Source organism: Sciurus carolinensis, chromosome 3 (assembly GCF_902686445.1).
Source record: "Sciurus carolinensis chromosome 3, mSciCar1.2, whole genome shotgun sequence".
Taxonomy (NCBI): domain Eukaryota; kingdom Metazoa; phylum Chordata; class Mammalia; order Rodentia; family Sciuridae; genus Sciurus; species Sciurus carolinensis.
This window is the reverse complement of record NC_062215.1, coordinates 10,501,434-10,645,612: the sequence shown is the minus strand read 5'-3', so window position 1 is coordinate 10,645,612 and position 144,179 is coordinate 10,501,434. Positions and strand designations below refer to the sequence as shown.

Sequence of the window (144,179 nt, the reverse complement as noted above, 5' to 3'; positions counted from 1 at the left end):
GAATAGCGCTGCCCCTGTGGGTGGTTACAGGAGGGCTTGTCAGCATGTGTGAGCCAGAGACTGAATTCCTGAAGCTGAGATAACCCAGCTGTACTGATTGTCTGGTGTGTTTGGTTGAAAGGGAGCAATCGTCTGGCCACATTAGCATCTACAGTAAAATAAATGAGTTCCTCTAAGGTCCGCGTTGAATCCATGGCTGAGATTGCAAATGCCTGAGTAAACCGTCGTGGTGCTCCCTGAGAAAAGCTATTAATGGCCCCTGGCTTGGGATACAGTCATAATTGCAAGATGATTTTGAGCATCTAAACCACATAACACTACCAACCACATTGTTTGCAGGTATCATAAATGATTCAAATGACCAGGTAGACCATTCTACCTATGCCAGGTCCACAAAGGATTGGTCCTTATAGCTGTGTTCTTGGAGAAGGTTGAGCCGACCCACATTCCAGGTTTTATAGTTGTGAAGTCAAATGCCACTATTCTGTTTCTGAGTCAAATACACCCCCTCCCTGAAGAGGATCACAGTTTCAGATTGGGCTGCACCATCTCCTTTGTACTTGACCTTCTCTTCATAAAGAAGAATCAGGGATATCATTTGCCAGAAGTATCTTGATTCAATTCAATTGGATTCATTCATGTTTTCAACAAAAATGTAATAAATTTTGTTTCATCATCCTAGATGTGGAATACTTATGAAAACTTAGAGTATATAACATATGTGATAATATAATAATATTAATTTATATGATACATATATTTATATAATATATACTCTCTAGATTATGAGTTCTTATCTATTTTAGTGCACCTGTGTTCATTTCATTGAAAGAGCCACAGAATTGAAAACTTGGGACTTAATGGGTTAAGTGCTCACTATGCGCCAAGCACTGTAGTAGGTGCTAAAGATTCAGCACACAGACAGACACACATACACACAAACCCAATACACAATTCTAGAGAAGGGGAGAGAAAATAAACAAGACAAAAAGAAAAAAGTATGAAATTTGCTTTTGACCCCATTGAAAGGAGGAGAAAAAATTAAGCAAAGAAGAGCTAAATACCTGCCTCCCGATATTTTTTGTCTTTTAATTTTTTTTGTAGTGCTGAGAATTGAACCCAGGAGTGCTCTACTACTGAGTTACATCCTCAACCCATTTAGTTTCTGAGACAGTCTCACTAAGTTGCCCAAGCTGGCCTCAAATTTGTGATCCTCCTGCTTCAGCCTCCCAGGGTGGCTAAGATAATGGATGTACACCACTGTACCCAGATGAGGACCCCCACAAATTCAGTGTTCACACTTAATCTTTACTGTGGTGGTATTGAGAAGTAGGTTCTTTGGGGGAAATGATGACATCATTAAGGTTCCACCCTCATGAATGGATCGGTGCCTTATAAAGGTGGTGGATCAGGGTTGTGGGCATGTAGCCCAGTGATAGAGCACTTTCTTAGCATGTATAATGCCTCTAGATTCAATCCCCAGCACAAAAACCAAAACAAACAACAGAGAGAGAGAAAGAAGAAGAAAGAAACAACGTTTACCTTCCACAGGAGAGAATACAGGGGCCCTCCCTGTGTCCCTTCCCCTGTCCGCCTTGTGATGATGCTTCCGTGTGATGTGGACCTGAACCTTAACTGCGTGATGGGTTTGTGTGTATGTGTGTCTGTCTGTGTGCTGAATCTTTAGCACCTACTACAGTGCTTGGCGCATAGTGGGCACTTAACCCATTAAGTCCCAAGTTTTCAATTCTGTGGCTCTTTCAATGAAATGGACACAGGTGCATTAAAATAGGTAAGAAATCATAATCCGTGTCTTGAAATCTCAACCTCCAGAACAGTGAGAAATACATTTCTATTATACACAAGTTAAACAGTCAGAATAGTATTTTCTTAGAACAAATTGATGAAGACAAGGAAGGTAGCGTGTTGGGGAAGCAGAAAATTTTGGATGAGATAATAGTTAAGGATGAAGCCATTAAAAGGTGACTTTGAGGGCTGGGGTTGTGGCCCAGTGGTTGGTAGAGTGCTCACCTAGCTTGTGTGAGGCACTGGGTTCGGTCCTCAGCAACACATAAAAATAAATAAATAAAATAAAGGTAATGCATCCATCTACAAGTAAATTTTTTTTTTCAAAAGGTAACAGACCTGGAGAAAGCGAGGGAGTTAGCTGTGTGGATTTCAGGGGACAACGTTCCTCGTAGGCTGAGCAGCAGGTGCGAAGGCGCTGGAAGATGCATGCTCATTTCGCTTTAGGAACAGCAAGCAGAGAAGAGTGACTGGAAGGTATTACATGATGGAAAGAATGAGAAGGAGGTCTGACAGGTGATGAGGTGAGGGCAAGCGAGGGCTTTGTATCAGACTCCCCTTGAGCTGCACCTCACATGCCATCAGCCATCCTTTGACTCTGCCTGGGCAACAGTTGCACAGGTACAATACCACAGCACCTCTCTCCTGCTTCTCCACCCACCCCCACTACCACCCCATGGAACACCTGCACGAACCCACAGCCCTGTGCATGCCATGAATCTTTATGGGGGATGAGACCCACCAGTTCAGTACTTCCTCTATCCTTTGAAGGTCTATGCTGTGGGGATAAACATTATAGTATACTATAATAACAGTACACTGCTATCATAACCAAATGATTGAGGCAGGCTAGCTTTATAAAGAAAAGAGGTTTATTTAGCTCACAGTTCTAGACTTTGAAAATCCAAGATTGGGTGGCTTGTTAATGTGGCCTCTGGTGAGGGGCCTAGTAGTGTATGTCAGTGTGGCAAGAATGTGTGTAGGACCAAGAGATCACCAGACAGGAAGGTAGAAAGAGATTCAGGGGTAAGGCTCAGGCTTTTGTAACTATTTGCTCTAGCAAGAACTCACTCCAAGAGACCAGCATTCCCATCTGAATGCAGCACCCACAGTGGGTTAAGTACCTGCCTCTTAAAGGAACCACTGCCACCTTGAGGAGCAAGCCACCGACACAAGAACGGGAGCAAACAACACCCAAACCATAGCATGAAGGTAGCTTGTCAAGGTTCCTCAGAGGAAGCCAGCTCCAATTTTGCCCACAGTTCAGTGATACCCACTTGGATTTTCTTTCCTTCCTCTTCATTTCACTTTTCACATTGTCCTGATTTGGGGATGATTTTGGACAATAAAATCTGCACAGAGCTTTTATTCCAGGATCCACTTTGGAGTTGACTAGCACTAGCTTGAAGCTCAGGGAAAGGACCATGGCTTTGACTCAGAGTAAGATGGAAGCTTTTGCAGAATTTTTGCACAGAGACATGAGTTGACTGGTTTCTACTTGGAAAGGACAACTCTGGTCTTCTGATCTGAAAACAGGCAGACTGCCTTCAAAATGGAGAATCAGCAAGATCAGTTAAGCTACTGCAATAATCCAAGTGAGAGATGATGATGATGATGCCTTGGACCAAGATGGCAGCCGCGGAGGTGGCGATAGGAGTCAATTTCTGAATAAATGTTAAAGGTGAAGCCTGTAGAATCGTCCTTGCCTTGGATGTGGGTTAGTGCTGTAGACCGAATGTTTGTGTGCCCTCAAAATTCCTAAGCTGAAACCCTGATTCCAGTGTGGTCATGGTATGAGGAGGTGAGGTTTTGGGGAGGTGGTTATGTTATGATAATGGAGTCCTCATGAAAGGGTTAGTGCCCTTGAGGAGCTGGGACCAGAGTTCTCTTTTTGTCATGTGAGGACACAATGAGAAAATGGCAAAGGAGAGCTGGGAAGTGAGTCCTCACCAGACACTGAATCTGCAAGTGGGCTGATCTTGGACTTCCAGCCTCCAGACCCGTGAGAAACAAATGTCCGTAGTTAAATCCACCAAGTCTGAGGAATTTTGTTGTAGCAGCCTGAGTGGACGAAGACTCTGCAATATATTCTCAAAACCCACTTGGCATTGTTTAATTGGGCACTATTTTAATGACTGTGAAATAGGATAGGGCCTGGTCAAACCCAGACAGAAATTCCTTAAATAACAAAGAGTTGTCTTTTAAGAAAAACCTCCAGAAACCACTCGAAGACAGTTTGAAACTGGTTTTTCAAGAATGAATGAACATGTACAGAAAAAGCCAGCTCATCTGGTCAATGAGATTTGACAATCACATGCTCAAAATTCTCTTCACAGAACAGGAGAACTTCCCTACAAAAGAATCACACGCCTTGCGAAGAGCTATAATAACTTCTACACCAGGGAAGAGAACCTTATCCCAACTCCCCCTGCCCACCATCCAATCAGCAAGCAGCTTCTCTCCTCCCCTTTCCTGTCAATTTCCTTGCTATCAACCTTCTGGAGAGGCAGATCAGAGCTTTGTTTTCTGGCTCATGGCCTCTTTTCCAGTCATCTTGCAATAAAGCTCTTTCTTTTTGCAAAAACTGGTGTCATGGTCTTGGCTTCTACATGCATCAGATAGCAAACCCTTGGTTGGTATCAACAAATTGAAGACTATTTTAATGAGAGTTTTTCCTTTCCTAAGAACCTCAGATTTTCCATATAACGTTCAAATTATGGAGTCTAAGATTTAATTTCGTCCTGGAAGGAAGGTCTATCAAAATGACAAGGGCGGTGGGAAGATTCCACAAGAGTCCCGCCTGCACGTTTGTTTGGTCCAAATGCAAGATCCTCCCAGAAAAAAATTCTCCTTATATTGGAAAATTTTATACACTTGCCAGTACAAATGATTTCTCAAGCAAAGCAGGTATTAGCACAAGGTCAAGTAATCTCTGCTCCGAAGGGAGGTGGTGGTTGCTACACTCCTTTTCCTTATTCACCCGACATGGGCCAGCCTTAAGGTCATGGAAGGGTTAAAGGACCTGTCTCCAATACTACTGTTGTGTGGTTGGTTTTTTTACTTTAATCAAAGAAGAAAGGATAAAAATAAAAATAAAAGTGCATTTAAAATAAAGAAGAAGAAATGGTTTCACAAAATCAGAGGGGATGTTTTCAAATAAAACAAGAGACATAGATGGGATAAGACCAAAGAACCAAGCTCCAAGACTCAGTGTATTCAGGATCCTTTGCTAATTTTTCTCAACAATAAGTTATGCTTTCTGGTTATGGTTCTATGGGTAATGCAAATATGAATTATCAAATCAGTGCGTCTCCAGGACTTTCACACTTGATAAGGCATTTAAATATCAAATAAAGTTGTACTGAGTCCCTGCGTTTGGGTCTCAGCAAACCTAACAAGCTAAGAAAAATCACTTCAATTTAATAAAAATGTGCTACATATGAATCACATCAGAGCATGACTTAATTTTTAATTGAAATATTGGAGCACTCAGGTTAGTTATCTGCTGGATTAAATGTCAGGCACATCCTTAATTTACTGAATCAGCTTTCACATGTGTAATTGGAGTAATCTCTTTGATAATGTATATTTAAGGCAAGGGAATACATTGACTTAATTAAAAAGAAAATGTCACTTCACGAGAATGTCTCAGAAAATGTCTCCTTGTGTATATACTGAGTCAAATAATCAGCTCGGTAAGACTCCACAGTTGGAGAACATACTCATAATTTAAAAATGATTATGATTGTGTAATTAAGCAATGTCAGTTCATGATATTTGCCCTGTTGAGAGAAAATTATGCTTACTGATACCAATACAGTCTCTGGTCTTATTCTGCACTATGACCTTAGGGAATTTTTCTAACTGATGTTTGTTTCAGTTTATTTTGATCTTAGATGAGTAATTCATTAAAGGTAATATATTTAAAGGCAATTTTCACATCCACGTTTAAATATTTTGACTTTATGTATTTTAGTAATGCTCCAGGAGAAAATTTGAGTTTCTCTGTTCTTCTCTTGACCCTGATAGCAGTCTGCCCTGTGATTTGGGACACACATTTAATTTTGCATTATCTCCTCTATAAAATGTGAGGCCTCATCTGCAATATTTGTTAGAGTTCTAGTATTCGAGGATCCTTTGCTTTATTTAAAGATCATCTCTTGGACTGGGGACACAGGAGGGCTTGTGTAGCACACAGGAGGCCCTGAGTTCAATCCACAACACTAACAGAAAGAAGACAGAGAAAGATCACCCTTTGTTTTCCAAAAATTCAGGACTTTTAAATAAGCAAAGAGTACTAGGTATCTGTCTAAAATAACCTTTGGTTTATGTCCAAGTGACAACAGCTTTGACCTATTTTAAAAATCTATAAGATAAAACACTGATAGTGACACAAATTAGAAATGCAAATTGTGCCTACTGATCTGCCAACTATCATTACCTTTGGACAGCACCTGTACATTCATTTCAGTGTTCCCAATTACTTATTACATAGTACTTTAAATTCTCCTTTGAGTCAGATTTAGAATCTTATTGGTTTCCTTATTAATTAACAAGTTAAATAAGATCTTGTATTTGCTGTAGAGTCATAATTTGGGCCTTTCTTTTTTTTTTATTGTAAACAAATGGGATACATGTTGTTTCTCTGTTTGTACATGGCGTGAAGGCATAGCATTTGTGTAATCATAAATTTACATAGGGTAATGTTGTTTGATTCATTCTGTTATTTTTTCCCTTCCCCCCACCCCTCCCACCCCTCTTTTCCCTCTATACAGTCCTTCCTTCCTCCATTCTTGTCCCCCTCCCTAACCCTAACTCTAACCCTAACACTAATCCCTCCCACCCCCCATTATGTGTCATTATCCACTTATTAGCGATATCATTTGTCCTTTGGTTTTTTGAGATTGGCTTATCTCACTTAGCATGATATTCTCCAATTTCATCCATTTGCCTGCAAATGCCATAATTTTATCATTCTTGATGGCTGAGTAATATTCCATCATATATATATACCACAGTTTCTTTATCCATTCATCAATTGAAGGACATCTAGGTTGGTTCCACAATCTGGCTATTGTGAACTGAGCAGCTATGAACATTGATGTGGCTAATTCGGGCTTTTCAAAAACTATCTCTGGGACCAGGGGTGGTGGCACACACCTGTAATCCCAGCGACTTGGAAGGCTGAGGCAGCAGGACCTCAAATTTGAGGGCAGCCTTAGCAACTTAGCAAGGCCCTAAACAACTCAATAAAATAAAACTAAAAAGGACTGGGGGTGTGGCTCAGTGGTTAAGCATTCCTGGATCCAATCCCTGATATCAAAAAAAAAAGAGAGAGAAAAAAAATCCTTGGGTTGGAGGTGTAGCTTATCGGTAGAGCACTTGTCTAGAATGTGTGATGATGCTCTGGGTTCAATCTCCAGTGCTGCATTAAAAAAAAGTCCTTTAATTTACCCAAATCACTAGCTTACTTTGAGGATGAAATAAGTCCTTGCATATTAAGTACTTGGTATAGTGCCTGAGACACAACCATGATAATTATAACTCATGTAATTGTGGCATAAATATGCAAATATTGATGTCTCACTTAAAAAACATGCTTTGATTTCACATTAAAGTGTTCTGAAATCCACGAGGGGTCTAGCAGAGATGTAGATGCCACACAGAAGGCAGAGGCTCAAGGAACCAGCTCCTCCCTGCTCACCCTTCTGCCCCTACAGAGATTGCCCACTTGCTGAAGATTAATTAACAATAGGACTCTTGTCACCACAGGGGGAGATGGAAGAGGGGGTATGTGAAAGAGTCAAAATAAGGGAGTCGGGGGCTTGGGGTGCATTTCAGTAATGGAATGTGTGCTTAGAATCTGTGGAGCCCTGGGCCCAATCCTCAGCATGTTTACTGAAAAAAATTAAGTAAAGATAAAAATAAGGGAGTCAAAATAAATTTACAATCACCTAATTTTTTCCCCCTCCGAACCTATTTTACCATCTCAATAGATAGACCTTGCAATGCAGAGAAGTGAAGGATATCTTATTTATGAATGCATTTCTACATCACTCAATTAAGTAAAGCAATCTGAACCGGCTCAGGTTAGACATACAGTTTGGATAAACAAAGTATTCCTGATTGCAAGCTCATTGCACACTGCCACAGGGAACAGCCGGTCTCCGTCAATATACATGAAATAGGTGGCTGAGAAGATGAAGGGCGAAGGTGACCATAGAAACGCCTGCCAAGAAATTCTCTCCTCTGCATCACTTTGAGCAAGAAAGCAAGCAAACAAATAAATTCAACTCCCATGTATTAAACACTATGGGCCAAGGACTATCTTAGCCAGAAAATTCTCTGCCCTCGTGAAGCTTAGTTTGGGAGGGAGTGAGGAGCAGAGTAGGAGAGGCAGACGGGAAATAAAATAGAGCAGTAAATGCTACGATGTGTTGGAAAACCATTTTTCTCTGTGGAGAAAAATGATAACAATAAGCAGGAAAAGCCCAGGTCTGCAGTTTTCAGTAGCTTGGTCAGAGGTCACTCTGAGGAGTTTTTTGAGCAAAGGAAGAAGCAAGCCCTGAGGACATGAGGTGGGCTGGTGGGGAGAGGAGAGCCTTCTGGGTAGAAGACCCTGAGGCTGATAAACACCAGTGCTTGGGGAATAACTAGGAGGCCAGGTGGCCTCAGCAGAATGTGCAAGGTCAAGAGAAGTGGACAAGGTCAGGGAGTAAAGGGGTTAGGGTGGAGGCCGCTGAGGGCCCTGTGAGGCCAATCAGGTGTTTGACTTTCACTCAGAAAAAGGGGGAGACCCTGGAGAATTTTAAACAATGGAGTGATATGACCTGCCTTAATTGTTATTTATTATTTATTTTTTATGGCGGTGCTGGGGACGGAACCCAGGTCCTCACACATGCCGGGCAAGCGCTCGCTCTACCACTGAGTCACACCCCCAAAATTCTCTGGGTTGAATTTTTAAAGGATCACCATGGGGGATGAAAGAAGAGTCTCAACAACTGCAATTAAACAGGGAAAAGGTCAATTAGGAAAGTAATGACAATTTGTAGAGAGAGACAGAAGTCTAAATCCGGCTCCTGTGTCTCTCCATCCAAAGACATGTTGAAACAAATTGACAAAGGTTCCAGGGCCGCCCTCTGAATGGGGTGAATGGAACCCATTATGCCCTATGGGAGAAGAGTCAAGAATGCGAGGGAACAGTATCAAAGCAGACACAAGCTCCAGCCAGAGCCCTTCGGATCTCAGCAAGAGCTTGATAGCTATGCACATGTCCTACAGGGCGGGGAGAGGAAGAGTATAGGAAACCTGCAAGAGACACACGAAACCCCTTACACAAAAGCACATCTCAACAACAGACTAAAAAGGTATGAAATACACCAAAAGAAGCCATGTAATTATAATATTAGGTAAAAAGAAAATTAGAAATAGCCAGGTGCAGTGGCACACTCCTGTAATCCCAGTGGTTCAGGAGGCTGAGGCAGGAGGATTGCAAGTTCAAAGTCAGCCTCAGTAGTTTAGTGAGGTCCTAAGCAACTCAGAGAGACCCTGTCTCTAAATAAAATGCAGAAATAGGGCTGGGGATATGGCTCAGTGGTTAAGCACCCCTGAGTTCAATCCCCATTACACACAAACACACACAAAAAAATTAGAAATAGCAATGAACAGAATAAACAGAGTAGATATTATTGACAACTGATTTATTGACTTAGAGAAAAGACTAAATAATCAGAGCGAATGCATATAAAGAATAGAAAGGAAATAAAGCAGTAAGTGAGTTCCAGGACACAGACTAAAACCCATTATATGATACTGAATAAGTATTTAAAAATCTAATTCAAGAGACAATCTTTAAATAAAGGAAAAAACTGTATCTAAATTTAAAATAGCATATTTTTTTTTCCAGGAAAGTTTGATAAGGAATGCTCAAATTCAGTATGATTACTGAATCTCAATGATAGGAGAGTTCTCTAGGCATAAAGGCAGAAAAAACAAATTGCTTCCAAGAGAGGAGAAATAAAGCTGGCGTTAGACTTTATTTCCCCCCTCCAACTCAGGGCCTTGGGCATGCTAGGAAAGCACTCTACCACATTCTCCAGTCCCATGGATTCTTTTCACCAGCTCTCTCAGAGTCTAGAGACAATGAAGCAAAGTCCAGAAAAGGCTGTTTAAAGTTGAATCCACAGATCGGTAGCACAGGAATAACCTGGAAGCTTTCTGGAGATGCAGAACCTCATGCCTACTGAACCTACTTTTGTTGTTGTTTTGTTGTTTGTTTTGACACAGGGTCTTGCCATGGTGCCCAGGCTGGTCTCAAACTCCTGGGCTCCAGTGATCCTCTTTGCCTCAGCTTCCAGAATGGCTGGGACTACAGGTGTGTGCCCCCATACCCAGCTAGCAACCACATTTTAACAAGTCTCTAGGTCATTTCTCTGCAGATTGAAGTTTGAGTATCTACACAGCACTTAGAAAATGAAGATATCGCTAGAAACGCACTGCATATTGCAGTTGCTCTGTGATTCTATGTATAAGGGCATATCTCAAATATGAAATTACTTAGAAATGAATTAGACCTGTGACCTCTTCTGAATGATTGCCAACAAAATTCAGATGTTACGAAAAAGAATTCAGGAACAAAAAAGTGAGAAGTGAAAGTATGGTTTTAACTGAATCCATCTGAACTTAGAACAATAGAGTTATGAGAAATACAGTTAAAGAAATGAATGTGAATTCAATAATGGACATTGTAAAACTGAGTAACTCATAGCAGGGGTAGTGGGAGGAAGAATAATCCAATCTTTAGCAGAAGACAGTCCATGAATACTGTGCAAAATTGAAACATTATGTTTTGAAACAGAATTACCTAGCATACGTGAGATGGTGAACCCAAGTACTGTGAATAACAAAACTCCCCCAAAACAAACAAACAAAAACCCAACAACAGAATGACTCAAATATCTTAATGCTTTTGTTTACACCTGTCACTTCTTTTTTCTTAAAAAAAACTATCCTTACAGTCGTATTTTAGGAAATGAGTTCTTCTGTGGTACAAAGACATGTGAAGTTAAATCATTTCTTCAATTTCACTTCCTTTTATTTTTCTTACACCAAAGTAAAGAAAATTTAACATTTTAATGACGATGGTATTTATACTTACCTTTTTTTTTTTTTTTACAGAAGTATTTTATCTTTCTCTTTATCCACTCATCACGAATTCTTTATCTGTACATATGCAAAAAAAAGTCGCATATGCATTAGTGGTGTCTCAGATGGCATTTAATGCTGACAATTTAAGTATTTAAATATTCATACTTTAAATATTTCTTCCTTGTTTAATTACTTTAAAAGAGCACCTTTAATTAAAAAAAAATAATATAGCACAACAAACTGGAGATGATATAAATAGTAGTTAATAGTAGGTGGTAGAAATAAAGTTCATTATTTTTTGCTTTGGGAATTTATGTATTTTCTATTTTAAAAAAATGTTCTTAGAGTGGGGGTGTGAAAGACGGTGGAATGATACAGTCATCATTACCCTATGAACATGTATGGTTACAGGAATGGTATGAGTCTACATCATGCAAAATCATAGAAACGAAAAGATGCACCCCATTTGTGTACAGTGAATCAAAATGCAGTCTGTAAAAATAAAAATAAAAATAAATAAAATAAAGTAGCAAAAAAATAAATTGTCCTTATCCAAGCTTTATGTTAGAACTCCAAAGCCATTTTTTTTTAACCTCCAGAATCTATTTGCTCGATTCTCGTGTTTGGGGTTCAGTTTCACGACATGCATAGGCAGAAATCAAGGACTAAGGTACACTTAGAAAGAACCTTCCTTCCCTTTATTAGCTGAGACTTTCAAAAGGATGTACTCTCCGGATAAAGATAAACTCCGAAGGACTTCCCCAGGGACCCTTTCTTAGGGTTGTCTTGGCCTTCAAGAGAAGTAAATGGATTGAGAATAAAATTACTGTTCTTGACAAGATAAGGCCATAGACCAGCAGTTCTGAACTCTGGGTGTGCACAGCCAAGATGTGCCAAGGACTTCCACACCTTGAATTTGAAGTGGCTCACATCTGTTAATTTACTAAGATACTGGCAGGTGCAAATGACATATCTCTCAGGAAGAGACCATCATCACCACAGGCATTTGATAATCCTTAAGAAAGTTTTTCAAGGACAATAACCAGCACTCTACGGATGATAAACAAGATACACGTTAAGTCAAAATGAATGAGAACTACCAGAAACTAGAGAGAGCAGAAACAGTCTCACAAATTACCAGATAAGGATTATAAAACAAATATCCTCAATGGAATAAGGAATAAATAACAAAAGCATGAAAATATTTGTAGGCAGCAAGAAACCAGAGAAGTAATCCTGCAGATTTGAAAAAAAAAACCAAAAAACTGAATGTTTCAAAAAATTTTTTAAAGTAATGGCTGAAATTAAAAGCTCAACAGATGTGGAAGAAAGTAGATGACCCAAAATAGATGAATTAGTTGAGAAGATTAAAGTTCTTAGAATTTCAGCACAGAGGAAAAATATGAAAGATATGGAAGATAGCTTAAGGGATGTGGAGAAGTCTAACATGTTTGATCAACTGGAGAAGAGGAGAAAAGAAACAGGCAATATTTGATGAAATAATTTGAGGATCCTCCACAACTAATGAAGTACCAATACAAAGACTTAAGTGGTTCAGTAAATTCTAAGAAAGCAAAGAAGAAGATATGTACAATTACACGCATCAGAATATGTTAACCACAGGAAGTTGCCATAGTCTTATTGATATCAGAGAGGTAGATTTTGATGATAAAAAACATTATTATCCTAGGGATAAAGTGGTCCATTTCATAAGGATAAAGTATTAAATGGTTACTTTTCTTTTTTCTAATTTAAAAGAAAGGTAACCATTTTACATTTATATGCAACTAATAACACAGCCTAAAACATATAAAGAAAAATACATAACCATAGAAAGAAAAAATTCATAAATGATACCATGAATATATAAAAGAATCCACTTTCAGTAGTCTATGGGACAAACTAAAATGCCAAGACAGAAATACAGAATATTAGAAAACATGATTAAAAAATCTTGAACTAATAAATATTAAAAGACCAGTTGCAACAACCATGGAATGCATGTTCTTTTCAAGAACATAACATGCACACTCATATACCCAAGATGTGCCTATATACTCTGGAACAATGTGTGGACATATGTACCATATACATTCCTAAGAATGTTCACAGCAGCCTAACATCCAAAATCTGGAAAACAATTCAACTATCAATAAAAAAATGAATAAATAAATCAGAATAGATCCATTAAAGGAATATTATTAAGCAATCAAAATGAATTACTATCAGACATGGCAACATGTTAACAAAGGCGAGATACATAAAAGGAGACATAGCAAGTTTAATATACAGAAAATACAATAAAACATAAAACTCAACAGTTCCGTTGGAGATAGAAAGAAAACCAAAGAAGTGATTTCCATTAAAGTAACAAAATCAGCATAGTGAATGAATACCTTTGCAGAGAAGGGAGGATTGTATTTAACAGAATACCACAGAGGAGAGACTTCAAAGTGAGAATGACGTTTTATTTTCTGATGTGGATGGTGGTTATTATTCATAGGAATTTATATAGTTGTTTATACGCATTGAATAAAAGTTTCTGTATGTGTGTTAAATTTCCTTTCTTGCATTTAAATAACTGCACTGTTTGTGATCTATCCCAAAGTACAGTCTAACGTACTTATTGTAAAGTATGTTCCTGCTTTTAACTGTTTTTCACATGGCTATCCAGTTATCACCATACTCCTTATTTGAAAAGCAATCTTTCCCCCACTGGCTTGCAATGCATCTGCCTCTATGGGACATTAAATTTAACATGCAACTGGATCCAGGTCTAGATTTTCTATCTTGTTCCACTGGCTTGTCTACTCAAGCACCAATGCCAAGATGGTTGAATTAGAGAAGTTTTAGAGCCCAGATCTCAGCCTCAGTGTTACCCACAGTTTGAACCAGATAATCCTTTGTTGAGCGTTGTTCTGTGCAATGTAGGATGTTTACATGATCCTTGGCCTCTATGCTCTAGATTCCAGTAGTGTCCCCTCCTTCTACCCCTCCCTCCCCCTGACTGTGACAATCAAAAATGCCTCCTGAGGACATTAGAGATCCCAGTTCAGAATCACGGCTTTGGAGTCTATTTCAATATCTAGCAATGCTATTGCTTGCCTTTGCTTTCTTGTTTGATTTCTCCCAAATGCATTTTATAAGCCACATTTAATAAGTGTGCGTATGTCTCCGTGTGTGTGTATGTACGCACAAGCACACTGTGTTAAGGAAGTATCTCTAAGTTAATACTTAAAATTTTTACAAAGAACAGGTGTTAAGTGTCTTTTTTATACCTACAAACATGATCTCATTTTCCTCTTTAACCCTATGAATATGATAATTTAAACTTGGAATTTCTAAACACTAAGCCACCCTTGCTTTCCTGAAATAAACTGTATTCATTTGTAATGAATTGTTGAATGGGCCCCTACATTTGTAATCTTTTCGTCCACTTTCTTTCTCTCTCCCTCAATTGCCCAATTTCAGATTGAAAGTCATTTTTATTGCAGTTAGGACCACTGAGGAAATCAGCAAGCTTATTCTACTTTTTACATAAAGTCTCAATTCTTCCCTATTTCCACAATTATACTGTAGACAGTATAATACATTTTCCCTCACCACTGTTTTTGATTCTAATCTTATTGCTCCTGTGGAACTTACTCTAATACATCCTGAACATAGACTCCACCTCTGTCTATCTTCAGGTTCAATGATTATTGCCTCTGTCATCTGCACTTAGCTATTGAGGCCATCCAATAAATATTATATTTAAATTTATGTTGTTTTATATTTTTTAAATTTATTTTATTTTATTATTTTATTTCTAGAGACTGCATTTTGACTCATTGTGCACAAATGGGGTACATCTTTTCGTTAACATTACATTTGCACATTGTAGCTTTGTTTTTTTTTCTTTATTTTTTAATTTGTTCTAATTAGTTATACATGACAGTAGAATGCGTTTTAACACATCATACATAAATGGAGTGTAACTTCTCATTCTTCTGGTTGTACATGATGTAGAATTATACAGGTCATGTGATCATATATGCACATAAGGTAATAATGTCCAATTCTTCCTACTATCATTCCTACCCTCATACCCCCTCCCTTCCCTTCACTCCCCTCTGTCTAATAAAAAGTACCTCTATTCTTCCCTAGCCACACCCCTCTGACTGTGAATTAGCATCTGCATATCAGAGAAAACATTTGGCCTTTGGTTTTGGGGATTGGCTTATTTCACTTAGCATGATATTCTCTAGTTCCATCCATTTACTGGCAAATGCCAAAATTTTATTCCCCTTTAAGGTTGAGTAATATTCCATTGTGTATATGTACCACATTTTCTTTATCCATTCATCTGTCAAAGGGCACCTAGGTTGGTTCCATAGTTTAGCTCTTGTGAATTGAGTGTAGCTGTGTGTTAAAAACCTGTTTGTTTGTGCTTTAGATTTCTATAAAATTCCTCTATACAGGGTTCTTTTAAGCACATCCTCTTTTGCCTCCTCTGGCCTAATCACAGCAGCTGCTTTTAAGTCTGATAATCCTAACATCTTACTCATCTTGGGGCTAGCAACTGTTTCTTGTTTTTCTCTTCAAAGTAGATCACATTTTCTGTCTCTTTTATTATACTGAGTAATTTTGCCTGGCATCCTGGCCATTGTGAATTTTGCTTTGCTCTTTTCCTGCAGTGTTGATATTTATGTTTGCTAAGCAGTCAACTTGGTTCAACTGAAACTGCAGACTGTCACATCTGTGTGGAGGGCACCTCACATCTCAGTTCTGGCTGCCTTCCTTTGGTTCTCTGCATGCATGTGTCCAGGTGAGCCAGACACTTGGCAGTTTTTATGCAGAAAATCTGGGACCCTCCACTCCCAGGTTCTACTTTCTGGGAATCCCTCTGCACTTTCTGGAAGTTCTGATTGGTTTGAGCATCTTATTTCCTCTGACCAGAAAAGTTCAAAGCAGAACTTCCTGTAAGGTATCTTTGTATTTTAGTTTTATGTAGGTTGGATTCCTCAACTATAATGACACATCCTCAGACCATATACCAGGGTGACCTTCTGCACACATTTATGAATTGGACATATTGCCGACTCCCTCCCAGTCTGGGCTGATGTTCTCAGTGAGCAGTTGATGTGAATTGGGGTCCACCTGTAACCCACCTGGACTTTTATATCCTATATTTCCTCCCTTAATTCATCCCAGGCAGGTGGTGATTCTACATAAACCTTGAAGGTTTGGGGGATGTATTACTGTTCTAGAGCTGCTCTAGTAAATTTCCACAAACTGGGTGGCTCAAAATAACAGAAATTTGTTGTCTCACAGTTCTGAAGCCCATGAATCAAAATCAAGGTGCTAGCAGGGTTGTGCTCCCTGAAGTTTCTCCAGGAGGATTATTCCAAGTCTCTCTTCTAGCTTCTGGTGACTGCAGGTGCCTCGTTGGTCACATGGTGTGTTCTCTGTGTGTTCTGTATTCCCAAATTTCCCTGTCTTCAAAGCATGCCAGTTATTGAATTAAGGCCCATCCTGTCCAGCAAAACCTCATCTTAACTTGATTATATTTGCAAATACCCTCCTTACAAATAAGATCACACTCGAAGATTATGGGATTAGGATTAGAGTGTGTGTGTGTGTGTGTGTGTGTGTGTGTGGTGCTGGGGCTCAAGCTCAGGGTTTCACACATGCTTCGCAAACACTCTCTCACTGAGCTACACCTCCAGACCTTGAATGCATCTTTTTAGGGATGCAATTTAACATACCATAGGTGATTTTATTGATTGGATCATATTGGAGGTAGAGGATGGGGAACACTCGTGACCCACTTTTGTTGTAGAGGCCTTCATGGATTTTTCTTTTCTTACTTGGTATGTTTTGCTTTATTGTTGTTATTTTTTTGAGGGGAGGTCATCAGGAGGAAGAATAGCAAAAGATGAGAGCATCAGATGCCCACATAATAGAGTGGGTTAGACAGTGTTTATAGTGGGAGAAGGGGTACAGCAAGGGTGGAAATTTTCCTTTCGGAAGAATAATATATATATATATATATATATATATATATATATATATATATATATATAATCTTATATATATCTGACTTCAAATTTCTTTTCTATAACAATTTATTTATAATTTTAAAATACATTTATTTTTAAAGGACATATAGTGCTGGGCTCAGTGGCACACGCCTGGAATCCCAGGGACTCTGAGGCAGGAGAATCACATGTTCAAAGCCAGCCTCAGCAAAAGCGAGCCGCTAAGCAACTCAGTGAGACCCTGTCTCTAGGTAAAATACAAAATAGGGCTGGGGATGTGGCTCAGTTGCTGAGGGCCCCTGAGTTCAATTTCTGGCACCCCCCAATGAAAGGACATATAATGATTGTGCACATTTATGGGGCACAGTGTGACATTCCAATACATTCCAATACAGGGTAATTGGCATATCTATCCACCCAGATATTTTTTCTTTTGTTCCATAACATTCAAAATCCTTTCTACCTGCTATGTTAAAATATTTGATTATAGTTGGCAATGTTGGTCATCATAGTTATATTACAGTGATTCAGAGCTCTAGAGCTTATTCTTCCTATCCAGCTGCACCCTTCCATTCCTCTCTCCCCTACCCACATCCCAGCCTCTCGTAACCACTATTGTGGTTTGAAATCAAGATTTTAGCTTTTGTGTAAGATAGAATGTATAGTATTTGTCTTTCCGTACCTGATTTATTTCAACTAATATAATGTCATAAAGTTCTATCTATGTTCCTTCAAAGGATGGAATTTCACTTATGTTTATGGCAGAATAATATTTCACTGCATATCTGTACCATGTTTTCTTTATCCATTATCTGTCCACGGACACCTAGATTGATTCCATATCTTGGCTAACTCTCTTTGATATACTGATTTCAATTCCTTTTGATATAGAACCAGTAATGAATTACTGGGTGATATGTTGGTTCTTTTATAAGATTTTTTGGGATTGTGCATACTGTTTTTCCTAATGACTGTCCTAGTTTACATTCCCACCAACAGTGTACGAGAGTTTCCCTTTATCTGTATCCTCAAACAGCATTTGTTAATTTTTGTCTTTTTGATAGTACCATAGTCATCCTAACTGGGGTGAGATGTTATGTCATTGTGGTTTTGATTTGCATTTCCCTGATGATTAGTGATGCTGAAATAGCCTCACTTCCTCTTTTAACGTTTGGTAAAATTCAGCAGTGAAACCATCAGCTCCTGGACTTTTCTTTGTTGGGAAGCTTTATTGTTGATTCAATCTCATTACTTAGTATTGGTCGGTTCAGGTTTTCTATGTCCTTGTGCTTCAATTTTGATAGGTTATATGTGACCAGAAACATATCCATTTCTTAAAGGTCTTTCAGTTTGTTGGCATATAGCTGCTCATAAGAGCCGCTATTCTGCTTCTGCATTTCTCTCTCTCTCTTTTTTTTTTTTTTTTTAGTGGTGCTAGGGATTGAACCAGGGCCTTGTGCATGTGAGGCAGGCACCCTACCAACTGAGCTACATCCCCAGCCCTCTGCATTTCTTTTGTGTCATATCTAATGTCTCCCTTTCCGTCTCTGATTTCATTTGGGTCTCCTCTCTTTTGTTCTTGGTGAGTATGGCTAAAGGTTTATCATTACAAAAAACAAATCTTCATTGCATCAATCTCTTATATGAGTCTATTTTGTTTATTTCTGCTCTGGTCTTTGTCAGTTCTTTTCTTCTCCTAATTTTTTGTTTGATTTATCCTTGCTTTTCTAGTTTTTTTTTTTTTTTTTTGTAAGGGACGGTATAGCTGGGGTTTGGACCCAGAGCCTCTCTGAGCTGCACTCTCGATCCCCCTAGTTCCTTGAGCTACATCATGAGGTTGTTCATTGAGATCTTTCTCTTTTGGGATGTAGATACTTAATTGCTATAAATTTCCCTCTTCTATATCTCATAGGTTCTGGTACACTGCGTTTTCATTTTCATTTGCTTCCATTTAAATGTCCCTTTGTTTTTTCCACGGAACCACTGGTCATTCCAGAGAATGCTGTTTAACTTCCGTGTTACCTTTACACCTCCTAAAGTCCTTCTGTTTGTTGGAGCCTAGGTTTATTCCACTGTGGTCAGGAAAGTTACATTCTATGATGTCAAGTTCTTTGGAATTTCCTGTGACTCGTGTCCCTACATTGATAGTTTTGCACCTGGCAGATCATTTGCCTTGTATGGAGCGGCTTTTGTGGTAAGACTTTCTCCTGGCAACGTGTCGGTGAGTGTCAGTTGGATAAATTGTGCTGGTTTGGGTTTGAGGTGGGCACTTTAGTGTGGTGTCCCCGTAGCTTCTTCAGCTGTCACCAGTGGTATCAATGTCTATGGGCAACTCAGCAGCCAGGTTGCCAGAGTTGTGGGACTGCACCACCAGCGAGCAGGTGGTATTCTCATGTGGGGTAGATTCACTGGCATCTCTGGGCATGGTATGCCTCCATGGGCCTGGGGTGCCCATCCATCTCTGTAGGTCATACAGGTAGGGCTGCTCCAGGGAGCCTGTGTGGATGCGGTGCATCAAGTCTGGTAGGATTCCTGTCGCTGTTCAGGCCAGTGGGGGCTGGGACGCCCCAGTGAGCTCAGAGGGTGGGCCTCTCAGGGTCCAAGAGCTGTGTGGGAGACTTCGCCTGGTTTCAGGGAGCTGATCTGCTCAGGAAAGCCTGCCCAGCTGCTTTCCAGGGCCTCAGCAGACCTAGTTCTGGAGAACTGGCTTCTCAATTGCTTCTCAGGGCCATGCAAGGATGGGTAGGACCACTTGGCATCTTTCCAGGGCATCGGCTGACCAAGCCATTGAGGAAAGGTTGCCTGGCTGCTTCCTGGGGTCATGGGTGTGGGGCCAGACATGTGGGGTCTTCCTGTCTGCTTTCCATAGCTTCTGGGGGCAGGACTGTTCCTGATGGGCTCCCAGCTATTTCTCAAGGACTTGGGGAGGGTAGATAAGGCTACTAATTGCTTATGGGGGCCTTAGTTGGGCCAGGACACTCAGGGATGGCTGCCTGACTGAGTGAGCCCAGCTGGGTGAGCAGGGCTGCCTGCTGATTCATGGAAACCCTGCATGCTGAGGTGCTCTTGGTGGGCTGCCCTGGTGCTTCCTGGGGTGATACGAGGATGTGCAGGGGCCACTTGGCTGGTTTGCAGGACCTCGGGTAGGAGGGGGTCTGGACATGGTGCTGTGCGTGCGGGCCTTGAGGTGGGGCACAGTGTGGGTTGGACTCTGTATCCAGGAAAATGCATCATAGTTGACACCCAGCAGCTGCCTAAATTGCTCTGAGGGCCCGTGAGCACTGCAGGCTTCTCCAGCAGTGGATGCTTTAGGTGTCTATGGTGAATGGGGACCACAAGGGGTTTCCTGTCTACCCTCTTCTTGCTGAGCAGTCTCTCTGGGTTCAGGATTAATCTCAAGATAGGAGGTGGTAGATGCTGTGCATAAAATATTTCATGTATCTATAGAGAATTAAATGACTTGGGTAACATCACATAAATAGTAGAATAGAACATAATCATATTCTTTCATGCTTTAAATATATATGCATATTAAATATATCACTTTATCTAAGAACTCTTGTACTTTACCTTTGTTTCTTTAAGAAATGGAAAGCCACTAAAACAATACTGAAATTTTTTAAACTGGAAAAACTCATCCTATTTAGATGAACTTTAGACCAAAAATATTTTCCTTAGACCAAAAGTATTTTCTTTTGCCTATCGTCTTTCAGTCTTTTTCCATTTTTGCTAATATTTTGCATAGTTGCAAGAAACCAGGATTAACTTTTACTTAAAAATTAAATAAGCATCAGAAATTGTGTATAATTAAGGAATTCAGTTACAAGAAATTTAATTGCTTTGCATTTTCACTTAAAATGAAATATGTAATACTCAGGGGGATTTTCAAAGTCTTGTCAGCTGCTTCTTGGAACTTTCCTTCAGGAATTGCTGATGCTGGTCTTTCAACTATTCCGTCTTCACAAAGGCACATTAAGTAATTAAATATCAAGCCATAGTACACCTGCCCAAGCTAACATGTTGAACTCAAACGTTATTATCAGCTGGTTCATTAATCTCAATGTGTTTAAAGTGCAACAATTGCAGATTGCCTAGATAAATTTCTGTGACTAACCATGATTCCTGATACACACACACACACACACACACACACACACACACACACACCCCAATGGGATGTCCATATCTATAGATATATAAACATTATATATATATATAAACATCAAAATATGTCTAAGTTTGTAGTGAAAGATTATCCTTTGTTTAGATACAAATGCCTTGGAAATGAAATCATTTAGATAAATAGTACAGAGGCAGAAATACATGAGCTTTGATTTTGTTGAGAACTGGGTTCAGATCACCACGTACTAATGGGTGAAAGTGGTTTGTCCTCCCTAAGCATCAGCTATGTTATGCTTTGATGACAAAAATAGAACTTGTTTCATAGGTTTCTTGGGAAGGTTAGAACATTAGCACAATGCCTGCTAGGTCTTCTATTACTGAATCATGCAACTGAATTTTTGAATTGAATATTGATTTGAATATTCATTTGAATGTTGAGTTTTTCAACTGTTAAATAAATATTCAGAGAGATAGTCATAGAGAGGTACTTGTCTATAAAATATACTGCTGATTCAACTGTCCTCACTCTGGTTACTTGAGTCTTGGCTATAATCATTATTCTGGTCTACCTGATTATTGTAACTATCTTTAAAAATACTTGAATAGGCAAATTCAACTCATGACTTTAACATAATAAAAGGAATTAATAGTCGCAAATATATATTATATAATATTTACTCAAATAAATATTATGTATTTTATATATTTGTATGTATTATATACATAAACATATGTATAACAAATATAATTAACATGTAGTCATAAGTGTAGTGTGGTCCAGAATTTAATTCTAGTCTTTCTCAGATTGAACTTTAGGTAGTTGAGAAGAACGTTTTGATCTGGTGCCCATCTTCCTCTTCTTTCCTCTCCAGCCTCTGAGGTTGTCCTGTTTCATCAATCTGTCTACCGGTTGGCTACATCTTTGCTTTAGGAATGTGGATCTAGGCTACAGTGGAAAGTTCACACATGGTCTTTGTGTTGATATGCTTTCTCATGCACCATTTTTGACCCTTCTTAATAGATTCATTCTCTTCCAAGTGATCTGATGTGACTTCAGTGTTCTCCAGAGGAATGGAACCAATAGGATGTCCATAGCTATAGATACATAGATATGCAGACAGAGATTGATTATGATGCTTCAGCTCAAGTAATTATGGAGGTTGGGAAGTCCCACAGCCTGCTATCTGCAAGTTGGAGGCCCAGGAAGCCAGAGGTATAGTATAGTCTAAATTCAAAGGCCTAGGAAGCAGGGGACTGAAGGTACAAGTCCTGATCCAAATCCTGAGACCTGGGAATCAGGAGTGCTGATGTCCAAGGGAAGGAGAAGATTCATTCATCTAGCTCAATCAGAAAGAAAATTCACCCTTCTTCCAACATTTAGGCCCTCAAGGGATTGGATGATGTCCATTCACTTCCACATTAATAAGGACAGAGCTTCTCTACTCAGGTCTACCAAACACTCTCATCTAAACATTCAGTAATAATGTTTTATCAGCTATCTGGGCACCCTTTAGCCCAGTCAACTTGACACATAAAATTAACCATGACAAGTTGCCTCTGGCCTCTGGGGTGATAATTCACCCAGTTGGAAGGTGTCATCCAGGAGGCCTCCACAGAAGCTGAAACTTAAAAGATGGCAAATAGATCATTTGATGGGCAGAGCATTCCAAGAGCAAGGAAAGGCTGACAGTGCTGAGACCATATTTGCTTCTACCAGTCCACTCAGAAGGAAAGATTCTTTGCAGAAGAATGGCAATGGACATTCCAGACAGGAAGCCAGGTTATGATGCACCTTGTATACCATGCTGAAGAGTTTGAATTCCACAATGCAGGTGTTAGGTGTGCAGGATGAAGGGCCACTGGAATGTGGCTTTAAATTGCCAGCTATGCTACATCTGTATTGCAGCAGCAATGCAGATAATGCATTGGAAGTGGGTGGCGAGAAAATAGCATCCCTTCACTACTTCTCCTTCCTGTGCAATCCTTGAACTTCAGGACTCTTTTCTACTTCACTGTCCTACAGCCATGCATTCTTCTCTTTATGGCATGCATCTCACTGTCCTCATTTATTTACACTCTGGTGTCCTTGATTAGGTCATAGGCTCTATGAAGGCAGGGACCAGGCTGCACTCTTGTGTGTTCAGTGTCTACCTTGATGTCCAGAAGCAGGTAGTCAGTAGTGAATCATTGTATTTCATTCAGTATATACTGAGTGCCTACTGTCTCCTTAAATTGACTATCAGCACTTTAAATACATGACAGTGAACACAATAGAGAAAATGCCTACCCTCGTAGAATCTGCAGACAGATTCAGAGAGACATGATCAATAAGCCAGTAAATAAAAAAATAAATAAATGGGTAAAATTTTCATTTGTCAGATAGTGATAAGGACTACGGTAAAAAATGAAATGGGAGAGGACCCGCAGGTGCAATTTAAAGTCGAGGGTCAGAGAGAGTCTCATGGTGAAGATGACATTAGAACGCAGACTTGAAGAAAATGAGGGAGCAAGGTCTATGGGACATCTGGGAAAGGGGAGAAAGGTTAGAGGCAGAAGGGATTGACAGAAGAAAGCCTTGCGACTGGACTGCTCCAGGTTTTCAAGGAATAGCAGAGGCTAGTGTGGCTGGGACGTGCCTCCTGTAAGCCTTCCTTTAGGACATTGTAATGACTCTGGCTTTTACTCTGAGTGGATGTGAAGCCAAGGGAGGGTTTTGAGCAGTTGAATGGCAGGTCAACCGGCCCATTAGACATGAATTTGGTTGTTGTTTGAGAGCAGTCAGAAGGACGTATGCTCTTCTGGACAAGAGAAGAGAGGACCTCCTGCCGTTAGTCGGTGTAGACAGAAGTACTGGCTACTTTAGAGAGTTTGAAGGTGGTCTCAGCAGGACTTGCTAGGGGTTACACAGGGGTGTGAGAGAGTGAGAGGTGTTAAGAACGCCTCCTGAGTTTTAGCACGAGCACCTGGACACACAGAGTTGCGATTTCCCGAGACAGCTTGGGTGACCCTTTAATTCATCATCCCAAAAAAGACACTGTTGAGAATGAAAAGTGGTGCCACACAAAGCATGCATAAACTGAGGTCATCTTAGGCAAAATTCTTCGCTCTAGGCTGTGGCTCTCTCGATCGGGGTGAGGTTGCACCCAAGAGGATGTTTGACAAAAATCCGAGGACATTTTCGGTTATCATAACTGCTGGCCTTCAGACAGTAGAAGCTCAGAAAGCCAGGATGCCGAGGAGGGTACCCTAAAACAAAGGATTACTGAGTCCAAAATGTCAATAGTGCTGAGGTTGAGAGACCCTGCCCTAGAATTGAGAAAGTGAATGAGAAGATCAGGTGTGCTGAAATGAATGAGACGAAGATCACTATAATTGAAGAGGAAAATTAGGAGTATGCTTATTCTTCATTCACTGGTCTGTTCTACTGAGCCTATTTCCAAAACCTGTATAAGAACATTTACTTCATTAGCTAATAGTTGGCAGGCCACTATTGGATTAGAGCCGCTGAGACCCCAACATGCTCATCAGAGAGCGAGCTGTTGGAATCAACATACACTCAAACACAGCATAAACACAAACAGAGCAAAGTATCGATTAAGCAATTAGACCATTGAGAGACTCTATAGAGCTAATTAGATTTAAGATGACAACTGGGGTTTCCCTCATTGACTTTTCAGTTATCTTTTCTTTCTTTCTTTTGTTTTTTATTATAGGAAAAAGTACGTAATGTGAAATTTACCACCCTGACCATTTTTAAATGTACAATAGTGTTAACAACTAATATGTGTATTGTCGTATGATAGATCTCTGAAAGTTTTTCATCTTGCAAAACTGAAATTCTATACTCATTGAAATAATTTCCCATTTTTTTCCCCTACTCCTAATTCATGGAAACCACCATTCTGCTCTCTGTTTCTAAGAGTTTGGCTACTTGAGATACCTCATAAAAATGGAAACATGAAGTACAAGCCTTTCTGCGACTGAATTTTTTCATTTAGCACAATGTTCTCAAGGTTTATCCATGCCGGAGCGTATGGAAACATTTCCTTGTTTTTTTTTTTTTTTTTTTTTTTTTTTAAACTGAATAATATTTCACTGTATGTAAACAGCATATTTTTTAATCTATTCATCGGCAGAAGAACATTGAGGTCACTTCTACCTCTTGGCTATTGCGAATGAACTGGCAATAAATATGGATATGCAAATATTTCTTTAAGATTCTGTTTTGAATTCTTTTAGATACATACCCAGAGGTGGGATTGATGGATCATATGATAATTATATTTTTAATTTTTGGAGGAAACTTCACACTGATTTTCATAATGGTTAGGTGACCACCAACAGAACGCAAAAGAATTCAATTGCTCTACATATTTGGCAACACTTGCTCTTTCCTATTTTTTTTCAGTGACCATCCTAAAGACTATGAGTTTCTATCTCACCCTGGTTTTGTTTTACCTTCTATTTACCTATGTCTTCTTTTACCAGAGGCTCAGTTTAACTAAATCATTGGTGCTAATAACTTCTTGGATTCCCAAAGTATATTTAAAAAGAAAGTTAGAATGCAACTTTGATGATTTTTTTTTTTTCCCCATGCAGGGGACTGAACCCAGAGCTTTGTGCATCCCAAGCAAGTGCTCAACCACTGAGCTATGCTCCCAGTTCCTGAATGCAACTGTAAGAGAAATGATTGTCATAATTGCCACCCATTTAAACAGTTAGCTGACATTGATTTTATAGTCAAGTTTCTTCCTACCCATGGCAGGTGGGTAACCTCTCAGGAAGAATGAGCTCATCAAATAAGATGTCCAGATTCATTCTTACCCCCACTGTGTCTTTCCTCCAGAACAGAATGGACAAATGAGTGAATGAATGAATAAAGAAATTAAAACACCCTTTAAAATCAGTGACAGAACTCAAGAAACTGATTACCAGATCTCTGTAGCCACCCTCTTCCTCTTCACCGGTTTAGATCATCTGTGAAGTTATAATGAACCCTTCAACTTGCTGACCTTCTAGTTCCAGGTTTAGGTCCTTACATTTTTATTCTCCTCCTTTCTTTCCTCCAACCAAATTGAGTCATTGAATGAGATGATTCCAACAGCTGGCTGTATCTGATGAGCACGTTGGTGTCTCAGCAGCTCGAGTCCAACAGTGGCATGCCAACTATTAGCTAATGAAGGAAATTATTAAAAACTTTAAAACCAGCCCTAATTTTCTGCACCCACGACTCACAGGCAAGGTTTATTAACTCTAACCCTTTCCTGCCCCGATTGCCCTCTGTGATCTTACACCAGCATTAGTGAAAGGAACAGAAACGCCTTTCTGCCTGTGCTTGCACAGAGCAGGTACCCATGAGGTTTTCTTTTCGGTAGAAATTACATAAAGTCCTAGTGTTGTGCTGTCCCTTTCTCCTCAGTTATACACACAGTCACACAAGTGCGTTTATAGCCGTTACATAACAGGGTCCTGGGCAAGCGCAGGGTGTTTCCACATGCAGAATTCTGCCCTGGGTGTGGAATGTGATAGAAACAAGTTTAGGCAGGACTGTACCCCCAAAGGTGGGGGAATTTCAGGGGAAGTTCATGGAAACAGGGCAATCGACCAATCTGTGTTCTGTTCATTCCAGTTAGATTTCATAAAAAGGAAGTAAAGCTGTAAAATAGCGGTGCTTCTTGCAATACGTGGATTTGCACATTTGATTACGTGTCAGGTGGCTCTGAACATTTTAAACGTGACAGTTTCTAGGTATGTGAAGAGGGAAATCGTTCTCCCGCAGACACCACTGGGGCAAGTCAGGAGCAAATGACACCATGTAAACATTCAAGGGAAAGAACACAGGGAGCAAAGGTCCCGGACTACTTTTGAACTTTGGAACCTAACTGCATGCTCGCTGGGCATGCTACAGTCATGGGTGGAATCACATGAGGGGTCCAAATGTGAGGCGCTTCTCCTCTCAGCCCGACGCATCTCCCTGAAGTAAAACAAAACAAGCAAAATGGCTGGACGAGCCAAAAGGATTAATAGATTGTCCTTAGATGACCTTCCCCCTCAATTCCATTTGGAGAGAACAGGTGGTTCAGTTCAGTCACACCCGGATTCATGTTCCGCTCCTGAAACCTAGACTAAGGATCACAGACAGATCAATTGAATACCTGTTATTTTCCAACTCATGTTCAGAAGCTGATGCCCAAATCCTTTCAGCCCTTCATCTTCCGCAACACTCACCGTTAATTACTCCTCGTCAATGTTAAGTGCCTACATCCACTTTCTGAATCTCAGAATAAAATTCATATAGACAGTGGGTAGGCTTCCTGAGACTCATCATGGAGACTCTGTAAATCTAGCACATTTCATTATCTAAATGTGACAACACACACACACACACACACACACACACGCATATATTTGCATTTGTTAAATTCAAGGGTGCTCACAACCTTCAGGGAAATTGGTCTTTGTTCTTGGAGTATTACAAGCACATCACATAAATTGTCTGTTCCAGTGAATTCAGAAATAGAAGTAAGAGTGTGTACATACAGCATCTTGAGAAATGATTTCATATTACTTGTTATTCTGCTTCCAAAGCACTATACAAAATTGATTGAAGAGAAAACTGGAATATTACCCACCACAGAGGAGCATTACTGCTCAGCTCTTCATCTTCCCTATGACTTATTTTTAAAGTACTGTTTTTAAGACACGAGGCTCAATTCATTTCTTTGGAAGGCACAATGATAGATATTTGCTCAGCTCTTGCTGCACATATTTGTCTTTGGAGGAAACTCAGTCACTGTGAACATGAAATCTTTAAAATAGTGTAGTTTTTTCACATATTATCTACTCAAAACTAATATCGACCATAAGCTTCTAAAATAATTCAACGAGTATAAAGTTAAAAAGTTAAATGTATATGTTTTTAGCCAAGTCAAAAATTTAGCATTAAAAATCCATAATAACTAGAAAAAGTGATAATAATATTACAGGGAAAAAAACTATGGAACATGTTACCTATAGGTTGAACTTTTCAAAATTTTGAATACATTAAAACTTCAGTTTAATTCTATCCTTTTGAAATGTTACAACCTCTTACAGGAAGATTTGCATAGATGGACCTCTTCTAGCATAGATACAGGAAGAATATTTATTTTCCATATATGTTTTTAAACTCATTATGAAAGTAGAATGCTTCAGCTCATAAAAATGTTCCTAATTTTTCTTTTGTCTTCATGTTCCCTTCTCTTATCCCTAATTCCAAACAATCCTTTTGTATAAGTATTAAACAATAAGTTAAAAAATTTCAATTAATAAATCTTTAATAAGAATGTATCCATTTTAAATAAAAATAGAATACCCCTCAATATGCTTTACACCCCTCAAGTGTTTATCCATCAGGTAACTAGGAAACTGGAGAAAACCTACTCTGGCAATTTAAAAAATATGTCTCATATAAACTTTAAAACTGAGATAACTAATTAATTAACATGTTAATTAGTAAAAAGGCAGCAAGCGCTAGTAGTGGCTACAAGTAAAAAGCCAACCCAAAGGTAATGGATATAATAAACATGTAGAATAAGTAAAATGGAAGAATTTAGAATATTAAGTCCTAAATGTATTCAGATGACTGAAAAGAAACAAAATAATGTCATGGATATGCTTCCCTACCGAGGGAAGCCACACCATGAACTCTGAGGGGAGCTGGTCACTCCTTCCTCCTCTCATTAGCCCCCACTGCGCCCCCTGCTGCTGATGCTGTTAATCCACGACCTGACATGGCCAAAGGCCCTATATCATTTATGCCGGAGCTACTGGGCTGTTCTTTAAATTCACCCCGTGGTGTGGAATGGAATTGTTTTCTCCAGATGGCCTCCATTTCCTCTTAACAAGCATCCAACAGTGTTTTGATTTGCTGCAATAAAAACACATTTCTTCTTTTCCCTTCCATTAGATGAAGCCTTTGTGTTCATATTCCCTCGTGTAGTATTCCTCTAATTTCACAACTTTCTTGTCTCCAGACTTAAAAGAGGGTGTGTGTGTGTGTGTGTGTATTGCTGGGGAAAGAACCCAGGGCCTTACACATGCTAGGTGAGTGCTCTACCATAGAGCTATGCTCCCAGCCTGAGTTTTTTCTTGTTACTTGGTAGGACACATGGGCTTACACCCAATCAGCTACAGTAAATGCAGTATCTTCCTTCTCAAGAAAGGAGCCATTACCAGTTAACTTCATTTACTTACTTAAATTTCCTTCCCAAATTAAAATCAAATGGCTAAGGGGAAAAAAAAAAAAACTTGCAGGCCTCCTTAGAATAATTTTTTTTTCATGTTACATCTGTTGATTTCATGTAAAAATGGATTCGAAATATAACATGAAACATATTATGTAGAAGGGTACTTGAATAGAACCATCAGCCAACAATTCCATATTTTAGAGTCACCATTGCCCTTCAAAAATAGTCCCTGGCTATTGCTTCTATAAACACTTAAACCTGAAATAACTAGACATCCTTATAGAACTTGGGGTTGGGAGGTCTATTAATATATAACTCACAACTAGTTTAAGCTTGTTTTAATCATACTTTGAGAAACTTTGTTTCTCTGATACTTAATACTGTAACAGAGAATTGCTGATAATGATTTTTAGTTTCTTCTTCATAGTATCCCTGGGTCAACACATAGATTCTGGTCACTTAAAACTGACATGAAGATTCTCACTCCGTAAACTAGAACAGCACCTTTAGCCCACCAAATCAAAATCTGAATCAATACAACTCCTCCACTGTTGACGGGCCAAGAAATAGGGATCTATGGATACAGGAATAAATACAGTAAAGAACTTTTGGGGTATTACTTTGCCCTCAGAGTCACTTTTTATTCTAGCTGAGCAGGTTGGTAGATGTCATAAGCAATGTGCATCTGGTATTTGACTATCTCTATCTATTGACTATCTCTATCAAAATCTTCAAAACATAAAACTGGGGTCCCAAACTGGTAGTAACCTGCTTGCTTTCTCTGAGATTTCTCTGAGAATCAAATACATATCTTGGACATACTTCAGTTTCCTTAGCTTCACACTGTGAGGTGTTTTGATTGCTACCCTGTTAGGATGGAGTAAAAACTGATAAAATGATATGCATAAATCTTCTAAAGTTTTTCTGCATAGCATATTTTATACTTCCATTAGAAGCTCCTATGCAAAAAAAATTAATGTTATTATAAGATAAAGTCAGGCATTACATTTTAAATAAAGGATTATATCTAGGTATTAAAAATGTTACCCAAATATTTATTGAAAACTTGTATAATGAGTTTCCCAAATCATGAATCTCATGCACATAAGCTTTAAGAAATTATGCACAAAATTTCCTAGATTTTTCTTTGAAATTTCCACAGGCATTTCAAAATTTATTCACAGTGCCAGATGGTGTTACCATATTCCACACAGTTTCTCTATATACAGTAGCATCCAATTTGGCAACATGCCCCCAAAAATGTTTAATAAATGCATTCTGATATTTATTTGGGTAAAAAAAAAAAAACAGAAATGGAAAGACGAGTAAGGACTGATACAATGGAAAGCTCTAGTTGTTGTTAGCAAACGTGCAGGGTTTCTAGATTCTCTTCATTTCCTATCCAAATGTCAGTAAGGCTACTGGAATGGGACTCTAGAATAGACATCCAAAGAGATCCAGTGACAGTCGAGTGCAATCTCATGCCTCGGCTGCTTCATAGAATCGTGAACAAGCATGGAAAATATAGCTCATGCCAGTGTACCATAAGGGATTTAACCCTAACTTCTATGGATGGTGGGAAGTCCAACCTATAAAATGTCATCATGTCCTCATTATATTTTCAAATAGCTACTTTCTAATCCTATATAATTACATGATCCTTATAAAATACTATTTGATTATTCGATAACATTAATTAAAATATATAGAACCCCCTTATTTTTACATTGGTCTGCAAAATAAAATGGTTAATCCGCCAATCCCCAAAGAGAGTAAAATGGAAAAATCAGTATTTTTTTCTACTTATCTACTATATACTATTCATTATAAATAAAACATTTCCTTGGACACTAATCCCAGGTGAAATAATTTAAGGACAAACTAATTTGTTCTGTTGACTAATTTCTGCACAACTGTACCTTAAGATGACATTTTGATTTTCTCTGGGTTTTACAATATTTTCTGCGAATTGCATATAACTACCCAAACAATTTACTAGAATATTTAATAGTTTTTTTAAAAAAATGTGCAGCAGGTCAATATGACCTGAATTGTCCAGGTCTGTGAATGAAGCCCAGAGCCATCTATTAATATCAATGTAAACAGATCAAGGAGGCTTGAAGGGCACAACAAACACTATGTCCTACATCAGTGTTTCTAATTCATCCCCAAAGACTATGGCATTTGTGGAATTTTCAGTGTATTGGTCACGGTGCAGACTATAAAGGAGATACGTGGACTTATCGTGGACTTTATGATCATGAATTGGGCTTGTCCCATGAATATAATATATTATAATATAATAATATAATATAATAATGATAATATTATATTATATTATAATATAATAATATAATAATGATAATATTATAATATATTATTATAATATATTATATAATGATATAATATAATAATGATGATATTATAATATAATAATGATAATATTATAATATATTATAACATATAATATATTATAATATAGTATATAGTATTATAATATAGTATTATAATATAGTATTATAATATAGTATATAGTATTATAGTATTATAATATTATAATATATTATATGTTATAATATATTATAATATAGTAATTATGGTATAATATAATATATTATAATATAACATGAGGCAAAATGCTACCAGATTACCATTAACTTAAGAAAAGGACACAGTTCTAGGGCTCTTATCAAAAGTCATTTACCCTGAGACCAGAATGGATAGGTGAGAGATCGAGGAACTGGAAGACCAGGTGTTAACACTTGCAATTGAGCTTTCAGTCATCTGCTTTTCCATCTTGTATAAGCACAGCAACAGCATTGACCTGATGCTGATTAACTGGGATGTTGGAAGGACCCATCTCCCAGCATCTCTGTAAGGACACAATAATGTGGTCTTTAATAATTAAAGAGACTGTAAATGGTGAAATATTACAGAAGGATCAACACTGCCCCCAAGATTTTAAGCTTCTCACACCAGGAATCTTGCTTTGTTCATTTCTGTAACCCCTGTCATGTCCATCACAAAGGTATATCTTTATCAAAGTCTTATCACTTTTTAAAATGGGATATAATAAATTGAGGTGCTTCCCTTAATTTATTGGTCTTTTTTTTTTTTTTCCTTTTAGTCCCTGGGATAAAAAGCAGATTTGAGAGGCATGTCTTTCATAGTTGGTGGTTCTCAAGTTATATTTGATATTTAGATTTTTTCCCAATTCTTTTCTAAGTACACAGACTTAGTATTTAAACACACTCGGACCTGAACAACCTGAAAGATATGTAGAAAACCTAAGACAGGTGGAGAGGAAGATATAGAGTCGAGGAAAGTTGAGAGGTAATTCTTTCTTATGTTACAGATTCATTGTTCATATGGTAAGTATTTAATTTCGTCATTCTACCCAGAAATCTTTATTACAGATTTGACTTACACTCTCTGTTGTGCTTTATGAGATCTCCATGGTCTATAAGCATATCCTCGGGGATTTTACAGTTTAATTGTGGAGTTAATGACTTTAGTATTAAAAACAGTTCAAGTACAGTTTTCAAAAGAAATGAACACTTTTGGAAATGTGTTAATCAGTAGCTGGGGGTCAGGCATTCTCTGTGCTGCAAATACTCAACTCTGTTGGCTTCGTTTTGCAGTACAAAAGCAACCATAGATAATGAATAAATGAATGGGCATAGCTGTGTTCCAATAAAACTTTATTTACAGTAACAGCCAGTAGGCTGGATTTCGAGAGTGGGTTGCAATTTGATAACCCCATATTGCAAAGGAGTTCTCCCAGCTCTTTCTATAATTTAGTGAATATTCAGTAAGAGACACTTCATGTCACCAGGGCATGCATGGATCGTCCCCAACCCCTTGGATGCATGTTACCTTTGACAACTGAAATGGCAGCACAATGCACTCTGCATTTCTTTATGGGTAGAAAAGAAGGTGCAGTAAACCATGAGGTTCCAGAGGTATCCACCCTGGAAGACGTTGACAGTGAGATACTTAAGGGTCTGGGTGGCCAACGTGTAATTCTTTTTCAATTGCTCTGTATAATACGAGTCTGTAATTAATAAAGAATGGAATTGGATAGGTGTGTTACAAAGGAGTTCCACGTTTATATGTTACTTCAGCCTCACATCTAGATCACAGCCATTTTTTGACTTTCTATAGACTTCTGGTTTCTTGAGATTTTCTGAAACCAGACAGGGCAGGAACAGAACCTAGCAGAAAATGAATGAGTATTGTATGAAAGATAAATATGTGAAAAAAATACATATATTTCCATATATGTATATACATACACACATATACAGTAAGAAAGACGATGATTAGAGGTCAGGTGGAAAGAAGAGAAAAAGTATATGCTGTATGTTTGATTTGACATGATTCCAATTTTTCTCTCTTGACCCTGGACTGAGCAGGACTTGAAATTGCTTTTGGTGCCTTCTTTTACTTAATTTGAGTAGGCCATTTTTGTGAGGGCTTTTGCACACCACACAGGTGATGCCCTGAAAATCCTTTAGGGTGAGGCTGGGATAATTTCTGTTCTTACTTTCCTAGAACCAATAGCTTTTTGCCATCTTTTTGTCAATCAGTTGGTTACCATGCCTGTCCAAGACTCAGTATGGTTTTAGGGAAAAGGTTAAAATAGCCTTGCATTTGAGCTCTACATGGCTCCTTAGTTGCTAAGAAACATTAGATATCATAATTCAAGTAAAAATAAAAAATAAAAATGGAAATTCTTCTCCCTAGCATATCCTTCTATAAGTGTTTCCTTAACTTTTATCAGAGACTGCTAATCACCTGTTTTAGATGAAGTCATTCAATAGGTAATAAATTCATGCATCCATCAGGTAAACCAGGATAGGCTGAGCACGTATTATGTGCATGGTATGTGCTAGACTTGGGGTTATGCCATATCAATGAAACTCTCCCTGGCCAATCTCAAACGGCCAATCTCAATCTCAATCTTAAAAATGGACAACAAGAAGTCTTCCCAAAGGAGTCAGTAAGGGAGGCACAGAGAACACACCTTTGCCAGAAAAAGTGAGATTCCTATTCAAGTAATGTTATTGTGGGATATTGCTAGATGTCTGGTTCAAGGGATCTAACAGTGTCATTTAATTAAAAGGGAAAGATTCCCTTTTACAGTCTAGAGGGATGTGATCAAGGGCATCTTTATGGAAGAGAGTACTATGAATTTTGAATGAAGGGCAGAATTTAGAAAATGAAAATTAGAGTGATACCATGCACGGTGGCACTCTCCTGTGATCCCAGTGGCTTAGGAGGCTGAGGCAGGAGGATTGCAAGTTCGAGATCAGCCTCAGCAACTTAGAGAGACCCTAAGCAACTTAGTAAGGTCCTGTCTCCAAACAAATATATATATATATATATATATATATATATATAGATATAGATATATAGATATATATATATATAAATACGTAGCTCAGTGTGGTAAAGCATCCTTGGGTTAAATCCCCAATATCAATACCAGGAAAAATAAAAAATAAAAAGACTGAAGTGGAGGCCAGAAAATGGCAAAGCTATAGAACAATAGCAGGAGTTGACATACAGAAGTGGTGACATGTAAATTCCCGTTTCAGCTGGGAAAGATTCCTGTTTTGACTAGACTACTTAAACAAAGTTACCCCACAGCAGACGGGGAGAGAGAACGCTAAACAGGTATAACTGGGTCATACTGGGGAAGGCACTGAAAAGTGAACTTGATCAATGTTGGAATTTCCAAACTCTCTGCTAATAATCATGGTTTGCTGGTGATACTTTATGTAAAAACACAAACAAAGAATGAACATAAAGATACGGTGTAACTGCAACTTAGCATCCAGTTCCCTAAATGAATCCTCCATATGCCTTCTCCCCAACATGCTTCATTGTATATAACAAATATATATATATATATATATGCACTGTATGTATACACCACATGTATCATATATGTATTTATCTCTCTCTCTCTCTCTCTGTCTCTCTCTCTCTCTCTCTCTCTCTCTCTCTCTCTCTCTCTATATATATATATATATATATATATATATATATATATATCTCACAGTTCTAAATTCTAGAAAAGCAGGCATTCACACCTGAACTTAAATCTTTAACTATCTTTAACTTTAGCACCTTCCCTCTCTTGTTCCTGACACCTAGAAGACACTGTTAGAAAGCACTCATAAACATCATGTGCAGATTAGTATTGCTGCCTGGGGGATAATATTGCAAAGAGTAATATGAGCATTTCTTGTCTCATCTCTTAGGTGACGTTATTATGATGGTCACTGTTTGTCTTGCCAAAGCAAGGGATTAAGGATTCTTATAATTCCTGAACAGAAAGATGCTTAGTTGATATATTAAAAAAATCAGTTCTTTCTTTTTAAATCATTGGTGGTTTTCATAGGACAGGTGAGATAGGTTTGAGACAGGGAATGCTAGAATTGCAGGAGCCTTAGGCTGACCCTCCTTATTTCACAGTGGGATAGAGGCACAGGAAAAGTGAATGTGCTGAGTGTGGTGGCTCTCATCTGTAACCAGCAATTTGGAAGGCTGAGGCAGGAGGATTGCAAGTTCAAGGCCAGCCTCAGCAGTTTAGCAAACCCTAAGTAACTTAGAGAAATCCTTTCTTAAAAAAAAAAAAAAAAAAAAAAAAAAAGGACTTGGATGTTGTTCAGTGATAAAGCACCCCTGGGTTCAATCCCCAGTACCAAACAAACAAGCCAGCAAAATTACAACAACAATAACAAAACAAAGCAAGAAGTGACTTGCCTTAGGACACCCAGATACAGTTAACTTCTTCTGTATCCAGGACTAAAATCCAAATCTCCTAGATTTGAATATTTTTCTTACGTCAAAATAATTACATTTTATCAGACATCACTGTCTTTAATTTAAAGTTAGAGTGTTTGGTAACTTTTCATGGTATACAACAGGGTTTCTCAAACCCAACGCAAATGACATTTGGACTGGATAGTTCTCTGCTGTGGGAGGTTTCCTGTGCACTCCAGCACGATTATCGCATTCCTAAACCCTTCCCATTAGATACCATCCCTTCTCCTCCTTTGTGACTGTAATGACTGCAGACATTGTGGCAGAGAACCATTGCTACTGAGATATTAGGTTGCAGGTACTGTTCCTCCTGGTCCATGGATTATATGTGACCCCTGTACCACCACTTCCCCCACCCAGGATATAGCTCTATAAAGCCAGCATGACCTAACCTAAGGCCCTGTTTCCAGGAATCTCACACCCCTCACCTGACAGCACACCATCTTTCCCAGGTGCTCCAGTCTCCCCTCAGGTGTTAACTCCATTGCTGGAATCTAGTTATTCCAGGCTAGCCACAGTGACAGGTCCTTGCCCCATCTATTCCATTCCTTATTTCAGCAGGCTTTTGAGTACAAGATATGCTAGATACTGTCCTGGGTGCTGGAAATGCAGAGATAATATGTAATAGCTCTGATCTCCAATAGTCCAGTCTCCTGCAGAGACAAATACACACACGAACTCCTAGCAGCCCTGTGATGAGTCTCAGGAGAGATGACATGTGCAGGATGTTATGGAATTAGGGAATGCACCTAATTCACATGGAGAGCAGTGACCAAACAAGGACAAATCAGAATGATCTAGGTAGATAATGGGGAAGCTTTGCCAGGCAGAAGGAGCACTGTATCTGAAAGTAAAGAAGCAGACATCCTGGCTTCTCCTGCTGTAGGATCAACACAGGCTGAGAAATGAACCTGGAAAGTAGGCAGGAATGAGGTCTTGAGTCCACTGCACCTTGCCAAGGAGTTTGGAATTGAATCTGCAGATAATGAGGAGCTGGGAGGAGAGCGCATCAGATTTGCCTTTTAGAACAAAGTACAGACAAATCACGAAGGAAGGGGCTACAAAACAAAGACACTGGTCACCGCAAGAAAAAACACTTGCTGTGCATATAAAAGAACCATCCTGCCAGATTCACTTCTGCTTTCTTAGCCTCCTTAGTGGGGGATTCTCCTAGGATGGCTACCACCAGGAAAAAGGAGCTGACCAGAGGCACAGGCTTCTCCACTCACAGGAATGTGGGAAGTCGAAAGCTTTACACACCAGGGCAGGAAGATGAACTTTTTCTTCCAGAAGCTAAAACTTCTCAGAGAGGTTGAGATCCCTCTCATCCCAATTGCCTATTCAGAATTCAGGTTATATATATTTTTTTTTTCCCCAGAAAGAAGAAGACAAAAATCCATCATGCTATTTTTAAAATATTTCGTTCAGCTAATTTATGAAACAAAGGTGTCTTGCACACCTGTATATATATATGTGTGTGTGTGTGTGTGTGTGTGTGTGTGTGTGTGGATTAATCTTGAACATACTGTTGCTTCTGTGGAAAAGGGAACTGCAGATTGACTTTCAGAACACAAACCATTTGCCAGCTGTGAACTAACTATACAAGCCTATGCAGAGAAAGTGGGAGCACAAATAACAGTCACAAAATTCGCCTGAGCTGTGATTAGAACTCTTTCATACAGAAGGGAGTCTGTGCAATTTCAGAGCAATGCAGTTGACCACACAAAATGCAAATTGAAAGCAGTCTGGTGGTTGTTTAGGCCCTATGGTCTACCTGAAGCTCAGCAGCTATTCCGGGGCCTGGCACGAAGCAGGTACTCTATCAATATTTGGAAAGTGAACTGGATGTGTTGAAATGAAGCTCCACACATGTATCCCCCAGTGAAGTGAGACTTAGAAAACATGCTGGATGAAGAAGGCTCTGAGCTTGTTCACACCTGTGCTTATGGGAACTGTGCCATTCTTCCAGGGACAGAGGCTGCCTTGATTAACTCCCTATAACATCAGTAAAGGGGATCAACTGAAGTCATTAATATCAGTCCCACTACCAATTACATATGTTAAAGGTTGATTTGCTGATTTGCAGCTGACAAATGGTGGCCTTCTCTGATTTATCCATTATTCAAATGACCCTGGCTTCCCAGAATTCTTGAAATTCCAACAGTTTTTATTAGCAACCATCAAATCTAGCTGAATCGTCTTTGAAGGGGAAAAAAAAAAAAAAAAAGTGCTTTTTTGACCTCCATGACTGACCTGTCCTATCTCTAGCCTCTTCTGGTTCCAACCCACCCTTATCCCTGAGGGCAATTTTGCTTTCTTTAAAACAATGCTTTTACTAGGTCACGCCCCTTTTCAAAACCTTGTCACCACCCCTGAGATACCTGAAGAATAAAGTCCAAATCTTTAACCTGTCTTTTAAGGCTGGTAGTGTCCTCACCTGTATATTGTGCCCACCCCATCAGCTCTTGTGTGCTAGGCAATTCTCCTGGTCCTTGGAATGGGGATATTCATTCTTACCACTGGGCTTTACTTACACCTCAGCAGCCCGAAACCCTCAATTTCTTGCTCTTGGCCTTAAAAGAACATTCCCGAGTGTGGTCTATGCTCAGAAAGTCTGAGCTCATTTCCACTCAGAGTCCTCTCCTCCTCTTCATTTTTCGCTGGGAATTCTGTGCCTCTTTGGCTTCCTGGCTACAGGAACCAATGCTCTGGTCTGCTGGGTTGCTGCCCGCCGTCCAGCTGTGGGCAGTACAGGGTAAACCGACAACCAAGGCCCCAGAAAGATACCTGGAAAATCCTCCAGACTCAACCAATACCTCTTGATTTTACCGACTATATTCAAGGTATTTGACTTGGTTCACTTAAGATTCTCCTCCAGGCCAGGGACTTTCCTCTCCATCCCCATTCCCCTCAGGTGAGGAAAAACATCCAAATATCTTAACTTGGATAAAATTGACTTTGACATGTAACAAGCAGAATTTGCTCTGTAACCCTGTAAGACATGAGAACTCCCCAATCTCCCCATCCCAGTTCTACCCTGTATTGAATTTCAGGTTCCTTGAAAGGAACTGACCCGAATCGTTTCTCATTAAATAAAACTTTGCATACTCTGCAGGGCCAAACCACCAACAAATCTTCCCAAGCGAGAAAAACCTTTTTAAAAATGGACGTGTGAGGGTGAAAGCCTACAAGCAGGAACAGTCCAACAGGTGCTGGGTTACAGAATTAACACGTTGAACACCCAAAGAGAATTTAGAGGAGCCAAAGCCCTTTAGCTATCCTCATATTCTTTAGCATGCTCTTTAGCTGTTGTTTCAGGGGCTTTTCGAGAGCAAAAATGTCCTTTCTTGTTGGTCTTGCCGTTTCTTACTACTGAGTGTGGGTCTGTCTGGTGTATCTGGGCGCAATCTTTGTCGCGCCCAGACATCTCGCTCAGCGACCAGGACGACCACGTTTCCTTAAATCAGAGCCCTGTGGACTCCACGCGGGAACTACATTACCCAGCGGTCTCCGCGCCCTTCGCAGGAAGGACGTCTGCGCACTAAGATACTCAGTTCCAAGTTTGGAGCTTTTAGCTGCCAGCCCTGGCCCATCATGTAGCTGCAGCACAGCCTTCCCCAACGTTGCAACTGGGAGAAAAATCACTTTCCAGTCTGTTTTGCAAGGTGTGCATTTCCACCTTGATTCTCTGAAAGTCCATCTGCTGCATCGGTCAAGAGAAACTCCACTTGCATGAAGATTGCACGCCTGCAGCTTGCATCTTTGTTGCAAAACTAGCTACAGAAGAGAAGCAAGGCAAAGTCTTTTGTGCTCCCCTCCCCCATCAAAGGAAAGGGGAAAATGTCTCAGTCGAAAGGTAAGAGCCTATTTGCATTACTTGCAAAAATGCAAAGGGTTGTGCATGCATTTGTGAATGCATGGATGCATTTTTCGCCTGGCGATTGCATTTTTAAGTTTGAGGTTTTCCACAGCTCAGTTGCATTTCCTGTTTAGTATGTGTCTTTTTTTGCAGACACAGAGAGTTCCTGTAAGGCAGGGCTTGCAGTTCAGCTGTGCATTGACGTTATTTGCATTCTTCTGCTAGGATTACTGAGCTCTTTTTGCCTTTTGCACAGTCAGGAGAGAGAGAGCAGGTTGGTAGCGTCTAAATGTGCAATGCTTTATATAATTGTACAATTCTGTAGTATGCACACATATTATAAGTAATTTTGTGTGCAACAGGAATACAAACTTTTAAAAAGTCTGTAGGTGAAGATGAAAGGTAAAACTTGAGTTAAACTACTAGGAAATTAATGAAATCTTATATTCTTTTGGAAACGAACCGTTTCTGTGCTAACATTTAAATTTCCATTGATTTCGCTTTGAACATTAGACAACTTTTCATTTTTAAAGGAAGTAAAGGTGAACTGTAGATAACAGCTTATTACAAAAAAGCAGACAAGAAGTCTCGCTCTTCCGAGATTTTGCACTTTATGCCAATTGCTTATTGGCTCTCAGTATTTGGAGGGTGCAGTGAGGACCTAGATATGTTTGCCCATTTGGGAGATGCTTTGCATCTTGGGGGGAGCCGTTGGGGGGCAAAGTGTATTTTTAACCATTACAGCAACATGAGGGAACTGCACGGTTTCATTGACAACCATAATGAAATCTTTAAAGTGTGTAATTGCATATATTTAGTCAGCTATAATAGGTCAGAAGTTCAGGATCTATGGTTGCTTTCTTTATGTTTTCTTTTTCTTAAATTGATTTTTCCCACAGTTGTATTTTACAGGCTGAATATCATTCTGGGGAGGGAATTCAAAACAATTCCTGACAACATCAGAGAGCTGAGGGGGTGCTGTCCCTTACCTGTGGGACCCTGGGCCACTTGTATCAGAACAATTCCTTTCTTAAGCAGGGAAAAGCATATGCCATTGGAGAATGTATGGAATGAAGAAGTGAGTCAGAGACCTCTGAGTTAGGCTACCTGGGGCACTGTTTGAGTAAGAGCTGGTTAAATTAAAGTATCTGATAAAATTTTTGCCACAATTTTTTTTTGGAGTTATCGCACCACCTTTTAATTCTACCTGATGAAAGTCATGTATCCGAGTCCAAGAAGAAAAATATTCTCCAGAGTTCAAAGAAGGACTCTGCTTTTCTTTGAGTATTAGGGGAGAATGAATATATGAATAGCTAAGGGTGAGGAAGAAACTAGGAATTGACATTTTAAGGTGGAGATATGCCTTAAATAGGGAAACCCCCCCACGTCTCCTAATTGAGCAGAGAAATATCAATTTAGAAGAGACAGTCCATATGCTGGGAGTCATATTGGCCAAATTATATTCTTATATTGTGTGCATGTATGAATGTGTAACAACAAATCCCATCAATATATGCAGTTATAATGCACCAATAAAAAATGTGGGAAAAAAATGAAGAGGCAGTCCATGCTTTGGTGTATGAATGAAGTGGAATCTAGCTACTTTGTATTTGGTGAACATTCACTCATTCACTCGGTTCAGTTTAGCATATGTATAAATATATATTGTGATAGACATGTTTATATATGTAGATATGTATATGTGTGCATATATGTACATGCACAAATACATTCGTATGTACTTGTGTGTGCACAGGATTTGGGGCATATAAGCATATTGAAAATGAAGTCCTTTCCTTCACGAAACTTCCCACGTGGTTGCTGAAGGCAGGTATATGAGGGAATCATTAAACACAAGATAGTAGAAGGCATTGAAGAGAAATGGCATTATTGGAGTTTAGAGACGGAAGTGACCTTTCTATTGGGGGGTTAGTTGTGAAGGTTCATGAAGAATGTGGTGTGTACTGTGATCTTTGGACCTTAGGGTCTACGCTAAATCAGGAATTTGTGTGTGTGTGTTTGTGTGTGTGTGTGTGTGCACGCACATAGTTTTGGGCTCACTTAAGGTAGAACTCCCTCTTAGTAGAGCAAGTTATGGAGTTTGGAAGCTAAGGGAATTCTCTTCCATCGTAGGTGAGTCAATACTGGATAGATAATCTGTACATAATGGGGGATCAGCTACTGGGGTACCTTCAAATCAATTTCCATTTGCCCATTGAATCTTCTTAATTGGATCCTCTTTGGAAAGTGCATCTTGTATGAACATGAGGTTCTTGCCCAAAAAGAAAATTATTGGTAGAAAGAAGTGGGTGATCCTTTTAGAGAAATGGCAAAGGAACGTTGGCCTGGACTTTAAATGTGAATTGGCCTAATTCAGCAACGCTATCCTCAAATGGCCAAAACATTTTTTTTTGCAGTTCCAAACTTTTTAATACTCTAGCCAAATGAAATGGGAGGAAAAGTGAAAGGTGGATACAATCTCATAGTATTGAAGAATTTAACAACATGTTCAATTCAGGGACCTTTACGAACTTTCTAGATCACTATAATTCGGTTTTACAGACCTCTAATTTAAGGCAGAGCAGAAGCAAAGAATTATAGACTGCCCGGGAGCTGGAAGGACTGGGTTACTTCTTTGCAGCCTTACCAACAGTGAGATTCCGAGAAAGAATTTCTTAAAAAGAAATTTTGTTTTCCACAGTTGTAACTTTAGGTGGTAGGCTTTTCAGCTTGTTTGTATTAGCTGTCTGGGGTTGAACTGACATTTTTCAAATATTAAAGCAGTAGTATGCCTTTTGAGGAAATCTGAAATGTAAGTTAACAGGAAGGGCACCCAGAAAGTTCAGGAATTCCTGCACATTACAGGAAGGCAAGCTACAGGAAAAATGTGTCATCTACACTACCCGGGAGAGAAAACTATTGTTATCAGCCATAATGTTCTTGGGGGGGTGGGGAGGGGGTAGAGATAGGCAGGCGGGGGTGGTCTGGCATCTCCCCGTTCACCTGAAAATATACAAGAAGTTTGACCCTGTTAAAATATACTCTTTCTCCCCTCTCTTCCTATTCACCTTAAAAAAAAAAAAAAACAAAACAGAGTTTATTTTAGTGTAACCTAGGAATAAGCAAATCATGTAAGACATGCCTATAAGGCACAATTCAGAAGTGTGTAGCAGAGTGCTAGCAAAGAGCTTAACCCTACTGAGTTCTTTGCTTCTTGTAATTCATTCCACCCTGGGAAATGAAATGTGTAAATTTCTCATTCTGTGTAAATTCCTTTGTTAGGTTGTACCAGACGGACTTGTCACGCTCAGCCTGTAATCTGAGCCAGTATGTTTTATAACTCCGTACATCTCAGGACACAAAATCAGAATAGGTACCTGGGGTTTCCCGAGCCGTTTTGTACTTCTTTTGCCTTCAGGTCTTTATACCAATCACCTGTGAAGTGCAGGGGCTTCATGGGGTCTTTTGGTGCTGAGTTGAATGCTGGATAAAAGGGCTGAGATTTTTTTCCTGTCGTTTTTCATAGGTTAATATCATTTGAACCATTTCCCAGTATTTTAACACCTGAAAAATCTATAAGGAAGGTTTTTAAAACTTCAAAAAATTATATAAATAGTACTTGTTTCTTATACAAACATTTGGAAGAAAAGGAAAATAAGAATGACTAGTTACTGCTGGATGCATTTTGACATATATCCTTTTGGATTTTTCTTCTATATATTTGTATATGAAAGATCCAAAATGTGTATAGAACTAATGTCTATTTAGTTGACCTTTTATTTCACTTACTGATACACTATGGACTATTTCCAAGTTAATGTATTTCTATGTTCATATTACCCAATGCAATTGCATTTACTTAAATAGAACCTTAATGTTTATTAACTTTCAGTATTCTGAATATTGCCACAATGATCATTCCAGTTCACATGTTATTGTGCATGCGATGACCTTAGAATAAATTCCAGGAAGCAAACTACAAGTTATGAATGTCCAATTCTTTTCCATTTCCCATTTTCTCTCTACTTTTTGAAAAGAACTTTTTTGATTACTATAAAAAATGATATGTACTCATGGAAAAATTCAAACCAAAGAGAAATTCATGATAAGACTAGAAAATTCACTCTAAGTCACACCACCTAGAGTTAATTACTGTTAACTTTTTGATGACTGTTTTTGCATCTGTACATGTATACTAATACATGCGATTTTTACCATATGTGATATTTTGCAACTTGTTCTTTTATCCACTACTTTGTATCTTGTACACCTTTTCATCTAAGTACAGATACAGATACTTTTTCACAACTGCATATTTTAATTTATAAAAACATAGTTACCTATGTACTAAATCTCTCATTGGATTGTCACATAGTTTCCATTTTTTCAGCTATAAATAATACTGCAAGGAGTACCTTCAATGTACATTTTTATATTTTTGCCTAATTATTTCTTTAGGATTCGTTTTAGAAGTGGAAGACCCGGGATGAGGGTTATGCATGGCTATATGGCCAAATTACTCTCCAGAGAGATAACACTAATTTTCATTCCCACCAATAATCCCTGGAAGTCCCCATTCTCTCTTTTCAGGCATTATGGTAAATATGGCCAAATAAGTTGCTCTCCAGAAAGGTTATACTTTTCTTCATCCTGGGCATAATAATTTGAAAAAAATTCTTTGCCAATTTGATAAAGGATATTTATGGTCTGTTCTTATTTGCATTTTTCAGTAATGAGTAGAATTTTTCACTTTTTTGACATTTGTGCTTCATGTATTTGAATTTCTTTTTTTTTCCTCATAAAATATAGCTTTAAAATTTTAGTTGGAAGATCAAATTATTTTCAGTGTTAAGCCAGAAAATTCCAAGATTGTAGACGTTAAATAATCATGGGTTGAAAGTTGGGTTCCATGCATCCAAACAATTTAATTCCTTGATGAGTTCTATTTTAATTTTAACCAAAATGTCTTATGTAAATATCACATATTTTCTGAACTCATTTTTGTTTATACCATCCATAGCTATCCAGACCCACATGAAAATAATAAGAAAAATGTAATGATCTGATTTAAATTCCATTCTGGGAAATAACTTATTTCTGGACATTTTTGCATTTTCAGTTATCTCTACTGAGAAAAGTTTCTCTTTAGTTTTGAAAATAATTTTTACATAGCACCTGGTTATGTTGTGTACATTGTTGAAAATAATTTAACTTTTTCACCTTCATGTATAAGGCCTCAAAGCTGCTTGGCTTAAATTTACTAGGTTGTTGTAAGAATTGAGACTAGGATCACGTTTGATGACCTCACAAGTTATATAAATTAATCAGGTTTGACATGTTCTTAACATTGACTTAGTAAACATTCCCTTTATGTGTCTTGATGTTATGTGATAGAATTTAGGGCTATGAAAGGGGTTTTATATTCCAATCACCTCTTTCTACAAATGAGCAGACTGAGGCCTTGGAGTGAGTGGTTTGCTTCAAGACATTAGGACCACAGGTAAACTTCGCTCTCCTGACTCTTTGCCCAAAGTTCTTTTTATTGAACCACACACCAACACTGCTAATCCACATTTATAATTTCTTTTTGCTCTTCAAAATCTTTAGTCTATTTCACATTTTTGTTTTTGTTTTTGTGGGAGCAGGCTGGCAAGGGGGTTGATGGTACAATCAGCAAAGATTGTTTCTCTTTGCCCCCCAAATGGTGACACATGAACCATTGCGGTGGGGTTTCTTACCAGTTCTTTGCCAAAGAATATTTTGCAAATGCTCTCAAGTTGATTTCAATGCCTATATAGTGCAGCTATAATTTTAACCGCCGTCATTTTTGCCTTTTATCTCATTTGAAAGCCTCTGCTGGCTAGGTAAAGTTCTTACTAAGTGTCTTTGTTATCTCCAGCTCTTTTTTTTTTTTTTTGGTACTGGGGATTGAACCCAGGGACACTCTACCCCTGAACTATAGCCTCAGCACTTTTTATTTTACTTTAAATTTTGAAACAGGGTCTTGCTATATTGCTTAGGGCCTTGCTAAGTTGCTGAGGCTGTTCTTGAACTTGTGATCCTCTTGCCTCGTTCTACTGAGTTGCTAGGATTACAGGCAGCAGGCGCCACCATGCCCAGCTTCCGCCCAGCTTCCACTCCAGTTCTTTTAGCATTGTGCCTATAAATACTAGGTGCTCAATAAATGTTTGACAATGAAATTATTTTTCATCGCATGGATGGCTATTATTTCTCCCTGAGTTTTATGAAAGTTTTGAGATAATTATAATACAGTTTTCTTCCTATACTTTCTCATTTGCATTAACAGTCCCATATGTCTTAGCTTGATTATTTGGAAGTGGCAAGAATAGCATAAAAAGCAACTTAGAATGGCTGGAGAAGTGCCCTTTCTCCTCTGTAGGTTCTCTAAACAGATGTGAGGGTTGCACAATCTTCTGGTGACTTTGACGACATTTTTTTTTTTTTTTTTTTTTTTAATATGTAGAACAGGGCTGGAGAGGTAGCTCAGTGGTGGAGCAGGTGGCTAGCATGTGTGGGGCCTTGGGTCCAATCTTCAGCACCACAAAAAAAAAAAAAAAAAAAAGCAGAACTAAGATGAGCCTTCCAAAGAAACCTATCTGATAGGACTCACATGAAGTTCTCCATCTCATTCTGGTTTCAGGAGCTGGTTTGTAAGTCTGTGGAGCCTCTGAAGAGTTATCAGAGGCAAATTAAAAATTTTAACAGTTTCTTACCCTCTGGCCAGACAGAGAGATCTGCTGGGATGACTCCCAAATGCAGTGATTCCCCACTCCCTCCTTGTCCACCAGCTACCACCACTGCCTACCCGATTCCTCCCTGGGTTTTGTTCCCTACTCTGTCTCCTCAGGTGGTCTTCCCTTGCTGAGTGGGGCCCTGCACTTTGGTATGTAGTCCATACGCCCGTCCCTCTGCATTGAGGGGGCTGTCCAGATTATAATTTGCACACAGTGAGCTCTGTCACCAATCGTCGCAATTTAGTCAACTCCACCTTGAGCTGAAGTATTCAACAGACACCGTTGTGATCTTCCGTGATCTTCGTCTGTTTCACTTTCTAGTCTGCACATCCCTCCTTCTGTCGGGTCCTTGAGATCAGCCTTCTTCACATAGACCATTAGCACCTGATCTAGGTGCTGATCACTACCCCTCCCCCGGCACTATCACTACAACCACCACCATTACTGTTTGCCAGTCACTTTTCATGTATCCTGCTTTTGAGGGTCACATAAACCCAATGGGCACATACTTTTATTTTTAACCTACACATAAGGAAATTCTGTGTTGTTTATTTTCCCACGGCTGGATGGATAGTCAGTGAGTGGCAGACACACGAGGCATAGCCAGGCCTGTCCACAGTTCTTGTGCTCCTAGCCAGCGGTCAGCATGCTGTAGCCCCTGGGCCAAATCCAGCTGCACCTGTTGTTAAATAGAGTCCAGGGGCTAAAATGACTCCACTGCCCACACCCCCCCATTTTTTTTGGCCGTGTTAGGGATTGAACCCAGGACCTAATGTATGCTGAGTACATGCTTTACCACTGAGCTCATCCCAGCCTGGATTTTAATTTTTTTAATTGAAATACAGTATTTGTAACTATTAGGGGGTGCTGTGTGATAATTCAATACATGTACAGTGTCATGATTCAGTTAGAGTAATCAGCGTTTCCATATTGTCATTTCTGTATGTCAAGGACCTTCAAACTCTTTTCTTCTGGTTATTTTGAAATAGATAATAAATTGTTGTTATCTATTTAATAAACAGACAATAAACTGTAGTTACCCTACTGTGCTACAGGACATTGGAGTCAGTTCCTCCTATCTAACTATATTTTGGTACCTGTTACCATTTTTCAATGATTAGGAAAAAAATCAAAATGATATTTCATCACACGTGAAAATGATATAAAACTCAAATTCAGGGTCCCCAAATAAAGTTTTATTGTAACGCAGTGATGGCTGGTTATTTGTGTTTTCCATCCTCCATGACTGTGTTTTGCTCGTGATGATAGAATTGAGTACCTACAACAGAGACTGCATGTCCCACCAAACCAAAAACACTTACTGTTTGGTCCTTTCGAGACAGTTTGCTAATGCTGCCTTTTATGACTTGACTCAATTGAGTAATGGGGTCTTTTTATGACCGGGCACCCAGATTGCGTTCCTTTTTGGCTTTAACTGGAAGTTGTTAACCTGGATAACTACTGGCCTGCTACCCCTCCAGCGACCTCTTGGTCCCAGCCCACAGGAAATGTCTGAGTGGTGCTTCTCCTAGTTATGAGAATTTAGGTCATTGCTCATTTCCGCTGAACTAAGGCACCCATCTTTTAGCCCATCCAGGGGTCCTTTCCCCTTTGCAGGCTCTTGCTGTTTGCTTTCTATTTCTTTTCCTCTTTTCCTCCTGCCATTCTCTTCATTTTTTCCTTCTCGATCTCACATTCTGTTCAGAAAGCAAACTAAATCGACTCTCACGCTACCACCCTTGCCTGGCTTTGTTGATTGTCTTCGGGACCTAGCTCAGAGGTTCCCCCATTTCCTCTGCGTGAAGACGGAGTTCTCCGTCCATACAACAGTCTCCATCTTACAGAGAGAGGCTTCTGGTGGTCCTTTAAGGTGGCAGAGCTGTTTTCTTACATTAACCCCCTAACCCTGAGTGGGCAATTTTGGGGCTGGGTATGGGCGTCCCTTGGCTTACAGAGTGACTTGAGTTGTGGGTTTTATGTGTATTTGGGAGGGAAGGATGTAAAACATATTCTGAAAGGGAAGGGAAGTGAAAGGCACAGGAAGACAGAAAAGCTTTGGGGATGAGGCTGAGCCCAGCTTTGTTTGTCATATCCAGATTGAGGTTAATTTAAGTCACATGCAATGAAGAGCTAATTCCTACCATTCCAGATGGTATCACTGCTGTGGATTTTTTCTATGTTCCAGACCCTGTGCTTAGTGATGAATGTGAATCATCTCATTTACTCTCACTATTGCTCAGTGATACGATGCTCCATTTTGTAGATGAGCAAACTGAGGCCAGAAAGGTTAAGACCTTACCTTAGATGTCAGGCTGATGGTGGCAGAGCAGAAGCTTTTGTCGAGGTCTACTGAGCCCAGAACTGGGGCTCCTGTCGACTTCACTTGTTCCAGCTGTGATACCTGTTGCACAAAAGACTTGGTTGGGGATAGAAAGCACAAATGGGTTCCATAGGAATTTGGACTGATTTGGGCATACCAGGACCAAGCATGGTAATTAAGGGGGGACTGACCTGTATCTAGCTTTTCCTAAGTTCCTTTTGACATAGCCCATTAGGCATCTGTTAATCATGGAATACTGAGTCTGACTCATTCAGACTCATAAAGTTGAATTCCAAGTACAAACTTCCTATTTGTTGAAGGAGACCAATTACAATTGGTCTAGTGATGGTATCTACTGCCAGTTTATGCTAATTAATGGGCAACCGATATTGATTCCGTTTACTATCTTCTAGGCTGTATTGCATAGGAACGAAGCAGACACCAACCTTACATGTTTCCTTTCGTGTCTAAGTTAGCCTGCTTTAAAACAGAAATCAGAATACTGCCAGTGTGCGAACGTACCTGAGGACAGGAATTCTGTCCCTCCTTTTGGCTTCATGAATTCCTTTTTCTCGTTATTCCTATGTAAGTATAACAAGTGCAGTTTCCATGAAATTAGGAATGAACCTACATCTCCACTGTTTTCCTCCTGCACTGGAGGGTATAGAGGGACCTGACATTGCTTTTCTGTGGTAGGGGAGGTAAAAGGATTTGGGAACGAGTTTTCTTTTAAACCAATGAATTCTTTCTTGACTTTCCCTCCAGCCAAAGCCAAGCAGACATACCTGTGCTTCAGTTGTCTTCCATGATTCCATCCTCAAGCCATTGATCTGAACACTGAGTGAGAAATTATTTATCCCCTTCCTTTATTGTTTCTCTTCCAATTCCACATGGAATGGGATGGGTTAGACATAAGAATAAGACTAGAATCTGAAAAGCCAGTGGGAACAGAATGGTAAAGAATATGGGAATTATTTTGCAATAACTACGCAGAGATGGTCTTTCTGTGATGTTTGAAAACCTTGCAAGATAGTCTCCTCTTTTTATGTGCTCTTTCTTCTATTTCATACCTCTTTGCCATATGGAAAAAAAAAAAAAAAAAAAGAAAAGAAAAAAGAAAAATCCCAGCGATTCTGGAGGTACCTAAAGAGGGAACTACTTGGATAATGGGTTTGTTCAGATTGATTCAACAAATAATTTTTTGATCACTTGTTACATTTAAGACATGGTGTTAGGTGGAAATAGAGATGCATTTAACTCTGCTCTTTTGCTTGTTAGCTCTAAAGCTTGGAAAAAATCTACTTAACCTCCAGCTCCAGTTTCTTCACCTTCTAAATGAAGAGACTGACACTCATTCACTGAGTAGTTACGAAGATTAAACAAGGTCATGTATGCGATATGCTTTGGCCAGTGCTTGGCATTCATTTATTCAACAAATATTTATCGAGTGCACATCTGTGTTTGAGGTGCTTTGCTATAATAATCTCTCCATAAACATGAATTTGTTTCACTCTTCCTTTCCCTCTAATTCTTAAGAACATTATCATCTAGTTGGAGGTAAGAAGTGCACAAAAATGTATAGGGTTCAAACTAGAATTCTAGATTGGCTTACAAAAGGTACCACAATGCATGAGAAGGAGCTCAGAGAAGTATTTATGATGGATATGGAATTGTCAGCGTGTTTCAGAGCTGATGAGGAATTTGGGTCTTGGATCAAAGTAGGTGTGGGAGGTCTTGCCTTCCAATATCCAGTGGCAGCAACTGAATGTTAATATAGGTGAACAATTCCTTAGAAGAATTAAAAGAAAAAAACCCTAGGAAAATAAGATCTGGCACTTGAAAACCTTAGTTGTATTTTCTAAGAACTTCCTTTTTCTTAACCAAGTTAAATATTGTAGTTGTTGCTTAGATCACAATAGGTTCATGAGTGGACTATATCATATCTCATACTTTTAGGTGTTTTTCAGATTGTGGAAACCCCAGGAAATCCAGAGGTTAATAGTTAAACAAGGATATCATATCAACCAGGTTTATAGACACACTGTAATTATACAAGCAAGCTGTTGGTTTGGTAATCAACGTCTAGCTAGGTCAGGGAATATTTTCCAGAGCGTGGCCACAGCTGTAATTTTCATTTTTTATAACCTGCTAACATGCCAACCTGCCTTTTCCATTTCTTAGTCCTTTTTCTCTTCTCTAGAATCATCTGAAATTAGTTTAAGAGGAGAAAATGGTTCAGTGTACATCTGACTTCTCACTTGACTGACCTCAAGAGCGGAGCTCTAGAAGTTTCTTTGCTTTACCAAACTTACTTTCTCAGGCATGGAATTGGATACTGGCCAAAGGGTTCATGTGTATGCTCGTATAAAATGTGTAATATTTTTAATTTCAGAAAAAAATAGTTTAAAAGATAAATTACATTTAATAGAATGGATAGGGCTAATTAACTTTTTCTTTTGTTATCTTGGTTTCAAAATCAGAGTGATCGATAGCTCTGGGACTCACAATGGAATATATTTTTTTAACTCTCTACATTTTTTGTTGGTGCCTGATAGTTGTACCTAATGACTGGATTCGTTGTTGTGTACTGTCATATGCACATAAGAGAACAATATAATTTGGCCAACGTCACTCCTCAGCCCTTTCCTCCATTCTCCCCTTCTGCCAGTGAGGTATTTCTCTATGAACCTGGTAATGGTCACCTTTTTTCTCCTCCGTGACCTTATTCAATGAGGGACAGGGAGACTGAGAGTCCTGTGAGCCCCAGGACAGCTTTTGCCTCACTAACCTCTACAGGTGAAGAGGACGTGTGACCAGCCAGGTGGAAAGGACCTGCCAGCCATAGCATCTCATTCTAGTCAACTGCCAAGTCTGCACTTGGGATTTTGTTCCTGCATGAGCTTCTGTTTTTATAGGGCAGGTCGTTGGGGGGTGGGGAGGCAGAGTTCATTCTATTCCTAAATAGGTGCCTGTGCTGGGCGAATACAGAGATGAGTGGGATCCTATTTCTACCCTGGAGAAGCTAGCTCATAGTCTAGTGGGATGTATTTGTTGGCTATGCTGATGTAACGCTGGTGGTACCACAAGTTGGGAAGCTTCAAGAGCAGAAATGGATTGTCTGATATTCTCGGGGTTAGACGTCTGAGGTCACATTGGCACTGGGGTAGCCCCTGCCAGGAGGAAGCGTCTGCTCCGCGCCTCTTCCCCAGCCTGCTTTGGCTCGCTGGTGGTCTTCGACATTCCCTCCGTCCCTCCCTCTTTGCCTCACCACCCGGACCTTTTCCTTCACGTTCACATGGCATTTGCCCTATCTGTATCCAAATTTTCCTTTTTTATAAGGAAGCCAGTCAGAGTGGAGCAGGGGCCCACCCTACTCCAGTATGACATCATCTTAATTAAGTACATAAGCAACCACCCTGTTTTCAAGTTAGGTCACATTCTGAGGTGCTGGTGGTTGGGACTTCAACATATTATTTTGGCCGGGGACATAGTTCAACCCACAACCTGGAAAACAAAGATGTCAGCAAACTAATGCTCCTCTGTGTGATGTGCAGGTGAGACCAAGTACAAGATAGAGCCAAGATACCCAGGAGGACGAGTTTCCTGAGGATGTGGGAAGATCAGGAAGCCTGGCAGTAGAGGGAGGACATGGATTTGGAATAATAGAACTTGAAGTGGGGTTCTCAGGAAGATAAGGAGGTGAAATGATACTTGCTATCTGGTCCCTAAGCAGACTACCCACTCTTTCTCCTGGTTTTCTATCATTAATGGTAGATTGGTTGCTTGTCAATTGGGGTATGTTAAATTAGAAAACACACACACACACACACATGCTATTGCTGCCTTGATTCCTAAAACTTAATTAGTATTTTATGGTAATGAGACCTACACCTCAGTCTCAGTGGTTCTCACAGGTGACTTGGACAGGTAAAGGGACAAAGCTTGGTGGTTAGGGGAAGAGGTCATCCTTCCCAATGTATCAACAGTCCTAGTCCTCATGGAACAAAGCTCAAGAGGCATGGAGTAAGAACCAAGGCAAGCAAAACTTATTTTTACAAAAGGTCTGTAAGGATCTGGGATACAGCTCAGGGTCAAAACGCTTGCCTTGCATGTACTCAACCCTGGGTTTGATCCCCAGCTCCTCAAAGAGAACAGATTGGAAAAAAAAAAAAAAAAGCCCGTACGTCTTTAAAAAAAAAACACCTACAACTCAAGAGCTACCAAGCTCTTGCAACATTATTATTATTGTTGTTGTTTTTGTTTTCTGGTGCTGTGAATGAAACCCAGGGCCTTGCACATGCTAGGCAAGTACTCTACCACTGAGTTATATCTCCAGCCCCTATTATTAACCAAAGGTCTTTTTCAATGGTGTGTGTACTTATTTGAGTTAGTAGGTAGCTTTATTTTCTTAATGTGATCTGGGTACGGTTAGCATAAAATTAAGTATAAAAATACGAGGAGCTGCTTCAGTAAGAGGAGCTGCGTCAGTGAGGGAAGGAATTGTCAGGCATGTTGTCAGAGTGGGGATAAAGTCAGACTGAGGATAAAGTCAGTGGAAGGAACTTTGCCAGTTTAGAACAGATGTCCATCATCTGTCAGATTGTCCTGCCAGGGGGTTGATGGTGGCAGGCTTCAAGTGTGTGGCCAGATGGAGAACCCAGAGAAAGTCACAGGAAGGTGGAGGCCAAGACCCAGGCATCCCTCAGAACTGGGGGATGGTCTTGGACAGGTGATCCAAATAACAAAAGAACAGGTGGGTCGCAGAAGACAGGCAGAGAGTCAAGGATGAGATGAGTCAACATGGAAGGGAGAGAAAGGAAGAATAATCAGAGCTCAATTGGAAAGCAGGGATCAGAGAGTGAAAGGGCCCAAGAATCCAGGCTGCAGAATCCAGGCAGTAATGAGTTTTTATTGCACCCGAACTCACCCTGCCTGTAAGAAATGAATATCCACCTCACCTGCTTCTTTCATCTTCAGAAGCAGACTGTTCATCTGGCTATTGTGAGCAGCCTGAGGAGGTAGGGTGTAGAAGGACACACAGAAAAAGAGCAAAGGAAACCAGTCTGTTCAAAACGAGCCCAGGCTTATCCCTCCGTGCTGAGCACCTGTGTGCTGCTGAGTGGGACCCACAGCAGACGAAGTCGGCAAGTGGAGAATGGGCTGGGCTGTCAGGTCCTGCGCTTAAGAAGAAACCAGCTCCCAGTTTGCCCTGCCAGGTGAGCAGGTGAACACGGAAAGGCAGCTCTGGAGCCTAGACACCTAACGCACAGCTGGGAAGAAGAAATGCAGGAGCCAGAGGAAGGGCTCTGTTCTTAAAATTTTGTTCTAAAAAATATATCAGGGGATGTAGAGAGAGTTGGGACCTGCCAGTTTTCCCACTCTCAGGGGCAATCAATCACTGAGCCACATCCCCAGCCCCTTTTTGTTTTTTAATTGAGACAGGGTCTCACTAAGTTGCTTAGGGTCTCACTAAGTTACTGAGGCTGGCTTTGAACTTGTGGTCCTCCTGCCTTAGCCTCCTGAGCGGCTGGGGTTACAGGTGTGCACCACACACACCTGGCTCCCACTCTTTGATCCAGTGTTACTGTTTATGGGAATCTGCTCTATAATTGTCATTACTGAGTGCCTACTATGTGTAAGACTTTGTGATAAGCACTTATTTACTAAGCATGTAGGACTTTGGGATAGCTCTAAAACCTGGGTGGTAAGTAGGTAATATTTATTTCCATTTTACAAAGGAGCAAGTTAGAACTCAAGGGGATAACTTGTCTCACATCCTACAGTTAGTGGATAGATATGGAGCTGGAATTTGAAGTTTATTTAAATCTTTAGTTTTATTTAGTTTATTTAAATCTTTTTGTTTGTTTTAAAATTTTTGTGTGGTGCTGGAGATGCAACTCAGAACCTTATGCATGCTAGCCAAGTGCTCTATTCCTGAGCTACACCCCCAGCCCAAGTTCATTTAAATTCCAAAGTTCCTGCTTCATCCTCTGCCATTACCTTGTCAAAATAGGGGCTGGGGTTGTGGCTCAGTGGTAGAGCGCTTGCCTAGCACGAGTGAGGCACTGGGTTCGATCCTCAGCACTACATAAACATAAAATAAAGGTATTGTGTCCAGCTACAACTGAAAAAAAAATTAGAAAAGGGAAAAATAGAAGCACCTTTACTGTATAATAGTGAAGGAGCAGCGTAGGTTATTGGGTAACTGCCTGATGCAGTCAGTTATGAAGAGAAGACAGTCGCGTTAGTGGGAAGATACTTCTGACTCAGGAAGAGTGGCTGTGAATGCATCTGGTGTGTGACTACAGATGCGTGTGTTTGTGTATTTTGTGTAACCTCAAGTAAAAAGAGAGTCTCGATTAGGGAGAATTTCACTGAATCCATTTGCAGGGGTGCAAGTGGGCCTGGGAGTCTGAGTGACACATTCTCTGATCCCTCCCTCCTTCTGGCTCTCCCTTGGTGGAGTCCCTCAATCTACTTTTCTCTGAGGGTCTCCTCTGCCCTCCACCTTCCTCCTGGGACCAGGCTGATCCATCCGTATGCACTTGGGTTGGAAGAGCCACTAGCTCTGCATCTATATGACTTTGTAGTTTTAGGACTCAGCACTTTGTGGTGGCTCACAGTCTCGAGTCTGAGATCAAATTCTGTATCTTTCTTTAAAAAAAAAAAAAAAAAAAAGAGAAAGGAAAGAAAAAGCCTGATGATGAGTGGCTTCTGGATTGGCTGGATCTACACTCATGAATTTTCCTGTGGACCATGTCCACCTACAGGTGCTGTCATCGGGTAAAGGGGCATAGGTGGGAAAAACGAATGGTTGACACGATAAGCGGATTGGAAGGACAAGCATGAAAAAACAAGAGCAATGAGTACGGTTGGTTCTACCTCCACTGGAACGAAGCTCTGGCAGTGTTGTGACCTGTGGTGGTTTCCATCATTTTTTTTTTCTTTAAAACGCCTTATAAAGTGGCATGTATTAATAATGAAGACTTCAGTTCTTGCGTCTTCTTGGATTTGCTCATGTTGTCTGTAAGAGGGAGAGGCTGAGACCATATTCATTGCCATTTTGTCTATTGCTGGATGCCTTTAGACAAAGGCTGCTGGAGCCATAGAAAGAGCGATAATACCATCTGATGAACAAATGGAGGCATTGCCCCTGGAGAATGACACAGGCCATGCACACTGGTGCTTTCTAATGGCTAAAGGACAACTGCAGGATTGTCCAATGATGTGACTGCTGCCTCTAATGTGGTACGAACAGTCTGGGCGTTGAATGTCAGACAAATGCAAAGATGAGACTTTGGAATCATGGACCGGTGCATATAGCAGGTCTTCAGATATCTTCTAGGCTGACCCCTCATGGTAAAGACCAAGAGAAATAAAATGATCAGAAATGTCAAGTGTGGAGGACAGATCTCCTGGAACTCATACCTGAGCTGTTGTTAGTGTCTCAGGCACATCCTGATGCTAAGTCAGACTTTGACTCTCTGGGGAGTGCTTACATTCCTTTTATAAAGACAGAAGCTAACCCTGGAGGCTTAAAGGTGGAAAAAAAAAAAAAAAAAAAAAAACCAGGAGAGAGCATTGGGCATAGTAGGAATCAGGACCTGTGCTTATTCGTTCAGTTATGACTGAATGGCTCTGTTCAATTGTGCATGCCACCAGTCATCCATTGACTTATTCCTTGGACATTTATTCATTGCTTTGCTGTGTGGAATGTGCAGAGATGATTCCTACTTTTGGGAAGCTTGTCTTCTAGTGGGGGACAGATGTGTCTACCAAGGTCTGTGATTCAATGAGAGCTCACAGGAAAAGTGATTAAGTGCATGGATCATGAATGGTGAATGTAAGAAACAGGAGTTGGGAGGTGTGGGGAGTGGCAGGAAAGTTCAGGAAGTCCTAAAGTTCAGGGTGGTTGGAATGCAGGGGGTCCTGGGGCAGAACAGTGAGAAATGAGGGGAGAAGGAACAGTGGAGCCACAGAGGGCCTTGTATCTGAGGAGGCAATCACTGCTGGACTCGAACACACTGGGTAGCACTCCTGGGACAGGGTTTCTTCCAGCAGCTAGATTAGCATAATTTTATATTTTAGACTCAACTATGCATCTCTGTCCCTTAGCAACAGGTTTTTGTTAATATTCTGAGCTCGGTATAGAATCGAGAGCCAAATTGGCTTTGAAGAGCTTTCCTTTGGCAAGTCTCGGCTAACTTTATCAGGAAAACAAAAAAAGATAGCAGCCTCCGTGGAGAAGAGAGTTTGCATGGGTTGATTAGTACTGAACGTAGTTTTCCTTGCCACTTGGTGACTCAACTCATAATGACATTTTGTTGGTGTTTCACTAACTTGCATTTGCCCCTCTTCAGCAGGGCATGCCTTGAGGTCTGATTATATGGTTTTCATTTATATGGGCCTGTCCCCCACCCTGCTTTTTGTTTTGAAGTGAATAAACTTGACATTCCTGCTTGCCAAGGACTGGGGAGCTTGCTGGCTCTTCCCTGTCTGCCTCCTCTATGAGATCATGTTAATGCCACTACATTTGAGTGCCTGCCATTCTGCATTCTAGAGCAGGAGACTTCTGGACTTGGGAAAGTCAGTTTCAAACTCGGAAAGAGGAGACTGCTCCAAGAAAGAGTGTTCTTGCAAAAGTGCAGGAGGGAGCTTGTAGGGTACTGATGAAATGCAAAAATCAGACTTAAGGTGGTCTCTTCCAGATTTCATGTGCAGCAAATATTATTTTTGTCTTTTTTTTTTCACTCTTTTTTTTTTTTTTTTCAGCTTGAAATTTCACCCAAATCTGTATCCATAGCCTTGTGGAGTTCTTAGCAACAAACTTAGCAACATACCAGATAAAAACAAATTAACTAGTTAACTGTATTTTTAACTAGATCTGTGATCTCATCCACATATCTGACCTCCCTGGGCCTGGGTTTTCTTTCCTGGGGTGGGATGGTTGCTTTACTTCTGTTGTTCTAAAGAATAGTATAATGTTATTAGAAGACATAGCGGGGGCTAAAACATATGGAGAATAGAGAGATTTAGTGTGAATACAGAAGTGTAAAATGAAGATGGCTGAATGCTAGTGGGTGGAATATCTCAAACATTTCACCTTCCTTCCACTCCAGGGTTCGAGGGAATCATCTCTTTTTTCTGGTTTTCTTTTGTTTTTGGCCAAAGTGTAGAAGGAACCACATACTTCAGCCATATTCTAGTAGTAACCTGAATTTATGCACAACTGACTCTTGTGTGTTTTCCAGAGTGCATTTATCTTACTCTGCTGAGAATAAAAGATAAGCCATGGAGATGGTAGAATGGCCTTTGATTGGACCAAGAAACATGCAGTCTTTTAAGGAAAGGGCGGCCTCGGCTTTGTGCATTGGTTCAGATCTGATGTTCCTAAAAGTTAAAAACATTAATAATCTCAAATATATTTCAATCATTTGAAATTGATTTAGAAGAAAAAAAAGAGATATGCTGCCAGCAGTGTTAGATGGTTAGATGGCAAACAACACTTTAAAAGAAGTGAACAGCTGTCCGTCTTCTCGGTCCTCTGTAGAGATTTAGCTTTGGAATCATAACAAGATTGCAAATTAACAGATCTCATCTGAATTCCATCTTTTTTTCTGGAGCTTCTGCTAGCCCCAACCCCTCCCCTTCAAGAGCTCAGCCCTTTGATTCTCCTGATCCAAAGGACTTTTGCTCCTTTTTTCTCCCTGTTGGATATGCTCATCATCAGGCATGGTGAAAGTGAGGCTTAATGAAGACATGCTATAATTATTTTTAAATGGTAGTGATTCCATAGTAAGCGTTCTGTATAGCTTCACATAAAAGTGACTGAATGAAGGGTTTTTCTTCTTTTGGTACCAGGGATTAAACCCAAGGGCCCTTAATCACTGAGCCACATTCCCAACCCTTGTTTTGCTACTTTACAAACGGAGTCTTGCTGAGTTGCTTAGGGTCTCACTAAGTTCCTGAGGCTGGCTTTGAACTCATTATCCTCCTGCCTCAGCCGCTAGAGCTGCTGGGATTACAGGCATGCACTCCTTCACTTGGCTGAATGAAGGTTTTTGCTTTGGTTATTTGTGCATTAGAAAGAATTTTAAGAAACACTTTTCTATCCTGTTCGCCATGTTTTATTCTCAAAGCCCAGGTCAAGGTCTGGTGCAGAGTAGGTGGTCAACAAGTACCTTTGGAATAAATTAATTTTGTTAGTGTTCAGGGTTGGTCTTATGCAGCCTTGTAAAGTGGACTTAAGTGGTCTTTGGTAAATCCAGTCTCCTGTTTCTAGCCTTTCTTCTCACTTCCCATAACAGGACACCTTGTCACCTGTGGAATCTCACGCACCATCTTTATATGAGTCTATTTTTTCCCCCCAATAAATACATGGAACATAAAATTCATTTTTAAAATAATTGTGAAGTTCCCAAGTCTGTGGATTTTAGTATACTTACAAGGTTATACTAGCATCACCACTATCTAGTTCCAAAGCATTTCTGTCATCATAGAAAAAAACCCTGTCCCCATTGGTCAGTCACTGACCCAGTTGCTGACAACCTCTTATCTACTTTCTGTCTCTATGGATTTGCCCATTTTGGATCTTTCCTGCCAATGGAATTGTCCAACGTGGTCTTTTGTGCCTGACTTGTTACCCTTAGCATTTTCAAGGTTCATTTATGTTGTAGCATGTGCTCCATTCTTTTTCATGACTGAATAATCTTCGTCTCTTTACATTTCCTATCGACATTTACTATCTAGAGCACCTCTGAACGAGCCATTCAAAAATCACATGTAAGTGTTGCTAATAAGCTTAAATTGATAACTCATGCAGGGGAACTTACATTTTTTGGTAGAAAACAGCTTAACGTAAAGTAATATGTCTTTCACGGTACTATCTCAGCTAGGAGTTAGGGAGACCTTTCCAAGGGATGAGAGGCTTTCTGGGGGCTGTTGAACTACATGTTCATGAAGGGCTGACTTTTTGTGAAGCTAAGTCTACCAATAACTGTGGGACTGGAAGAAGCACTAAATTGAATAGACAGGCATGCAGGTCCTGATCCTGGTTCAGGCGCTGTCTAGCTGTGTGGCCTGAACTTCCCTTGGTCCAATGAGTCTGTTTGTTGTTCTGGTTACTTGGGGTTTGGCTTTGTATCAGACCCTCTGCTAAGCTCATTTATACACATTATCACATTGGATTCTCACAAAATTATATGGAAAATGTGTAATTCTGTCCATATTTTACTGTTGAGAAGTCTGTAAATAGAAGGTATAGGGGAGCAGTTGAGGTTTCGCTTCTAGTAAATCATGAGGGAGAGACTTAAACTCATGTCTGATTGTCTTTGGCCTGAGCTTATAATCACTGTATGGAAAGCATTGGCAAACTATGGCTGCCTGTATGTTTTTGTACAACTTGAGAGCTAAAATAGTTGACACACTTTAAAATACTTAATGATAGCAAAAGAAGAATATTTCATGACATGTGCAATTTTCTCATGTCCAGGTTTGAATGTGTATAAAGTTTTATTGAAACACTTGTTTGTCACAATACCTCTGCGTTTGTACTGTAATGGTGGAGTTGAGTTATTGGGACAGAAACTCTATGAGCCACAAAGCTCCAGATTTACTCTCTGTCCCTTTATAGAAAAAATTACCTCTTGTCATTCATAAAATGAATGCAGAGAAAGAGTCCAATCATTCCTCAAGTCTCTCTCAACTTTGATGTTATGAGAATTGCAGAGAAAATGGCTTAGATCTTCTGTTCTCCTCCGAGATCTCTAGCTCTTCAGCTCGTCTTCACTCCTAACAATTGAATTTTCCTCTTTTTCTGCTAAAAAGTTTAACTAAAATAAACATCTTACCCCCAACCCCAGTCGTAAATCCATGCCCTGACATCCCATCTCTCTCTATATCTATCCTTTCATCGATTCATCTGTTTTGATTAATAACACTATTACCATTTATTAGATGTCTGTGATCTCAAGCACTCAGTGGGGTTATAAAAATGGTTCAGAGATGATATATGTAAAGTCAGGGTTATTACTTCCATTTCTGGGATGAGAAAAGTAAAGTTTGGGAAGGTCAAATTGCTTTTCAAAGATACATATGTTAGTATGTTGTGGTTCCAGTGTTTGAACCAAGTCTTTTTGATCCCATGGATATTTCATGTCCTGTCTGATGACATCTTTGCACTCTGTTCCTACACCACACCTTACCCTGTTCCTCTGAGTATACCCTTTCATTTTTTCCCCCTTTTCTTTCTTCCTTCCTTCATTGCTTTTTTTCCCCTTTTCTCTTTTCTTTTCTTCACTTGCCATGCTGGGAATCAAACCTGAGGCCTTGAGCATACTCTACTGCTGAGCTACATTCCCATTTTTTCTAATGGTCTTTTCTTTTTGCATTAAGTTTTTGCATCCTGAGAACAACATTCCCTTGGGCTGGCTCCTCTTCTGGCTAAGATATCTACTTTAGCTACCAAAAATAAGAACAGCATTTCTTCAACCCTGGTATTCACACATCAGACACTATGCTCAATATCCTGTAAGTATTGTCTGAGATATTACAAAAACTTTATGAGGATGCTATTTTTATTACAAGGGCAAAAACTTACGAGCTTTAGAAAGTATAAGAAATTATTCAGGGGCAATAGAGTTAGAAAGAGGTTAAGCAGAGGTTTGAGCTTCTGTACTTCTTGGTCACTATGTCCACCCTATCCAGGTTTCCACCCTGTAGGAGTCTCTCCTGGTGGGTCATACATGGTCCCCTCTGGCTGCCTGCTTTTCAATACCACTCATTCTCTTCTGCATCTCACAATCTTATCCCTATGTTCTCCAAACTACTGACACTACTCTTACAGGCATCTTGTCACTTTATTCCTTTATAATCTCCATTCAATTTAGAGAACCTCCTCAGCCATTCTTTGTCATACTTTCTCTTCATTTGAGCATGTCTTGGTTTCTTCTTCATTTGGTTTCATTGCATATAGATTTTTGAGCTAACAGTTTTCTTATAGGTTTTGAAAAAATGTGCCACTTTCTTCTAGCCTCCATTGTTTCTGTTCAGAAATCTGTTGCCATTCAACTTGTTTTCACCTATAAATGATGCATTATTTCTTTATGGCTACTTGCAAGATATTTTTTTTTTTCCTGTAGTTTTCTAGAAATTTTACTGTCATGTGTTTTAGCATGAATTTTGGGGGGATTTATCCTGTTTGGGATTTCCCCAGCAAATCGTTGTGGTATGAATCCACAGGTATGTGTGTGTATCAGGGTGTGTGTGTGTGTGTGTGTGTGTGTGTGTGTATGAATTTTTTCTTCAAATCTCAGAAAATCTCAACCATTGTTTCTTTGACTGCTTTTTTAGTCCCACTTTCTCCTCTTCACTGAGACGCCAATGATAAAGACGTTACATATATATTCTGTTATAGTCTCACATGTCCCTGAAGAGGAATGGTGACTGACACTCTCAAAACCAAGGAAGGTATGATGATCACAGTGGAGATTCAGTGATACAGAGCCTAAGTAGTGGTGAATGGGGCAGCAGGGAGGGAGGGTAAGCAAACTTCACAGACAAGCCACATTTGAACTGAACTTTGAAGGATCTGTGTATACCAGAAAGGGTGGTACGTTTTAGTTAGAGTGAAGAACCTGGGAAAAGCGAAGGAGGCGTGGACATGTCCTATGGGGTACATCAGTTTCTCAGTACCAGTGGGTGCGTCTGGAGAGTGCCATCCTTGGACACTGAAACAGAAGGGGTGATGCAAGGTATCACCAAAGCTCAGATTTTTTTAAATGTAAAAACTTCATACTTTCCTTCTGATATCCAATTCTATTTCTACAAAAATGTTCTGAATAGAGCTGGTCCTAAACTATTTGCAGATGATCTAAAGTTCTAGGTTTGCTTTTCTGTATCATTGGGCCACAATTTGGTGACTTTCAGGGTGGCTTTCCCCTCCTCTATCCTGTGGTTTGCTCTGTGAAATGTATTGTGAATGGAAAGGTTGAACAGGATCATTTGGAGGTTTCTGGAGAGGTGCTCTGTTAGTCCTGGCTGACTTCTTCATCTTGAGAATGATTTCTGAGTCAATGAAAATTCTCTGCAAAAGCTGCAGAAATCATTCTTTCTGATTTGGGCAAGAAAAGAATTCATTGAAAGAATTTAACTCATTCCAGAGGGCCAGAGAACTAGAGTCAGAGATGGAACTGAAATAAAACCCTAAAGTACACCAAAGAAGGGGCCTGGTGTGGATGCCAGCGAGTACATCTGTCAGCTGGCACCACTGCTATTGGACACGATGTGTGGCCATTATCAGAACTGCTACTAGTATAGCCTCCAAACTGGATGGAGATGCAACCATCATTGTTAGATACTGAAATGGATCCTGTACTGTCCATCCCTGCTCATATCCACTAGGGACAGATTATGACTTTGCAGTGGTTATCCTGGCCCCCTACTTGGGCTACAAAGGAAGCTAGGAAAGTGAGTATCCAGTACCTTAGATTCTATAATGAATGGCAGGCCCTGCCTCAAGAAGTGGACAATTCTCCAAACACGGCATGGGACAAAGGTGTCAAATGCTTAACTAATGTCCACTGCAGTATCAGACTGTCCACTGCATACATGCCACCAACGTTCTTTCACTGGAGTCTAATGGGAAATCCACAGTACGTTTGCAACAGGATAAGATTTTTACCCACTCTCTAAGATAGAGGAAGGAAACTCGACTCAGGGAAGTTAAGCAGTGGAGAGAAAACTCTTGAGTCTTAGATTACTTACTGACCTCAAAAGCAAAAGGGCTGGCTCAGCCTTAGCTAGGTCTGTCAGTGAGCTAATTCTGGTTCACTAAACAAAAGTGAGATTTTAAATGTGGATGGCCTTGCCTCAATTTGTGAACGATGTTCAGAAATCATAGCTAAAGATAAATTTTGTGTGGTCCATAATAAAAACTGGATGAAATAGAACCAAGTGCTTTTTCTTGTTTTGCAGATGGGGAAACTATTGTATGTTTAGATGCAGTTCTATAACTACCAGGTGGTAAACCCAAGGCTGGGACCCAGTCTTTCCATTTTTCTTTCAGTATTTTTCTCACTGTTCTGTGAGTATTTCCTTATATGAATTCCCTTTTCTTTGTGTAATAAATGTTGTGCTTGAAGCCTGTACCATAAAGGGTATTAAAAGAGCTCCTGATTTTATATATAATGATTGGGTTGATAGGACATAACCATTGATTTTACTTCTCATGGATGGTTCTTTGATGAGGGATGTGCATTTCTATGCTCTGGCTTAAAAAGTAACCTTTTGTGAAATTTTCCCTTCTTTTTGTTGATGTACTTAACATTTTCAATTTCAGTTCTCAATGTGTCAGGCTTGGGCTTAGTTCAAGTTTATTTCGAGTCACTAAAATATGTCTATCATACCACCTAAGAGATCACATAGGTACATGCACACCTAAGGAGTTAAGAGTGTAGGCAAGGAAAAAAAATGTTTATTTTTTGCCCTGCAACAAAGGTATTTTGGGTATGCAGCATGTTGTCTTAGCAGCTGCTGGCTCTTTTAGTGTTAGATTAGCTTTCCTTGCTCTCATCTCTTCTGGCGATTAATAGAAACTGGGTTGGGATCTATTATTTTGCCTGTGAATATGAAACTTATATAATCAAGTCAATAATTGACAATTTGCTGTTAAGTGACAGACGCTTGTGTTCTCTCAGGGCAGAAGAACACAGTGGAAGGAGACAGCTTGGATTTACGGTAGTCAACAAGTTTTCTGAGTGACGCACAGGAAGCCTGAACTCAGTGTGGAGAGATTGAGTTGCTGGGTTGAGACTCCTGTTACATGGGCTAAATCAGTGGCAGCAGGTCTGGCTGAGCTAGGTCACTTTCTGTACCTCAGTTTCTCCACCACCGGGTTCCAGGCCTGTCAGATTTGTTAGCTTGTCACCCCTGCACTACGTACGTACCTATTACCGACTTTTGGCTTCTGAGGAAACCAAAGCTCAGAGAAGCCAAGAAATTTTCTTTGGAGGTCATGGAGCTAGTTAGTGGCAGGGTGGAGATGCAAGCTTGGATCGGCCGCACTCCCGGGACATGCAGCCTCCCGCCTCTGCCTCTCCACCCGTGGCTTTTCAGCTTCATCTGAGCAGTCCCTGCAGACACCAACGGGCACATGAGCCCCTCCTCCACCCTTTGCCATGGCCGTGGTTTGGGCTCATTGCTTCAAGACACAATTGCTAGACTTGACAATGACCTTCTTTTGGAGATATTGAATTATGTAATTCTGTGTAGTAGTCATTTATTTGATACTCATAGCAGGTTTGAGGATGTGGCTGACTTATGTAATTTTATATTTTATTGTCTTCTGTGTTTCCTTATAGACTGAGGAGTCACATGTAAAGATAGGTCCGGGGCCTGGAATTTGATGCTCAGCATGGAAGGCAGTTTAGTCAAGGAGTAGGTATTGGAAAAGGGAAGAGATAAAGAAAAGATGAATTTTAGAGTAGTACTTTCACTTGGGGCCATGAGAGACAGGCAGGAGGGTGAGCATTAGTGGACCAGAGGGGAGGCTGCTAAGAGCCATTAGGAGCAAGCGGAGGGACACTTAGCCCTACCAGGGAACCCAGGCAGGGGAGGCTTGCTGAAGAGCAGACTAGTCCAGGGAAATGCAGACCTGCCAGACTGCTGAGGTCACTTGGCAGATCGGGTCATTTCAAACTGAAATTGAAAGGCTGCATCTGGATCTCTGCAGAAGGAGGACCAAGTGACTCTTGGGATAGGGACGAAGGGGAATGTAAGCCATGACAAACTCACCTAAATGTCGTCACAGCATATCTCTAATTTGCCTTGCTGTTTCTAATTGATATCCCCAGAACTCTGCCCCACCAGTAAATCTAGCAATGGCTCTATTTTCTATCTCTGCAGGGAAATATCATCATATGATTTTTTTTTTAAAAACACTCGAGTTTAGCTCTGTAAGCACTTAGACCTGATTTACCCGTGTTTTTTCATGGGGTGCTTTCTGAAAGGCACTTTTATTTTTCTTGTTATGTGAGTGCAGTCCAACTTTTTATTTAGGAAATTCGATCATTTGGCGGCTCCTCAGTATATAGAGAGCCCGTTAGAGGTTGCTAAGGTGCAGGCCTCTCTGTTCCCAGTCCTTGGTTGGGGTGTCATGATCTCCCCAAGGCTGTCCTGCCCCCTCCCTGCAGCTGGAGCCTCTGCCAGTCACTGCCCTGGCTTCACTCCCGGATGCAGCCACCGCTGGCCACGGCTGTTTTCATTCTCTGTTGTATTTTTCTTCTACTTTTTTTCCCTCAGCCACACCTTCACAGCCTGATGCCTGTGGTTCACTTCTGTAGCCATTCCCAGGTAATGGGAAGACCCAGCCTTCTGATGGCTCTCAGGTTGGGACATCCTCTAGGGGATTTAGTGCCTCCTGTCTTTGCAGCATCGCCTGGGGGATTCACTGACCTCTCCTTTGACCCTTATTTCTTCTGTCCTTGTGGTTCATGGCTTTTCTGCATGCTGACGTTGATAAACAGAAAGGCTCCCTTAACCACTGAGGTCTTAGGAGGTGTTGTAGGGCTGGCTGGGCAGAGCTGTCCTGGGTCATCAGCCATGTGTGGTGTGCCAAGTTCAAGGGCAAAGATCAGCACTTTCCAGGTTACGGTCTTCCGAAGGGACACCACTAATCCTTTGATGACAGTGGTGCAAAGTTATTAAGGAGCCCATTTCTTTCTTCCTGCTAGCAGTATTCAGGGCATGGATTTTGGAGTCGGGCTACTTGGGTTCAAATCCCTACCTTTCTACTTACTACCTGTGTAACTGTATTAGTCAGCTTTCTGTCACTGTGTCGAAAGTACCTAACAAGAACAAATGAGAGAAGAAAAAGTTCATCTGGGGCTCAAGTCTTCAGTCCATGGTTGGCTCATTCCATTGCTGTAGGCCTGAGATGAGGTGTAGGACACCATGGTAGAGAGACATGAGGGAGCAAAGTTGCTTAGCTTAGGGCAGGAATCAGAGAGAGAGAGAGAGAGAAGAGAAGAGAAGAGAAGAGGGGAGGGGAGGGGAGGGGAGGGGAAAGGAGGAGGAGGGAGGAGGAGGGAGGAGGAGGGGGGAGGAGGGAGGAGGAGGGAGGAGGAGGGAGGGAGAGAGAGGGAGAGAGCGGGGGAGGGGGACAGCCAGGGACAAGATATATAATCTCCAAGGACACGCCCCCAGTGACTTACTTCCTCCAGCCATGCCCCTCTTGCTAAGGAAGCAGGTGCAGGTGGAAGGAGGAGTTCAACAATGAAACAGGTGTCACAAAGTTTCACCTGGTCCCATGGAAAGCTTTGGAGCTGAAACAGCCCATTAGGATCCCATGCAGCGACACAGGGCCAGGCACGGCCCTGGATCCAAGCTCTCCTGTGCAGGGCACAGAACCATATTGTCTTGCCTCTCTTCTGCGGAGGGTGGTTCTTCAAGAAACCTCAGCAAGGAGGGGCTGAAGGTGACCCTGAGGGGTGTATCCCGGCTTCCATTGTACTTGGGTTGCAATTTGGAGACTGTATGGACCTGAGGGAAGTGGAGGGCAAGAAGGTAGGTTGGAGTCTATCGTAATGATGACAAAAGTCAGTAAACTAGCAGCAGTGGGAATGCAGAGGGCAGCATGGGTCAAGATGGGGGACGTAGTCTACGTGTGATCTAGTTTCCTAATGCTGTGGTTCTTTTTTTTTTGTGGTGCTGGGGATTGAACCCAGGGCCTTGTGTTTGTCAAGCAAGCACTCTACCAACTGAGCTATCTCCCCAGCCCAATGCCGTGGTTCTTAACCGAAGATGGGAGCTTGCTCCAGGATATATTTGGCAATGCTTGAAAACATTAAAGTGAACTTTTGTTTCTATCTAAAAACACAGAAATGGAAGTAGGGAAAAAACAAACAAACAAAAAAAAATAGTACTGGTGATGCTATTAGAATAACCTTTGTTTTTTGCTACTGCAATAAAAGTTTTACAAAGAAATAGAACCACAAGGATAAGTTTAGAATGCATTGTTGGTGCCGGGGGTGTATTTCAGTGGCAGAGCACATGCTTAGCATGCACAAGGTCCTAGATGATTCAATCCTTAGCACCAAAAAGAAAAAAAAAAAAAAGGCATAATTTAGATTTCAGCAGAGAAAAGCAAGTGATGAGAAATTTAATGAGGTAATACCTCAAGTTGCTGAAGGAGGTTAGAATACAGGTCATGGAGAAGCATGATATAAAATATAAATCTTGTTTGTTTCTTAATATTGGCATGATCAGTGGGAACTTGGGTGTCCTCCCCTTCCTTGGCTGAAAGCTAGTTATTGTGCAGAGTGACAGGCTCAGCCAGGTGCACTGAGATGTCCCTGTCTCCAGGCAGTTTGCTGGGGAAGTGACTTCTGTAGCACTGTGACTGCCTTTGGTGGGACAGACAAGCCGAAGCAGAGGGGTTTGAGAGCAACAGGGTGCAGATTTCTGGAATGGCCACCGGTGGGAGGAGAATAAAAGGAAAATGTAGAAATTCCTGGAGTAGGAACTGGATTATAGACTAGAGCAGTGGCCTGGAAACGTTCTGTAAAAGGCCAAATCGTAAATATTTTAGGTTTTGCAGGCCACGTGGCTTCTGTTGCAATTTGGCTGCCGTAATGTGAAACAAACAGATGACGTGCAAATTGCATCCGAGTGTTGTATTCCAATAAAGCTTTATTTACCAAAAGAGGTGGTGAACTGGTTTTGGCCTTTGGGTGGTAGTTGTTGGATCCTTGAACTGAAGTCTAGAGAGGCAGAGTACATTTAAAAAGCTGATTGCTTGTGCTTTTGAAGGACAGGGTGGATATGGAGATGGAGGTTCAACTGTAAGATTTATGATCAAGTGGGGCAAACACATTCATTTTCTTATTTTGGTCTCTGTCTCCTGGCCACCTTCCTTTTAAAAAAAATAATTTCAATTGTGTATATATGTACATATAGATGCACAATATTAATTTGAATTACTTATTGATAATAATTGATCATCTATTCATTTTTGAAGTTTTAAATAGGAGGAGGAACCTTTTCTAGTCCTCTCTCTCAGTTCTTTGTAAATGCAATTTAGTTGTTTTTCTCTTGGGTGTGGCTCTTGGTTACATTTTCTTCTATTTGCCTTTGACCTTGGATCTGGTCTCAGTCTTGATTACGTATTAGAATCACCTGGGGAACTTTTAGGCCTTGCAATGCAGACCACACGTGGAATAATTGAGTGGAGCTCTAGAGACAGGCCCAGGTATCCTTACCTTTTAATAGTCCCGGAGGGATTCCCATGTGCCGCTGAGATTGAGAATCACTTCCTGGGTTTTAAAGGAGAAAAAGATGTCTTCAACAGTTGCTTGAGATGCTGAAATAGAGGGAAATTCACCTCATCCTTGATGGCCCTTTTCAATTTTTAAGGGCTGTATTCAAACACACTTATTTCTTAGTGACATAGTCGAAAACACTTTGTTGTGGTTTGGTAGAGGCAATAAAAGGAATACAAGACAGCTATTGTGACTTGGCGGAGCTCTGTCTATCTAGCCAGAAGTGCTTTTTCCCCTGACAGAGTGCGGTGACAGCCTTTGAGGCCTGTGAAGTCTTCCAGGTTCCGATGATTAAGTCATTACCCACAGAAGCCAGCCTCACCAGAATCCATGATCAGGACAGATGTTCCCCGGCCGGTCTTCTGAGACTCTCGCCGGCCCATGTGGGTTATTTCATAAAAGAGATCCTAATGAGACCAAGCTGAAGATGATTTTTGTTTAAAATTAATTTAAAAACATACGTAGGACTCTAATAAAATTTTGTGAATAGGAACTTTTCAAAGGGATCCCCGTGACGCTCTGCTCACAAACATAATTCCTTCCATTTAACTTCTGGAAGAGTCTAACCTCTTGGCACTGAGCGGCTCCAGCATGGGACCAGTCCTGTTTCAAAGACCTGAAGTCCTCATTCGGAAGCAAGAGTTAGTCAGGATTTTTCTGGGGGGTTGGGGGAGGGGAGAGGACAGGGTTCTGAAGTGGTTTCCAGCTGGGAGCAAACTATCTCTACCTTCCACTGCCCTGTCTGGGGTCCCCTTAGAGTTGAGATGGGAGAGTTGCTTCCTTTAGTGAGGGAAATTAGAGAGAGGCTAGGATTCTGACCAGGGCGTGTAACCAGATACCTGACACAACAGTCTGAGTTTATTAGCCCTCTGAGAAGGACACCTGGACATGCACCGAGCCCGGGCTGGCGAATGCCACAGCGTGGCCTGCCCGGGCTTCGGGTGGTGTCCTTGTGATTCTGGAGACCCTTAACATTTCCTTTCTGGTCACAGAAGGGCCACGGTAGCTCTAACTATCTTGACATCCTCTGACAGCATCAAAAAAGGGGGGAAGAGAAGGGGGATCTTTCTCCCAGGGGGAGTCTCATGATTGTTCTTTTAAGCAGAAAGGAAAATCTTCCAGGAACTCCCAGCAGGCTTCTTCAGGCTTCAGACCCCAGGCCAAAGCTGCCGGTTGTTCCCTGGCAAACCTACCTTGGGAGAGGGTTTGCTGTGATTGTCCAGGGGGTTTGCCGAACTTTTCCTGCAAAGGATCAGGCTATGAATATTTTGAGCTGTTTATGGTCTCATAGTCTTTTTTTTTTTTTCTTTTTTTCTTTTTTCCTATAAAAATATAAAAGCCATTATTCTTGGCTCAAGGTGTGTGTGCCAGGCCTTGGTCCCAGCATAAGCTAATTAATATGTTTCATCTTCTGAAACTGGTGAGGTCCACTCTCCCTGCCACACTACCACCCATTTTTTAGAGAAAACTGTGGGCAACCAACAGTGTTTGCTTCAGTATCTCATCTGCAAAGTTGTTGTGGTAATTAGTAAACAAGGTAACTAAAGAGAGGGACAAATGTAGTTCTGCATACACCAGTGACCCTCCATAAACAGTAGCTACTTTTATTATTATTGTTGTCCTGCTCCTTTTAGTATTCCTGTACTGCTCCTGGGGGACTCTGTCATCGAAACCCCTCTCATGTATGTATGGAATTCTGATTAGACTGTAATAAAGCATTGTTTGTGATTTTTTTTTCAGGAGGTTCAGTTTTCCTTCCTTGTGATAAAGTTCCATATCTGGTTCATTCATACAAAAGTTTAAAGTCCTGTGATAGTGGATAATTTGATGAAGAAAAATTGGCCTATGAAATTTCGGTTTTACTTTTATTAGGACAGGTACATTATTGCCATTGTGTTAGCCAGATTAGATGAGGTAGAAAGTCACCCCAGGATCTCAGTAACTGACGACAAAAAAAAAAAAAAAAAAAAGTCATTTCTTGGTTGTGCTAGGCATCTCCCATGAATCGGCAGGGAACCCTGCTCCACGCCGTGACTCAGGGATCCAGCCTAATGGAGGCCCCACGGCTGGGAAGTTGCACCATCTGGAACACGTGTTCCTCTGTCACCAGGACAGGGGAAAGAGAGAGACTGGCGAATAGCTCTTGAGGGTCTCGCTGCCTCAGCCTGGGGTGACATGTTTCACTTCTGCTCTTCAGTCGCCAGAATTAAGCACATGGGTCAACTACAAGGAAGACAAAGAAATATGGGAGCACAGGTAGAATGCTGGGCATGTATACTATCCCTTCCATAATCCCACTGCTTTCTTAACACTCTTTCATAAGGAATCAGTGATACCTAACATTATAACACCGGTTGTTTCTAGTTCTTCATTTTCTATCTTGGCTTATACTCTTGTTTATTACATTCTTGTTTATTTTCCTTTAAAAGATCTTTAAAACATGGATCACATTCTTCTCTTTCCCATACCTTGTCCTTTTCTTATAAAGGTTTAGACTCTTAACAATTCTTTCTTTTTTTTTTTTTTTTCCAATTTTTAAAATTTGTTCTAATTAGTCATATATGACAGTAGAATGCATTTTGACATATTGTATACAAATGAAGCATAACTATTCCTCTGGCTGTATATGGTGCTGAGTCAAATCAGTAGTGTAATCATACATGTATATAGGGTAAGAATGTCTGTCTAGTCCTAGTACTCCCCAAGGTAGTGGTGTGCCTTTTCTAAATTCCCTCTCTAAGAGAGAAAAACATCATACTTTTTTTTTTCCTCATAAATGGAAACTAAAGGGAAAAAAAAAATGAGAAAATAAAAAAAGGAGCCATGGAAGTAGAAGGAAGAGTAGAGGGAGTGTATCAGCTGGAAGAGGAGTGGAATTGAGAGAAATCGAGGGGTGAAATTGATGAAATTATGTTTTTATATATGCACGAATATGCCACAATGAAACCCATCATTTCATATAGTTAATATGCACCAACAAAATAAATTCAATCTTTCTGTATCCTCCTTTCATCCAGAGGTAAAAACTACCCTAGAGTTTTTATTTAAAAGTACTTTAAAATGCCTTATTGTTTTTGTGTTTCTAATTTTTTTTCCTTTTTCTTTTTTTGGTACTGCAACTGAACCCAGGGGCCCTTTACCACTGAGCTACATCCTTAACCTTTAATTTTTTTCCTTTAAATTTTGAGACAGGATCTCACTGACTTGCTGAGGCTTGCTTTAAACTTGCAATCCTGTTGCCTCAGCCTTCCCAGTTGCTGAGATCAGAGCAGTGTGCCACATGGTTTTCAGTTAGCCTTTGGAGTTCTTTTTCCTCATAATCTATGTTTCTGAAATTAAGCCAAATTGTATGTGAAGTCATAGTTCATTTTCACTGCTATATACCATTCTAATTTTCTTGTCTGTGTCACAAATTGTTAAAAAAAAAAAAAGAATGTCTGTCTCATTCTACTGTCCTTCCCATCCCTCACGCTTCCCCCTCCCCCTCCCCTCACTCCCCTCTGCACAACCCAAGGTTCCTTCACTCTTTCCTACCCACCCCTGCACTATGGATCAGCATCGTTTATCACAGAAAACATTCGACCTTTGGTATTTTGGGATTGGCTTATTTCACTTAGTATGATATTATCTATCCATTTACCTGCAAATGCCATAATTTCATTCTTCTTTTAGGCTGAGTAATATTCCATTGTGTATATGTACCACATTTTCTTTATCCATTCATCTGTTAAAGGGCATCTGGGTTAGTTCCATAGTTTAGCGATTGTGAATTGAACTGCTATAAACATTGATGTGGCTGTGTCACTGCAGTATGCTGATTTTAAGTCCTTTGGGTACATACCAAAGAGTGGGATAATTGGGTCAAATGGTGGTTCCATTCCAAGTTTTCTGAGGAGTCTCCACACTGCTTTCCAGAGTGGTTGCACCAATTTGCATCCGACCAGCAATATATGAGTGAACCTTATTGCTTATATTCTTGATAATTGCCATTCTGACTGGAGTGAGATGAAATCTTAGTTTTGATTTGCATTTCTGTAATTTGCTAGAGATGTCAAACATTTTTTGAAATATTTGTTGGTCATTTGTATTTCTTCTGTGACAAGTATGTTCAGTTCCTTAGCCTATTTATTGATTGAATTTTCTCCCATTCTGTAGGCTCTCTCTTCATGTTATTGTTTCCTTTGCTGAGAAGAAGCTTTTTAGTTTGAATCCCTCCCATTTATTGATTCTTGTTTTTATTTCTTGTGCTTTGGAAGTCTTGTAAAGAAGTTTAGTCCTAAGCTGACATGATGAAGATTTGGGCCTACTTTTTCTTCTGTTAGGTGCAGGGTCTCTGTTCCAGTGCCTAAATCTTTGATCCACTTTGAGTTGATTTTTGTGCAGGGTGAGAGAGGTTTAATTTCATTTTGTTACATATGGATTTCCAGTTTTCCCAGCACCATTTGTTGAATAGGCTATTTTTTTCCAATGCATGTTTTTCTTAACACTTATTTCTAAAATTAAAATGAATGAATAAGAAAACAATAGAGTGAAAAGGATATTGTAATCAGGTTACTTATTGAATCTGGAAATTCCTTGGGGCTTATTACTGTAATTTCAAAACCATCTTTTGCCCTTGAATATTCCTCTAACCAGGTGGGTATCAAGTGGACATGGGTTGCCTTGTAAAGCACATCAGGCAATGTCTAAGGACTTTTTAGGTTGTCATAACAGAGTGGGAGTTGCTATCAGCATCTAGTGGGTAGAAGCCAGGAGTACTTTCCAGGTCAGCCTCCAACAATAGAGAATGGTCAGGCCCCAAGGCCAATAGTACTGAGACTTCTCTTGCTATTGCCTCTTAAAATCTTCAGACTTAATCTGACCATTCATCTTTACATGACTCTGACCAATCTGTGTGGAATATATGCAGGTAAAAATGTCACCCTTAAAAGCACATGTAGTAAGTTGATTCTTCAGTAGAGTTTGTGAAGTTCTAAAATATTTCACATTGATCATCCAAATCACCATGGTTAACATATAATTTACAAATATTTTAAAATGTGACTCATTCAAATACATGATGAGCATATACCTCAAAGACATATAATTCATTAGTGAAGGAAGCAAATCTGGCTCCTGGAAGATATCTGGAGATCGAAGACTTGTAGATGCTGAAGAAAGAACATTGGCGTGAAAGTGGTAGTTTACATGCAAACCCGGTTAATATCTTTTAGGGCTATAAGACTGATCATTGAGGTTATTTTTGCCACCAGACAGAAGTCATTTGCATTTATACAAATACTAACACAAGTTAATACAGCCTCACTGAGTCTGGGCCCCCATCTATGGTAAATAGTAGAATAGACAATTAGATGGGGCTCTAGTACCATGATCTCACACTTTAGTTCACATCAAAATCATCTAGGGGACTTGTTGAAACGGGATTATTGGCCCAATCCCAGTTTCTCATTCAGTAGGTTTGGGTGGTTACATTAGCATTCCTAAAAACTTCTTCAGGTAATGTTGACACTGGTGATCCAAGTACTTTATTTTGAGAGTTGCTGACTTCTCTAATTTGGATCTGGTGTATCTCCCAAAGTCCCTGTGTTAAAAGCTTGATCTTCATCATGGTACTATCAGAAGGTGGTAGAACCTTTAGGACGTGGGGCCTAGTGGGAGGTCGTAGGTCACTGGGGTCATGCCCTTGAAGGAGATGATGGGAGTCCACCCCCTCCCTATTTCTCTGCTTCCTCTGCCCTGAGGTGAGCAGTTCCTTTTTTTTTTTTTTTTTTTTTTTTTAAATTTTTTTTAGTTGTAGATGGACCCAAAACCTTTCTTTTATTTACTTATTTTTATGTGGTGCTGAGGATGGAACCCAGTGCCTCATATGTGCTAGGCAAGCGCTCTACCACTGAGCCACAACCCCAGCCCCAAGCAGCTCCTTCCTCCAGGTGTTCCTGCCATGTTATACTGCCTCGCCACAGGCCCAAAAGCAATGGGGAAAAGCAACAGCCATAACAGACCATGGCCTGAAACCTATCTGTAGAACTCTGGGGAATCACTGACCCTAGAATTTTGACTTGAAGCTAGCTTCCTCATTGTAGTAATCAGACTTCGAAACTCATAGTCTGGCCAACTCAGCATTAACCATCTATGACCTCCATAAGGTGCATCTAGCAAATGGAGGGGAGGGTGCTGCTATCACATAGGGTTGTGCTCCGTTAGACCAATAGCTTTCTCAACAGTATCTAGGAATCTTGGGTGATTTTCCCCTATTGGTTTCTTACCACTCAATCCTGTTATTTTTACCCAGAAGTGTCTCCCCTATCTGGTCTTCACTCTTTGTTCTGCTAACTGCTGGTCATCTTTATAAGTACTCTTAGGTGGTCTGTCCTCACACGTACAGATCTGATCAGTCTACAAATGCATTCTCTCCTGCTGCTAAGTATCATCCCTCTTCTGCTGTAACTCATCAACTGCTTCTTTGGGCCATCAAGATAAGGGCCAGCCTCCCTGACCTAGTGCTTCACAGGCAAACCCGCTCACGGCCCACGTTTGCCCATGTATGATTCCCTTTTAGAACATATCCTTTTCCTTTGCCACTTGGAAATTGTGGGATCATCCTTTCTGACCAGCCCTGGTGCTCTTTCCTGTGAGCTTCCTTAGCAGGGGTTCTTACCTCAGAGAGACCTTAGCACTTTCCATGACGGGGGCTGCTTGTTTGTGAGGAGGCTGCAGCTTGAGAACCTAGAGGATCAGGTCGTGGGCTCCTGTTGGTGCCTCTCAATTTTGTGCACCAACGAGAAACGTTTCAGGAAGGACTCCCATTTCTGAGTACAGTTGGGGTGTTCCCCTATCTTATCAAGGTCTGTTGACATTCTGAGTGATGTTAATCTGGAAAAGCATCAGTGCTTTGCCCACAGCAGGTGTTTGGATGCTGGAAGGCATGAAGGAGCCCAGTTTGGGATTTCCACAGGGCTGCCTCTCTTTGAAGTGCTTCCTTTACTGGAGCTTTTCTACTCGAGTATGGTCCCCAGACCTGCAGACCAGCAGCCTGGCAGCATCAGGATGCTTGTTAGAAATGCATCTCCAGTCCCACCCCAGATGTGCTGCGTTCAGATTCTGTGTCCTGTCAACATCCCCTGGAGATTCCTGTGCACCTTAAAGCCAGAGAAACCTGTTCTAGGCTGGTCTCAAATTATGATCCTGCACCCGACATCACCATCACCTTGGAATGCAGGGGTCCTAAACAAATAACTCCTTCCTTCCTTCCTTCCTTCCTTCCTTCCTTCCTTCCTTCCTTCCTTCCTTCCTTCTTCCTTCCTCCCTCCTTCCCTCCCTCCCTCCTTCCTGCTTCCTTCCTTACCCCCTCCCCCCTCCCTCCCTCCCTCCCTCCCTTCCTTCCCTCCCTCCCTCCCTCCCTCCCTCCCTCCTTCCTGCTTCCTTCCTTCCCCCCTCCCCCCTCCCTCCCTCCCTCCCTCCCTTCCTTCCCTCCCTCCCTCCCTCCCTCCCTCCCTCCTTTCCTCCCTTCCTCCCTCCCTCCCTCCCTTCCTCCCTTCCTTCCCTTCTTCTTTTTAAAATGCACATTCACAGTCACTGCTCAGACCTAGTGAATGAGTCTCGTTGGAAGAGCCACTGCATTTTAAACAAACATCCCAGGTGATTCATATCACCCTGAAGTTTTAAGAACCACATCCCAGCTCATGTGCTGTCTCTGATTCCCTCCTGAACTTTAGACTGAGGAGGTCGGTCCTCAAATCAGCATTAACTCTTGGACGTCTGTACCCTCCACCTTCCAGTGTCCGTGTTGCTGTTAATAGACGCGTCATTCCCCTGCCACCCCCAGACTGCCACCTGGCTTTCATCCCCATTATCAAAACACTCCTTTACCTCAGTGCGCAACGTTTCTGAGTTCTGGGAAAAAGAAAAAGAGGTTTTTGTTTGCCTCTGTGTCCGTTTCTAGTTAACTCCCATCTCTGTGCTTGTGCCCGGCCCAGGTCAAGTTCATGGTGTGTAGCTGCTCTCTGCTTTCTGTTTTCTCAGTACCCACTCATCTCTTGGTGCCTGCAGTCTGGCTTCTCTCCCTACTTCTCCACCAAAACTCTTCTAGCAAAGGTCACCAGGGACTTCCTTATTTTTAAATCCACTGACCTTTTGGAGCAGTTTAAAGCAAACCTCTTAAAGGTTGGCAACCATATAAAAAATTCTGTATTTGGTTCTGACCTCCTTTGCTGGTGTGCAGAGTTGAGCATGAACGTCTGCCTGGGAGCCAGGGAGAAGTTGGACTTTACTCTGGTTTTACTTGCCAATCCCCAGGGCAGGAGGGTAGTCAGTCCTTGGACGTTTTTAGACTTAAGAACATGTTTTACAAACTCAGGTTTACTACCATTTTTCTTTTCTTTTCTTTTTTTTTTTTTTTAGAATTTAGCTAATTATTTTAATTCCCAATTCCTTTAATGACTGAGTCCCTTCAGGTAAGCTGGTGTCTCTCCTTGTCTTGTGATGGCTTACATTCTGTCGTTGATTCTGAGCAGTGTCTTGCCTTATTTTATAGAATGCCCTCGTATTCAGAGGAGCTAAGCAAAGGCATTGTTTTCCCTTAAAAACCTGTAAGCTCAGTCTTTAAAATTGGAGGAAGGGGAAGTACTTAGGTTGAAAGAAAACAGAAGGAGAAATGCACAGATTTCAGGGACCATCCTCGAGCTGTGTCGAAAGGTCTCTGGTGTGACGTTGGAGGACAGAGGCGGCCTGTGCCAGCCAGACCAGAGATCACCTGGTGTTACTGAAGGAGTATTGAGAGAGAAGGGTGGGAAAGTGGGGCACACAGAGAGGAGCCCGAGGTTGCATGGAGGTAGCAGGACCGTGTCTCTGTGACAGCCGAGAGGACCGAGAACTCGAGAGGTGGCATCCTGAAAGATGAGAGAGATCAGCAAGCAAACCAGGGTGAACATTGAGCTAAGACTTGATATCGGGGGCTCAGCGTAGAGAAGTCACTTGGAGCCCTAGACGCAGAGACTAGGTCACTGCAGGTGAGAAAACGTGCTGAGGACAGAATCTGAGGTCAGACCGGCCTTTGATGTCAAAGAACCAAGGAGGAGCTACTGAGAAAAGTAGGAGGAAAATCTGTTTGATGCAGCTTGAAAGCACCCACGACCCTTTCTGACTCGCACTAGTTAGAAGTCCATTTTAGAGTGGCGTGGCTGGGGTTCCTTATGACTTTGCTTCCCGGAGTCACTCGGAATGGATCTATTCCCCTTTCCGCGTGCGAGCTCTCGAAATGATGGGAAGAGGGCTGTCGTGGTTTTCCTTCATCTTTTCCTCTGTGGGGTTTGCACTTCCGATTCTCCCCAGCTGAGTGTTTGTGACGAGGTTTCTGAAACACTTACCTGCACGGCTAGCAGAGCCAGCCGCCCAGGGTTCGGATGAGCGGGAGAGAATGGGGCCGGTGTCATGGGCTGCTCTTCATCCTCTTCTTCCCTAGATGGTTCTTTCTTCCTATTTTCACAACCCACTTTGTAGTCACAGAGTCAGGGATGGAGGAGACAGGAGCACGGAATAGACTTGCTTTGTGTGGTGGCGCTTTCCTGACTCTTGGAGCGGCCCCGACGGGGTGCTTTTGTTCTGGGGATTGCTGGTTTGAGAAAGCAGACTCCCCCACCTCTGGGGCTGTCTCCAAGACCCCCCAAAAAGAAAAAGGCAGCATCTGCAGACCCCTTCCCATCCCTTTCCTTCCCCGGTTGGGAGTTGCCTTGCTCTCTTGTATGGAACACACGGTGCCAGTTGTCGTCAGAATTTGTGTGCAGCAGTGTGAAAGGAGGCAAGGTGGACAGAAGGTGAAAGGGGTGAGGGGTTCACATTTGGAGTGAATCGTGCACATTTGGGATTGCAACGTGCCAACGTGATGCTGAATTTCTTGTCTCTGGTCCTCCTGCTTCATCCACAGCCCGGGCACATTGCAGAATCCTTCCCTGGGAGGCTTTGAAGGCAGCAAGAGCAACTCTGGAAAGAGGGGACACAGGGACTTCCAGCCCAGTTAGCAGGCAGCAGACTAGCATCTCCTCTGCCCAGGGAATGGACTCTGGTCAGCTGCTCATGTGGCCAGTACGTTCCAGCAGTGAAGAGATGCTTGGCCAGTATCCGTGGGTCCGGCATGTGCAGCCACTCAGAAAACGATAGAAGAACAGAGTGTGCTATTGAATGCTGCAGGATTTTTATCCAACCATCCATGTTTCCTGTAGAGTCATGACAAAGGTAGTTTCTTAGAGCGAATTCTACACCAGCTTCAGGCTCACGTCCCAGTTCTGCCCTATTTTAGTGCAATGGCCTTGGGTAAAGTTCTGAACCACTCTGAACTACAGTTTCATCTTCTATGTCAGATGCCATCAATATTTTTGCCTGTGTATGTTACCCTGCATGTTGAGTCTTGACCTCATTTCCGAGCCTATTCTGCATTTTTCGCCTTCTTTACATGCTCTGGCTCAACTAGGTTTTTCCTCGTCCTTAATACCTTCCCACCTCTGTGTCCTTGTGCTTGCTGCCTTTCTTCCCCCAGGAGATCATGGTTTTAAGACTCAGCTCAAATGACATCTCATAGAGTTTTCCAGAAGATTCTTTACCATTCAGGAATGCATGCTGGAAAATGTACAGATGAAATAATATGATCTCTGGGATTTGCTTCAAAGAAGTCTAGTAGAAGGAGGGATGTGCTTGAAGAAAGGCTGGCAAAGAATTGACAATTATTTAATGGGAATCATGGCTACGTAGAGTCTCATCATCTTGTTCTCTTCTGTGTGTTTCAAATTTCTTATAATGAATGACCAAGCAGTGAAGAAATGTTTTCTGCATTACCCAAGCCAGAGGTGATCGCTTCCACACATGTTGGAAGCTTCCTTGTGGCAGGTTCTTAAAACATCTGCTTCCTGTTATGGCTGTTGACAAGCAAGTATAGCTTAGTCATTAGAAGACCCTGCATCCTGATTTACCCAGGACGGTCCTGGAGTGCTCCTCTGTACTGAATTCCATCTGAGCTAGCATATTCCAGATTATTAATTATTATTATTATTATTTAACAAACTGTCTTATTTAATGGTTTGCATTCAAATAAGCCAGGATAGGTCTTATGAACTGCTGCTTTTCACTTTCAGTTTCTACCACAGTCTCTTAGATGTGAATCCAAATAACAGAGTTTTTTGTTAATACAGGAACACATGGAGAAAGGAACTGGTAATGACCTGTCTGACTCTTTCGTGCCTTTGATGGACAGCGTGCCAGGATGCTCCCTGGCTGTTCGTCCATGTGGTCAGGGCTGGCAGCTCCTTCGGGTCTTAGGTTGTGAGGGCAGAAATATTTGACGCTGTTGCAGCTGCCGACTGCTGCTGTACCAGCCATTGGGGCTAGGTTCCAAGTCATGCTCTGTGAGGCCCAGGAGTAGGAGCTTCATGATTGAGGCACTATTTAGAATGTGTGCCAAGCCAATTATTCTGCTGATGTTATTTTATGTTTGGATGAAGAATAGGAAGCATTTTTGTGCACTTGCTTTCATGTACGCATATACATGTATATATGTATGTACTTGAATATCTCAACTAATTCCTTTAGAATTTCCATTTGAAAGTAGTTTGATTAGGTTCGAATGGTATAGGTTTACCCATTAATGAAACCAGTGTGTTGATTGATAAATATTTAAATATTGTATAATCGTTGAGATTTCTTGGCACCGCTTTGCACTGATAAGATGTTTCGCTGATAAGATGCGCGTCACTTTTCTTTTTTTTTTTTTTTTTTGCGGTGCTGGGGATCAAACCCAGGGCCTTGTGCTTGCAAGGCAAGCACTCTACCAACTGAGCTATCTCCCCAGCCCACGTCACTTTTCTTGATAGTCAAAAACATGGATTCTGAAGGTACACTTTTGGCTCTATTCCTGTATTCTGGGACATATGAGTTATTTCTTCTTGTGCCTCCTTTCTCTGGGTCTCAATTTTCTCACCCGTAGAAGGGGCATGGTTGTAGTTGACTATATGATTTTCATGAAGGTTAAATGAGTTTGTGCATGTGTCGTGTTTCGTGCGTTCTCATTATAAACAATCACTGCTTATTATGATTTTTATATCTGCTAGATTGTATGCTTAGGTAAGAGAGGAGATGTTTTATTTGTTTTTACAGACCTCAGTACTAATGATGATGCATAAGAGCTCATTGATAATAACTGATGATTGAATGACTGACTGAATGATAGACAGCTCTTTCAAGGGCTGGAGCTGTGGAGTGATTCAAGTTGCCAAGCGTTGCACATGGGATGGAGTGGGCTCTGTTATTGCCCGATTTCTCCTGTCCTTATTAGCACCCGAGTGGAGCTAACTGAAATGACCACCTCAGACACAAAGTGTTCAATGAAACGATATTCCCATGTTCTACAGATCTATACGTTCCAGCCTGCCTACTCACTTCCCTTATTTACATTCTCCCTGTCATCTTGCATTTTCTATCAAAAGCTACTTAATTTGACCTTTAAACCTCAGGCACAGGTAAGCATTTCTTCCTTTTGCTTTAAGATTCCCAGTAGATGCATATTCATTCAGCAAACATTCCTTAGCAACAGATTGAAAGAGGAAAGTCCATCTCTTGATACTTCCTCATTTCTGATTTGGTTAATTGTAGAGGTGACAAGGGGGGGGGGCAGAGGGAGGATGTGCTCATCTAGTGATAGTTCTTAGTGCTCCTCATTCCTCCCAGCCTTTTCCTCCTCTTAGAAATATTCAGGCCTCTTTTTCCCCCTGCCCCACTCTTTTTTTTTAGCAGATTGTCCTTTGGGGTCTCTTCTCCTTATGTGAGGCATTTTGTGGACTAAAGAAATAAAAATGTAAAAGGATAGTCTGCCCGTTACTTGAATTAGGATCTCAGCTTTCTCAGAAAGTGTCTACATCCTCCTTCCCATCCCTCACCTCGCTTCCTTGGCTGATTCCTTTCTGGAATTCCTTTCTGAAGCCATTAGGACCACTTCGCCTCTGCTGGTTTAACCTGGGAAAGACCTCATGTCCAATGTCAAAACAAAAGGGGAGATCCCAGTTGAAATCTCATGGTGTTTTCTCGCAGAAGCATGTTGTATTTCGTGGAGGAACTTAAAGCATCGTTCACAGGACTAATTAGATAACCTGGGCCAACCTCCGTTTCCCCATCTCTAGACAATTAAATGACTTCCAATCACTTAAGGCCTGTTCCAGTTTTGAAGATCTGTGATTCATTTGTGTTATCAGTTAAATGGCCTTTTGGTGGGCTGGTGACGGAAACTATTGGAATATTGTATATCTGTGAAAATATATTCAGTCAGGTTAACAAGTGAACTTTTGACACACCATCTGATTTCGAAGGTGGATTCTGCCATGGATTCTGTTGTAGGATGATACCAACAAAACAGAGAACTGCATCATAATATTTACAGGGGTTACGAGAAAAATCAGTAATGACTCATGTATCGGTGATCTATTCTGTCCTGGCAAGTGCTTTACTTGAAGTGAAGTATTGCTCAGATAGTTATTTCTTCAAGTCTGCAAGCCAGGCAGCATAAAGAGGTCTCTAAGAAGGGAAAGAATATGAGGTCAAGTGAAGAAGGGTTACCAGATATAATGAACTTTATAGGAAGAGATAAGAAATAGAGTCTGTGTTTTGATACTTCCCAGAGAGCAATCCCGAGCTGGTGTTGTATCTAATACTGAAAGGTAGCTGATTGTTCTGCTCTGCAGGGCTCACAGCTATGCGGAGCTTGTGGGCTGGTGTTTGTTAGTAAGTGGGCTTTCATTAACCAGGCAAGTTTGAGATAATCAGGCGGAGATAAATGGGAGGAGAGTGAGTGCACGGTGCTCAGAAATGCCATGCTTCTTTGCATTGGTATTGATTGACTCTTCCAGAGAAGGGCTGTGCTGCTGGCTTGACTCTTGACCTTGGATTCTGACTTGGCCTTTATGACTAGGCTATTGGGAATCTACCAGAAGTACTCTGTTATAAAAGTATTAATGTGCATATAGCTATAGATAATCATAACAGCTCCCAAGTCTTGGTTCTTCCACTAGCCTTTTCATTGAAACTCAAGAGTGGAATAAATAACATTTAAAAAAATTTTTTGCTGAATTTCTTTACCCTTCGGTGTCTCAGCTTCACCCTACTTCAACCCTAGCTTGTCCCTCCCACTTCCCAGATTTGCTTTTCCTGTGCTCTTATTCTCCAGCTGAAACTTGAAAATTGCCCAGAAAGAACTTTTCAGTAGAATTCACTCTTCCCCTTCTCTCCTGTTACTGAGCGGATCTAAGCCCTTCTCTCCTCTCTTTGGACCTCTACCATGATCTCTGTCGGTTTTCCTGCCTCCAGTCTTGTCCTCCATCTTGATCCACTCTCCATAATCCTTCTGCTCAAGAGCTACAGCTTATAGAATGATCCAGATTCAGCAGCCGCTCTCGCCAATCCACTTTTACTAAGACTCTTGCTTTGGGGAGCATGGTTCAGAGAAGGTGAAAGAGAAAAATATGGAGCTCAGGGAGGAGGTTGTGATGGAAGGCCAGGTAAGATATGAGGGTGACGTGCACCAAGGTGTTAGCAGGAGGCATGGAGGAGAGTGGGCAGGTTTGGGATATATTTTGGAGATAGATCCCTTGGCGTCTCCTGTTGAATTAGATATGATGGTAGAAGGAAGGGAAGAGTTTAAGGACGGCTAGTTTGAGCAAGAGGGAAGAGGTATCACCTATTGAGATAAAGCTTTTGACTTAAAGAAGAAACCAAGAGGTGTGTTTTAGATATACTGAATTACTTGGGGGTTTTTCAAGCTAAAATAGGGGCTTTGTGATCAGAGCAGTGGTGTAGGTTCTAGATTAATCTGGAGCCCATACTCTGAATTTGGAATGAGTAACTATGGCGATGTGAAATAAGCTAGGGAAGAAAGGGAAGCCTGTGTAACCCAGCACTCAGTGAGGAAGTGTGGAGGAACCAGCACAGGAGACTGAGGAGCAGCAGCCAGCAAGCTACGGAAAAGTCAGAAGGAACTGTTTGAAGAAGGAGAGAATGGTTGAATGTGGCAAAGACCTGAGAGAGGTAGGCTTTCTAGTTTGCTGTGCTGCTATATCAAATTGCCTCTCCCAAAAAGATTAAAATAACACCTGCTCATCATACAATTCTCTAGGTCAGAAGCTCAGCATGAGTTTCCCCAGGCTAAAGCCAAGGTTTTGGTGAGTTGTTTCCCTTCCCAGGTCCTAGGGCAGGGTAGGTCCCCATTTCCTTGTGGGTGTTGGACTGAGATCCCCATTTTGCTGGCTGTCAGTTGAGAACCATCTCAGGTTCTGGAGGCCACCTGCCCTCTTGACCTCTGCCCCCTCCCCGCCATCTTCAAAGCAAGGGCAGGTCAAGTTCTTCTCGCATGGCATCTTTCTGACCGATACTTCAGCCTTCTTCCCCTTTTAAGGACTCAGGTGATCTGAATAGGCCCACTGGGAAACCGCCCCACCGCAAGGTCATTAACCTTAATTGCATTTGCAAAGTTCCACATGCCAGGTAAGGTCACAGGTGCCCAGACAGGTCCTGGAGATTAGGGCAAGGATGTCTTTTGGGAGGGGAATGGCCTCTATTCTGCCTACCACGGAAGATGAGGCAAATGAGAAAAGTATCCCTAGAGGTGTTTGGTAGCCTCCACGAGAGCATTCTCAAGGTGTGTTGGCGGAGAGAGCCATATCGTGATTGGTGGAGCCTTGCAAGTGGACGTTAGAAAGTAGAAACTTTTTTATTTTTTTTATTTTTTTTTATGGCAAATACAAGAGCTTGGTTGTTGACTGATAGGATGAACCGGGTGACAGTAGCATGATGATGATACTGGGAAGGTCACCAGATCCCTTTATCCAGGGAGGACGGAGCTTCATCCATCAGGAAGAGGAGGAGGCACTGGAATAAAGTAGCCAAAGCACTGGCACCCTTGCTAGGCAAGGGCGGATGGATCTGGAGCCCAGGGGAAGGGCTGGCCCGGGATGAGGGACACATTCACCTGTGTGGAAGGGAAGAAGCAGATGCGTGCTTTGTGATACTGAGCTGCGTAATGAGCGTGGTCCCAACTCATGCCTCTCATTCAGTGAAGCGTGAAGCAGAGTCACCCCGTAAAACAGAACCATGACCTCACCCATCAGTCACTTCAACATCGATGGGGGCTCTACCTGCTCACCTCCGTTTGCCTGTTCTGGTGCTGTCTACCTGGGATTTTACACAGCCTCACATGTTCTCCATGGACCCCTGGACATAACTCACTGCTTTGCTTTTGACTTTGTGTTTGTTTGTACCTTGTGCTGGAATATCTCGCTTCTTCAGACTTCCCCCTTTCCCTTCACCCTTTGTCTTTCCGACCCCTACTCCTTAATGCACCCTTCCCTGGGAACCAGCCTTGACGCGCACCCTCACCCAGGGCAGTCAGTTGCAAGGGTTCTCTGAGATCCCTGCTTATACTTCTTTTGCTTTTGGTATAATTATTTGCTGTGTACCTGTAATCTGCTAAATTGTGTGTTCGTCCAGAATGGTGGCTCTTTCACCTAGTGCAGTGCGTGTGCATAGCAAGAGCTCAGGAAATGTTTACTGCATAGGAGGGCATGGTGGCAGGTAAATTGAGCCTAGATCAAACAATATCAAAATAGCCTAGGAAGATAAACCTGTTTGGTGGACATGAACTGTTCCATCATCTTCAGTGGCTTGCTAGAAATGAACTTTGCCCAGTCTCGGCAGATTTAAGCATTCCAAGTGTCAGTGTTGAATCTGTATCATTCAGATTCATAGATCACGTAAAGTCCTTCAGGGGATGGATGATGGCTTCGTTATTTTGTGTCTTCAGGGTTTGGCACAAAGCAGAGTTGCAGAAAGCAGACGAATGTTTAGACACAATAGTCTGTAGGATTTAAAAATTGTTATTTTCTGTTTCTCCGGAAGGGCAGTTTGAAGAAAGTCTGTCCTTCAAGAGATGTCCTTCTGTTCTCTGATTAGCCTTAAGAGAAACGTAGCCCAATGCAACTCTGATTTTGGTCTCTGTGTCTATTTCAGAGGACTTAGGTTTTTCTTTTTTCCCCATTTTTCTTTTTTTTTTTTTTATTGTAAACAAATGGGATACATGTTGTTTCTCTGTTTGTACATGGAGTAAAGGCATACCATTTGTGTAATCATACATTTATATAGGGTAATGTTGTTTGATTCATTCTGTTATTTTTCCCCCTACCTTCCCACCCCTCTTTTCCCTCTATACAGTCCCTCCTTCCTCCATTCTTGCCCCCCCCCCATTATGTGTCATCATCCACTTATCAGCGAGATCATTCTTCCTTTGGTTTTTTGAGATTGGCTTATCTCACTTAGCATGATATTCTCCAGTTTCATTCATTTGCCTGCAAATGCCATAATTTTATTATTCTTAATGACTGAGTAATATTCCATTGTATAAATATACCACAGTATACTTCATCAATTGAAGATTGGAGCATTATAATTACACATAATTGGAGGATTCATTGTTGCACATTCGTACATGTGTGCAATGCAGCAACCTAATTTGGTCAGTGTCATTCCCCAGATTTTCCCCTTTTCCTCTCTTCCTCCCTCCCCTTGGTCCCTTTCCGCTGTTCAACTGATCTCCCTTCTATTTTCATGAGATTCTCCCCCTTGATAACTGCCCCCCTTTTCCTCTCTAGCTTCCACACATGAGAGCAAACATACATACTTTTATGAGTTTGACTTATTTCTTATTTCACTTAACATAATGCTCTCAAGCTTCATTCATTTTTTTGCAAAGGACAATTTCGGTCTTTTTTATTTTTAAGTGGCTGAATAAAACTATTGTGTATCTACCACATTTTCTTTATCCATTCATCCATTGGTGGACACCTAGGCTGGTTCCATAGTTTGGCTATTGTGAGTGTACTGTTGTAAACATGGGTCTGCATATATCACTGTACTGTGATGACTTTAATTCTTTATCATAAATACTGAGGAGTGCTATGGTACAGCTGGGTCATGTGGTGGTTTCATGCCTTGGGTTCTTGCCCTTGGTTTTTGCAAAATGGGCTGATTTCAAGTTCTGTAAAGTTGAGTGACAAGCATAATATCCTTCAACTTGTTCTTTTTAAAGAGCCAAATATAGTTTACACATGCTACTAATGCATGCCATTGGTCACTCAACAATCACAAACAAATAAATAACTTTACAACTCCTAGTACTTTGAAATATTTTGACACTGAAACAAAATGGGTACAGAAAGGATGATTAATGTCTGCAGAAAATGTTTGCAATAAAATGCTAAGGAATAAAAAGCAGTATTAAAATTGCATGCACATTATTATCTTAATTTCGTGAGAAAATTCTACGTAAATATACAGAGTCACAGTTTGGTGTGCAAAACTGGCTGCAAGGTAGCACATCAAAAGATTTTTTTATAGGAGCATCACAGTTTGTGCATAATAGTTGGGTTCATTTTGACAAAATCATACATGTAAGGAATTTGATTTCAAACCCGTTTCCCCCCATCCCATCTTTTCTTCCCCTTCCCCCTCCCTCTGTTCTCCTTCCTCTATTCTGCTGGTCTTCCTTTAGCACTGTTATTTATTTATTTTTGATTGGTACTTTATACATAAAGGTGGAATTCACTTTGGTGTATTTATACATGTACATAATGTGGTTTCGTTACATTCATTCTTCTTTTCCTCCTCTTTACTGTCCCTCCTCCCTTCTGCTCGATCTTCCCTCAATCCTTATGATATCCGATCCCCATCCCTTTTCCCTTATTTTTCTTTTCCAATTTTTTAAATTATTTATTTTTAAAAATTTTTTACAGACTGCATTTTGATTCATTGTACACAAATGGGGTACATCATTTTGTTTCCATGGTTGTGCATGATGTAGATTCATACCATTCGTGTGATCATACATGTATGTAGGGTCATGATGTCTGTCTCATTCCACCATCTTTCATACCCCTCCCTTATTTTGCTTTAGCTTCTGCATATGAGAGAAAACACTCGACCCTTGATTTTCTGAGACTGGCTCATTTCACTAAGCCTGATGGTCTCCATGTCCATCCATTTACTGGCAAATGCCATAATTTCCCTCTTCTTTATGGCTGAGTAAAACACCATTGTGTATATTTACTACGTTTTCTTAATCTATTCATCTATTGATGGTCATCCAGCCTGATTCCATAACTTGGCCATTGTGAATTGTGCTGCTATAAACATTGATGATACACCAAAATATTAATAAAATTTTTGCTTGGGTGGTAGAATTGGGGTAATTTTGATTTTCTTCCTTATATCTGATTTTCTAGATATTTTAATAAATATTTTCTACTTTTTGAACTCAGGAAATCTGTAGTATTTGTTTTCAAACATAATTTCTTGTTCTTTAAGCATCAGTAGTAAAGTCATTTTTTTCTCTTTCAGTTGAAGAGTGTAAAAAACCAGGGATCCTAGATTTGAAATGTTCTTTAGCCAAGAGGACTAGGGAATGGTGTTTAATGTACATAGATGTGTATTGATCAGGAGAAGATTTGGAGATGGCTGACAAGGTAAAAATATGTACAGGGCTCAAGATATTTTTCAGGCATATACCCCCTGATCAGATCTGCTTGATTCCCCTACCTCTCACAGATGTTCCAGTGATTTCTTAGAAGGGCCACCCTCTACCCTGGTATGTGTGATTGGAGGAAAAATTTCTGAATGCAGCTTAATTCCCAAGACCAAAATAGACTAGTGAGTCACTTGGACATATTCTGAATCAAAGATTTAAAAACCAAAGCATGCAAATAAATGCTCCTAATGCCTCAGCTGAGTGTAAACAAGTTAATTTTGATTTCAAGGCGAGCCAAATGGCTATTGCTGAAGGCAGCCAGAGTCTTGTTCCAGTGAAGAGAGGTGGGTTCCTACGGCCAAGGGCTTACATGTGATAGTGTGTTATGTTACGTTGTAGTGTGCTATTTTACTTTTAATTACGATTTTGTGTTCTCTGTGATTTTTAACACAATGCTGGTTACATGCAAAGTACTGGGTGAGTGAAAGAGACCAGAACAGAGGACAGCTTTATAAAGTATGTGCTGACGGAGTAGGGTCCCCTACATCTGGCTGGTTGGGACTATCATGCTTCACAGCTCTTCTGGATTTAATTCTTAGCAGTGTCTTATTTATTTTACTTTTTTTTTTTTTTTTTTTTTGCAGTGCTGAGGATTGAATCTAGGGCCTCATGCATGCTAGGCAAGCACTTTACCACTGAGCTATATCCCCAGCTCCATCATGTCCTTTTTGACTCTCAAAAGTGTCCCATTTTGGATGGTTATTTCGTAGGACCACCCTTTAACCGACGTGGCTGAGTAACGTCCTGTAGTAGATTGGGGATTTCATCTCTGCACAGCAGTTGTTTGCCTGGCAAAACTTGAAGAGCCACACCCAGGGACACATGCTTTGTAAGGGCCCATCCCCCTCCGGACCCTGCACAATGGCCGCATTGGATGCCTTTGTGCTCAGCTTTTCAGATAGATAATAGAACTGTTGAAGGAGCCCTCGTGGATTAAAGCTTTGGACAAGTTGATCTCTTTCTATTACCACAGCTGTTCCAGATGGTGGTAAAACGTCCAGGGCCCAGAACACTGCATTTAGGGCTAGTGGGATAAAATCCCAAGAACACATTGAAATTGACAAGCTGCCTTGACATTTGCTCTTTGGCTTTTAAGCCACAGATTTATTTCTTCTTTATGGCAGTTTGCACTTCTGTTTCCTTTATTCCTGCAGGGATTCCTGCTCAATCCCCTTTTTCTTTAGAAGAATGAGAGTTTAAAAGGCAGCATGTCTAATTCATCAAGGATTTGTGCCCCTGAATTGTCCCAGAAGCCTGAAAAGGCAGTCTCTAGGAACAAGCACAGGGAGGACTCAAACTGAGACAAACATCGGTATTTCGACAAAGGCCTCCCAGTCCTCTGATTCCTGCCCTAGGACAGAAGTGCAATAAATGAGTTTGGGAGAATACTTGCATTTTCTGGATTAGGATGAAAAATTCCCGGGAACCTCTAGTGCTCTATAAATTTAAGATTGAAGACTATGTAATTTAACATGAAAACGGTTCTAAATTTTTCGTGGGTCACAGAGTAAGAAAATGATGAGGACTGAGTATCAATGGTCACATGTGCACACAGAAGGACGATGTGACTTATAATTTTATTATGGATTTTGTTATGGTTATTTGGGTTTTACGTTGCCTAGTCCACCATGTGGATTGTATGCCAATGTGGTAGGTAGTTGTTGGCTTCCCGAAAGTCCACGCTCCTCAGCCCCCTCCCTTCTCTGTGGTAGAGACCTTCTTTTCTTCATGCATCCCACCTACTTCCATGTGCTGGTGGACTTGAGGGGAGTCCCTGACCCCAGCCCCAGAATGGTGGTAATGCTTGGTCTAATGAGGTGTGCTGGACCCATGTCCTTTGTTTTAGAGGTTGGTTCAGACGTGGGTGGGAGCTCCATTTCTGGTCAATGAAACAGGGGTAATTCTCCTGGGGAGCACTGGAGCAAAATTTCATCATGTCAAAAAGAGAAACAGATAGCAGCTTGGAGCATGCTGTCTCGAAACTCCTTCAGGTGTATTATTACAGGAGAGGGCAAATGAGAGAAGGCAAAAACAAACCAAGAAGGACGAGTGCATCTCGGGTGTTCATTGGGTTTGGCACATTGGTATGAATCCATGATTCCCAAATATGTATGTGGATGTCTATATGTTCATGTGCAGATGTGCCCATCTATGAATTTATAAACAGGTGTATAATCTGTATGCATATGTTTATGTGTGCATACATTCATCTGTTGCCCGGTTCCGACTGGCGAAAGAGCCAGGAACCCATATAACAATGAGAACACTTGGAATCCAGATCTCAGCTCTTTGCCTCTCTAAAAGGAAACAGGCCTCCTTGCAGAAATCCCAGGGCTGGGACATGAACGGGATGTCCTTCCGCTGGAGCCCTGACTGAGGCCTCACCAGGCTACTGCACTCTTCAGTTAAGCTGGCTGCTTTTGAGTGATAAGGCGGGTGATGAAACTACAAAGGCTCCCCAACTCACAGGGGTTGGATTTAGGATTTTTTGACTTCATGAGGGTGCAAAAGTGGTATGCGTGCGGGAGAAATAGTACTTTGCATTTTGCATTTTGGTCTTGCTGAGGCCATCCATACACTCTGCAATCCTCTCTTATGCTTCTGGCTAGCAGCAGGGAGCAGTAGCTCCCAGTCAGCCATGCGATGATGAGGGTGAACCACTCATCCTCGGTAGCACCCTGTGCCACTGAGCTGTGGTGTTTTGTAGATTAGGTGTGTTAAATGCATTTGCAACTTACGATGGGTTATGCCTCGTGACCCCATTATAAGTCAAGGAGCGTCTGTGATGGCTTCCCTAAGTCTTAGTCATTATTGCCCACCCTTTGACATAAATTGGTCCTCCTTGGTCTGAAGTAATGTCCTGTGGGATACCATGATGTAGGTTAGGGACCCTCATGTCCTCGGTTAGTAGAACTTGCAGAACCATCACACGCAGAGAAGGCACATCATATTCAGAGTAGGTGCCAATTCCAGGATGGAAGAGGTGTGTTGTGATCAACCTCGCACCCTGGGGCTGGCCTAGCTGATATGCCTGAAGGTGTATAGGGATTGGCATCTCTCTCTGCTATACGGTGGTGGGATATTCAGCAAGGGCAATAGGCCGTTGGTAAGAGGAAGCCCATAGTGCTTGATCCATGCACAGTCTCTCTCCCTGCCCCCTGAAGTCATTTTACTTTTCTGTCCATTGCGCCGGCCTTGGGTGACCGAGGAGAGGAAGCTGGCTTACATCCACAGGTGAGTCATGCGTTCTACCAAGCACCTTTGGATCTGCTGATTCATATGGCATGAGTGACAGGGCAGATTTCACCACAGCCTGGATTGTTGCTGCGGACCACATTTCTGCTACCTATAATCTGAGGACAGAGCTTGGAATAGAGGCTTGTGTCTAACAGACTTATTTATTCTTATTACCCAAGAAGTAGGCGGGACAAAGGGGATGAAACAGGGAAGAAGGAAACGTCAGTGCAGTGATCCCTGCTAGGGACAATCAATATTTATTCCCATCAGACCTTCTAAGAGCCTCATGAAATGTATCTCAGAGCTTTGTGCTCAGGGGACTAACAGGGTCATTCTTCAGCTCTTGTCCATCACTGTTCATCCATCCCAAGTGGCCCTTCCTGCTTTAGCTCCCATGCTGTGCATGTCCGCAGGCCCAGTGGCTTCTGGCAGGTGTCAGAGACTTGTGGGTGCAGGAATCCAGAGGCAGAAAACGTCTCCTGGTGTAGCTGAAGATGAGGCTACATCTGCTTCTGTTTGGAAGCTGATCAAAACCTGTGCTGGGTTGGAGAGCCTCACTAGGGACTGTAGTGGCAGGTGGGTGGAGAGAAATGGGGAATGGTGCATAAATTATGTCCTTCGTGCATACTGCAACCCAGTAGCCTACTGAGGAAAATGCAGGCCTTGAATCGGGCACACGTGGGTCTACTTTTATCTGGTTGTAACACTGTGGTGTATTTACCTGCCTGTTCTAAAGTTCAATTTCTCAGCTGCATGGGAGGATAACAGCTCTTTATGCAATTGAGAGGTGACAGCTGTTAAGTCCTTGCTTTAGACCTGGCATGTTAGTGACCTCCCACTGCCCCCCATGCAAATTGGCACATTCACAGATAGCTTTCAAGTGTCCTGGGTGGAGGGAAGGAGAAGGAGATATGATACTTGAGGGACAGGTTCATAGGAAGAAGGCACAGGACCAAATTGCAGGAAGGAGAGTTCTTAATAGGACTGTGTGTGTGGTGGGCAGAGGGAGTAGGTAAGGTATTCCAGGTGGGAGGAGAGGCCTGGACAGAGGTGTGTTCAGGGAGATAGAAAGGATTTGCACTTGACTGTCTCTTAGTTATTTCTCAGGGTGGGCTCTAGAATTCATTTGAGCAGTTGGAATCACAGTTGGTAGGCATTTTGGAAGGTGGTGTAGACAGACTTCTTCAAAGACTCAGAGTTTAGTCAGAGGCCACTTTGCTCTCCTGTGCCCTGGCCCCAGCTCAATTAGTCATGTAGAAGTACTACTGCCCTGTTTTTTTTTTTTTCCCTGCATCCTCTGGGAAGATGACAATTTAATTTAATCATTCTGGAAGTGACATACTTGTTGTGGGGGGTGGCATGTGCAGGAGTAGGGCGCTAGCTGTAATTTATTTTTTATTCTCAGAACATAGCCCAGTAGGAATTGAATAAATATTTTGGGAGAGAACGACTGAATTCGTCCTTCCCACTTCCCTCCTTGGTGACATCGTCAGCTTATGTGGTCCCTCTGGTAGGACATTTGGTCTTCTCGTGCCAGCACCAGCTAGGAAGGGTCAGTGGCCTGCTTCTTAGTTCGCTTCAGTACTGAGGGTGGCGACTCTGTATGGGTCTTGAGCTTAGATCCACGCTGAATGTATGTGTCCCAACCATTTTTCTTCCAAATTTCAGATCAAGCTGTGTTTCAGCCTGAACTTACACAATTATTCAATTCACTAAAAAATGATGTGGTCATGTAAATACTCGGAAAGAAGCGTGGTGTGACCAGCCATTACAGCCTCTGCCAGCATAGCTGGAGCAGGATGCTTTCTGCAATGAAAGAGGCTACTACAATAGCCATAGCTATTTATTTTATTCAAAAAATGTCTCAGCCCTGGTGAATGGCCTACTTATTCCAAGCAGTGTTACATATAACAGAGTTTCAGTAGCACCCAAGAATTTGAACAATTTCTTGGAGCCTTATGCATGGTAAGATTTTGACTTACCAGGAGAATATTTGGGGAGCTAAGCCCAAGAAATCGACTTTGGCTTTCTATAACATCTCTCCGGCTGCACAGTGAGTAGGCTTATTACCCTTCTGTAATAGAGAAGGATTTGGAAAATTAATCTGATACACCCAGGTTGAATGTTTTCTTATGTTTGTGAAATTTGAAAAAGAAATTGGTTTTTTTTTTAACCAGTCAGCAATTCAGTGGCTTCTATTCCTGAGAACTAAGCATTCCAGAGAACTCAGCATCATTTCCTCGAGTTTTGCATCTCTACCCTCACCTCCTTCATGTGGTTTCACTTTCGTTCCCAGCACGTGAAACACCAAGGCCCTGGCCTGTACTGCTTGTGGCTACTTCTGTGTCCCTCCCCTTTTTCACAGGACATTCCGTTCTTCCCACCAGCCCTAACCTGTTTGCAACTTGGCAGGCACAGAGAACAGGACTGTGCATAGACTTACCCCCTGGGACGGTACTCGTTTCAGCTTTTCAGAGAGCTGAAGCTTCTGGTCCAACAGCTTTTGGATATTGACACGATTGGGGAGAAGTAGTTTAACTGCGGAGAATGTCGTCTTTGGCATAGAAAGAGGAAGCCCTCTTGGCATCTCTCACTAGAGCTGCTGGGTATTTTGGATAAATTCCATTTCATTCTTCCCTTTTTTTTTTTGATCCTGAAATGAGAGGCCATAGGACCAGTCAGGAATATAGAGATGAGGGTGGGAGGGGCTCCAGACTAGCTGAACAAACAAAATGCTCCTTGGAAAAGCAACATCATCTGAAAAGAGCCTGAGTTCAGAGGCTATAGGAAAAAGAGAAATAGGCTTTCACCTTGATTTGAAATGGAAAACTTTAGTGCTAACACAGAAAAATAGTAGTACTTCTTGCTTGGACTTTGGATTCTGACCTTGAGGGATTAGTGACTGTTAGAATTTGGAAAAAAAAAAAATACTAGCATCTAAACCTTAGTTTCTGGTCCTTGTGAATAAGAATTTATTTTTATTTGTGGTAAAATACACATAAGCTAGAATTCACCATCTTAACCATTATTAGGAATGCAGTTTGGCCTGACTAAGCACATCTCTGTTGTTAGGCACCGTCTCCAGGGCTCTTTAGATCTGGTAAAGCTGAAATTCTGTACTCACTGAGCAACTGCCCATTCCTCCCCGCCTCAGCTTGGGCAGCCACCATGCTCCCTTCTATCTCTATGATTACCCTAGGTGCCTTGTTTAAGTGGAATCAGACAGGAGCTGTCTTTTTGTGATGAGCTCATTTCATTCGCCATACTGTCCCCAAGGTCTAGAGCCTGTGTCTGAATCGCCTTCCTTTTTAAGGCTGAATAATATTCCACTGAGTGCATAACCAATGGTTTGTTTACCCATGTGTCCCTCAGTAGTCGCTCGAGTTGCTTCTGCCTTTGGGCCACTGTAAATACTGCTGTTGTGAACACACGTGCACAAATATCTCTGTATTACTTGGTGAAGGCCACCCTAACGGAGTGCCCTGGACTGGGTGCCTAAGCCAACAGAAATTTAAGTTCTCACAATTCTGCAGGCTAGAACTCTGAGATCAAGGTGTTGCGAAGGTTACATTTTTCTAAGTCCTCGGTCCTTGGCTTGTGGATGACTGCCTTCTTCCTGGGTCTACACATGTCTCTCTCCTTTTCTCTCTGTGTATGTGTGACCTGCTTTCCTCTTCAGATGAGGACACCAGTCATATTGGATTAGGACCCATCCCGATGACCATATTTTAACTTGACTCTTTCTTTAAAAGCATATCTCCAAACAAAGTGCTGTTCTGATGTTCCTAGGGTTAGGACTTCAACGTATGAGTTTTGTGGGGAAACCATTTGGCTCATATCATCCTCTTTTTAATATATCCCCAGAGGTGGAATTGCTGGATCTTATGGTAAAATCCTACTTTTAACTTTTTAGGAAATAGTTCATTTTTTTTTAGGGTGGTTTTGAAATCCAAATGCACAACAACTGCTTAGTAGTATTGGGTTGGTCTCAGAAAATGTTGACTTGAACTAGTTGTATAAACTGAAATTAACTGTCAGATCCCTGGATTTTCAGGCAAAGGAACCAAGTTTAGGAAAGGTCAGAAACTAAAGTTTATAGGCTTCTAGTTAGCATCAGACTCAGAAGAAGACCCCAGGTTCTGGCCATGTCAGGACTCTTGATCCCACCCTGAACCACTTGGGGTTCTTTATAGATTGTTCCCATATTTACTACCATTTCCTGGTTGTTCACTTTTTAAATTTAGTGGAGAGGTTGGAACCCTCTACACCGTGGGTGAGAATATAAAATGGTAGAACTGCTTTGAGAGAAGCAGTTTGACTCTTATGAGGTTAAACATAAGTGGCTGTTGGTCACAGCAATTTCACTCTTATGTCAGTATCCAAGAGAATTGAAAACACACGTCCACGCAAAAACTTACACATGACTGTACTGCGCAGCGTTAGGCATGATTGCCAAGAGTAGAAACAATACACACATCCGTCAGCTGATGAAAGGGTAAATAAAATGTCACACGTCAACCACAGAAAGGGAGAGTGTGCGCCGTGTGACAGGGTGAACCTTGAAAACATTATGCTAAGTGACATGAGCCGGCCATGGAAATGCATGATTCCGTTGTATGAAAGGAGCGGTGTAGACAAATCTAGAGAGACAGAAAGTTGATTAGAGGTTGTCTAGGGCTGGAGGGTGGGTAGCGTTGGAGGGAAATGGGAAGTGACTGCTAACTGCTCTGGTGTTTCTTTCATGGGTGATGAAAAATGTCCTAACGTTGATTCTGAAGATTGCGTGACTGCATGTATTTTGAGATCCTTGAATGGTATAATGTAAGTGGGTAAAATGTATGTGAAAGAGGTAAATAAATGGATTAGGTTTCAATAAAGCTATCCTAAAGAAGAAAGGGAGCGCAAAGGGAATGTCATGGATCCTGTTTTAGACCTTGGGGTTTACAACTGAAAGATCAGCATTCAAACTCTTTTGCGGCAAGCTTTCTAAAATTTCTAGAAGAGTGAGATACAGCCCATATTCGCACGTCCTCGGCCATGTGTGCCTGGTTCTCAAGCTGGGGACCTTTCCTGAGTCACTGGTTTCCAGGTGTTTTGCTGATCAGCTCTTGAATGAAGGCGCTCTTGGAAGAAATAAGGACGTTTCATGTCATGCCCACTTTCCAGCCCTGCATGGCTTGGTTTGCTTGGTGCATAGTCCCGTATGTTTCTCATATAACGTTGACTACTTCCTCAGAAGCTTGTATACTGTAAAAGGATGGGGTAAAAATTCATCTGAAATGGCAAGAACTCCTCAGCTGACTTATTCTGGCTGTTTCTAATGTTTCTTGGCTTCGTGTTTTCTAGGACCCCATGGGAAATCTTGGCAGAACACCCTGTTATACATCAATACCCTGTGCTTCTCTTCACACCAAATTTTCTCTTGGTTGTCATTCGTTTCACCCTTTTTCCCTGAGACCACCTCTCAGGGGTCCCACGGTGTCCACTGGGACACTCCTCCATCATTTTTGTGCACCTTTCTGGTCTCTTTTGACCCCCTGCCTCACTGGCTTCTTTCCTTGGTGGGATTGTTGCTCAAATTTCCCATCTTTTTTTTTTTTTTTTTTTTTTATAAAGCAGTAACAAGCGTACAAAAAAACTCAAACTTTGAAACTTGCCTTAGATCATTCTTTATTCCCGGATATACTATGCTCTGTTATTTCTCACGGTTTCCTTTTTTTTTTTTTTTTTTGCAAAGTCTGAATTTTCCTATTTTGATTTATGTGAACTCTGGATGGAGAGGCTGAGGTTACCAAGTTAAGAGCCTTGTGCTGAAAGTAAACCTAGAACACATCATCCCTGGAAAAGCATTCAGCATGTGAAGGAGAAATGCTTTCTCAGATCCTGTGCTAGGCACCCCACGGCCATAGGCAGATCGATTCTGGCTGTAGGGTTGCATGCGGTGAGAGTGTTATTTTTGAAAGGACTACTTGGCTTATTTTTTAACTTTTTCAGACATTGGAGAATGGGGCAATTTCTTGGGGTGAAAAATATTATTCTTGGTATGAAGAGATGGGTTTATTTCCTATCCAGAAAATGCCCCAAGAGAGTCCTTCAGATGTAATTGGTTTTGTGTACTTGTTTTACTGTGGGTGTTAAGGTTCCTTTCATAAGCCACATTTCAGAATCCCAGTGACCCTAAGAGTTTAGTCTAGTCTGGGATCGTGGAGTCCTCTAATAGGAAGGGAGAAGCATCAGGTGAGATGACCCTCAGGATAAGCTGATCAGTGAGTCCATTAATGGGTGAAGAGCCCTTTTCTTTGATATTCAGAGGAGACAAATGAGCATCCCTAAGACAGCATCCTGAAAACAGGGACCACAGTCACAACCCTTCAGGTTGTTCGATTTTGACCCTCCAGCTGGAATCAGTCACTTATGTCAGGTGGGTTAATGGGCTTTTCAGGTTCATCAAAACCCCCTCAGGGAAAGAGGGTTAATTTATAAGCTCACGACAGAGCTATCCAAGAGTAGAGCACTTGATGATGTCATCTATTCGGAAGCTGGAGTGCTCCTCTCAAACCCCAGAGCATCAGTTCGTGACAAAATTAACTGGTGATTGAATGTTGCCATTTTCACATCAGGGGAATTAAAGTCCAGAAAGGTTAAATTATCTTGAGCAAAGGTCATGGCAGTGTAGCCTTTTGATTGAGTCTAGAACCCCTCCATAGTCTCAGGTCATGTCCCCACAGCTCCTGGTAAACAGCCTCATCACCTGCACGTGTTATCTGGAGAAGACTAGTCATCTGAGTAGAAAGCTTGTGTACAGTGGACTCAATCCAATGTTTTCCTCTGGATCCCAGGATTTATATATAGCCCTGACTCAGTTCAGCAGTAATCCTTCCACCAGCTAGTGGAAAGAGACTCGTGATGAAGAGTGATTTCAGTTGAAGGACGAAGTGCAATTGTATGATATGGGGAAACTGCTCACATCTGTATGAACTCTATGCATCTGGACACGGTCCTGGAAATAGTGGAAGTAACATCCCAGGGTCATCGTTTTCATGAAATTAAGTCACATGAAATGTTGAAAACTGTTTCTAATGTATAATAAGTGATCAATTCTGATTACTATTTATATTTTTCTCATGAGCAACCACTTGTTAATAAACTAGTACCTGACCCAAACAGCAGTATGGCTAATTTGGTAACTTCCAACAGGATTTATGGAGCGTTATTGCAATATTGGTTAGTTCCTTTAATCCCACCAGGGCAGGTATTGGTATTCCCATTTGAAGGATGAGGCTTAGATAAATAACTTCCCAAGCTCTCACCTGCTAGTTCACAAGGGTCATGTTGAATTGTTTTTCAGTTTACCACATTTATCTCTGTTGGAGATTTTTAAGTCATCTGGCCATATTATACATGAATGGGTACTTCTCTTCATCTTTCATCCTGATCCCCAGTATTTGTTTTTTTGTGGTCCTGGGGATTGAACTCAGGATCTCATGCATGCTAGGTCAGTGCTGTATCACCGAGTCACATCCCCAGCTCCCATGCTCCTCAATAATAAAGGCTTGTGAGAATTTCCATTAGTAACATTCATTTGAAATCTTTCCAAAAAAAAAAAAAAATCAAAAACACAAAGAAAGTCTTGCAAAATTAGTATATCCAGGGATCATTATAAATTTTCTGTTAGTATTTGTGATTAGCATCTAAAGTTGGGAATATTGTGTAGGTAATAGTATATTTGCAGAGTTGGGCAGAGATGTGAAACTGCACAGCATTATGCAGTATTTCTAATACAGACGTAAAATAGATGGAAATAACCTCAAGGGGTACCGTGTAGCATATATAAATCTACACTTTTCACTCACAGTTTTGAGATTGTGTAGGTCGGTAGAACATTGTTGTGCCGCAATAGGGAATTGATGCATATTTTTCTGGTGCTCGGTCTTGGAGATTAACCGATTTCCATGTTTCAAGGTGAGTGTGTGAAACAATGCTGCACGTATTACATAAGACTAGAGAACTTCACTGCTTTTGACACCCTGAGTTGTGGCATTGCCTGAAGCCGTGTTCGTCTACGAGAGTGATGCTGGTTTATTCAGGAGTAAAAACTGAGGGCTTCAGTCTTTCTGTAGGACCATGGAATTTTCCTCTTAAGAGTTATATGAGGCTCTGACATAGGATGGGGATCTGAGTACCCTGACATAAGCCAAGCTACTTTGCAAATAAACTGTTAGCTTTCTTTTTCCAGAAAAATCTCATATTTAAATTTTGTGGTTTCCTCGGAGCTATTTCTTAGTGTTTGCTTTTTAATTGACCATCGTAAACCTCTAACTCAAAGTGTCTCCAGTGAGAGATGCCCTAAGCCAGGAAAATATGCAGTAGAACAAAAGGCCCAGGCTACATCATGGTCCTTTGCCAGGTGGGGCTCTGCAAAACGTGACTCTCAAGAGTGTCCAGCTTCTCTGTGGAGAAAGGTGACCAGATATTGTAGAAACAGCCCTGGGGCAAAGGATTAGACTAAGGTTTTCCAGGCAGGGGAGTTTCAGTTTCAGTTACAGGGCACAGAACGCTACCCTATTTTTTTGATACTGCTTTGGCGATGGCTTCTTTATCCTCTTGTTTCTTATTGGCAGGGAACCCAGGGCATTCCAGAATGTGCCATAGGGTTGGGGAGAGGGCTGCATTTCTTCCTTCTGATTTTTTTCCTCCCCTTTGGCATTGAGTTAGAAAGACCTGGAACCCGGTCAGCGACTCCTCCTCCTTTGCTTCAGCAAAGTTTCGCAGGATTACCGGGTGGTATTGGGGCAGTAGACTATTGGGAGGGGGAGATGATTGTTCCTGCCTTCCAAAAATGCAGATGACAAAGGAATGGAAGCATTTAAACTTTTGAATAACCAAAAAGGAAAAACAGAAATAAAACCCAAGTGTGTGTGCATGTGTGTGTGCATGCGTGTTTACAACTCTGACTACAATCCTCCCTTCTCATGAGTAAACTAATAATAACAGCAAACTAATATAAAAGTGGAAAAATGACCGGAACAGGTAGTTCACAGAAAGATGAACACAGATGTCAGTAGACAAAAATATGCAGCTTCATTAGATATTTAAAGAATGTAATTAAACAATAAGGTACCCCCGTTTACCTATCAAGTTGATGATTAAAAACTTTTTAAAATATGAAGTGTTCTTAAGGGATTATTTATCTCTTCCTTTTCAATTATGAATTCAAGATAATGGACTAGATTGCATAAAATTCAGCAATTTGGCAGTGCGTGGTGGTGCACGCCTGTAATCCCAGTGGCTAGGGAGACTGAGGCAGGAGGATCTCCAGTTCAAAGCCAGCCTCAGTAAAAGTGAAGGTACTAAGCAACTCAGTGAGACCCTGTCTCTAAATAATAGGGCTGGGGATATGACTCAATGGTTGAGAACCCCTTAGTTCAATCACCAGTACCAAAAAAACAAAACAAAACAAAACAAAACAAAGACCCCAGCAATTTGACATCAGTTTAAAGTAAACGAGGCCACCTGTGAAGTCCTTCTGCCAAACAAAAATATCACACTTGAATTTGATCAAGTTCTCACCAATACAGGAATATGTGAATCAACAAGTCTGTGGATCAGCAGAATCCGACGGGAAGACAAATGACCTGTATTTTTCCAACAAAACAATTGCATGAGGTTGGGTGTCAGGAGAAGCAAAAAGAAATGGGAGAAAAATGCATAGCTTAAAAATACACTAAGAAATTTATCAACCAGGTATAAGGCTTGGACTTCATTTTGATTCCTCATTAAAACACACAGTAATTTAAAAGTATTTGAGAAAATTTTAATGCAATTAGGATTGTGAACACAGCAGATACTAAAAAATTATTTGTTTAGGTAAGATAACGCTGTTGTGGCTATGTTCTTTAAAAGTCAATCTCTTAAACTAGGTGTGGTTGTGCACTCCTGTAATCCCAGCTACTTTGAAGGCTGAGGGTGGAGGATCACCAGTTCAAGGCCAACCTGGGCAACATAGCAAGACCCCGTACCCTGTCTATAATAATAATAATAATAACAAATATATTAATATAATTAACATATTAATAATAATAATATTATTATTATTATTAGGTAGCCTCTAAGAAGGGTCATAGATGAATTTTCCTGTATTTCATTATAATCTCTATTTTAAGCAGTTGATGGAATCAAAGTTACTATTCTGAAGTTTTCCTTGCTTAAAAGGCGGGTAATCCCAGTGCTATTAAAACTGGGGTCATTGGGGTGTCTGAGGCTGTGACTTAGTAGTAGAGCGCTTGCCTTGCATGCACGAGGCCCTGGGTTTGATCCCTAGCATACCCACAAAAAGTGGTCTTGAACCAGAGTGAAAAAAGAATCCATTTCTTCCAAGAAAAAAAGTCCATCTTTCTCACAATTGAATATTTCCTGTGATTTTATTGCAGTTTTAAATCTTAATATTTTGATAAATTTCAAGTATATTCAAAAGCAATGTAGTGAACCACCACATGTTCATTACTGATCTTATTTCAACTCATACTAATCTTATTTCCTCTGTACCTCCACCTTTCCATTCCTCACTGCCCTCCATATTATTCTGAAGTATATCCTAGAATCATATCATTTCGTTTGTAAACATTTCAGTATTTAGGTCTGAAAAATGAAAGCTCCTTTTAAACATAGCCCAAATTGGGTGTGCATTTTGAAAAGACCAGCTGCCTCTCTGAATGTGTTTGCAACTTGTTTCCTATTTTTTATTTTAAAGTGATTTTTCTAACACCCTTCTGTCCATATTTCCTTTTGATAAAAAGGATGAATGGAGTAGTGGCAACAAGGAAGGAGTGTAGACAGACTGGGGATTCCCCATGCACCACTTCCCTTGGACCTAGACCCCACTAGAGGGCATCCGCTGAGATTCACTTTTAGGTTCTTTCAAAAGTCCAAAGTCAGCACAGATTTGCTAACATAGCAAAACCCACTTCAGCTTTCCCAGGTCTGAAAAAAGAACTTTCATCATGGGAAGCTGTAAGAAAACCCTGAGTGCGTGTCTTGGCTCATTCCCCTTTGACAGGACCAGCAGTTCTTTGTGTCCTTCGCTTTATCCCATGATCTTAAAATGTCCTCTTGGTTACCTTTTCTTCTCTCATCCTGCTTCCCTATCTAGTTCACCTCTCTACTCTCTGTCTCTCACTCCCAGATCTACACACTTCCCCTCCTCCCACTCTTAAGCTTCATTTGCCTACTTGGAATCTGCCCTGTGACCCTCCAGGATCTTCTACTTAATGCATCTGTACCGACACTCATTACCTGCCCTGTCCCTACCACCCACCTCTCTCAGCCCTACTTTCCTCTTCTGGTGAATTTCATCTGGGTGTGGAAAAGCCATATGATGATCATGGCTCTTTCTACTGCTATTCTTCCTAATTACTCCTTTACTACTACTATTTAACTTCTGTTCCTCTGTGGCTCTTAGTCACTAAGTTACCAGAGCGTATAGATTTTGCCTGTCCAGAAGGTTAAGCAGCTTATTTTTTAGCCAGATCACGGAGGTATCTGCCTTTGATTTCTTGGAGATGGTGCTCATTCTATACATGGGTGAGACATGCAGGCAGTTCTTCTAGCTTTGAAGAACATGCATTTTTAGTGGAAGAGATGGATGGACAAATGGGTTCGGTCAGTCAGTGCAGGAAGAGAGACATTAAAGATTAGATCCACAGCACTGTAGCTGCACAGAAGAGGGGCATTTATTAGACTAGGGCTTTCATGGAAGGCTTCCTGGAGAAGAATATGCTTGAGCTGGGTTGAAGTTGATTGGGGAGACAGGTCATAAGGACATTCCAGGGAAAATATAAACAATGACTTGGGGGCTGAAAACAGCAATGCATGTGTGTGTGGGTTTGTATGTGTATGTACCACCGTTTCAGAACATCTGCAGATATTAGATTAACAAATCTGACTGCAAAATTTTTTTCTGAACCATCAATGTGGTATGACACTGTTCTGAAAAACATGGACAATTTTCTTCCTAAGTCTAAAATTAGAAACTTCTTAGTTACAGTAGTGTAATCTCTGATGTCAACCTATGGGTCCAGGCTATGATTGTGACCATTTACTTAGAATTCATTGAATATACCCCGGTGCCTTGCACCAGTATTGGTAGCTCTTCTTCATTTTACTTGGGATCCCACTGTTGCCTTTCCAAGTCCTGATTATCAAAATCCAGCCCATTTTTTTGAGCTTTTAATTTTGGAAACATTTAAATATATACAAAGAAGACATATATAGTACAATGAGCTCTCATGAGCCCTCAACTCCTACCAGTTCTCCAATGACCACCTGAAACACCATGTCCACTGGGAGATCATAGATCATTTTTTTTCTTTTTTTTTGGTTTGGTTTTCCTTGTCTGATTTCCTCTCACCTGCTTTCAGGATGCAATGCTTCTCCCACCCACCACATACACATTCTGTGATTAGAACAATTAGGTTTTCAAATACTCTGACTCTTTGAAAGCCAAACTTGAATCTTGATGAATTTTGCCCCTTGTAATGTCTACTCTGGTAAATTATTGGCAATTTCAACTCAAAGACAGGGATAACTCAATGTGGAACTGAATCTGGAATTTAATTCTTATTAGTCAGAAGGAATTGGCTAGTTGTAGAGGAAGTATCAAGAACCTGGGGCATTAGAAAGTGAGAAATGTTAGGAAAGTAAAAATTTTACCAGGACATGCTCTAGACAAGGGTTTCTTGACTCTGGTTGGACTCTCAGTCATGAGTGGAACTTTCAAAAAAAAATCTGTCGATCTTGAGAACTTATTCCCAGAAGTCCTGAGCGTGTAGAGCTGGAGGAGTTAGTGGGAACAACAAATGTATGGTTCAAGATTGACGATATGTTTGAAAAAAATGTTTAAATAACACAATAGAAGAACATAAGGCATTTGAAGAAAGATGAGGTCCATGCAGGGAACATTTTGCTGAGCTCATGAGCTCATATTTTAAACAGATAAGCACAAATGTGAAAGGGAGAAAAAAAAGTATTGAATACTTATATGCCAGATACTGCTAAAGTTCTTCACATACTTTGTGCCAACTGAGTCTGTTAGTGGCCTGGTAAGATTGTACATCATCTCCAGTGTGTAGGTGTGGAAACTGAATTCACCAGGAAGAATGTTCCTTAAGGTCACATTGTTAATAGGTAGCACAGCTGGGATGTAAAAGGCCATCTGATTGGTGCTTAAGTTTGTGCTATTTCCACTTCATGTAGTTTTTTCTTGGTTTTCTTTTCTTTTCTTTTTTTTTTTTTTTTTTTTTTGTTATGCTGGGGATTGAACCCAGGGCTTTGTGCTTGCAAGGCAAGCACTCTACCAACTGAGCTACACCCCTAGTCCCTTTTTTTTTTTTTTTTTTGATGGGTTTAATCCAGGTTTTCAAAATTGTCAAGAAAAGAACAATAAATATTCCGTCAACAGATATTTATGATATATGCTGGATTTGTGCAAAATCATTGCCATCATGGATCTTATATTCTCGTGGGAATCTACGTAATAAATAAATGCAAAAATAATCAAATTTAAAAATAAAATAACTATAGATTATGAGAAAGGATAAGAGAAAAATAAATGGAAGATGGCCATGGAGATCTAATTTAAAGAGAGCGGGGAAGGTCTGGTAGGGTTTTGGGGCACATGATGACTGAGCTGAATATGGTTGACTGTATTTCTTCTTATGTGCCAGGGCAGAGCCCTCCAGGCAGAGGGAACAGTGTGGGGGTCAGGTGAGCTCCCAGGAAGTTCATTCTGCCTCCTTCAAATCAAAGTGATTGCAAGTGTTCACATGAGCTTTTCAGCTTTTCTTCTCTAAACTTTAAGTAATTCCAAGGACATTTGGCATACTGCTTCAGTCCAGTGGTGTATGTGAGCTGGTGGGTGGTTTTGGGGACTGAAAGTGTCCCTGTCCACTTTCACGTGGCTGCCGTGGGAAGCCCGTTTTCTCCCCGTTCTTCTGTTCCTCTGCCCTGCCCCATTAGTTGCTTTGCATATGATCACTGCAACTGAATAACATCTAATGACACTTCTCTGCCAATTTTATTGCCAACTACACTTGGAACTGAAGCCCGGCTGCAAGTAGTAAGGAGAGGGCAGCCAGGGCCTCCAGGTTGCCAGTTACTTGGCTGGAAATCCCATTCATATTGGGAAAGAGATTTTTTAAAATAAATTTGGCACTGGAAGTGCTGCCATCCTTTTGTGGAGCTGTGTCAATAATCATAAACCCTCAGAATCAGGCTCTCCAACCTTCCATCAAGCTGACGAATGTTTGGGCATCAGCATATCCTGAGGATGCCACCTTCTGCTGACCGCGTGGGCTTCCCGTGCTGTTTGAGTTGGCACCCGGGGCTCAGTCTTCTGCTTTATGTAATAAGGCTCATCAGAGAGGCCCTTTGTGCTCACCCTTTCTGAGTGGGTGCTGGGCAAGACCTCTTGTGTCCCCCATCCTTTTCCATATGGTCAAAGCTAGTGAACCTTTCTGCAGCATGGTAAATAAATATTTTCTTACTATTGGCAAGGTTTTCCTTTTTCTTTTCTTTTCTTTTTAAATCCCTCAGTACCATTTTGCTCCAAGCCAGGATTATCGTGACCCAACTTTGGTTTAAGATGAATCTTGCAAATATCCATGTGTATTGGACTGCACTATTTTCAGAGAAAACAGGCATGGGTGTGACATGGGCTGATGTAATGAGGTGTGGCGGGTGCCCAGTCAGGTTGGCGAGGTTTCCTCTTTGCAGATTGTACCAAGAAGAGGGCAGAAATACGCAGACTTCTCTCTCTCTCTGAGAAAGCTTGTTGCTAGCATGTGGCATCGTATAAAACCTATTTTCTGACATTTTTCCTTTTTGCTTTGGACTCTCCAGGGAGAAGACTGGCTAATACAGTTGGTCACTTAACTCTATTATTCATATCGCTCCCTCCCATTAATATATTTTTTAACAGTGTTCAGTGTTGGCGTCAGGTGTTGGCAGCCTTCCTAGGGGGAACAGATTGCTCTGGTATAAACACAGCTGGAAACTGACCACATATTGTTTTTCTTTCTTTTAAGAAATGAAAGAGGCATTGATAGAAAGGCCGGAGAACATTGTACTGTCCCGAATTACTTTATAGATTTATTTCCCCAAGTCTGGTTAATGATTAATGCCATACCCGGGTGTCCAAATGGACCCACTTCCTCTGTCCCTTCCCGAGGCTGCAGTTTCCTGGGAACAATGAGCTCCCAGAGGTTTGTTGTGATCCAGACTTGAGGAGGTGGAGTCTGCCTGGTTCTGTTTCTCCTGGCCGCAGTGTGTGGTCTTTGGAGCTAAGGAAAGCATGGCTTCTGTGGGGTTTTCTTCTGCTGGCCTTCCTTACAGCTCTGAAAACCTCATCAGGGCTGCTTATATTTTCAGAGATGGGCAAGTAAGTGAATTCTAGAATGTCCGGGTGTGTGTGTCTATGGTTTTCATTTTAGGTCATCTACCAAGTAAAGGCAGTGCATTTTCTAATAGTGTGATTCGACTTGGTTTTGTCTTTCCTGGAACTCTGTTTTCTTCTCCTTGTCAGGATGTTGCTGTGCCTTGAAATATTGGACTTAAGGAAACTTGGAAGCCTGTGCAAATATCTAACGGTATACGTACAGTCAGGGGTTGAGGCAGGAGACAAGAAGCTGGTAATTGCACCCACCAGGCGGCAAATTTCAGGGGCAGAGTGATGTTGATATGTCCCTGGGGAGATGCTCGGGGTGACCGTGAAGTGGGAGAACCGAGATTTTTTTTTCCCATTTGGGAAGAATTTATTGTTGTTTAGGTCATCTATTTCTTTAGTCTCTGTACCCAAAGGTTTCTCTCTCTCTTCTCTGGTTCTTTAAATAGACATTTTGATGATTTATGAGTTATGATATTGTAATTAAATACTTTTAGGAATTGCTCCTAATTCATTGCTATGTGAAGGTGAAAACCTTTCTTAATGAATGGGACTCTATCAATTTTATAAGAACTGAAATGAAGACAAGGAAGACATAGGACTTTAAGAGTAACTTCTGCTTTTGGTTTCCTTAACTGACCATTGGGGACCATTTTCACAGGCAAACTACATATATATATATAAAATATATTTATACGTTTATAATATTTTATAAACATATAAATATATTTTATATATATATTTTTTTATTTTTGTAAAGAAAGAACTATAGGATTGTATCTGTTGGGATTACTGGGATTATCTTTCACCTGCATTGGAATATGTGTGTGTTCTTTGAATACGTTGAAGCTATCATTCAGTCCTCACTGGATTATCTCATTTAAAATTGCTTTCTGTGTGACTAAAGTTCAGGGATGAGACTTGTTGGAATTAGACCATATAACTATTTAGGTTCTCACAATCAGATCTAGCACAGACACAAAGTAAAACTCTTATGTATCATCTGTTGACACTGCAGTGTGTCAACTAATTTAGTCAAACATGGTCAATAGTCTTTCTGAGCTCCAAGAACAGGAGAAGGAATGGTGAGTTACGGATCTCACAACATGCACAGAGAGAAATGAGCTGAAAACTGAGAAAAATTATTTTGTTAAAGGTAAAAGGTTTTCTCTATGCTGATTACTGGTAAGCGTTTGTTTTTCCTGGCTTTTTATAAAATGACAAAATTGACCTAGATACTGGATTTTGAAAGAATAAAAGAAAACTCATTTAAACATTATGTTGGGTTCTGATAATATGACCAGTTTTGTTCATGAGTTTCTTAAATGACTTTTCAGGAAATGGGACAGTGTAGCTGTTTCTCTGACTATCATCAACAGATACTTATGGGATCTCAGTGTTTTTCATCTGCTTTGTCTGATTTGATTCTCACAGTCCAATGATGTGTATATTGATGTCGCTTCCTTATTTTACAATTGAGGAAATCGAGAGTCAGTTGAAAAGTGATTCTGGAAGTTTTGTGGTTAAAAAAAAAAAAAAAAAAAAAAATTGGAAGAACCAGAGATAAGCTGGGATTTTCAAACTCAAAAGCCCGTCTTCCCGGCACCCCACGCTCTCTGGCCATCTCGGCACTTCTGCCACTGTGGATTAGTGAAGAGCACCCTGTATCGGGGTGTCGGTTGTCTTAGGCTCTGATTCTGACTGGGTCATTGCTGGCTCTGTGATGTTAAGTAAGTCACTGAGGTCTTTTGGTGTCATTGTCTTGCAAAGAGGTTACCTGATTTGATTTCTTAAGTTTCTTTGCAAACTTAAGAAATTTCTTAAGTTTCAGGATCTCCCCGGGACCTTATCTGTGGCTGTGTCAGCTCTGAAGTGCTCATTGACCGATGTAGAGAAGAGGTGAGAGAGGAAATGAACTGTGGAGCCCTGGCTCTTCTTTGGTTCCCCCTGCCAAGTACCAAGAGATGCAGGATCTCCATAGACGAGGAAAATCCCAGGCCCTTAGAAGACTGTTTTCTTTGATCTGCTTCCTGGGCTAGCACTTCTCAACCAGTTCTTTTACACTCATCAACCAAAGTACTTGAGCCAAACTCTCTTATAGTTTTAGCCCAGGGATGAACAAAATCAGAGTCTGTCCATTTCTATCTAGTCCCCAAAGATGTGATATCCTCCTTGCAAGAGCCCACCTGTTAATTTAATCCTTCTTGTAACAAAGCAAAGGTAAATAAATATTATTCTTGGTTTAAGATTTAAAAACCCTCTCTTAGTTTTTTTTCAACTTGTGGCAGGTAGCCAAGGAATGGGACAGGGCAAAAGAGAAAAAGTAGTTTTCATTCTGCATCATCATTAAATCTAGCAATTGTTTACAGATCGACTTAGAACACTGAAGGATACTGAGATAAGGGTGACTACATTTGACTGACATTAAAAAGAAGCAAAAAAAAAAAAAAATCAAAACCAGCCCTCCCTCCCCCAAATACCCCTGTAACCAACATCATCTGCCATCATGAGTATTCTGTGAAAAAGGAAAAAGGTTGGAATGCCATTCTCAGCAGGGAGAAATGGTACATCTACCTAGGAAAAGAGAGTTAGCATTCTTTTTTTTTTTTTTAAATTATTTATTTTTAAATATTTTACAGACTGCATTTTGATTCACTGTACACAAATGGGGTACATCATTTCGTTTCTATGGTTGTGCACGATGTAGATTCATACCATTCATGTAATCATACATGTACGTAGGGTCATGATGTCTGGTCTCATTCCACCATCTTTCATACCCCCCTCCCTCTCATTTCCTTCTACATAATCTAAAGTTTCCCCATTCTTTTCTCACTCTCCACCCTCCACCCCTATTATATATCATTCTCCATTTATCAGGGAAAACATTAGGCCTTTGGCTTTTTGGGATTGACTTATTTCACTTAGCATGATATTCTCCAATTCCATCCATTTATTTGCAAATGCCATAATATTATTCTTCTTTATGGCTGAATAATATTCCATTGTGTGCATATACCACAGTTTTTTTATCCATTCATCTGTTGAAGGGCATCTAGGTTGGTTCCACAATCTAGTATTCTTATTTTGATATGTTCTCCTTGTTGGTGAAAACATCATTCCTGATGCCGTTTTGCATTTGGGACACACTGCACAGACTGCCTGGGTGGGAAACGGTGTTCAGAACTGGGAGAGGAGAGTGCATGTCTGTGGCAGCTCTTTGCCTTCTGCGGCAGTCTCTGACCCTGCGCTCTTGCTATGATATAGATTTTTAACTTTGTCCTTACATCTTTCCCAATAGGCAAGAAGCGAAATCCTGGCCTTAAAATTCCAAAAGAAGCATTTGAACAACCTCAGACCAGTTCCACGTAAGTTGGCACAGTTATCATCTTAACCCAAGCGCTTGGACTTAGCCTCCCAACGGGTTCACTTTGGGGATAGTGAACCAGGTTAGAAAAGAAGAACCCTTTCGGGGGAAGACATTTCCTTACTGTTCTGAGACCTGAAACCAGTCTACAATCAATGGGTAGCTCTGAAGCCCGTGCCTCAAATGATTGGTTGCGTAAGAATTGTGTGGCACATGCATTTGGCGGCTGAGGTCCTATGTAAACCTAGAGAGGTCCCTAATGTAGACTGTCCTGCTTTCCCTGTGTAATTTGAATGAATAAACAAATCCCTGTGAGAGCCACTACTGTAAGACATGGGTTGAGATGGAGAGGTGGTATTTGGTGAGGACCCACATCCTGAAACCTAAATCCCATCCCATATAAACAGAAGGCAAAGTGAGGTGAAGGAACACTTCTTTATTAGCTAAGGTTTTGGCCCAAATCCCTAGGTGAGCTCAAGTCCTGGTGGAGCAGGATGCCCTCTCTCTGAGCCTTGTTTCTTTGTCTCTCTGTGGAGTGGGAAGGGCACGTCTTGTCCAGCTGGAAGTACAACCACCTCCCTGGCATCTGCAAGGCAGGAATAGACATTCCAAGGCAAAAAAAAAAAAAAAAAAAAAAAGAAATCACAGCAGAGGCCCTGCAGAGACAGGTAAAGCACAGCAACTGCATCCCAGTGAAACCTTCAGGTTTTCAAGCTCCTGTTTTCGAAGTGCCCTCGGTCAAGGTTCGCCCTACACACCGTGATCCAGCCTCTCAGAAAGTGCGCCCCCTAGTGTTGGGATGCATTCATTAAAATGATCACCTCCTCCTCAGACTGCTGAGGAAACCAGTAGCCACATGGAAGAAATTTTCACTGAAGAACCTCTGTGAACAGAGCAAAGTGAAGAGCTACTCTTCAGGACTCTGCATGGTGTCTTGAGGGGCTAAGCTCCAGTGACAGTGGTCCTTTTGTGAGGATCTAGAGGAGGAAGTTTTCCCCATAACTACTGTCTAGATTTTTTGTTTGTTTGGAATGGGGTTCCTCTGAGCTGTTGGCTTCTCCCCTGGGGACTTGTAAATTCTGTAATTACTCTTTTTCCCTCCTCTGACTCGTTTCTGAAGAGCTTAGAGTCAAATATGCCCCCCATCATGCCACCTGTATAGAACTTGGTGGGTTATCCTTTAAAAATATTTGTTTTAAAGTTATTATAGATTCAGAGTAGGGTGGAAGGATGTATATGGGGAAGTCCCATGTAGCTTTGCCCCAGCCTGCACCAAAATCTCCCCATGTTAACATCTTACACAACGATGCTGTCATGTCAAAATCAAGGAAGTCATATTGGTGCAAACCACAGAATATATTCAGTTCCACCAGCTATACAAGCATTCAGTTATGTGTGTGTGTGTGTGTGTGTGTGTGTGTGTGTGCGCGCGCGCATAGCTCTATATAGTTGACATGGGTAGCCTTGTGATCCTGTTATCTTTGTCACTTTGGCTTGAGCTAACCACTGTCATATCAAGATGCTTAACTATATGAACAGTACAAGATTTGCGTGTTACCCCCTAAAAGTCACGCTTACCTCTTCCCCTGGGACACTTTACCACTGAAGTACATCCTTCTTATTTTATTTTGAGACAGGGTCTCACTAAGTCGCTGAGACTGGCCTTGAACTAGCTGTGCTCCTGCCTCAGCCTCTCAAGTCACAGGGATTACACTCGAGGCCCGCTGTACCTGGCTTGAGACTTTATTTCATTCAGCTTAACTTCCTTAAGAGATTCATCCAAATTGCTGCATGTAGTGTATTGATAACCTGTTCCACTTTATCGCTGAATACTGTTCCATGGCATGGTTATACCATAGCTTATTTAACCCTTCAGCCTTTGAAGGAAATATGGATGGTTTCCAGTTTGTGCCTATTATGAACAAAGGTCATTATGACATTCCTTTATGAATCCTTGCATGAGAATAAGTCTTCATTTATCTGGGATATATGCCCAGGGCTGCAATTGCTGGTTTATATAGCAAGAGCAATTTCCATTTTGAAAGAATTGCCAAACTATTTCCAGAGTGATTGTAACATATTATGTTCTCAACAATAATATATGAATGATACACTTGCTCTGCATACCTGCCAGAATTTGGTATTACCACTGGTTTTTATATCAGCTGTTCTGTGGGTAGTAATATATCACTATAGTTTTAATTTGAATTTCTCTAGTGGCTACTTATGTAGAATATGTTTTTTAGGTGTTTATTTTCCATCCACATATTTTCTTTAGTAAAATGACTGGTATCTACCTTTTGCCCACTAACTAATAATGAGATTGCTTTTTATTGTTGACTATTGTCAATTCCTTGTGTATTCTAGACATGAGGACTTTTTAAAGTATGTGATACGAAAATATTTTCTCCCAGTTTATAATTTGCCTTTTTTATCCCTTTAGCAGGATCAAAGAACAAAAGTTTTTAATTTTGATGAAATCCAGTTTGTAAGACATTCCTCTTTATTGATTATGCTTTTGGCAACAAGCCAAAGAACCTTTACCTTGTCCCAGGTCCTGAAGATTTTCTCTGTTCTTGTGTAGACACTTGATAGTTTTACACCTAAGCCACTCATCCATTTGTCGTTAGTTTTTGTAAAAGTTACGAGGGTGAGGTTGAGCTTTTTATTTTTGCCAATGGAGTTCCACTTGTTTCAGTGGAAATCCCTCCTCTGTTGAATTGCCTTTGCTCCTTTGTCTAATATCAATTAGGCATGCCTGCTTTGATCTATTTCTGGATCTCTGTTCTGTTCCATTGATTTATGTGTCTGTTCTTCTGCCAGCGTCACACTGTCTTGATTACTGCAGCTCTATACTAAGTCCTAACATGGGGAAAAGCCATTCTTGCTACTTTGTTCTTATTTTCAAAGTTATGTTGGCTCTTCAAAGGCCTTTCCTCTTTTCATATAAGTTTTAGTATAAGCTTGTCTTTGTCCACAAAGGAACTTGCTGACATTTTATTAGGAATTGAGTTTAACCTACAGATCAGTTTAGGCGTAAATGACATTTTTATTACATGGAGACTGCCAATCCATGAACATTGGTTAATTTCTCCAAATATTTAGATTTTTGACAATTTCCTTCATCAGAATTTTGTAATGATCATCTTCATTAGGACTTGTTCAGATTTATATCTGAGTAACACTCTTTGGAGCAATTGTAAGTGGCATTTAGTTTTTTATTTTGGTTCCCATTCTTCTGTGTTGATCTTATTTCCTGTGACCTTGCTAAACTCATGTGTTAGTCGTAAAAGCTTTTTGTAGGTTCCTAGGATTTTCTATGTAGATAATCATGCCATCTGTGAAGAGAGAGTTCTATGTCCCCCTTTCTAGTCTCTATTTTTAAACTTTTATTTTCGTGCCTTATTGAAGTGGCAAGGATATCTAGTATTGTCGAGTACCATTGGTAAGAGTCTGCAACTAACCTTTGTTCCCTGTCATAGAGGAAAGACATTTATTTAGTCTTTTCTGCTTAAGCCTGGTGTTAACTGTAAAGTTCTCATTAATGCTGTTTATGAGGTTGAAGAAGTTCCTCTCTAGTCATGGTATGCTGAGAATGTTTATTATAACTGGGTGTTGAGTTTAGTTGGCTACTTTCTTTATATCAATGTATGTGATTGTAAGGTTTTCCTCTTTGTGGTATTGATATGGGGATTACATTGATTAATTTTTAAATATTGAGCTATGGTGGTTGTATCCCCAAATAAATTCCAGTTAGTTGTGGCATATATACATGCCGCCATGTGTGTGTATGTGTGTGTGTGTGTGTGTGTGTGTGTGTGTATTTATTTATACATTTGATTTGCTAAAATTTTGTTGAGGATTTTAACATTATGAGAGATGTTGGTCTGTGGTGATCTATTTATTGTTTCTTTTGTGCCTTATTTTCTGGTTTTGTATTAAGATAAGACTGGCCCTCATAAGAATGGAGTTGGTAATAAATATTCCCTCTCTTATTTTTCCTTGGATCTTGTGTAAAACTGGTGTTAATTCTGTGAATGCTACAATTCTGCAGTGAAGCCAGATAGCGTGGATATTTTTCCGGAACTTTAAAATTTCTCAACTTCTTTAATAGACACAGGACTATTCAGATTATCTATTTCATCAGGGTTGACTTTTGGTAGAATATGGTTTTTGAGAAGGTGGTCCGTTTCTTCTTAGCAGTCAGATCTGTTTATGACAAGGAAGGCTTTCAAAAATTCATAAAATTACATACAAAATTAATGATTATTCTTTCCTGATTATTCTTTCAATGGCAGCAGGATCCGATGTGATATTCCATTTTTCTCCTGATATTGCTAATTTATGTCTTTCCTTGTCTTTGTCAGTTTTGCCTGAAGTTTATTGATTTTGTTGATTTTTTTGAAGAATCAGCTTTGTTTTCTTTTTTTTCCTGTTTTTAATTTTATTGCTTTCTGCACTTATTTTTCATATTTTCTTTAAGATATATTCTTCTATTAGACTGCGGCTACAGCTCCATAGTAGAGAACTTGCCTGGCATGTGTGAATCCTGAGTTGGATCCCCAACACTGCAAAACAAAGCAAAATTATATATATATATATTCTTACACCAACTGCTCAGCTTTCCTGCATTCTTTCCCTTTTGAGTTTTTATTCTTGCCCTTTCCTAATGCATGTTAATTTTGTATGTAATTTTATGAATTTTTGAAAGCCTTCCTTGACATAAACAAATGAAAAAGAAACTAAGCAAGGGTAAATGTAGCTTCTATTTGATCTTTTTCTCACGTGGTAGAATGGATTTTGAATACCCTTTTCTGCTTCACTATGTGGGGTTAAGAGCATTGCTACAGTACTGTGGCCTACACCACTTAGCTTATAGTGTTATTTTAATACCAAGGTTTAAATTTGTATTTCTAAAGAGTAACTTCCACATTTTGTTGCTTTCCTTAGTGATTTCTTGAGGTTGGTCTGGTGATTCTTACCATTCATACCCTGTCTCCCCAGCCCGGGACAGGACTCCACTCTCTGCAGTCCAGTGTGTGTGGTCTGTCTGTTTGACTCTTTGAGTTGCCAATGCCAGTGTGTCTTTGACTTAGGTTTCTGAGCTGTTTGCTCACTTGATTGATAGTGACTAATCCTAAGTCAATTCTATGCTAGTCAGTATCATTTTATTTAACTCTCACAAGAGGATCAGAAGGCATTTTTTTTTTAAAGCCTCATTTGACAAGCAAAACAACAGAACTGTGTAAGGGTCAGGCGCTTCATTTTGAATTGTTCAGCTAGCTTCATGGGTAAGAGTTCAGGCTCTGCAGTCAGAATGCCTGGGATTGTTCAGTACTTAACTGCACTAAGTTTTAATTTCCCTTTCTAAAAAATAGGAATAAACAATGATATGGTCGTTATGAGGATCAGATGTCATAATCCACACTAATGTCTTGCCGATCGCCTGGTCCATTGTAGTTGCTCAGTGGACGGTAACTCTTAAGTTGTTTGTTGTTGTGGTACAACTTCTAAGTGGAAGAGCTGGCATATAAACTCAGGGAACTCTGACTCTCAATTTTATGTGCACCTTACACTGGGTAAAACTCTGGCTAACAGTTTGTGGCTGGTGAGTTAGGATCCTTTATTTCAGTATTTGAGAAGTTATGATAGAACTCTGAATTCTAATGTCATCATCTCTTTGAAAGACCTTACATTAATCTCTTTCAGTGCCAATTCTTTTCTTTTTATGAATTGGTGCATTATAGTTGTACACGATGGTGGGATTTGTTGTTACATATCTCTACATGCACACAATATCAATGTCATTTCTTTACATTGAAACAGAGATAAAAATGACCCTTAGAGTTGTAAAAATTGAAGAAGATATTTTATGCAAATGGTTTAGCACACTGTCTGGGTCAAGTCAGTACTTAATAAATCTTGTTAAATAAATGAGTAATCATTGTAACAGTAATCAGTGAACTGATTACGCCTATAGAATTATAAACAAATAATTATTATAATAAACCAAAATTGGTTGTTCATGTGAAACGCTAATACTGGATGACCTTTGGAATACCTTTGGTCTTCTAGGGAAAGAATTTTGTAAAATAAGCTTGATTCTTCACCCAGAAGATTAAAATATGGAATAACTGACAGAGAACATCCAGCCGCACTTTACGCCTACAAAATCTTAATGCCCCAGGCAAACTAATATACCCAGCCCTGGACAGAAAGAACACAGTGTCAACTAATCCAACCTGAGATGTCAGTCTTGGCCTCACAGCTTGATGCTTTTGGCAGACTTGATGAACCCAAAGGCCTGAGGCTTGGGTGGATTAATCATTTTCATTAGAAGAGGCCTGGGTATTGGGAGCAGATTCCTTGATTCAATCAGACTGAAATAAATGTCGTTTCTTCTTGTACAACAATTGTGGAAAAACGTGGTGAAATGTTGGATATGCTGGTGCTCTTGAATGAAAGAAAGGGTCTGAAGCTTACTGTAGCTCTCTAACTGCACACATGTGGCTTCTATTTATTGGCTGTTTACTGTATGCCAAGCATTCTGCTAAAGCATTTGACTTGGAACATTCCCTGTAATACCCAGTCCTACTCCACCAGGTAGGCACACTAATATCTCCATGTTAAAGGAGACCTGGAGGCTCAAAGAGACAAAGTAATTTAAACCCTAATGTATTTTATTTCAAATCCCATATGTTCACGTTCCTACACTGTTTTCCTGGACTGGTGAACCTTTACCTTCTTCCTAAGGAGAAAAACTCTCCAGTTGCATATAACTTGCAAAGAACATATTTGACTAAATATCTCATGTGTCTTCTTTTCCCCTTTCTCTCTCTTTCTCTCAGGCCACCTCGAGATTTAGACTCTAAGGCTTGCATTTCTATTGGAAATCAGGTAAGAAAAGTCACGCCTATCAACTGACACCTTGATCATTTTAAGTATGTTTTCTGGATGACCACTGAAAAATGTATTGTCTATAACATGCTGATAGGGCTGAGGTCAAAAATATTGGACATTAAAGGGAAATGGCTTGGTTGGCTTTCTCTCTTTTGGATTGTGAATTAAAATCAGGTATTGATGAGGGTATTTGAAGAGTACGGATGAGCCTCTTGGGAGGGCTGTTCTCAAAATGGCATAGATCTAGTTGCCATCAGACAGTAGGAGAGTATAAAGATAAGTAAGGGGGTGTGGCTAAAGAGCTGCAGTGTAGACAGCTTCCACGGAGCCCTTGGAAGACTGAGTTGGGTGGAATGGGGTGTCTGAGTTTCCTGCAATGAGCAGGTGACTTGGGCTTCCTGTAGAAACCTGAGCTTTTCCCGGTGCTTTTTGTGGCTTCTGGCTTTCGGTGGCTGTTTTGACCAGCTAGAAAAATGTGTGGCCCAGCAATAACCCCTTTGACTCTGAGAAAAACCAGACGGAGGAGGAGAGCAGAGTCGGTATCTGGTTTCTTTGTCAGTTTCCTATTTTTCTCTCTGGCAGAACTTTGAGGTGAAAGCTGATGACCTGGAGCCTATAATGGAACTGGGACGAGGTGCGTACGGGGTGGTGGAGAAGATGCGGCACGTGCCCAGCGGGCAGATCATGGCGGTGAAGGTAGAGTTGATGTTCCCTGAACGCTTTGTATCTGCAGTGTATACGTTTGTCCATCTCAACTGTAAACCAGCCCTTTTTCAAAGAAGCAAGAGGGTGAAAAAGAAAAGATTATTTGTAGGGAATAGTATTTTTCTCTAAATGTGTGGAAAGTGCTTCTTTGGTATGTATTGCATATACTTTTATTTTTTAACTAAGCCCCCCCATGACCACCATGGAAAATTTTAAAATTTTAAAATTTTAAAATTTAAAATTTTTCACACAATGATGATGTCATTGTGCTACCTAAAGAAATGAACAAATGCTTTCTTAGCCTTAGCCAACCCTGGATCCAAACTAAACTTTCTCGGATTATCTCAAAATGCTGTTATTGTTCTGTTTTTTTTTATTTTTTATTTATTTTTTCTCCAATCAGCAGCCACAGCAAGTTTACCTATTGCGCTTGGTTGCTATGATGCATGAATCTCTTTTATGCTATTTTGCGTTACTTTTAAAGAATTGCCCCTGAAAATCAAGAAACTGTCATTGAGAGATAAACCATCTGTGGAAAAAGGAGTAGATTTGTATTGTTGTTGAGCTATGGATAGAAATCTGGCATCAGTTGATATTTCTGGAGTAGATGCAGGAAGGATCTTAGGGAATCACCTTTTCCAGAGAGTTAATAACCAGGCCCATGTGAGGAATGACAGGAGACTTGGAACCCTTTGTGGTTAGAGGGTGAGGATACCACATGAAGACCTAGGGATAGGGTATCTTTGCAGTCAGTTAAAGACACATTTCTGGAAGGCAATATTTGCATGGGTGACAAGTTTGTCTTCTTTCAGAAGCACTGGGTTGAACTAAGTGACTTCTTTCTGTTTGAGTCCTCCTATTCCTGTAGCGGTACCAATTCTCTTATGGTTGCTCTTTATTCCAAATACACTTGGTCCTCTGTATATGTGGGTGTCACATCTGTGGATTCAACCAATCATGGATCAAAAATATTTGAAAAAATCGCACTGACATATACAGGCTGTTCCCTCGTTGTAACAGCGTAACAATTGTTTATATACATTTATTCTGTATGAAATGTTGAAAGCAATCTGGAGATGATAAAGGTATATGAGAAGATATGTATAGGTCATATACAAAACCCACATCATTTTATATAAGACCCTTGGCATCCTTGGACTTTGGTAATACAAGGGAGTGGGGTTCTGGAACAAACTCCCCACAGACACAGAGGGCTGACTTTTGCTACTGTACTCCTACGTGTTCCCAAAGAGGGGCTTTTGGCTTTTTTACCCCTTAGGATCACAAATGAGCAGTCAAGTAATTAATACCCTAGCATTTTGACACTAGTACTAGGAACCAGATTGTTTGTACACCTTAGAAATACTGTTTCAATCATCTTCCTACTCTCTGATATTTTCATTGAGTTTGCCTCTTACTTGAGCCTATTCAAGAAATCAAATGACATACAATTCTTCTTATTTTTCATTTATTACCAATAGCCGATCACTCAGGGCTGGTGTGTGCTAGTGGTGGTGAGCGTCTGCTGATTTCAGGATGGGGCTCCTCAGGTCCCTGCCCTACTAACTGACTCAGCTCAGAGCAGTAACCAGAAGTTTTCCATGCATTCCCATTCAGCGGATCCGGGCCACTGTAAATAGCCAGGAGCAGAAAAGGCTGCTGATGGATTTGGACGTTTCCATGAGGACCGTGGACTGTCCATTTACCGTCACCTTTTACGGAGCACTCTTCCGGGAGGTAGGTGGTCCTTTGATTCAAAGCCCAAGGAGAATGATAACTTAAGTTTCTCCACTCGCTCCCGTGCTAAAGCTGCCCGTTCAGAGTTGATCTTGCTCGTTTGCAAATTCTTTTGAGATCTTGAAGGGACACTATACCTTTCCTGTAAAATCTCAAGTGGGAAGTAGATCTTCAGGACAGGTGGGTGTTAACAATTTCTTCTTTCCCCCTTCCACCCTCCTTCACAATCCTCTAATGGCTCCATCTCCAGGGTGATGTGTGGATCTGCATGGAACTCATGGACACGTCGCTAGATAAGTTCTACAAACAAGTTATTGATAAAGGCCAAACAATTCCAGAGGACATCTTAGGGAAGATAGCAGTTTCTGTGAGTACATCACAACCCCTGTCTCTAGGAGAGCATGAGAAGTCTAGGCCTTAGGTGCCTTTGTGTCCCCAGTATAAGGAACCACAACCTCTACCATAACCACCACCCAGCACCTCTGCTGAATGCATGACTAGGTGGGTGGGTGGTAAATAAGAGCTTTCTGTTCTGAGCATGATGTCACCACTGCTTTGCTTTAGCAAATTCTACGCTGAATACTCTACGCAGCGCATTCATCTATTATGACTGCATTCCCAGTGTCTATATTCTGATATCTATTGTTTATTTCAGTTTTAATTTGTGGATTTTAAATATTTTCTTAAAGCTAATAGGCATAAAAAGAAGCAGAAGCAAAAGAGATAGAAAAGACTACTACCTTAATGGGGGTAGAAATTCAGGAGGGTAGAGAGAAAAGAAGATGCTTGAGGCCCAACAGAAAAAAAGATAGATGAGTGAGACATCTCTGCTGTAAGATAACAGCCCTCTCTGGTGGGTGGAGCCCAGTTTGTGTAACCTGCTGTGAATTTTCTCGGATAGGACCACCACTATTTGAGGAAATACCCTCACCCTGTGACCTTAAACCAGGGATAATAAACCTGAATATACTTAACATTCAGTTTCTTTGCAGTGATGGGATAAATAATTCTACTTCTGTGTTTCTCTTACAGATTGTAAAAGCCTTAGAACATTTACACAGTAAGCTCTCTGTCATTCATCGAGGTAAGCATCCATAGAGCTCCCTTGGCTATTCCTTTTAATAAGTTCATTTCTTTTATCTGCAGTCTCCCTCTTCACTCCCCTTGCTCTCCTATAAAGATGAAAGTGGAATTGAGCCAGGCGATTGTTTGGGTTGCAGAACAGACCATAGGAGTAGCTGTGTTAGCTTTCTGTGACTGTAACAAAACACCTGATATAATAAACTTAAAGACAGGAAAGGTTTATTTTAGTGTACGGTTTTGGAGTGTTTAGTCCATGGTCAGTTGGCCCCATTACTTTTGGCCTGCGGTGAGGCAACATATCATGGTATAAGTGCGTGACAGAAGAAGCTCATTCATTTTGTGTCTGGGGAAAGAGAGGAGGAGACCAAGGTCCCATGTCCCCTTTAAGAGTACACTCCCAATGGCCTAAAACTTCCCCCTAGGTCCCACTTCTTAAAGTTTCTACCACCTCCCAGTAGCACGAAGCTGAAGACAGCCTTCAACACTCTGGGGGGACACTCAAGGTCCAAACTACAGCAATACATTTTCTTTATCTTGGTTGAGGGATTAAGAAGAAGACCTGGGCTTTCTATTACAACTAAATTGAATGTCAAATACCTGTTACCTAGTAAAACTAAAGAATCATGGAGAATTTTAGAGATGATAAAGATTCATCTTATACTGACCATCATGCAGGAAGCTTGTTCCAAAGCAAGATGAACAAATAAATGTATTAGAATCTACTTTTCTAACAAGATCCCCAGGGGATTCTTGAGCACACTAAAGTCTGGAAACCTCTGGTGTAAAACTGAGCCCTTTCAAGCTGCAGGAGGCAGGAGAAAATGATTTGATTTTTTTTTTCTTTTCTCCCTCTTCCCCTTCCTTTCTCTGGGGCTATTATCTCTTCATTCATTCATTCATCCACAATATACCCACTCCTCTACCTTTTACCCAGTCACTCATCCATCCACTTAGCTCTTATAGTCACCTTTAAAGCATTATTTAAATACAGCACTGTAATAGATTCCCTGGAGTATCTGTGAATATATATTCTTGTTAAAATTGGACCTAGAGATTACCAATAATAAAATAGGATAAATGTACAAAAAATAAAAGAGCTTTGAAAAAGGAAATCGTCTTGGAAATAGAAAAATACCAAATATGGAAGTAGTTTACACCGAGTATAAAATGAGTCATTGATTATTACTAGGAGTCCATAATCAGGAAGAAATTCTTGGAAGAGGTGCACTAAACCAGGTCTTTGAGAAAGTGAATGGAAAGTATTGATAGCTAATAGGGCTTTGTGGTTTGGGTCATTCTTAAACCATGAGCCTGGGAGGAGCAATGTGCCTATTATTGCTATTATTAAATTGATAATAATAAAAATTGGAAAAAAGTAGGAGGTTGGAAGACCAGGAGGAGAAATTGGGATGGAATATAGGTAGGAAAAAGAATGTGGATTAGTCATAAATATGAAACTGATTTTTAATAGTTTATTTCCAAATTATGAGACATTTAATTCTTCTTAGAGGGTATAACGATTTAAAAAATAACAAAATGAAATTCATCAGCCAGTTTAAGAAAAAAATGATAAATGATAATTTTTAAAGCTTTTAGAATAATGTTTTTCTTCTTGTTCTATGCCCAACTGTGAAAAGTGTCACAAATAGGAAAAATAGCTAATTGCTATTTCCATTAGCCAGAGATAACAGTGGTCATCTATTGGGGTATGTGAGTGGGTGGGCTGCATTTTTCTAGTCTGAGGGGTTCATTTAAATCTGTTCAGTAATACCCCTCTGTGACATGCCCTGTGGTCTGGCATGCCTGGACTTATTTTTTATTTTTATTTTTATTTTTCTTGGTACTGAAAATTGAACCGAGGGACATTTAACCACTTGGCCACATCCCTGGCCCTTTTTTATTTTCCGTTTTGAGACTGCATCTCACAGTAAGTAGCATAGGGCCTCACTAAGCTGCTGAGACTGGCCTTGAACTTGCAACTCTCCTGTCTTATAACCTGTTACACACCTGTGACCTCTGACCTACCTCTTGTAGAAGTTCCAATCAAAACTGGTTGCTTTGACCAGGTTTGGTGTATCATTGCATCACACTGTGCCTTGTCATTCCTTGATCTCTTACTCCAAAACTAAATATGCAGTAGGTCATTATGAACTGAGCATTTGATTTGGTAATAATTTTTAAGTGTTTACCATCTATGGGGAAATGAAGATGATAAATAGAGGAAAGCAGTTCTTTCTACCTGGGGAGTCACCAACTTGCAGGACACAGATAAAAACACGCAGAAGAAGAATCCAAGTGAAAGCCACAAGCAGTCTGTAACCATGAGTCAGGGATGATGGTGGCTTTTGTGTGGGTAACTTGCAGAATGGAAGGTGAAGGACTAATGGTGATTTCAGGCCCTCTGGTGGCAGAGATGTGGATCTTCCAAGCAAGCTGGGATGATGGTGTGCTGGTTGTGCTTGCTTTCAGACGTCAAGCCTTCTAACGTGCTGATTAATGCCCTGGGCCAAGTGAAGATGTGTGACTTCGGCATCAGCGGCTACCTGGTGGACTCTGTTGCTAAAACAATCGATGCGGGTTGCAAACCATACATGGCCGTAAGTATGGTGGCTGGGGTGGCCTCAGAGAGTGCAGCCACCTGCAAAACCAGGCTGGGACGTAGGGGATGGATGGTTGCAGAGGGAGAGTTGGAATGTGCCTAAGGCTCAAGAAATAGTTGGCATCATTTTATTTTCTTAACTATTTCCCCTCTGAACTCCTCGGTCACTTACTTCATTTATTGTCTTCATTCTTATTGGCTCCTAGAGCAAAATATCACAAACTGGATAGCACCGATCAAACAGAGAGGTACTTCTCAGACTTTAGGACACCAAGTCCAAGGTCAGGGTGCTGGCAGATGTGGTCTCTGGTGAGGGCTTGCTTTTCTGAGTCATCGATGGTACCTTCTGACTGTGTCCTCATGTGGTGGAGGCGGGGAGGGATCCTTCTAGGGCTCCTTGTATAAGGGCACTAACTCCTTTCATGAAGGCTGCACCCTGACAACCTGATCACCTCTTATTAGTGTCACACAGGTGATTGGGTTTCAGTGTGTGGATTTTGGGGGGGACACAAACATTCAGACCATAGCATATATATTACTTTTAAAAGCCAGGTACAAGGGATGTATTATTTGAAAACACGTGTAAGGAATACACGCAGCCTGCACCGCTTTCTACACGAGTTGCAGGTGAGTGTCACCTTGTTTGCTGAGGATAGATTAGTAAGCAGAATTTAAGTTACCCGCACAGCTGGATTAGTCATGAGAGAGCCCAGAGCTCTGAAGATTCATCACCATTAGCAGAGACATTGGAACTCCATTTATGAAATTGTGTTTGGAATTGAAAAGCTCCCTGTCCGTGTTTAGCTAAAGGTTGCCCAGGTCTACTAACACTGGACAGTCGCCTCTTAGCTCTTGTGGATTCTTTTTAATCCGTTCTAGACTGTTGGCATTTTTAGCAAGGATACTTTTTGATGGGCGGAGTAGCTTTACAGTGCATTGCCTGTTTCTTAAGGCAAAATTAAAATTTATGGTGAAGGTACTTTGATCCATTACTGTCTCAAAGAAAAGACTAGCAGCAGAAGAAAAACCCAGTGGAGACGTTGCTATTCACTGTAGTGACGGAGTCTTTTAAAAGGGCCTGGGAGTCACGTTAAAGCTTAAAACGACTCACTTGGCAGCTGCTGCTGTCCCCACTCTGAGTCTTAGTCTGCAAATATTGTCTCCGTGGTCTTTCCAGTTTCTCAGTTGTCTGTCTCTTTTCCAGCCTGAAAGAATAAACCCAGAGCTCAACCAGAAGGGATACAGCGTGAAGTCTGACATTTGGAGTCTGGGCATCACCATGGTAGCGTATGACAATCGTCCTGGGCTGCGGAGGTTCTGAGCATGCCTCTGGAATGGGGTGGGCTTTGGGACTGAGAAGCAAAAGCCCTGCCTGCTGTTCGTGGGCATCCCTTTTTGACTGATGTGGCAGGTGGTTTTTGAGTAACAATTATTTGTAGTTTGGTGTACTATGAACACTTCATTGGGATTGGGCAAACAAATTTTCTCTTTGTTCTGCCTCTTCCTAGTTGATTGCCCTTGAGTAATTGGTAGTCACATGGACTGGTCTTTCCTCATCTGTGAAGCAAGAGGGTCTGACTAGAATTCTTGTAATTTAAACCAAATGATTCTAGTCAAGGCAAGATGCTTACGCTGCACAGAGCGCTACTGTGTGTGGACCCTGGTTGGGCTGTTCCCCAGGTCACGGGCTGCAGGAGTCTTGGCTGTTGAGGTCATGAGTGTCCTAAAGACATGTTAACAAACAGTAAAATGTGCCTAGGCACGGCCCGCAGTTGCACGATCAGTGTCTTATTAATAACTGGTGATCATAAATTTTCAGTGTTATCACCAAGGCCTGGAATTATCCACTGTGGTCCTGGCTCTTTCCCAGGCACAGCAGCTGATTAAATCCTGTAAGTTATTTTATGTCCCTGCCCAGAAATCACGTGGTCCGGTAACAGCAAGGTGGCCTTTACCCAAGTCCAAAAAAAGATCTGTCGCTTGGTGATAGGTTACTTTTATTTCCCATTTCACCAAGGAACCTGCAGGTGGCAGCAGAGTTACAGTTCTGCTCTAGGCTCAGGGTAAGAATTCCTTTTCCGACCAAATCTTTGAAAACCTGGTTGCGTTACATCCTTGTTTAGTCTGTGACCTGACCAGAACAACATACAGGAGGGAAAGTTTATTCGTGGCTCTCAGTTTCAGACGTCTCAGTCTATAGGCCCATCCCATACCTGTGAGCCCAGGGTGAGGCAGAACATCATGGAGGAAGGGCATGGAGGAGGAAGGTAATTCAGGGACATGGCGATCAGGAATCAGGGAGAGCTCCACTCACCAGGGATGGAGCATAAACCCCAGTGACCCACCTCCTCCAGCCACACCTCACCTGCCTACAGGTACCACCCAATTAATCCATATGAGTGGATTGCTTAGGTCACAACTTTCATAATCTAATTATTTCACCTTTGAGTGTTCTTGCATTGTCTAACGTGACCTTTTGGTGAATACCTCATATCTAAACCATAATAATCCTAAAGTTTAATACTGTTGGTTTATAATTTTTATTAAGTATCCCAGTGGGTTTTGTTGAAGGACCAGTTTTAGATAATATTTAAAAACCCCTACCGCTAAGAATTTGGGGGAAATTACCAGAAAACAGATTACTGATTTGTTTTTATCCCCAAATTCTACATGAACTTCACCCTTGTATGTCCCTGTAGTTCTCCTGGAGGGTAACACAGCGGATTCCAGAGGCATCTCTATTTACACCGTTTCCTCTCCCTTGCAGATCGAGCTGGCCATCCTCCGGTTTCCTTACGATTCCTGGGGGACTCCTTTTCAGCAGCTCAAACAGGTGGTGGAGGAGCCGTCGCCACAGCTCCCTGCAGACAAGTTCTCCGCAGAGTTCGTTGATTTTACCTCACAGTGGTAAGACAGCCCCGGCTCCCGCTCACCGGTGCTAAGGAAGGTGGTGCGTTCTCGTGAGTTCCCTCCATCGGGTTCGGTCCATCCTGCATACGTTCATTCCCGAAGCATCTATGGAGTCTGCCCTCCATGCTTGAGAATAAGAGCACATCACGATCCTTGCCCTCCCTGAGCTCCAAGTCAAGTTGGGGAGTCTCATAAATCAACTGTTATTGTACAGTGTTACACTGTGGCACGTCCAGGGATGGAGATACGCTTAGGGTATTTGGGGAAGTCAGAGGAAAGGCATCAGGACAGAGTTTTCTAGAGGAGATAAATCCTGAACTGAGACCATGGGAGTTATTTTCCAAGCAGGAGAGGGAAGTAGGAGAGGGAAGGAATTCTAAACAGAAGGAATATCACACAGGGTGTCCAAAAGCGAGGAACTCCTTCATGGGAGCTGTAAGCCATTTGACCTTGATTAGAGTCTAAAGAGAAAGGCGGTGAAGCTGCTAGAAGCCCAGTCCTGGGGAACAGATGCAAAGAACCACTTGGATGAGGCCAGGGTGGTTCCAGAGTGTCGCTGAGCTACCTTGAAGTGTGCGGAATCTTGTCTCTGTCAGAATGCTTGCTAACTGAGGATGTACTTACCCGGGAGGGTACAGTAGACAGTGCTGGGGATCTGGGAATAGAACCCAAAGAAAGGTGGATTCAAAGAAAGTTGTATTAGAAAGAGGGAAGGGCCATATTAGGGTGGTAAAGTTTTGTTTTCATGGAAATTGCCAGGTGCAATCAAGGCGAGTAAGAATGGAGATAGCATTCTCCAGACCGTCTAGTGATTCCTATCTGCAGTCTGGCCATAATGCCCAAGGTCAGTTGATAATGACCCCCACAAAAGAGGATGCACAGAGGAAACGAAGTGTCAAGCACAAAACCGGAACCAAGTTAGTGTATCTGCGCAACCTGTGAAAGCGGCCGAGAATTGGGAGGAAAGGGAGAGTCAGAGCTGGTGGCAGCCCAGCTGTGCCTTTTGGAGGGAGCAGCTGTGACCACTCATTGCTGTGAGGGGCCTGGAGCTGGGAAGACTCTGGGGGTGGGGAGCACAGAGTAGCTGAAGCAACACCTTCCTCATGACATTATTCCTCAGCCTTCTCACTCTTGGGAAGGAGTGTTCTGCATTCAGCTTTTATTGGGAAACATGATGACACAAAGTGAGACTCATTTGCTTGTGAAACTAAGGCCTCTTGGACTTTTGTTGGTCCCAGACCTTTCTCACCCTGGGTATTTTCCCTAATGATTTATGAGGCTGGTCCATGGTGGCTTGGTTTTGGTTTTGATTTTGGCTGAATGGCCTCAGAGAGGCGGGAGCTCTTGGATAATGATGTTGGGTGTCTAAAATAAACATCCTCTGGGCTCGTGAGGTATGTCCCCTGTCTGCCTCCCTCAAGTGAGTGTGCTGGATGCGGCGATATGTCTGCCAGGTTGAAATGGGGTCATGATTTTGCCTTCTGGATTCAAGAACTGGGTTTTTGTTGTTGTTTTGTTTTGCCTTCCCTCTCTCTCTCTCTCTCTCTCTCTTTCTTGCTTTATCCTCAAATGTTTAAAGGTCACGTAGGAAAAGGGTGAATCATCTTGGATAGTTGATCCCAGTTGTTCCTAAGAGGAGTGGTGATAGGAAAAGGTTCTCATCTAGGGAAATTTCTTCAAGCTTTCCTTCCTGTTCCTCTTCTCCCACCCATCCCCCCTTGGCCCAGGATTCTGGATACTTCGGGAAACTTTGTTAAGAATGAGGGGGCTGGTGTGAAAAGTTTGGGAAAGAGAGTGTTCCATTGTGAATCACCAGCTTAATCCAGTGGTTCTCAACTCTGGCTTCTCATTTATAAATCTCTAGCAAACTTTCAAAAGTACTACCCCAAAGCCTCACCCTCACAGATTCCAATTTAATTGGTCCAGGGAAGGATCAATTTCAGTATCTTTCAATGTTCTTAAGTCACTAATGTACTTATAATATACCTGCTGAGAATCCTCGGTTTAGATGGAAGATCTATGGACCTTCTATCCATTGCTTCTTGTTCAGAATAACACTTCTCAGCAATTTTTTTTTTTTTCTTTTTCTTTTTACACCAAGGGCTGGGGATTGAACCCAGGGGTGCTCTATCACCGAACCACATCTCCAACCCTTTTTATTAATTTTTTATTTTTGCTGAGGCTAGCCTGTAACATGTGATCCTTTTGCCTCAGTTTCCTGAGTTGCTAGAATTAGAAGCACCCAACACCATGCCTGACTACAGTTTGTTAAAAAAGTGTTCAATTAATTTATTTTTCTTTTATCGAAGTGTTTTTTTCTTGAGCTTGAAATCTCCTCCAAAGAAGCAAGAATGAGTGCATTAAAGCTTCTTACAGTATTTCAAAAATGAAGACCTTGAGAGATGCAAGTTTTGTAATGCAGCGTGTGCACACATTTGCAGAAACTCCTGATGCTGTCCCGTTGCTCTTTCTTCAGTGACTGCATTGTCTATACTCCTGCCGAAGTGCCCATAGGCTGCCCCTCTGAGCTCTCCCTTCTCTTTTTCTCTCAATTTTAGATCCAAGTACCATAGTTCATTCATTCAAACACTTTGAGTGGTTAACAGGTTCCTACTTTCCTGGAAATCTTACTTCTGTTAATTCTGTGTCACTTCTTTTATATTCAGGAAGTCAGTTTGTCTTGCTTACGGAGCTTATTAAAATAATAAGAGAAACAAAACTCAAATCACTTCAGTTTAGAAGTCATCGAAGCAGACTTTTTTTCTTTTTAAAAGTAACAGTAGTATAGCTCTGGGTGAATCTGATACTTTGGAATAGCAATTTCATAAAATAATAGGTCATATCTGTTGGTATGGGGAATTGTAAAATAGCAGAGGAGCATTAATTATGAATTTTATGAGCATTCTTACTTATCCTCGCTTGGATTTTAGGATTTTAGTACTCTTTCCTAATTATCAATGATTTTTTTTTTCTTTTTGCCGGAGCTCAAGCCCCAGGATATTTTCTTTGATACTCTTTCAGAATGCACATTAAATTATTTTAAGGCCACTGAGTTGAAAATTGCATGGATTTTTACACCCCCTAGATCTTATCACTGGTTTGGATCTTTATGGAAGCAATTTTATTTGATATGTCTATTAACGTCTGGGTACATGACTTCACTCCAAAGGTGGCTTTGGAGCCCAGAGGTCCAGGTACGGAACTTTTACTGCAGTAACTTCAGAGAGACATCATCTTGAAGGACGAAAGGAAAGTGAAGGCATTGCTACTTATGAACTTGAAGAGAAACAATGATTCCTTACAAAACCTTTCTTTTTGCACTTACTTTGAATTTGGACTAGTGAATGAGATTTTCATCCTCTTTTTCTCATGCATGGTTTTCCTATCATAGAATATTTTAAAAGTTTCTAAGGCGGACAGTGCTGACCATATAGGCCTTGCTTTGGAGATTCATAATAAAGTCTAAGAGAAAAACCTTACAGTCTAATCCCCAGAAAGGTTAACAAATGAGTTTATATATTTAAGAAAAGGCATCTCAGCAGGTTTTTACTTTCCACCACAAAGCTCTTCCTATAGGTTCACAGAAGGAAGTCTCTGAAAATCAACTTTAACACTGTCCAACTCAGACTAACTAGTACAAAACAGACAATCAACTACAATTTCCTACTTGTTCAGAAAGGACAGTAAAAAAGAAGCACCGGGTATTTATTTAGCTTTTGACAAATGTATGACTTGAGAGGCACAGTGTGTTTTTATTCTGTGGATGCACCAAATAGCCCTTCTTGGAAACAATCGGTGGGAATTCAAATAGGCAGAAATCCTCTGGTCAGCACAAACTTCAAGTTAGCAATTCTCAAGACAGCATGAAGCTGGTTTTTAGTGTCAGCTACGGTCAGAAGCATGTGTTGTGGCATTTGGAAGAGGAATTAGGGCAGTTAGCTAATTGCATGCTTGAAAATGACAAGCCACTTGAAAATTCAAAAGTCTGACTTTAATCCAAGAAGAAATTGGTGTAGCTTTGAACTCTGCAGTTGTTATTTTATACTGAATTTCAAGCACTTCCTATTAAACATGGAAAATTTGCTTTTTTCCCCCTACCTAACCTTATCCTGGGTATTTGGCTATTCTTAGAGCATGTTTTGAAGTGTTCTTTTAAAAGATGGGGAGAATGGGTTGTATCAGATACAGGAATTCAACAAACAACACTGCTCTGCTGTGTAAGTGTTTTCTATCAGTACTCTGTTGTAGAGTTTGGGGTAAACTTTGACCATTGCAATCAGGAGCCTTAAGCCAAGAAGTCGCCTATTGGTCAGCAGTCTCCAAAGTTTCAGAAATCTTTAACACTTTATGATGGATTGACTTGGGGGACTCTTGCCACATTTTTTTTTATAATGAAGATTTTCAAAGAAGAAACTTTTCTGGGGACATTTTCCTAACTTGTTTTGGAAGTGAAGATAAGACATCTAGACTCAAAATCACTTCTACTTAATAAAAGAGAAGCCCTAAAGCCTTCCTACTTATTGGGAAAGAAAGGGTCATTTCATTATCCACCAAATAGAAGGTCAAAAATCAGCAATCCCATGAAGATCTTAGTTGATAAAAGAGGCCATTGTTTCGACATTTGAGACACGGGCTCTTTCTCCCGGCCGCTCATTCCTGGGTTCTGTTGCTGACCAACGAAAGCCACTCTTGGAAAAGTGGCAGGGGTGCTCAGTGAGAGTGTTTTGGATTCAGTGCAGATTTAGGGTCTCAAGAGAGACTCCCGAGTTCAACACCTTGAATACTGGATGTGGATTTAATATTGTGTGTGCTTCTTGTTATTGATTTAGCAAGTTTAATTATTCAACCTGTAGAGGAAAATTTCTGGGTTTTTATTTGCTTTGATCGACAGCTAGAAATTCAGGACTTCTGTACATTAGACTTTTTTTTTTTTTTTTTTTTTTTTTTGGTAAACTGGGGTCTATATGCAAGTGAGCCATACCCTAGGACCACATTTCTTCCGCTGGGTTTCTTTCTAGGTGAACTAGCTCTTGAACTTAGGAAAACTTTTGCTTCTGAGAGTAGAGGGTGGAGAAGGGTAGCAGGCAGGAGGGAGTCGGGATGAGAATGTGCCCAAGTGACAGATGAACCAGCTGGAGGAGATCTTTCCAGGTGAATTCCGTCTAAGAGGAGAGGGGTGTTAGCACCCAGGTGAGACAGCCAAAGACATAAAGTCCACAGTCTTACCTGCACTGTGACATTTTAGATGGAATAGTTGTGGGGTACTGCCCTGAGCATTATGTCATGCTTAGCAACATCCCTGGCTCACCTAGTAGATGCCAGTTACTCTCTGTGCTAATGGTGCAACCTCCAGATGCCTCCAGATGTTGCCAGATGTTCCTTGGAGGGCAAAATCATCTTCATTCTAGAACCATCAGTACTGACTCTCAGGATACAGAGGCAGGCAGAGCCATCCATGGGAGTTCCAGGGCTCATTCATTTCACTCAGACACACCTTCTCATTATCAGTCTGACTTTGACAGTTGATAATTCTATCTAATGCACTCTCGTTTTTATCCTCAGTTGAGATGAAACTTTCTCTCAGAGGTTGTCTGGTCACTGAGGTCTCTAGTCCTAGGTCTGCCCTCAGTTCCAGATTGAAACTTCTCTCCTCACATCTACCTGTACCCTGTCTCAGGTCCCCTGGCTTCTACCCACAGCATTGCCTGGAATAAACTGGTAGGCTGCTTTTAAGTTGCTTTCGTTCAAAAGCCTCCTCTCTCTTTCCTCTCTCTTTCTTTTTCATTTTGTTTTGTTTTAAACCCTGCAGTTGTTCAGAGCATCTCAATGACTGACTTTCTCCTCTTATGGTTCTGTTCCTTGCCCACTCCTTAGGATGAGTTTGTGTGGGTGGACCAGAGCAGAGCTCCTGTCACACATACCAGGTCTCATTTGCTCACAGATGACACATTAGTGCAAACCCCAGCATCCTGATGCTCAGTCACATTTTGCTTCCTTTAACTCCAGGCATAGTTTCTTTCCATTCATGTATGATTGTGTGGCTCAGTGGGTGCAGGGGGAGGGAGGTGGTCTTGCCAATCATTGTTTTTAAAAATCATCATTTTCTCCATTCTGTAACCTGGAATTCCAGTTCAAATAAACCACTTCTTTTCTTTCTTTTTCTTTTTTTCCATTTTAAGGCTGAGGGTTGATAAAGGATGGGGGTGGGTTGAGGACGGGGTGATGGGGTTATTCTCTTCACCCTGCAATTTTATCAGTGTTGCCTTGGTCTGGAGGGTTATTCAGTGTCTCAGAACTGAACGACCCAAGTGCATTTCATAGTAGCACGTGACCACAAAGTATTTCTGAGAAGAATTGCTAAGTCTGGGAGTGCAAAGTTTTCTCTTTTATCAGCTAAGATGTAGTAAGCAAGTAGTGTTACCCTAGAGGCTTTATTTTTTCTACCTCAGGCAGGTTTGTTTAGAAATATATTTGAAGCAATTTCTAAACTCAAGGGAACTGGAGGCCAGAAGAACCAAGTTATTGAAGACAGTGAAGAGTTAACAGATGCTTTATAAGATACACTTGCCAATTTCTTTGCCAGTGGAGGTGGGATTAAAAGCTACCTTGAAGGAAAGTAGATATTTATTTTGAAATATAATGACTGAGATCAGAAGGGTTAGTGTGAATGTCTCTGGTAAAGTATTGAAGAATAAATACACACACACACACACACACACACACACACACACACACATCTATTAAGATACCCAGAGTGATTTAGAGCATAATTTATCTTTATAACAGAAGAGAAAGATCAACATAGGAGGCTCATATATTCAATACGTTTTTTAAAAAATGTTTATGGTTCTAAAATCCTAGTTTAGTGATAAATGGCTTCTACATTTTAATGTAATTAATTTCTTTTTTCCCTTTAAGCTTGAAGAAGAATTCCAAAGAGCGGCCTACATATCCAGAGCTTATGGTGAGTATCAGCAATGTAAATATGCCCAAGGTAATAGAAAGTAAAGTAACTGAAACCTAAATTATGGTCAAATAACCTCATTGGAAGAGATATGATTGATTCATGGAAACCCTTGTGACAGGAATTGAACTCAAGGAAAAAAGTGAAGAATCTTTCATTCATCATATGTCCTTTATAAACATAATAAAAACATTTCCCCTAGGTGATAAACCTGCAATGGTATAGGCAAAGGGTGTCTGTAAAATTTACATTTTCGAATTTGAAACATACCAGCAATCACAAAGTACTAATATAAAATGAAGGAAAACATGCCTTCAGAGATTTCAATAATGAGAGCAACAGGTGCGATGTGACTACTCAACTTTTGATAAAATATCTAGGATGAATTAAATGAAGTTCTTTTTGGTGGGTGGCTAAGGAGGAACAAATCACTTTTCTTTCCTCCTCCTGTTTTTTTATTTTGGTGAAAAGAAGTAGGAGACAGTATCATGAATTGAGTCTATGATCTGGCAGTCACAGTTTGTCATTTGCTCTATCAGGGAGAAGAGGGAGGAAATTCAAAACTCTGCCTTGTTTAGAACCTTTTCTCTGCCCTGGTGGTAGCTGCCAATCTGGGCTATTACCAGAGGGTCTTTGGTGCAAGATGGCAAAGACCTGAACTTGGCACTGCTGCAATTGTCTGCTGAATGTGGGATGAACACATTTGGGGGAGAGACTACTCTACAATTCAGACTGTCTATGAGTTGGTGTCAACTCCTCCCTGGATTTGTTCCTGTAATCAAGACTTGACTTTAAGCAGGGGAAGAAGGAATTACGTTCATGTGCAATTTCAAAAGCAAGGGAAGAACAAATTTTGACACCTCTTTTTAATGGAGATGGTGATGCCTCAGGCATGGGATGCTTCCTTCCATCCTGTCCCACCCACACCTGTCAGAGCCAGCTCAGGGACATCATAGAATATGTATGTTCCTGGCATCTCTTAACGAATGGTGTGGTGAGGGGGCTGAGATAGTTCCTGATTGGGAAGTGCCAAGTCAGAAGGTGCGATGGGACTCTGGTTGAAGGGCTGTGTGCTCATCAGATCACTCAGATGGATGTTCAGTTCTTGTGGATAAGTTTTGGTTTAAGTCTGGATCATTTTCCTAATGGATGAACTTGGGACTCCATGGTCCCCTTTAAAAGGCAGTGCCCAGTCCTTAGCCCTCCACAGCTTTACTTACTGAGACTCACGATTGAGGAAGAACAGGAGATGAGATAACTTGGCATTTCTACATGCTTGGGTTAAATATTTCCTCCTTGACTATGTTGTTAATAGCCAGGGGCCTTTCCAGTCCTGGCCACCCTTTTTTTTTTTGGTATGCTATGCAGCACCTTACACCCTTTTAAAATTAATTCCACACAAAGTGCAATAAATGTAGACTGATTCTTATAGGATCCTATGGAATCTGTAATCCTATTTTAAAGTCTCCTTGTTTTATAACCAATTTCAGATAAAAGAAGAACTTTTTCTCCAGAGTTGTAGCTTTTTAAAGTATAGAACATATTTTTTTTTTCTTCCAGAGTACCTATTATAGGAAAGTTCATTACAGCACATTAGCGAAAATTCATGCTTAATGTGCATTGGCGGTCAATGTTGACTTCTACCTTTCCAATATATTCTAACACTGTGATATGTTTTGGCATACATTTGAGTGTTGTAAGATCATGTGGACTCTCCCCCCTTCTCCTTATGGCATTAGTCTTTGTGGTACTGGAAATGAACTTGCCTTTTAAGACCATAACTATTGCCTGCTTTCCTGTGGAATTGAGGTTTTTAAATGGAAAATCTGAGTCCAAACTCCCTGACTTCAGTATTGGGAAACACGTGCTGGGAGGCTATTGTTTGGATTTTAGGAGTTTGTGAGGAGGTGGGAGAGAAAGGAATCATTTTTCCAGATGAAGGACCATGTAATTAAGGACCTAACCCAGACATGTACTGCTTATGGAAATCCCCAATGACTTTCTCCCTAAGACTGAGGGCTATCTGTGCTTTAAGACCATAGTTTTTGCTTGTTTTCTCAAACTTCAGCTGGAGGCCATGACTCTACAGGATTTGTTCTTCTAGAGTCAGTATTAGCCAACTTTCTAGTTCTAGTTAGTAAAGTTCTAGTTAGTAAGTATTTTAGGCTTTGTGGTACATATAGTTGCTGTTATGGCTATGGAAATCTGCTATTATAGCCCGAAAGCAGCCATATTCAATATATGAATGAAAACAGGCGGTGTGGTTATGCTCCAATAAAACTTTATTTAAAAACCAGGAAATGGGCTAGAGTTGGCTGTGGGCTGCCCTTTGTTAACCCCCTCCTAGATGATAACCGCCATAAATGGCAACCAGATCATTCAAGTGATTGCCCGGTGGGGTCATTGTGTTCTCCAAGTATCTTAAAAAGTGTCAGAGTAAGAAACAAGGATGCCTGGAGCTACAGAAACCATTATCTTGGGAGGTGAGGTGTACAGGGCTCTGGAGACCTATTGGTGATGTAGCTTGCCCCTTAGTTCGACAGTGTGTCCATGGACTTCCTTGCTTCCTCTAGGCAGGACAGTGAGCTTCAATGGTGCAGAGTCCTCCCTTCTTGTACCTGGGTCCTGTTTTGAGAAACCCAGCCTGGTACCATGGTCTGAGGATTCTTCTTGTTACCTCTTTTGCTAATCTCCAGATGGCTGTCTTTATATTCCTAGTGCGCAGCTTACGGAAGGCATTGGGTTCCCTCCCAACCTCATGCAGCCTCAAAATCCATGAGAAGGCAGGTCATTTATTTTCACATGGTTGCTACTTTCCTCCCACCCCCTGCTCTCTGGCTCTCACACCCATTTCCAAACCTGGGAATAAACTGAAAGATGCCTGAACATTTTTTTTTTTAATTAAAGACTTCAGATCAGGTTGTTTAATTCATTCACAGACTCAGGCTACAGCCACTGAGCTCATAGCAGCAGGACAAGGGGTGAGGTGGGGCTGGCTGGCGTTAAAAGCAATCGCCAAGACAATCTGAGGTCTGCTGTGTCCTGTTTTGATAGTAAAAAAGCTTTTAAGCACATTAAACGTCTCCAAATGTCAAGAGGATGTGGGAAAGCTAAAAAGCACGCTGCGAAGGCACTTGGTAAGTGTGCCGTGTTAAGTGGTTAGGAATCGAAAGCGGTACTGCTACTTGGTAGTCGAGGGAGTCCAGGATGAGGACCTTGCCTCTGGAACCTCACTGAATATCCTGGTGTCAGGCTCAGAGCCAGCTCTCTCTTGTATCCTCCGCCTAAAGCAGGAAGCCTCCTTTCCATTTTCTGAGTCACGGTCCTCACAGGACCACCTGTTTTTGAGTTTTCCTTGTTCCTTCCCCATTGAATTGTTCCCTAAACTCCCATGGGTGGGCATTCAGTTCCCCACAGAGCTGACTCATCCAGCCCTCTGCTGTCAGGTTTAAAAAATTATAATTAGAGAGTCGACAGCTAGGCAACATGATGGCTGTAAACTAAGTCCCCAAGTCAGGGAAACAGAGTGAGTCACCCAGATGTCTAAGTGCTCACATGTAGGGCTGACCAGTCATTGAAAATAGTACCACCAGACAGATGGGGATGTGGGGGTGCTGGGGGGGGGACGTGGCACTGGATACCAGAGGGAATTCCCCCTTTGAGTTGCTTTGGTTGGTTCTATCTCCACGATGAGTCCTGTGGATCATGATCTGATGTATCCCTAATAAGAGGTGGAAGGTCCCCCCCATGACGGCCTGGTACTCATTGTAACACAGCCGGGCAACTTGGGAGGGTTGTTGTAATGGCAGGGAGAAAACGGATTGGTGTTCTTCTAAATCGTTCTGGAATATGTGGCCTCTTGCCATCCTTCACCTTTTCCCCCAGCAGAGTGCAAGACTTAATTTTTTTTTTAAAGTCTGCTTAATCTGAGCTGCATGCATACAGAACATGCTTTCCTGTCCCATCTTTAATCTCCAGGTTAAATTTTTTCTGCACATACCAGTAGTTTGCAGTTTATTTTCCAGAGGGATCAACACGGTCAAGAAGAGACATAAGTCCAACTCTTGACTGTAGGTGTGGCTTAGAAAATAGCTTTGATTTTGAAGGTCCTGACCAGCCCTCCAGAGTCAAGGGTCAGGATGCTACCTTGCACAGTCATGGATCAACAAAGTTGGTGTCTTATTCTACCACCCATTTCCTGAGACATGAAAACATCTGAATCTATGAAGTTTCTATTACTTTATGAACATATCAGTCTAAAATGACTTTATAGGGGACTGGGTAACTTGTAAGTCAGAGTGTTAAACAGATGGTCATTGCCATTCTTTGTATTTTACTACAGATGGAATTTACATAGCATATATAATATATACTTTTTTTAAATAAAGCAATAGATTCTTGGTAGTGGATACCTAGAGATATCAAAATGGGAGGAGAAGAAAAGGTATCTTTAAGGTATTTGCATCCCTAGATATGTGATTATTTTGGAAAGGGTAGGAGGGATCCAGCTTACCCGTGACAGGGATACTTAATTCATTTATGAAACAAATCCGTTAATTTGCTTACCTCATATATTATCAATGACAAATATTAATCCATGCTTTTTTCTTTTCTTTCTCAGCAACATCCATTTTTCACCCTACATGAATCCAAAGCAACAGATGTGGCATCTTTTGTGAAACTGATTCTTGGAGACTAGAAAGCAATGGACTTAACTCTGTCGACCCTACTGTGGATTGGTGGGTTTATGGGATGAAGCACGTTCACTACAGCGCCAATAGAGAGTCATCTTCGAGATTTTACTCTGCCTCTCCAAGGGTTTTCTCTCCCTGTTTTCTTTTCTTTTTCCCCTCCTAAGGGGGCCTTGGAATCTATAGTTTTTAGAATGAACTTTCTAGATGGATGAAATATGATAAAGGCTTAGGACTTGAAAAGGTGATTAAATATTTAATGATGTGTCATATGAGTCCTTAAGCTTCTCAGATTTCTCTTGATCTTTATGAAATGAATGCATTGTCCCTGGTAATAAGGTGCTACAGTAGTGATGGAACTGTAAGTAGATTTGTAGTTTGTCCCATTTATTATTTTAATATTTATGTTTAAGTGCTTGGTTGGAAAGATCCCACTTTACGCAAGAAGGGAGATACAGAAGACAAGGTTGGGTTGGCAATATTTATGGGGCTTTTATTTTTTGAGTTCAATCGTGTCTATGTTCCAGAAGAAATTATTTAATATGCATCTTTAAGGATATTGTAAAAAAAAAAAAAATCTCAAAAAGGAGCTGTTCCTGTGAAATGTCTTTTCCTCTCTCCCAAACTTCAACTCCACCTTGGGTAATGACAGTGTGTTTTAAGTGAGGTGTTGAGGTATCCTGCTCTTTTTCCAAGTTTGGAAAACATGAAAATCACTTTTATCACAGCTCAAAGAAAAAAATTTGATTCTCTTGACATTTGTGGTATAGCATCAGTGGAAAGTGATTTGTGATGTGATTTTATATCTACCCGTATATCCATCTGTGTGTGTGTGTGTGTGTGTGTGTTTGTGTTTGTGTGTGTATGTGTGCGCATGCACTTGGTAAGTCAGCTTCCACCAAGGCGCCTTTGTGAACATCCGTGTTTTGTAAGAAGGACACTTATTGGTCATGAGGGGAGATACTGCAGACTGCAGAGAGAATCTGTGCCTTCTTCTGCTTTTGTTCCTCTTGCTGTGGAGACGTCCTGAGGACTATCTTTGTAATCAGTGTACTCTTGCTTTTTTCCATTTGTTTGTTTCCTTGTTCAATGAAGAAGCCTTACTATTAGTGGAAGGGCTGCAACTGTAGAAAATTAAAGGCAGTCAGTAGTTCCATGATAAAATGAACAGGTAGTGGAAGGTTGAATCAGTTTCTAGGAATAGACTGCCCAGTTTCCGTGCATTGTTCTTCAGCATGCAGTAGCAAGCTCCACCCTGAATTCCAAGCAGGTTGACTTAGCAAAAAAGAGTTCTTTATCATGGCTAAAGACATCTCCAGGTTCTCTGATATGGGGCTCTGGGTTCCTCAAGGACCAAGGATTGGAGTGATTGACAGAGAAAATATAGACCTGTACTACATACTAGGAACCATTGCTTCTGGACACTGTGCTTGTACAAAGTGACTCTTGGAATACAAAGACAAAGGATGTTGATTAAAAAAAAAAAAAAAGGAAGAAACGAAGGAAGAAAACTACTGTTTCTTTCCTTGTCTCAAGTTCTCCAATATGGAGAGAATTGCTCCTTCAAAGCCTCCTTCCCCTTTCAGATTTTGAAGTGCAATAGGATCTTATCTGTTTGTATTTTCCCCTCTTGTTCTTGACCTCTTGCTCATGGCGGTTGCTCAGAGTGAGTAGGACATTTCCATTCGCTTCTTCATATTCTCTTCTGGAAGATATCTGTTTGATTCAACATCGGCTTCATCTGCTTTATCTGCTTCGAAACTGCCTCTGCCCTCTTTCTTTTGTTTCTAGACAGAAAAGGTGTGTTATCCTTGTGATTGTAGCTCTTCAATTTCTCACCCACCTTTCTAAGGCAGTCAGTAGTTCCATGACCAATGAACAGGTCATGGAAGGTTGAATCAGTTCCTAGGATTAGACCAATAGTTCCTGGAAGTTCCTCTTTGAGACTCAGAGAAAAATCACAACTACTGTATTCTTGCTTTATCCACCCCTCTTATGAAAAGTAGTAGGAAAATCATCTGGGTCACTCCATCATAACTTTCTTTTTTTGGGATGGTGGTATTGGACATTGAACCCAGGGATACTTTACCACAGAGCCAAACCCCCATTCCTTTTTCTTTTCTCTTTTGAGACAGGGTCTTGCTAAGTTGCTGAGGCCAATCTCCATCTTGCAGTCCTCCTGCCTCAGCCTCCCTGGTTGCTGGGATTACAGGTGTTGTATCTACCATGTCTGGCTTCATTGTAGCTTTTGGTAAAATGTATAAAGCAAATCATCTCCCTGGCCTGAGTCAGGTTACTCCTGCCGGCTTGTCTCCTTTGAAGCATTCTTAACAAAGAATATGTTTCTCATTTGTATGCCTCTCTAATCTGTGAGCCCAGGGCTGGAACTTCCAAAATGGTTCTAGTTTAGTGGAGAAGTTGCTCTGTGGTTCTCAACCCCGGTGCACTTTGGAGCTATGGAGGAGCTTGTACACACTGGCAATGCCAAAGTCCCCCAGCCACCAGAGACCTAGATTTAATTGGTCCAGGGTGGGGCCTGGGGATCGGTACTGTTTTCAAGTCCTTATGTGATTCCGAAGTGCAGCAGGGTTGGGAACGTCGGACTAGTACCTTTTAGGGAGAGAACTGACTTAAAATTACCTTCTCTTAACGTTTGCAGAGAATTACAAGCGATTGTAAAGAGGAACAAGAATTGCCGTTTCTTTTTCTATCCTCATCAGTGGGAATATCCTTGTCACCGTCCAGGAAGGCATGTTCCTGGGATACTGTTTTGAAATTTGAAATACCTTTTCCCCAGAGAAGCAGTATGCTAGGTGAGGGTGATTAGGTAACTCATGTACTAAGGTACAATGGCTTGATAGCCTTAGGAGTCTAAATTTTAGAACATGGTTTTATTTCTGAAGAACCATGTGTAAATTCTAAACAACTAACTTAAAAAACAAAAAACAAAACAAAACAAGAAAAAAAAAACAAGACACACAAGCTGTGTTTGTCAGGAGTTTCTTGTATATACAAGCAGATATGTATATATAGAGGAAAGAGATATCTGTATTCTGGAATGAGACTCCGATTATTTAATTGTCTGCCTCCATTGGCAATCTGATTATCAGCCCTGTCTGTTCTATCAATGCATTGCAGAATCAGTATAGCTCTACACCAGGGGTCATGCTCATTTTTCCAAAGGTGTTTGATTTGGTTTCATATAATTGTCCATGTATACATTTTCTTTGTATTTATAAATATACCAGTCTCTGTCCCTCTCTCTGCATATGTTGTTGATTTAAGAGATGTGCCAAAAACTTAATGTGAATGATTTTTAAAGACAATTACTATATGTGTGTATCTATTAATGAGTGTTGCTCTTCAGAGTAGCCACCTTGAAAGACTATATATATATATATATATTTATATAAATGCTTTTACTAAAATATTTTTGTAACTTCTCTTTCCAAAATTTATTTCCTCCTCTATATGTATGATCATATAATTTTAGAATTACTACTTTTTTTTTTTTTTTTTAATCAAAACACTAGGTCTTTTCCAGTTTGGGTCACCTGCCTGGTTTATCTGATTTAGCACCAAATGGTGTTTGGCAATTTCCAGAAATCTACTCTCAGAACTGAAGTTTTAACATCACCAAATCTTTGTAAAACATCATCCCATAGGCTCAGAAGATGATTTCAAATGAAGAACTTGCCCCAACCCCCAAAAAAGATTAAGTAAAGACAACCTTCTGGCAATAAGTTTAGGTCTCCCCTAGAGGCTACTTTGAAGGAGGGAGGAAAAATCTCATATAGGTGTATATATTGATAAAATCTGAGGACAGTCACTAACTTCACACACAGTGTTCATCTATTAGCCATGATGGAAGACCTTGACCTGGAGTAATAATCCATGGTTCTAAAGATTGTCTCTGACTGATAAGTTCGGAAGGGTTGGGTTACCTGAATAGATTTGTCTTGGTGAAGCCATCTGAAAGGGAAATGAGTACATGCAGGTCCTGCTCAGAACTGTTTGTATATTACGGTTCTGTGTATCCCCCAAACCTAACAAAAAACCTGCCTACGCTGGAGCTTCCCAAACACTGTTTGTAGTGCGATTAGCCCTGACTTACTGATTCCTTCCTCAGCCCCCTCATCCAAAATACGTAACAGCTCAGTGTTTTAAAGAATCAGGTCCCACCAGTTTAACAGTGATAAGTCCTACCATGTCCTACACGTGTTGCTCTGCTTCCCTCAAAAGTTCTACCATATCTTAGCTTGTTTGTGAGTTTGCTCTGGACCTCAGGAGAGCTCAGTCAGCCATTTGGGGACCGGAGTTGTATGTTTTGCCGATGTCTGCTCTGTCTACACTCGGTGACCTTCAAAGTCAGGTTCTTGTTCACTCAGCCCTCCATATTATTTTACTCTGTTTTGTTTTGATTATTTTTGCCTGTCTCTGACTAGTTCACTTTTTAATGAGAGTTATCCTTTTTTTTTTTTTTTTTTTTGCTATAATTCATCAGTTCTGCCTTGTCCGATGTCAAAATCCAAATCCAGAAAATGAAATCAACACTGACAATCCCAGCTTTAGAGAAGGCTGGCACTAGACTGACGAGATCTCTGATGTCTCTAAATGAAGTTGATTCAATGTTGGGAATTTAATCAGAGAGGGACTAATTAATTTTTCATAATTATCTTTGTTGAACAAGGGACTTCGTTATCTCTGCTTAGAGAGAGTTTTCAGTTTCTCTCAAAAGTAGCTAACATGAACTGTCTTTGGCCTGAAAATACAATGGATACCTAGTTCCTAATTTCCTACCCAAATGCTCTTTTGCTATGTAATTCCTTCTTGCCTTGAAGGTAAGAGTCCTATAATCATAAAAATGCATCATAGCTGGTATTCAGATCAAGTAAATGAATTAAAATTTTGTGCATGGATTTTGCTTCTTAACATGCATGATGACTTCAAGGAATCTTCTACTTCTATTGAGTTAGCAAGTAAAAAAGAACTCAAGTGAAGGTCACCTTCAAGGGATTTCTTTTTCTTTCTTTCTCTCTTTCTCTTTTTTTTAATGGAAGGTACAGTTTTCGGTTTTCGGTGAGACCCCTGAGAGAAAGCTTACATATTCAGATGAAAAAATGTCTGAGTAAAATCTCAGAAGAGAAAGCCACCAAACTTGAGGGAGAGAAAAAAGAGATATTTTATGCTAGAAGTTGCACATTCCTCTCTCTTGGGGGTATATGTATGTTTCAGCACTGTTAAATATACTGACAGCTAAAGATCCTCTTTGATTTTCTTTGGTTTTCACTGGGGTATTCTGAATTCCTTTGGGAATTTTTAAAAGATAGGAACTTTTCCCTAGGAAAATGCACATTATACATGAAAAACATAATTTTGCAGACACTTCTTTGTTGGGGATGGTTTTAGTTTATGGTCCCCATAGGATCAGTAGCTCTGTTCTTGATAATGTGACTGTGACATCCAAGACAGTATGTACTTTTGTGTTTCATATGGTCTTTGTTGCAACTACCTGGTTCTGCTGCTGCAGTGTGAACGTGT

At 40.9% G+C, this 144,179-nt stretch overlaps 1 protein-coding gene across 3 annotated transcripts; it reads left to right on the top strand.

Moving 5' to 3' along the window:
- Positions 1-39,728: 39,728 nt before the first annotated feature.
- Positions 39,729-141,615, top strand: Map2k6 (mitogen-activated protein kinase kinase 6). 3 transcript variants are annotated; one of them, XM_047547639.1, is made up of 12 exons: positions 39,729-40,013; positions 110,984-111,050; positions 117,898-117,946; positions 118,532-118,645; positions 120,272-120,391; positions 120,642-120,758; positions 121,424-121,475; positions 123,944-124,071; positions 125,278-125,355; positions 126,841-126,980; positions 133,902-133,947; positions 138,569-141,615. In XM_047547639.1, the coding sequence occupies exons 1-12, from the start codon at positions 39,998-40,000 to the stop codon at positions 138,644-138,646; spliced, it is 1,005 nt and encodes a 334-aa protein (XP_047403595.1). In that variant the 5' UTR covers positions 39,729-39,997; the 3' UTR covers positions 138,647-141,615. The 3 variants fall into 3 exon arrangements, with proteins under 3 accessions (XP_047403595.1, XP_047403596.1, XP_047403597.1); XM_047547640.1 differs by lacking the exon at positions 39,729-40,013 and adding an exon at positions 107,529-107,679; XM_047547641.1 differs by lacking the exon at positions 39,729-40,013 and adding an exon at positions 109,841-109,902.
- The last annotated feature ends 2,564 nt before the right edge of the window (positions 141,616-144,179 follow it).

Coding starts and splice junctions, on each gene's coding strand:
- Map2k6 (XM_047547639.1), top strand. Junction 111,051..117,897: donor CAACCTCAGACCAGTTCCAC/GTAAGTTGGCAC, acceptor TCTTTCTCTCAG/GCCACCTCGAGATTTAGACT. Junction 133,948..138,568: donor CTACATATCCAGAGCTTATG/GTGAGTATCAGC, acceptor TTTCTTTCTCAG/CAACATCCATTTTTCACCCT.